This window comes from Mixophyes fleayi, chromosome 3 (genome assembly GCF_038048845.1).
Source record: "Mixophyes fleayi isolate aMixFle1 chromosome 3, aMixFle1.hap1, whole genome shotgun sequence".
Lineage (NCBI taxonomy): Eukaryota > Metazoa > Chordata > Amphibia > Anura > Limnodynastidae > Mixophyes > Mixophyes fleayi.
The window spans coordinates 46,993,054-47,114,949 of NC_134404.1; the positions used below are offsets into that span (position 1 = coordinate 46,993,054).

A 121,896-nucleotide genomic window follows, 5' to 3' on the forward strand; every position below is an offset into this window, starting at 1 on the left:
TAACTCATCTCAGGAGCTACAAAAGTAATTGCACAGTCTTTCAAAGGTCTGTTATCAAAAGCTAAAAATGGAATACTAAAAGTCTTAGCAAACATGTAGGACACTTTCAACTAAACCGCAGTCTTTAATTGCTAATATTTTTTAAAAAAATGAAACTCCTATTGGCGTTCAACTGGTGCATATATTCTGTTTATATGGAGAAGTCACCTGGCCATCTAGTTGTGTTTCTCCGGGTCCATTTGGAAGCTGGTGTTTACCAGTTTCTTAGGACAGACTATTTTTACCACAGTAGAGGTATGAAGCTAAATTTCAACTATATCACTATTCGTGCATGGATAATCTGCTATAGCTTATTTGCATGGGTACTTCTTATGAAATTGTGGTTTGTGGTGGATGAAGGTCAATGAGTGTAAGTAGGGAAAACTCGTTCCAGCTCATTAATTCTAAGGGGCAGATTTAATTCCCAGACGTGCATTATTACCATTACTACGGTATTTTAACACAGATTTTTTGTTCACAGATCGGTCTTGCGCAGCAAGACCAAACAATTAGCAGCAGAATTAAGACGTGATCAGGGATATTTTATAGTAAGATCCGTTCCTATACTGTCACTATGGGTCTGATTCATTAAGGAAGGTTAAGTAAAACATTAAGTAGTCTCCGGGACAAAACCATGTTACAATGCAAGGGGTGCGAATTAGTTTTCTATTTTGCACATAAGTTAAATACTGTCTGTTTTTTCATGTAGCACACAAATGTCAATTTTAAATTTCAGTGTACAAATAAGCTATCAAGTATTTGTGTGCTACATGAAAAAACAGTCAGTATTTCCTTATATTCCTTATATGCAAAATAATGAACTAATTTGGACCCCTTGCATTGTAACATAATTTCGTCCAGAAAACTTGAGTAAGAAAACTTACTCAATTTTTTGCTTAACTCTCCTCAATGAATCAGGCCCAATATTTTTTTCTGTGCATTTTCCTGGGACTTTATATCTCACATATGTATTATACGTATCCTGCAGTGTATTGTGTCTGTCAGTGCAAAGCGTACCTAGACCGGTAGCCAATAAGAGATGTTTCTTCAGATCCACTTGTAGTTGAATGCGGATGTGCGGATATCCTGATTTTTTTAAAAAACGCACATTACATTTGTTCTGTGTTCCTTAATGAATCAGTCCCATTGTGATGGGGGCATGGACACATAACTATGGGGGCATGACAAAACCCATGGGTGCCACCATAATGCCTTACTCCCTTCACTTCCCATTCAGTGCCGCGTACATTCACCATTGGGGCTTATCTTATAGATTTCTGGCCCGCAGGACAAAAAAACAGCACTGTCCCACCTAAATTAGGACAGTTGGTGGGTATGCATTTAGAAATTACCCATATCTTCCCTTAAACTGCCCTTGGCATTGCCCTTCTTAATAAAATGCTTAGCACATAGTAAATTTATCAAGCTGCAGGTTTTAAAAACATGGAGATGCCTATAGCAGCCAAACAGATTCTAGGGCCTGATTCATTAAGGATCTTAAATGAAGAGGTATCTTATTTCAGTCTCCTGGACAAAACCATGTTACAATGCAAGGGGTGCAAACTAGTTTTCTGTTTTGCACATAAGTTAAATACTGACTGTTTTTTCATGTAGCACACAAATTCTTGATAGCTTATTTGTACACTGAAATTTAAAGTTGATATTTATGTGCTACATGAAATACAGATAGTATTTAACTTATGTGCAAAACTAAAAACTAGTTTGCACCCCTTGCCTTGTAACATGGTTTTGTCCAGGAGACTGAAATAAAATACCTCTTCATTTAAGATCCTTAATGAATCAGGCCCCTAGTTCATACTTGCCAACTCTCCCGGAATGTCCGGGAGACTCCTGCATTTTGCGAGAGTCTCCCGGACTCCCGGGAGAGTGTGGCAATCTCCCAAATTCTGCCCACTTCATTAGGAAGTGCCCAGAATTAGGTGCCAAACGCCGCGATTCCAGGTGAATCGCAGTGTTTGGCCCCGCCCCCCGCTGTCAAATGACGCGTTTGCGTCATTACGTCACAGGGGGCGGGACCAAAAATTACGTGATTTTTGCCGTCCCGCCCCCTCATGCCCACCTCCACCGGCAGGCTCCCAGAAGAGAGCTGAGGAAAGTTGGTAAGTATGCCCTAATTATCATTTATGTAGTACATTCTACAAAATGACAGCTAGAATCTGATTGGTTTCTATAGGCAACATTACTTTTTCAAACCCGCAGCTTGATAAATTTACCCCTTAGTTTGTGTGGGTATGAAATTATCAACAAGCTGCAGTTATTATTTTTTTATTTTCTCATTTTTCTTTCTGGGTCATCGTTTCTGGATAAGAGATCCCATACCTAAAAATTATTAGTTTTCAATATTTTGCACTGAGAATACACTTTCAGTGGATGCAGAAAACTGTCACCCCAATCTGTGCATTTTTTAAATGTTTTCATGATTCTTAATGAATGTGAAAATACCATCAAAGTGTTAACATATACATTTATGGCCGTACAATTCATCTAATATGTTCAATGCAATTAGCTTCTGCTATTACAGAAATAGAACACAGTGCAGAGGAAAAGGTGGAATTAAATGAACTGTATAACGCAGCTTACTGAATCATCCGCATTATTACTGATTCAGTAAGCAGCAATATCTTATGTTCTTGCAAAAATACATTTCAAATTCATCACTTTTAACTAATGTAATTTTAATATTATGAGTATTGGAAATTACTCTTCAATCTGTCACACGCTGTGGAAGCAGCTATTTTGTGGAGTGAACCTATATCATATAGATAATGTGCAAAAACTATCCTTTCTCTTGCATCATTGTGGCACAGATCTCCCTTGCACGGTGCTCCTTCTCCATGCCCACATTCGAGTGTCTCACTATAGGTGCATTTGCCCAAATGATGATTGACTTTATTGGTGCTCCTGTTATGACCATTCCGGTGACATGTGGGTGTGCATTCAGGCACACGCTAGTGATGTCACCTGACTGGCAACGTCTTCTCTGGAACCTGAGTAACAGGTTCGCAAGGGTTTATTAGCTTTTGTGCCTTGTAGTAGTAGTACTACGTTATTGTCCCAGTTAGTTCCTGATTGTTTGCCTGTGAACTAGCTTATTACACTCATACGGAATCATTGTTGCCTTCTCCTATCTTGGCCTGTTTGTCATTCTTCTAACTCTTTAGTCTGTAGCATCAGCAGCCGTCTAGTTCGCTAGTGAAACTGGGGTTCCCATAAGACTCTACCTCCAAAGTTGGTCAACGCAAATCTCTGGTGACACAGTGGGTCTAAATGTTAATCTTAATTTAAAACCGGGACTAAATATTACAGATAATATCAGACATTGAGGAAGACAATTGACCATGCCACCTAACCACATGAGTTTCCCCTCTATGGTACTGTTGTCAGTGAATCTGATGTTGCAGAGTGAGTGCAGTACAGTCACATAGCACATGTCTACCGCAGGATAGACAGTGGCTGAGTGGTGTTTTCTTCTCACCAGTTTGTCTAATCAGTAAAGTATCCTAGCTAATAATGTCATCCGTTGCCTCTCCTCTGAGGTAATGTGAGGACCACCTGAGGGCATCATTTTTGGTAAGCAAATTGTTAGATTTTGTAGTGTTCAACTGATGGAGAAATTGCACAGTATTTAGTGAGCAGAATGTTTTCTCCATATAGGGGAGTAGAATTCAGGGGATAAGAGCCAGCAGACTAATCATCCACAGCCAAAAGGGATAAGAGCCTACACAAAGTGTCAAGAGCCAGGAGGGAGGTCATACAAAGTCAAAGGTCAAAACATAGGTAACAATCCAGTAGTCAGTAGCACAGCTTTAGAGAAGCTGGTTAACAGAGACAAAAGCAATAAATTGGTAACATGTGGTTCTCTGGAAGCTGCTTATAAAAGCCATGAAACAAGCGTTAGGTGCTAGCAAGCAACTAATTACTAGCAGCAAGACTGATGCAGCTCTACACAGATGAAAAGGAATAAGTGTACAATGGTTGTTGACTGAGCCTGTGGCTCACTGTGCAGAGGTGGCACTGCTCTAACTCAAAGCTCCTGGCTCAAGCCTTGGAGCACCAGATTCCTCCTGGGCATTGGTGGTGTAAGGAGGCATAAGAAGCCCAGTGTCTGTGGCAGAAAAGAGAATGTACTATTTTGACAAAATATTGGCTTTTCAACTGCAGCCCTTGTGTGCATAGAACAAGGCTTTGATGGCTTAGGAAAACACATGAGAAGGGCCTTGGAAAAGCCTTGGAAAAGGACTGAATTAATAGGGACCTTAACACAGGCATCTGCACACACTACAATTTGAAACTGTTCAGCTCATATCATGAGGAATGTGGCATAAAGTTATTTAGGATATTTCAAAATTGATTGTTGAAGTTTCTTGTAAATATGTAAAGCTTTACATGTAATAATGTGTATCTCATTTGTAATATATTATTGAGACCATGTTTATTCACATAGAAAGCATTGGTTAAAGGCGCTTTATTGGTTATTTTGTGGATATGTTGCTGTTGTATTTGGTACTATGTGATTTATATGTCATTTCATTGCATATTTTATGGCTTAAATGTCAATAAAAGTCAAAATAAAAATGAGATGTAACATACAAACTTCTGAGGTAGTTACTTGTGAAAACTATTTAGCAACATTTATATAAGAAAACATAAATATACACAAATACACAATAACAGGGTTTCAGTCTAATAGTTATAAGTAGGATAAGGTTCCCATTTGTCTGGACCAGATGTCATTGATTCCTGCACTATGAATACGTTTGTGTCCATTTAATAGGAATCAATAATATTGCAGGGTATAAATTTGATCTCAATGAAAAATAAGAAATGAGACACTGAATGAAGAGCTTACAATCGACAAAGAATGTACACATTAAATAATCCTCTGGACACTGGTAAACCGATGTTGTCCTATACTGTGAATGCAAATAAAAATTATGCTGCATTTTTTGTATTCTTCAAACAGTGAAATGTAGATTAATGAAGTACTATGACCGGCATGGAGAAATCAATTTAGCAAGTTCTTGAAAAATGTATCTTTCCTCAGTAAGTCTACTATAGCTATAGTATAGGGTAAAACAGACTGTGCTTTGTTATTGAAATGTTATTTTTAATCAACAATTAAAAATCTATAACCTTTGGTAACTCATGATCATGCACCCTAGTGACTTTGCTTTTGGGCACAATATTTTGGGGGGAGACTAGTTTCAATGTGTGCCCCCCTCCTGCCTGTCAATAACTTATCTCCTGTTATGAGCCGCCATGATACTTGAGATGCTCCCACCGATTCTTCGTCACGACTGCTGCCAAGTAGCTGGGACCCTGCTTCCTGTATCCGGGTGCCACATCTCTGTCTCTTCCTCCTGGCTGGTTGCAGGCAATGTAAATTGAAAAGGCCAATCTGCCAACGGTCAAACTAGAGCTGGCCGGTTATGTCTCAGCCAGGTCCCCAGACCGGCACCAGAAGCCTCAGATATGTTACTCACCGCAACCCCTGAATTGTCACCGGTAAGTATGCCCGATACGAATACGACTTTGATGCAAGGGGACATGAGGGAGGTGGACCGGGTAGAATTTAGACGTGCCCACTGGACGGACACTTCTTTAGCTGGCTTATGCATTGACACAGACTTGGTATACAATATTGAATTTTGAACATTTTAGACACTTCTATATGTTGGCCCTATCACTATTTGTTTATACTGAGTCATACAAACAGTATATGAGTTGGCATGTTTATGCACTTAGTTTATGCTGGTTTTTGATGGCACCAATATGATATAAGTCTATAGTGAGATTGATGTATATAAGCATAACTTCAAGAGCTTAATAATATTTTCATACCCTTTATAGGATCTATTCAGAATTTTTGTTTGTATCCTTATTCCTATTCCCTCTTGCGCCCATCCCATATACTCTATATCTGATCATATATTACAGGTCACAACTGCTACAGGAAAGATCCTGTGATTGGGATCTCCTCTTCCCTGGAACCACACGATATGTGGGATATTATTCATGCTACTCAGCTGGTGGCCAGTCCTGTAAATATCTCTCTCCTGGATCACAGTTCAATAAACCATAACAGTATTATGACTTAGGCACAGCGGTGAAAGTGGGGGTGTATATGGTGGTACGCCATACCGCCACTTCTCCTACTGCCTTCACTGTAAAAATATCAAATTAAATTCAATTACAATTCCATTAGATTTCCATACTGCCACTTCTAAATTTCCACTTCAACCACTGCTTAGGCATATGGCAATCGGGCCCCTACTTGAATAATAACACTCCCATTGTAACTTATTGATAAAGACACTCAGCTGGGTTTAAAGTGACCATAGTGGCCTTTTGATTTAAAGCATTTCAATTATTTAACATAACTATGAATATTTCAACTTAGCTCATGGTATTTTTAATAGATCCTCTCAACCCTGTATTTCTTTATATCATGGTATTATGTATAACCAGTATTCCCTGTCCCTCTATCATCATCATCATCATCTATTTATATAGCGCCACTGATTCCGCAGCACTGTGCAGAGAACTCCCTCACATCAGTGCCTGCCCCATTGGAGGTTGCAGTCTAGATTCCCTAACATACACACACACACACAGACACAGACTAAGATCAATTTAATAGCAGCCAATTAACCTACCAGTATGTTTTTGGAGTGTGGGAGGAAACCGGAGCACCCGGAGGTAACCAGCAAAGATACAAGCTCCACACATATAAGGCCATGTTTGGGAATCAAACTCATGACCCCAGTGCTATGAGGCAGAAGTGCTAACCACTGAGCCACCGTGCTCTATAAATCATGGTATTATGTAAAACATGTCCCCCATCACCTGTGTACTCCCACTGTCACCTAGATCACCATGGCAGCCACCTGTCTGTGTAGTACTACAATATTCCACTCAGACCAAACTATAGGTGACCACACAAAGGGGGAATTCAATTGGCGCGTTACGGGTAAAAGTAAGCAGGCTGCGCATTATTACCGTTACGGTAATAATGCGCTTAATTACCGTTACTATGGTAATAATGCACTTAATTACCGTTACTATGGTAATAATGCACTTAATTACCGTTACTATGGTAATAATGCACTTAATTACCGTTACTATGGTAATAATGCACTTAATTACCGTTACTATGGTAATAATGCACTTAATTACTGTTATTACGGTAGTTTCAACACCGGCTGTTTGCTCGCAGCTCAGGGGGCTACGAGCAAAAAGCCGGGTTAAAACTACCATAATAACGGTAATAGTTTTAACACCGCGCTAATTTGGGGGGAATTGAATTTTCCCCAAAGGCTGAAATAATCAGGTATGAACCATACATTCATAGCAGGTCACGCCTGCCACACTGGCTGTGATGAATTAATGGAGAACACATTTTCACATCCAAAGGATAATTCATATCCATAAGATGATATACAAATTATTGTTTTTAAACTTTCTTCTGCCATCAGGTAGAAAAATTAAATATTGTTTCTAACCTATATACTTGTGAGCTGGGAATATCAGCTGACATGAATCAATTCAGTCTGAAAAAAAAATAGAACACCCACCCCCTCCTCCCATCAGCATTTACTACAGTGATGGGCAACAGGCAGGCCGATGAGCCTTCACCTGGGCCCACAGCTCTAAGCCCCCAATTCTGATTTATTCTCTGCTTTACGTTATATTGCTCATTTCTGAATAGATCTATAATATCTATATGCATCCATTCTCTGTTCACCTGCCTAAAAACAGAGATGAGACAAATTAAATGTCAGTTGAAGGATATGAAAACAATGAGTGGAAAAATAGTAAAAAGGATATCTTTAAAAAAAACAAAAAAAAACGCCTGAAACCATTTTTCAAGTTATGGAGTTGTGCAACTTTGTTACAGCGATGTATTTTTTTTTTCATAGAAGACTTTTAAGTCACATCCAGGCTTAGTAAGTCATTAACAGCACTCTCCTTCCCTCTAGACCCTCCCCAGTCTAAACTGAATTCCTAGCTGTTACATAAATTAGGAACTGACTTCGTGGTTCGCATAAATTTAAATAATATCTATATTCAGTCAATTGCTTATACTGTATCTGGAGGGGGTTGTTCTTTCAAAGGATCCGTCTCCGGTACTGAAAATTGTCACTAAAGATTAATCTTTATCAGCTCCCAGTCATTAGAATTTGTTACATTCCTCACCTCAGTCCTTGTACATGTCAAAGTACCTGCATTTCAATTTTAGCTAGATGAAGCATAATTTTGCCCTAGATGTAAAAATATTCACTATAATCTGGTATTTCAGAAATAGAAATTAATTCTGTAAAACTTGTTGTTCAATCAAAAGTTTCTGTCACCTTCCCAAGTTTTGGTGTACTGTTGATTCCTCAAACTTTATGGTAAAACGTTTAAACTGGCCTTATACACATTTAAAACACAATAGTTGTTCTCATTTATGAGTTGCAGGTGTACATGGACTATGAAGATGACTAGTGATGTCAAAAAGTGACAAACATATGGGGCCTGATTAGTATTCGGTCGTAGGTCTGTGCTGTATACCATACACAGTTAGCATGTGCCGACACAGATGCTAGCGCAGAACATTTGTATGCAAGTAAAATAGGCCATAAAAACACATTGTATGTACAGTGCTCGTTAAGAAATTATTGGTTTATGTATTTAATGTAAAACAAAAATATAAAAAATAATTTATTTAAACCAACAATATTTTCATTAATGATTATACTGTTTGTTTTATAATATATGTCAGAGATAGGCCCCTCTGGCTACTCCCTGATTTAATATCTTACCATATATTCCAACAGTCATACAATATATCACCTCTATTTTGTCAGGAAACAGCTCCTGATCCCCTTTATCTGTCACAATCCGCCCTTTGCACACTCGTGACTTGGAAGCTTATTGTAAAGGAACACACAGGATTCCAGCCCAAAACTCAGACTCAGCTATTTCTCAAAGGCTACAGATTTACTGGTCCTTTTCCCAACACAGACACCAACTTCCACACCTCTCCGCAAACTGCCACCAGTTACGTATAAAGCCCGTAGCAAACCTATGACTTAATTATCTAATTGCGCACACTCGGTGCTCTGGTAGCTAAACAGTTTAACCCTTCACACTCTGGTATCTAAAGATTTAACCCAGCCAAGCAATCTCTCTCTTCTACACATGCAATGGATTAGTTTAGAGCAATAAGGACATAACTTTAACATGTCACATATATACCTCGCTAACCGCTCCTTCTCTGTATCCACGTCCATTTCTTCCTCCACCCCATCCCCTCTCCTTTTAGGAGTCCCTCAGGGCTCTGTTCTCGGCCCTCTACTCTTTTCGCTCTATACCTCCTCCCTTGCTGTTCTCATCTCCTCCTTCGGTCTTCAGTATCACCTTTATGCTGACGACATTCAACTTTACATCTCTTCTCCTGATCTTTCCTCCACCCTCCTCTCCCATGTGTCTGACTGCCTCTCTGCCAGCTCCTCCTGGATGTCCTCTCGCTTTCTCAAAATTAACATCTATAAAACTGAACTCATTGTCTTTCCTCCCCCTAGACTTCCCTCTCACCACGACCTCTCTATCATTGTTAACGACACCACCATATCTTCTGTCACCCAACTCCACTGCCTGGGCATCACCATTGACTCCTTTCTTTCTTTTGCCCCCACATTCAATCCCTTGCCCAAGCCTGTCGCTTACAACTACGCAACATTGCCCGCATCCGGCCCTTCCTCTCTCAGGATGCCACCAAAACTATCATCCACGCACTCATCTCCCGCCTCGATTATTGCAACCTCTTCCTTACCAGCCTTCCCCACTCCCATCTCGCCCCCCTCCGCTCTATACTCAATGCGGCTGCAAGACTCATCTTACTTTCATGCCGCTCCTCCTCTGCCTCCCCTCTCTGCCTTGCCTTACACTGGCTCCCCTTCCCCTACAGAATCCTTTTCAATCTCCTTACCATCACCTACAATGCTCTCTCTCAGTCTACTGCCCCCTAGATCTCTAACCTCCACTCCATTCACACTTCTGCCCGCTCCCTGCTTTCGGCCAATGACTGTCGCCTCTCCTCCCCTCTGATCACCTCTTCCCACTCCAGAATCCAAGACTTCTCCCATGCGACCTCCTTCACTGGAACGACCTCCCTCGCTCCATCCGTCTCCCTCCTAATCTGTGCTTCTTCAAACGGGCACTTAAAACTCACCTGCTCCTCAAAGCCTACCAATCATTCTCTTAACCTCATCTCCTCCATTCGTTCTCCCTTCTCTCCTCCCGGCCCCCCTTTTCTCTCCCCCATGCTTCAACTGGCTCCACTTTGTGCCTGATTTTTGTTTAACCTCCCTTAGGATGTAAGCTCGCATGAGCAAGGCCCTATTCCCTCCTGTCTCCATACCTGTTCTTCTGCTCCGTCTTTACTGCATTAGCCTGCCTGGAGTTTCTGAAGTATTGGTATTTTTTTTCTTCGGAAATCTTGGGGCACCTAACTAATAAAGGATAATAATAATAATAATAATAACTATTAAATTGTTAGATTTAATATACAAAAAATACAATGCTTATAAATAATAAAAAACAAATTAGATAAAGATATGACATACAAATAAAACATTGCAAACAACTATAAAAAAAAATCAGATGAAAGTACAGAGAATATAATAATCTGTATGTACAGAACGTATAATAATCTGTATGCCTGGGGCTAGGCAGAAAAGTTGGACAGTCCTTCAATTAAGATTGATCCCCAAGAAATTGACAATTTTCCCCTTCACAACACAGGTTTATTAAGCAAAATGAAATGGGTCGGCCTTCACAGGGGCAGTGTTGATGCTAATAGGGGGCAGTAGGCATGTCCCCTGGGTGTCACTATAGTTTGCTCACAAATATTCCAAAAGTTTTGACCTTTGGTAACTCTTCACAAATATATTCCAGAGACATAACTGCCCCTTCAATAAACCATTCATAATCCCCCACACATTTAAATACCAAACATGATGGAATTATAACAATAGGAGATCCCTTTCCCAAAGACATGTGATTATAGCTGTTCCCGGGTACCGCTAGTAAGTATAATTCACAACCCGGGTGTGATTTCTGCTCCTCAGTATGGAGTTGCGCACAGATTTTCCAAAATATGACCACAAATTCTCAATGGGATTAAGGTATGGGGAGTTTCCTGGCCATGGACCCAAAATTTTGAAGTTTTGATCCTGATCACTTTTGGCTTATGGCAAGGTGCTCCATCATGCTGAAAAAGGCATTGTTCGTCACCAAACTGTTATTGGATGGTTGGGAGAAGTTGCTTTTGGAGGATGTTTTGGTACCATTCTTTATTCATGGCTGTGTTTATAGGCAAAATTGTGAGTGAGCCCACTCCCTTGGCTGAGAAGCAACCTCACACATGAATGGTCTCAGGATGCTTTACTGTTGGCATGATACAAGACTAATGGTAGCACTCACCTTTCCTTCTTCGGACAAGTGTTTTTCCAGATACCCCAAACAATCTGAAAGGGGATTCAGAGAAAATTACTTTACCCCAGTCCTCAGCAGTCCAATCAATGTACCTTTTGCAGAACATCAGTCTGTCCCTGATGTTTTTTCTCGAGAGAAGTGGCTTCTTTGCTGGCCTTCTTGACACCAGGCCATCCTCCAAAAGTCTTCGCCTCACTGTGCATGCAGATGCACTCACACCTGCCTACTGCCATTCCTGAGCAAGCTCTGCCCTGGTGGTACCCCGATCCCGCAGCTGAATCAACTTTAGGAAATGCTCCTGGCGCTTGCTGGACGTTCTTGGGCACCCTGAAGCCTTCTTCACAACTATTGAACCCCTATTCTTGAAGTTCTTGATGATCCAATAAATTGTTGATTTAGGTGCAATCTTACTAGCAGTAATATCCCTGCCTGTGAAGCCCGTTTTGTGCAAAGCAATGATAAGTGCACGTGTTTCCTTGCTTGTAACCATGGTTAACAGAGAAATAACAATGATTTCAAGCACCACCCTTCTTTTAAAGCTTCCAGTCTGTTATTCCAACTCAATCAGCATGACAGAGTGATCTCCAGCCTTGTCCTCGTCAACACTCACCTGTGTTAACAAGAGAATCACTGACCTGATGTCAGCTGGTCCTTTTGTGGCAGGGCTGAAATGCAGTGGAAGTGTTGTTTTTGACTTTGAAATTAATTGCAATTCATTTGATCACTCTTCATGACATTCTGTAGTATATGCAAATTGGCATAATAAAAACTGAGGCAGCAGACTTTGTGAAAAATAATATTTGTGTCATTCTCAAAACTTTTGGCCATGACTGTACATCAGTTGTTCACACAATATTTGAGAGAGCCTTTAAAAAGACTAGGGCCTTTATTTAGTTAACACTGGATCCCATATTTGTCGCCTCTCCTGGAATGTCCAAGAGACTCCCTGACTAGTATGAGATTTCTGGATAAGGGTGAGACCTTCTGGACTCCCAAGAGACCAGACAATACTTTCCATACTATCCACCTGAAAGGACAACAACAACCTGGATTAATTAATGTCCATACTAATGAAAAGGGCTTAAATATTTTCTGGTTAGAAGTTATAACCAGTTCCTGACACAAATTCATGCTGTTCCATAATGTTACCGTAGGCCTCTTGGTAGACTCCTTAATGAATTTTCTTCTTTTCCTGTCAACAACTTTGGATAGTCATCCTGATCTTGGCCCTGTTGCGCCACGATTTCTATACTTATTGATGATACTCTTTACATGGTACATGTAATGCCTTTGAAATTATTTTATACCCCTCTCCTTACTGGTGCCTTAGAACAATGAGATCCCATTGATGTTTTTAAAGCTCATTGCGGACCATGGCATCCTACCATGAAGTAGGATGCCACCAAGAAAACAGCAAGGAACTCCTGCATGAACAGCTTTAACCCCAATTAAAGATAAGCAAATTTTTAATTGGGGTAAATCAGAATGACTTTCATTGCTGCCAGGTGTATGCTAATTAGCTTTGAAAATTATTTTGAATGTTATTGGTTAACTCTGAACACAACTACAGTCCCGCTATAAAGGGTATGTACACTTATGCAACCAGACTATTGTAGTTTTTTTTATTTTCACTTACTTCTCTTATTTGTTTTCAACTTGAATGTTGTTGGTTGCAGATTCATATTAAATGTAGAAAAGGGTCTGACAAGATTTATCTACATTTCAGGCTTTAGATCGCAAACACCTGTAGTTTTAATAAGGGTGTGTATACGTTTTATATGCACTGTAAGTGCAATAACCAGATTTGTGTTTTTTGATATAGTGGCAGAGAGTAGGCTATAGACTTCAGTTAGAGATTTATATCTAATCTAGTTCTCCTACACAAAGCAGGAGTCAGTTTTCTCTTCTATGTCTCGATTTTAAAGCTTAAGGCGTGTAATTAATTCTGAAAGGCTAAAATGCACTATCAAGCTGCTGCAGACTACATGATGTTAACAAGAAAAACACAGTAATCTGAAAAAAAATAAAAAAGAACAAGTAAATCTGTCTGCTGTAATGCCCTTGTAGAGATTATGGCTCAAGACGAGGGCTCTGCAATGTGATCTGTAATTAAACGTTCACAGCCTTCTCCTAGACTTGCTTGTTAAATGGTAATGAGAATTCTATTTACAATTACACTTTTACTACTTCTTCCTTGGGGAATTTAAAACAAAACTAATTTATTATCTGCAGTTTTCTTTTAGGATGTGTTTAGGAAAAGGGACTAAATAAAGTAAGATCATAATGTATTACTCTGATTTCATTGATTCTCAAACAGAATAATGGTCATTTCCGAAGGTGCAAACATTGTGGGGCGACGGCGAGAATGCTATTTTACGACATCACGTACCTATGCACTTACAGGGAAACAAATGGATTTGTAGGCACACAAAAAAAGGATTTATTTGTTTTAAATGGTTTAAAGTTGGTGGAAACAAGGTCATGCTCTGTACTTTCAATTGGAACTCTTTTGCACTTTAGACAGGAAGGTGTATTTGTAGGTAATAAGATTGAAAAGTGACACATAATAATGCTTATCACACGCCGGGCGATCGGACCATATACCCGATACCCAGCATACTTACCCGCTCCTGACGTCCATTCAGTCCTGGCTGGGCGCCGACATCTTTCCGGGGTCTGCGCATGCGCAGACCCGATCTGTCAATTTCACTGCTCCTCTCCATATTGGTTGGAGTTTTGGCTCCAAAGGTTAAAAGGCACCTCCTCCCTGTCCTCAGTGCCTGTTCTTCATGTTACCTTCCATGCAGTCCTGGCTCCTGTACTCCTCCACGTCTGTAGAGCTGACACTCTACAGCGCTTCTCCTCTGTTCCTGCGTAAACCTGCTGGAGACACACAACGCATCCTCACTGTTCCTGTGTAAACTGCTGACTACTGAACTCTATACCTGCCGCCATTCCAGTGGTACTCAATCATCCGCAGAGTTGACACTCTATGGCGCTTCTCCTCTGTTCCTGCATAAACCTGCTGGCTGCACGCCACTACACATCCTCACTGTTCCTGTGTAACATGCTGACTACTGAACCCTATACCTGCCGCCATTCCAGTGGTAATCAGTCGACTGCAGAGCTGACACTCTCCTCTTGTTTGCTGACTCTTTTGGCTTGTTTCCCTAATATTCCGCCTAGCTGCTTCCAGTAGGGGGCGCGACCTGCAAGGAGGTGCAGCTAAGTCCAAACCGCCGTGCGGCTGGTCCCTGGTGAATACCTCCTCCTTGTTAAACTCTGCGCCTTACTGGGAGTTGTATATAGACTCCGACCGAGTCCCATTCATTTACCATTCCTGCTGCAGATTTGTGACCACGCCACGTGACAATGCTCCTCACTTGAATGATTACCTTACATTACAAATGATTAAGACTAAGACTAGCAGGCTGTACATGAAATGTGTTTTTACTCCATATGCCTCTTTAACCAACACTGAAAAAGGTTGCAGGGAACATTGTGCCTAAGAGGTTGCCCTTGTGGAATGGGACCTCGAATCCACCTTGTAAGAGTCTCTGTGGATGGAGATTGTCCCTGACGTGGACCTTTAGGAAGTACGAAGAGAAGATCAACCTTCCAGAATTCCTTTGTTTCTGAGCGACATCAATTACTCTGATCAGGTCTAAGTATGTAGGCATTAGATGGGTCTGGGCAAAGGAATGGAAGTACAAATTCATGAATGATATGAAAGGTCTGATTCACAGATGCATGTAAATGCTGATACGTGCCGTATTTTGCACAAAATCACTCTGTACAATGCCCAGAAACAAACCATTTGCCAGAGAACGCAGCCACGTCCAACTCAACTTCGAGCGCAAAGGTCCCTTACTATAGGCTACGATTTCACGGACACGGGGAGGGTACTGGGCGTATGCACATAGTCAATGTACAGTAAGGGCGTGCCGAGCTCGAGCACAAGCAGTAGCGGCTGATTGAAACTTTGTGCATCTGAAAGGTACGTTTTTCTGTCGTATCACTAGTACCAACTACAGGTCTGGTGTAAGTCCCGACGGTCACATATGTATACTAGAACATGTGTTTGCAATTAGGAGCAACTGTAAAAATGTATTTTATGGGGGAAGGGAAGATACATTGTTTTTTGAATGTTTTTGCCTTACTTACTAGGGGACTGATTCATTAAGGATCTTAACTTAAGAAACTTCTTATTTCAGTCTCCTGGACAAAACCATGTTACAATGCAAGGGGTGCAAATTAGTATTCTGTTTTGCACATAAGTTAAATACTGAATGTTTTTTCATGTAGCACACAAATATCAACTTTAAATTTCAGTGTACAAATAAGCGCTCAAGTATTTGTGTGTTACATAAAAAAACAGTCAGTATTTAACTTATGTGCAAAACAGAAAACTAGTTTGCACCCCTTGCATTGTAACATGGTTTCGTCCAGGAGACTGAAATAAGATACCTCTTCATTTAAGATCCTTAATGAATCAGGCCCTAGGTTATTAACAGTTGACAATAAATGAATACTTTATTTCTGTGCGGTCTACTGGGACTTTATATTCCTTTATATTGTATTAAATATATAAAAAAATAGACGGAATGGATGTTATTTTATTGAACTAGACAGATACGTGTAGTTCACCTTCAAGATAACCCAGTCTGTCCTCTGTCATTTTGCTAATACTTGCAATGTTACATGTTCAGGATCCGCTGTTAGGAGAAGCTGATTCCAAACTTTCTTATTCATTCATAGACATAAATACACACACTCTCTCCACTGATATCTCCACTGGTACGCTTATCCGAAACCCCCAGAGATGAGTGTTCCCTTCCACCTCACCGCACACACCCAGCAGTTGTACACAAATGATATGTGACACTTCCAGACCATTTCTTTTAAATATTTAATACATCTCCTGGTTACTGAGGTAAATTTAACCATCCTCGCTCGCAATGAATGACATTTGTTTTATCCTTGTAAGATACCATTAACATTGCGAGTTACTTATTTATACTTTATTCCCTGCTCTATAAAACAATGTTAGTAAAAGGTACACAACACATACTTTCATTTTCTGGTACTGTACTCTGCTTCCCCATCACATTTGGGCCTTGTGGCTGCTTCGATAAAAAGAAAAATGAAAGAGTTAAAGGCAGCAAAAGAATCACCGTTGAATGTCAGACGCATGTATTTTACATACGGTTAATTAAAAAGAAAAACAATATGCAGTGTAAATATAACTGAACTTGTCCATTTATCTTTCGCAATTGTATATGACGAAAATGAGAGCTGTCTCTCAAAGTGATTCTTCCTGGCAAAATTAAAAAATAAAAAAGAGGGTGTAGTCCTTTTAAAATATATTTAGGGGATGAGTCACTAACATGGTGTAAAAGTGCAGTAACCAGCAGATAACAATCAGGCAATTACTTTCAGTGTAATGTTGACGTAGTCATAGAGACTATAGAATAGTTGGAGGAAAGCAGCAGTAAAAGACAAGTCAATAGACTACTAGTTTCTAAACAAGTAAATACTTTGCTCCTGCAAAGCTAGGCTAAGAGTGAAGGGTATACATGGTTACAATTAAGCTGATGACACTTGTATTTCTGATGTGTGCGGTGCTATCCCTGTAGTGAATTGCAGTATGGCATTGATTCATTACACCTTAGGGCTGAGTTTACTCTCAATAATGATATTCATAATTCCACTGACAATACTCCTTTCTTCGTTGTTTATGATACCCTTCCTAAAATCCTGGGTCCATTATTTGCTTATGGATTTCCCATGGCAGATTCCATTGTAACCGATTTTTTTAAGCACCAGGGGCCTGATTCATTAAGGATCTTAACTTGAGAAACTTCTTATTTCAGTCTCCTGGACAAAACCATGTTACAATGCAAGGGGTGCAAATTAGTATTCTGTTTTTCACATAAGTTAAATTCTGTCTGTTTTTTCATGTAGCACACAAATATCAACTTTAAAGTTTAGTGTACAAATAAGCTATTAAGTATTTGGGTGCTACATGAAAAAACAGTCAGTATTTAACTTATGTGCAAAACAGAATACTAATTTGCACCCCTTGCATTGTAACATGGTTTTGTCCAGGAGACTAAAATAAGTAGTTTCTCAAGTTAAGATCCTTAATGAATCAGGCCCCTTGTTTGAAGTCCTAAGAAAACAGCAGCTAGGCATGAAAGATGTGTTCCTTAACCAAAACTTGGAAATATTATCTGGATCTCTACTTGAAACAAAAGATAAAATGTACCTTTCTTGAAATTTTCTCCACAACTTAATTTCAAACATGACCTTGACATGAGCATCCGGTGGCCACCTGTAAGAGGTGGGATACTGTAACAAACCTGTCTTTATGATGTTGATATGACTGTGGTTCCAGGCTACTAACTGCAGGGGGGTCTGCAATCCCCACTAACAAAAATCAGTATCAGAGAAGTGATCCGCGAGTAATTACTGATCTTTTATTAAACGTTAATAATACAATAATATATAACTAATATGAGCTCATATATAAAAAAGCATAAAATTGCAAAACAAAACATATAAATGTATAAAAAAAATCACATTGCCTAAATTGCTAAATATGAGCTCTGCATATACTACTGTATAGTGTCAAACCTATATTTAGAGATTCCTATGGTCCAACCTGATCCTAATGTCCATACAGACTATTAGGGGGGTATTCAATTGTTAGCGAGATCCCCGGAAAAACAAGCGCTCGAAAAATATTACCGGTAGTACGGTAATATGCGCGTAAATACCGTTAATACGGTAGTTTACTCGCTGAATTTCATCTCGCAGCTCAGGGAGCTGCGAGATGAAATTCAGCAAGTAATTACCGTATTAACGCTAATATTTTTCGAGCGCTCGTTTTCCGGGGATCTCGCTAACAATTGAATACCCCCCTTATAGTTGTATAGCTGTGCCCATTGTTTATAAATCAACCACTTTGCATTTAATGGAAGAACTTAAAAATATATAAGGAACACTGTCCTTGGGAGAAACAATGCAAAAGCATAAACTAAGGGAATATGGTGATGGTAGTTATAGACAGTCCATCAGTGTGGACATGGTCTGTCTTTTTCACTAGCCAGGTAATACTAATATCATCTGTATATTTACTCTCCTCGATTAGTGATTTTTCTGTCTTTCTCTCGATACTAAGCTCTTGGGATCCTTGTTACATATCCCAGTGTGAGGTGGAATTTTAGTCCGTTTTTCCTTAGTAAAGCTGATAACAGTCCAGCTTGATCAGCTGAGCTCTCCTACAACGTGTTGCACCAGGCTTGATGGTGTGAAAGAAAAAGCCCAGATAGTCAATAGATTCTGCGGTTCCCAAGGGGCAGCTGGAGTGTGTTTAATATGGAGCTATAACACCCAAACGATGTTCCAATACTGTGTCCATGGGCGGTTGACTAGATTATAACCTCGTTTGACCAGGGCTATGTCACCCGGTTCAAATCCACTTGTACAGAGATGTTCCAAGCGTCTCTCTCTTCTAATCTCTCAGCTGACCCATGAAACTTATTTCGGCAATATTTAATAAAAGATCAATAATTACTCACGGATCTGTTTGTAGTTCCAGAGTGCTAGTGCAACCTTGTTCATTTTTAAACTTAGTGAGTTGAGCCTGGGGGACATGACCCATGGGTTTCCTGCTAGAAAGTCTCAGTAATAACTAGGGTTTCCAGTAGATTCTGCACTCCAAGTTAGTCGGTGCCACTTACTAGTGGTACAGTGGTTTAAATTCCTGACACAAGTCTATTCATTAAGCATAGTCTTCTTTAAGGATGCACATTGTTAAATTTATGCCAAACATTTCATATTATCCCAGAGTTAAAAATGTTGGTGCCTTGGGATAGATATGTAATCAGTGGAGAGGTATCTGAAGACATTTTGGGGTGTCTTTATGAATTTTCATTCTTTCAAAGAAAGGACAAAACTCTCAAAACTTCAGTGAATTAAAACATACTCATTTTTATATTTTTAACATAAACTTTAAAACAGCCTGAACAAGAAAACAGTTAATTTCCAAAACACCAATATATATGCATAGCTTGGTCTGTCTATGTTTCTAAATGGAGTTGTGTCCCAGTGATTTTTGTGAAAAATTAGGTATTGGTTCATAATTTGATCAATACATTTAACCCCACAGTCCAACATCATGAATCCTCATTATTGCAAGTCCCTACACTCACATATATACTGCAGACATTACTGAAATGGAGTTTAAGTCATGTGTACTTACCTCAAATCTTTTTGTATACATATATGGGCATTTATATTGCTATGCAGCTGGTACCATGTATAATATAGGATATAGCAAGCGCGGGCTTATTTTTTCTCTAGCTTTCTTGAGAGTTTGATATTTGTTCGGAACATGGAGGGATCCTGTAGTTCAAGCCTAGAGAACCAATGCTTCTAATGGAAGTTTTTCAAGAGAGTGGATCCCCACTTCTACATTACTATATACAAATACATTAAGGGTCAATACAGAGAACTTTCATGGGAAATTTTTACCCCAAGGACTATCCACAGGACACGCGGTTACCCCCTAAGGTTAGAGGAGAGGAAATTTCACAACCAGCAAAGGAAGGGGTTCTTTACAGTAAGGGCAGTCAAGATATGGAATTCACTGCCAGGGAAGGTTGTGATGGCAGATTCAATAGATATGTTTAAGAAAGGGTTAGACAAATTTTTAGCGGAAAAGTGTAACCAGGGATACGACCATTAATTAAAATGAAGGATAGTAGTGGATATAGGGTAAAAATAGGACTGCAATATTGAGTCTGGGGGGATTTTCACAATTGAAACAGATTGGTGGTTGCTTATTCTGGATCAATTTCAAATATAAGTGAGGGATCGCACGAGATCAAAAATAGGTTGAACTTGATGGACTGGTGTCTTTTTTCAACCTCATCAACTATGTTACTATGTTACATTAACACATTTTGAGTTTATCAATATTTGTCTTTTGACCAAAATTGATAGTCATGTTGTAATTTGCCAGGCTCCTAGGTGAGAGCAAAATAAAAACAATCTGCTGCACTTAGTTAATTATATTATATATCAGCTAAGAAGGCTCTGTCAGTGGAGCTGTGAGCTCCCCACCTCTAGACACTACTATACACAGTGCCGGATTAACAATAGGGCTAAAGGGGCTATAGCCCAGGGGCCTCGGGCAGCTGGGGGGCCAACCGGCATTCATCAGGTCGGTGGCGTCCCCGCCCCCGGCTCCAACTGTCACCTGTTCAAGGAAAATGTCAGGCAGCTAAAAGCAAATGTTATGCTGTTAGTTGCCTGCTGTCACTGTAGAACTTACGCGGCTCGCTGTAATCTCCTTACTAAGGAGATCTCGTGAGAGTGAGACTATGAGGAGTCATAGTCTCACTATCACGAGATCTCCTCAGTAAGGAGATTACTGCGCGCCGTGTAATTGCTACAGGGAGTGGAACGGAAGGAGGTAAGTTCACAGGGGGGGGGGCCTCATGGCTGGGGGGGGCCCTCACAGTACCCTTAGCCCGGGGGCCTCCATTTCCTTAATCCGGCTCTGACTATACAGAGTGCTCTCTAATATAGGAGCTCTTCTTGGTGAATAGGGCACAGAGGGCACTTTAGTATACTAGAGACTGCATAAAACACAATATAAATGTTCATCAAACACCCCTGTCCACCCCCATCTTGACAGCTTCACTTTACAATCAACAACCAGTACATGCTCTCCTTTGCTTTCAAGGAAACATTATTTAATACAAACCTTTTCCATTTACAGCATATCTCTAACTTTAACTAATTTGAACATATTAATTCTGTCTCAGTGAAGAAGTTAATGGTACTGAAAGTTAATTTCACACAATACCCCACAATTGTTACTAAGCAACAGACCTCATTAATCACAGATTTATTAATAGAAAATTCATGCATGAGGGATTGTCAGTCGCTGTATAAAATGTTTTAACTTTATCCTTTTTCGCAAAATATTGGTCATTTTGTCCAAACAACATCATATGCAAGATCAGCCTTTAAGAGCACATAAGCAGTGTATATATATATATATATATATATATATATATATATATATATATATATATATATATATGTGTGTGTGTGTGTGTGTGTGTGTGTGTGTTGGCAAATATCTTCAACATCCCAACGCTGATTGCGATGAAACCAACACAAGGTGGTCCGGTTGGACCCTGGACAGGTTTTAAGGGGCTAAGGGTCCCTGTCGGACCTCCTTTTGGCATACACTGGGCAGAACTTTGACCCGGGGAGCCTGTTCTAAGCCTTCCACTGGATGGATTTAAACGAAAAACTTCAAAGACTGGTAACATTGGATCTTAGAAGACATACTAGGGGGTTCAGGTGCCGGTCGGTCTGCCCGTTGGTGTACGCTGGGCAGAACTTTGACTGGAGGAGCATGTTCTGGGCCTTCCACTGGATGGATTGGGTTTGTTTGTTCAGTTATGCATTCAGACACCCCTGCACTGATTGGAATGAAACCAACACGAAGTGGTTCAGTTGGATTCTGGCCAGGTTTTAGGGGAGATAGGGTCCTGGTCGGACCGCCTGTTGGTGTACATTGGGCAGAACTTTGACCCGGGAAGCCTGTTGAGGGTTTCCACAGGATGGATTTGAATGATATTTAATATAAAAACAAAAATGGCACTAGGCAGTGACTTCATGGGTGTGTAAAACTACTGACAATTAAAGTGACTAACTTTGATTACCTCGTTACAATGGCCCCGGTTAAAGGGTGGGATATAATGGACAGCAAGTGAACAGTCAGTTTTTTAAATGTATGTGTTGGAAGTAGGAAAAATGGGCAAGCACAAGGATCTGCGCGACTTTGACAAGGGCCAAATTGTGATGGCTTTATCACTGGGTCAGAGCATCTCCGGTATGCAGTGTTTAGTACCTACCAAAAGTGGTCCAAGGAAGGATAACTGGTCAACCAGCAACAGAGTCATGGATGCCCAAGGCTCAATGATATGCATAGGAAGCATAGGCTAGCCCGTCTGATCCAATCCCACAGTACAGCTAGCTGTAGTACAAATTACTGAAAAGTTAATACAGAGCCATTTTAGAACAGACAGCATGTAGGGAGGAGGTTAGCTGCCATGCTCTGCTCTGAAAATAAGGTTCAGGGTGAAAGAGGGACACAGAAAGCAATAGAATCATGTGATTATTATAAAGCAGTTATGTAGAGATCAGTCAGCTAAAATAGTTTGCTTATCAATTGGTGTTAATTTCAATCTTTCAGAGAGTTTAGACGGAGTAGTGGCTACTGGTTGCTATTAATGCTGGTTGCTAATATGTACTAGTATATAGACTGAGTTGGATATCATTCTGAACTAAGTATTATATTTAGTTTAGGAAAACAGCATGCTTTTGCTGTATGACTATTAGCAGCAGAGTCCAAAAAACAAATCGATTTCATTTCTTTTAAAATTTTAGGTTTTTCTAGTGAAAGTAATCTTGTGTGGGGCAGTGACATCTGAATTAATTTTGAAAACAAAATGGGTGTTTGCGTGTGAGTATCAATGCAGCTGCACACCCCACAAAAACGCTACATATTCTAAACTTTTTTCTATTTTTCAATATTTGTCAACTTTCAAAGGGTCATTCAGTGACATTTATATTAAAAAAGGGTGTTTGCATGTGAGGGGTTTTTCTGGGCATTTTCAACATTCCGTGACTGCATGTAAAACATTGCAGCAGCTACAAAAAAAAATGTAATCTGCCATGCTACCAACTCAAGCAAATCCATTAGATGAATTAAACAACAACAAAAATTTACTGTAAGATGCAAGAGATAAAATGTTGAAACGCTACACACACACTAAATTTGGAACATTAGACAGCATGCATCATGGAGAGTGAAGAGGCAGTAACAATCAGATGTCATTAAATGGACAGAGGCATCAGTAGATATTTAGACAGGTAGATACCCAATTGTAAAACGATATGTCATTTTCTGTATATAAATAAATGATGGTGCTGCTAGATGAAGGTGGCCTGCACCTATACCAAAAACTTCAAAGACTAGTATTACGCACTTATTGATGGGCAGTGAAAGCATTCATCAGTATCCAAGAGCAGAGCTTTCATAACCTTGCAGCTATATAAATAAATAAGGATGTTAATAGACGAAGGTGGCCTGCACCCATCTTACAAAACTTCAAAGACTATGGACACAATACATTTTGAATGTTATAGGGCATGCATCATAGACAGTAAAGCTACAGTAATAGGCAGAGTTAATTGGATGGACAGTGGTATGAATGGTTAGACATTTATAAAACTATATAGATGTCTCTCTAATCCCAACGACACAACACTAGTTACTTATAAACAGGCGAAGCAAACATTAGAAAATTTTCTACTGGCTCAGGCCCAGTCTAGAATAGATTACACAAATAAAATATACTATAGATGGGGCAACAGAGCTGGCAGACTATTGACAAATCTGTCAAAGCCCTTTAGACGAATAAAACACATAGTAGCAATTAAAACAGCGGACTCTCCGTATCCCCTCACTAAGTCTAGAGAAATAGCGGATGCTTTTTTTAAGTACTACCAGACACTTTATATGGCCACTCCACCTAAAAATTCTCTTCTAAATGGTCTACTACAAAAAGCTAATTTGCCCAAACCGTCCTCTGATCAACAGGATCTATTAAACACTGATATCTCTTCTCAAGAGATCTCAGATACAACCTCAGTCTTTGGCCAAAATTGGTGACAATTGAGATGCTGAGAAGGGATCATTAGAAAATACACTAAAAATCACTGGAAAAGAATGATAATGCAATAAATAGTAATATAGGAGCAAAAACAGCTAAAAAATTACATTATTATTTATCACTTTTCACAATTTTTTATGAAATCCAGATCTAAAAACCAAAACCTTTCTCAAATTTTTGGCAAAACCAGTTACAAATCTAAAACACGGAGGTCAGCACACATATCTACTACTAATATATCCTACAAAATAGAAGAAGCAGAAACTTTTTAGCATATTTACTTGAGTAAAATTTTTCAAAGAAAAAGGTGGTTTATAGAAGCTTCTTTCTTAGATGTGAGATAGCACAGCATTAATCACACGTGACAGAGTGCTGCTCGGGAAAGCCACAGCAAATAAGTCTTTGCCACTCTGTAATTGTGATGAATAGTTGTGCTCCAAAAGATATAATGAACAATTCCATCATCATAAATCACAAAACTTAGAAATATGGGATGAGACGGAAATACTTGGAGTCCATTTCATCACATGGGGTTTTTAGCATGTTTGAAGTGATTCCGTGTTTCAGATATGCTCCTAAAATGTCTATCCATCGATTCGGGGGGCAAAAAAATCCTCATAAAATCCAAGATATGGGTTTTTTTTAATAGAAAACTCCAGGTACAGTCATGGAGGACAACTGTCATATTTTCAACATTAAAAATTAGAAAGGAAAAAATGCCCATCTGAATGTAGCCTAAAGGTTGTTAGCAGGGCCGGATTAAGGCACATGCCCTGGGCACCCCCCCTCTCAGGAGGCCCCCCTGACATCTACCACTGGATACAGTTATTTGCCTCAAGCATTTTTAAATGTATGAATCTAACATGACATCACAGACTCCTTGGAGCCCTGGGTGAGCACTCCGAGGATACGTCAGTCAGCCCCACAATACAGTGCTACGATAAGAAGTGTATTCACTTCCTGTCTGAGCAACAAGGAGCGTGGAGCTACAGAACAGTGCGGAAGTCTCAAGAACTAAAGGTAAATAACATGTGACGAGTGGGGAAGGGCTGTAACTGTATCTATTTGGAGGGGATTGTAATAATAACTAGTGGGGGGGGGCTGTAATTGTATCTATATGGAGTGGTCTGTAATGATAACGATAGGGAGGGGACTGTAATGATTACTATAGGGAGGGGCTGTACTGAGAACTATAGATAGGGTCCAGCAATGAAAACTATAGGTAGGGGCTAGCAAAGAGTACTATAGGTTGGGGCCAGCAATGAGAACAATAGGGAGGGGACTGCAGTATGTGGGATTGAGAGGGGGCAGCAATGAAAGAGAGATGAGCAATTTAAATTTTTTGCAAATTTTAACACAATGCCCATAATGTTAGACCATAAAGCCCCCCCCCCCCCTGCCGTCTTATTATTTTCACTACTCCCATGATAAAAGTGTCCTTCTGAGACCAGAGTGGGGTACGAGGCATTGTATAATAAAGGAAACCCACCTGGAATACCCATTTTCCAGGAAGCTGTCGATGAACATAAAGCGTTAATGTGTCCGCTGTACTAGGGCAGTGCTAGGGACTACTATACAATGCAGACCACTCAAACCCTACTGGCTTTACTACACAGACTCCAGGTTTCTGGTGGTTTTACAACACAAACCCCAGTTTCCTGTGCTTCCATGCTTACTTTCTGCAGCATGCCGCTATGGCTGTGCTGGGAGCAAAATTGATCTAGTTTCCTGGTGTTATCCGGGAGATCAGAGAATAAAATCCTGGAGACTGAAAGATGAAGCCAGGTCTAATATGGGAGACTCACAAAAGATTTGGTAGACTTACGGCCCTTTCATTAATGGGACTCACTGCTGAGTCACCGTTCACCGTTTAATCCTATAAATGCTGCCTCTGCGACTATGTATACAAAAGTTTTTCTTTTCAATTTGAAACAAAAGAGAAAATGTTAATCAACCCTAAAAGAAATTGGGTGTTCTGGTTAATGCATTGCAAAATAAAATAAAAAAATCAGTACAAAATAGGTTGCACCACCAACGCACCCAAGCCATGCCATGATACACCCTACCACACCCTCATTTAGGCATGTTCATCCCTCAGTTCATTAAGCCATGGCACTTTTATTCAATGTGCCATGGCATATTCATAATGTCAGTTAGACTCCCAAATTAGAAGGAGATTTCCCCAGACTCCTGAGAGCAGACCATTCTCCCGGACATCGTTTACCTACCTCAAAGTAGGCAGTGACATGATGATAATTGTGTTCTCCAGTCCACACCACCTTGTGTTCTCAAGTCCAGACCACCTAAATAAGCACAGAGTGGCAGGGACATTATGACGCCAACTGCATCATTACACCCCTACCAATTGGTGTTTACAGAGGTGAGTGGGGCTTGATGACACAATTGCGCAGTCCACTTGATGATGCAAGTTGTGTCCTCAAAACCTCCCCACCTCTTTTCCATTATCTTTTCCTACCTCCCCATTCGGAAGCATGGTAGGAAAAATAGGTGTCTGTTAGGCTGGAAGAGCTGCTGAACGCAGAAAACAGCAACTGGTATTAGCGCCAGTGAACTAGGAGGTGCTGAATCTAACGTACGGGGACTCCCACAAGGAGGTATAGGCTTTGCTGAAAGAGGCACGCAGGTCGCAGTCCACCTAGACAGTTACCAGTGTGGTGAAGAAGGGTCAAGACGATCCGGGTCAAACCAGCGGAGACAGGTAGTACAACTGAGCGAAGTCAAACAAGCCGAGGTCAAGGGTCACAAGAAATCCAGAGAATAGTCAGCAAGCCAGGGTCAATAACCAGATAACGCAGGAACAGGAGAGGAGTCAATGGAAGCCGGGTCAAAACCAATCACAGAACAGGAACAAGGAATGCTGGAGAACACAGAGACCAAATGGAGACCTGATACTCCGGCACCCTACTGCTGCCAGAGTGAGGTTTAAATAGAGGCTGCCACCAACTAATAGGAGGAAAGACTGGGCGGACAGGTGAGCTACAGAAAGCGTCTCACTGCCTAAACAACGGGATGAAGGGGCGCACATGCGTCTGACAGAGGCAAGACGGCCGGGGACCCTGCGTGCCTGTTGCCTAGCAACAGGACGCCCCCGGCCGGATCCATCAGATGACCGTCCCTGCTTCGTGGAGGAACAGCGGGGGCGGCGCCTGACAGTGTCATCACTACTGCGACAAGTCTGGATACACCCTGGTCTTGCATCAACAAACTTTATTCAGTTGCATGTAAACACAAAATATTCCTGTTCAGTAAATATAGCACAATACTCTGCCTGTGTGTGGTCGACATTAGTCTTAGTTTTTCTTTAAAAAAAAAAAAGAGAGAGTGTAAGACTCTGTCACCAGTGGTAGTTTATACAGAGGCCTCCTCACAATCCTCTCTCTCAGACTCTGTGCGGATTATACATGCACCAACTATTCCTATTGATGGCAGACAGTGAGAATATAAGTGGTGGAATGATGGTTATGTATCCAGCCAATGACACCACTAAATACAATGATTGCAAACAAATACGCTCACCAAACATTAATAATGGAGAGCGAGGAACACTCGTATTACAAGGTAGAAAGCTCGACTTTTACACTTAGCAGAGCATGAAAACATGTCATACAAACACAATTAAACAGTATGCCTGAAAACGTCACTCAGCTGGAAATGCAGGTTAGAGAAGGCAACATGTGAATACAATGGTAAATGTAAGAATTATATTGAACATTCTATTAATAACAAACAGTCATAGTAGGTGTTTTTAGAACAGGGCTATATGTAGAATTAATTCTGCCCCAGGCATTGTTAGTGAATAAGTCCTAAATGGCAGAGGTTGTCTACGTCATTGTCCTAATAAGGGGAACGGCAAAGGAGCCTGCACCCCCCTCCACTGCCCTGCGCTTGGATAAGCTGCTCCTCCTCACTCTCTCAATGTTATTACCCCAAAAACTTCAACTTCATCTACATCACTCACATAATGCACCATTATCTTCTATAATTCTCCTACTCACTTCCCCCCACTCTCCAGATTCCTCCTTTCCAGCAATATATTTCTATCTCTCCAATCATTATTTTCCCTAACTACTTTCCTCCTCCACACACGAACTGGTTCTGCTCCCTACACCCACTTCACTTACAGACCTACATAAGCAGGAACAAGGCACACAACTAGTAATCATACTCCTCTCAAATGGCACCACATATCATCATCATCATTTATATAGCGCCACTAATTTCACAGCGCTGTACAGAGAACTCACTCACATCAGTCCCTGCCCCATTGGGGCTTACAGTCTAAATTCCTTACTATAGACACACACACACACACAGACAGAGAGAGAGAGACTAGGGTCAATTTGATAGCAGCCAATTAACCTACTAGTATGTTTTTGGAGTGTGGGAAGAAACCAGAGCACCCAGAGGAAACCCATGCAAACACAGGGAGAACATACAAACTCCACACAGATAAGGCCATGGTTGGGAATCGAACTCATGACCCCAGTGCTGTGAGGCAGAAGTGCTAACCACTGAGCCACCGTGCTGTTTCATTACTATAAAATCCCTACATTGGCTCTCCATATCCAGAATCCAATCCAACCACCCTCGCCTACAAAGTCTTCAACAACACCACCCATTCATCTCAAAATACTCTCCCTCACGCATTCTTAGGTCAGCATCTGACCTGAGCCCTACCTCTGCTCTGATACCTACTGCCTACAACACTTCTTACATGCCATTACCCACCTATACTACTCACACTGGTATACCACCAATGTTCCCAATCTCCACTCACAGTCACACTCACTCGTCTCACCTCCGCTCTTTTCCATGAGATTGTATGCTCAGTATCAGGACCTGACCCTTTGTTTCTATGTCTGCACAAGAATAATAATAAAAACAATCATCGCAGTTACATATATGAATAAGGCAAAAACTAAAATACATATTATAAGCTTCCTAGTGTCTTTACAGTACATAATGTCCACCTGTTTACATAGGCGGTTTGAGCAAATTTTCGTGCTATAGTACATTATGTGGGATTTGTGTTTGAATAGCCTACAGTGTTTTTGAAGCTTGGAATGACAACCTCTATTGGAATATGCGATCTTATGAAATGGTAGCTTCCCTTTTATTAATACTATCCATTGGGAACTAAATGGTTTAGATGGAGGCTTTCAGTGTCTGGCTAGTTTAGAATTGCATAGAACAAAGAACATCACTGGATTGTCAATCAAACCAAGAATGGAATGGAATGCAAGAATGGAACCTCCGTAAGGCTGGGTACACACTACAGTGTTTCCAGACGATTATCGGCCCAATCAGACGGACATTGTGACTAGATGGACAATGTGCAAAATATCTCTCCAATATGTTTGGATTTGGACACCATCGCAGACATGAATTTATAAATGTGCAAGTCTCTTTACAACAATGTTCATATGTTCAGCTATCTAAGCACTTCAGTTGAAATAAATGTTTTAATATGTAATAAACTTTGTGAACAAATTTGAGTTGTGTTACTTGATGTCTTGCTCTAATGACTAATGTCTTAAGTAGCTCAAGAAGCTTTTCCCATTCATCATCACTTAAGGGACCCGGTTAACCATGCACATTTACTTAGTGAGTTGTATAGCGCACATGTGAAGTCTAATCCTCAGGGGGCTGCCACATGTACTGACAGTGTGTCCCTGTGCCATCACAGCCAGTGTGTCGTGATTTATTTTGACAGATTACTATGAAGCTTCCGGACAGCAACCCTAGTAGTAGTGAACAGTGGAGAGCGGATACACACTACACATATTAGAATAATAAATAATTCTCACCGGATTCTGAAATGAACAGTAGATGGTGTAGTCAGCTACACAAACTGATCATTTTTATTTGTATGATGTGTTTAATCCTGGGTATGTTTATCAACATTGGAGGTCTACCACCAGGGGACCAACCCTTGCAAATACTTTTTTGACTATACAATGACCAGAATTTGTTAGTGACACAAAACACAAAAATAAAAATGCAATTGAAAGCATTTAGAGAGCAAGGAGGTGTATTATATATTGGGCCTGATTCATGTCCAGGCGTAATTCCATCTTCATGATGTATCTTGTGTGAAATAGCTATGCCATACTTGCCTACTTTTAGAGGCAGATGTCCGGGAGGGGGTCCGTTGAGGGGGCGTGGCCATGGGTGTTCCGCTGTTAGGCCCCGTCCCCAATCTTAGTCCATTTAGCCAATCGCCGCAGGGGGCGGGGCCACGATGCCGCATTTAGCCCCGCCCCCCACTATCTTCAACAGCGGCGATTCCTGTAGAGTGAGCAGGGAAGCTCTTAGTCTCATGAGATTAATAAATCTCGTGAGACTTAGAGCTCCACGGCTTGCTCTGCAGGCTGTGACCTGTCCGGGACGGAGCACAGATCCTCCTGCTGACCAACTGGATTAAGGCTCGGGCGGCCCGGGCACTTAAGTCAGGGGGGCTCCTATGATGCAATTTGGCTATTAGACAAATTTTTGACAAATACAAAGGCAATACAGTGTGCACTACTGTTAGGTGCACACAGTTCTGCCTTAGCAAGCAGTACAGTGTGAAGCAGGACATATCTCCCAACTGTCCTTGTAGTCAGACCAAATCCTGACTAAGTGGGACAGTCACCCATCAAATTCAGAACAGTTGGCAGACTGTCCTGGTCTCTCCTACCTGTCTTGTCATGGTCACCACTTGTGGCTGCTGGTGTCTTTAGATCAGTTGCTGCTTGTCTGGATCCTGGAATGTTGGATGCCCTATTTGGAGAAAAAAATGAGCAGATGAAATTTAGCCCTGGTGTTAAATCAATATAGCATCCATGTTTTAAAATTAGGCCTCACTGCAGCCACAACATTAAAGTACTAGTATTCACATTTGATAAATACATCTATTTCCCTCCAACTAGCCCTGACATTAAATAGTATTCCCATTTAATAAATAAAACTATTTCCCTCTCTCCAAAGCACCCCAGCATTAAATTAAAAATCCAATCACTCCATCTGAAATTGATAGGCCCCACTATTAAATTGCCCCCATCTTCACCCCACAAATAGAATAGCACCCAATAATTAGCCCCCACCTGCAATTCCCTATTAGATTAACAGCCTACCTCCCACATTATATTAAGAGCTACCCATACACACATTATGGTCATACACCGGCCCACACACACATACTATAGTTATACTGTTACACACATACACACTATAATCATAACCTGTCACACACACACACATACTATAGTTATACTGTTACACACATACACACTATAATCATAAAGGTCATTCTTTGGATATTTTTTCTGGGGGTTATTTTTTGGGTAATTTGTATTCATTGTCATTCAGAGCTTGATTTATATATTTTTTAACTTTGTCGATCCCATTTTTATTGGCGCCTGTCAGTAAATTCTGTGTTATTTTTTGTTACACTATAATCATACCCTGTCACACAAATAAATAGATACCCTGTCACACAAATAAATAGATACCCTGTCACACAAATAAATAGATACCCTCTCACACAAATAAATAGATACCCTGTCACACAAATAAATAGATCCCCAGTCACACATATAGATCCCCTGTCACACATATAGCTCCCCTGTCACACATATAGATCCCCAGTCACACATATAGATCCCCTGTCCACATATAGCTCCCCTGTCACACATATAGCTCCCCTGTCACACATATAGCTCCCCTGTCACACATATAGATCCCCTGTCACACATATAGCTCCCCTGTCCACATATAGCTCCCCTGTCCACATATAGCTCCCCTGTCACACATATAGCTCCCCTGTCACACATATAGATCCCCTGTCACACATATAGCTCCCCTGTCCACATATAGCTCCCCTGTCCACATATAGCTCCCCTGTCACACATATAGCTCCCCTGTCACACATATAGCTCCCCTGTCACACATATAGCTCCCCTGTCACACATATAGCTTCCCTGTCACACATATAGCTCCCCTGTCCACATATAGCTCCCCTGTCACACATATAGCTCCCCTGTCACACATATAGCTTCCCTGTCACACATATAGATCCCCTGTCACACATATAGCTCCCCTGTCACACATATAGCTCCCCTGTCACACATATAGATCCCCTGTCACACATATAGCTCCCCTGTCACACATATAGCTCCCCTGTCACACATATAGATCCCCTGTCACACATATAGCTCCCCTGTCACACATATAGCTCCACTGTCACACATATAGCTCCCCTGTCACACATATAGATCCCCTGTCACACATATAGATCCCCTGTCACACATATAGCTCCCCTGTCCACATATAGCTCCCCTGTCACACATATAGGTTCCCTGTCCACATATAGCTTCCCTGTCACACATATAGCTCCCCTGTCACACATATAGCTCCCCTGTCACACATATAGCTCCCCTGTCCACATATAGCTCCCCTGTCACACATATAGCTCCCCTGTCACACATATAGCTCCCCTGTCACACATATAGCTTCCCTGTCCACATATAGCTCCCCTGTCACACATATAGCTTCCCTGTCCACATATAGCTCCCCTGTCACACAAACTACCCCCTCCCTCTTACCTTGTGCGCTCCGCAGCGCGCTGTACAGTCTCTCCTAACACATGGGACGGCACCTATCACATGGTGCTCGTCCCACCATGGCATTTGCCAGAAGTGCCAGATGGCCAGTCCGGCCCTGGGTGTAATTCCTGATAATTTAATAAAAGCAAAATTAGATTCAGATCTGTTGAATGAGGGCCACAACATATGGATAACATAAGTGTCATGCTCATCAGACCATTAGGTAATCACATGCTTTCTATGGATGAGGATATTGTCAATCTGAAGGACACACCTCTAAAGTCCCCCAACCCCACCAGGAAACAAATGCTGACATATAGGGGTAAATGTATCAAGCTGGGAGTTTACCGGCGGGTTTGAAAAGTGGAGATGTTGCCTATAGCAACCAATCAGATTCTAGCTATCATTTTGTAGAATTTACTAAATAAATGATAGCTAGAATCTGATTGGTTTTTCAAACCCACCGAAAAACTCTCAGCTTGATACATTTACCCCATGGAGCGTAGATGACCACTCAGTACCATTAAATAAGAATTAGCATTGATTGTTACTTCTAAGAAAATGACTGCACCAAAACTGTGCCAGTAAAATGTGCCCCAAATCGTACAGATCCACCGGCACCCTTCAGTATTGGAAACATGTACTCAGGGCTTCAGAGTCCTGTCGTTTGGTGCCACACATGCCCTTGTCCATTTATCAGTAATGTAGCTCATTATACCCTCATGCCTGATGTTACAGAGTGACCTGGCCAGCTTGGCACTACTTACCACTTTTGCAGGGGAACCCAGTGCTTGCTGTCCCTTATATCACCGCTGCTGGTTACTCATTTTGGGGGTGTCATGCTGTTTATTTTTAAAACAGTAAGAGACATGCTGATCTGTCATCATCATCTTCAGCACATATCTTTACACCGGCCTTTAGGGACCCACATAGGATAAACCTCCTAAGAGTCTAACTAGCCTCCAGCTCCAGTGGGGGGTACTTCACTTAGACACACACCACTATTGAACTGTACTGTACTAAACATACACGTGCATACCCACAATCCACCTCTTCAGGTGTAAGGGGACGCAAGAGCAAATTAGCAGTGTGGAAAACCAACTCTAAATCCGGCACCCAAAACTTCCAACTAGTTTATCTGTTTGGAACCATATCCTTGTATGGAGTCAATATGATAGAGCCACTACTGGGTTCAGGGTACTGAGGAGAGAAGCACATGCCCAGCATGTAGAGGAGAGAGAGCTCAATCCAAAAGATGTGCCACAGGATGATGACATCACGTCTCGTTTAGTTGAGAAGACATGAAGAGCTGAACCAACCCACCTTGAGGGCTTTCCTGTAAATATTCAAGTTGGTTGTATTGAACTGAGAATTGTTGCAATTTTTAATATATGCTTGTAAATGGTTGAATGTACTCTGGTAGAGTTGAAGCTTATCTATGACCAAAAGCAGATACAGACATTGTCAGCAAAAAGTTGTCTAAGTGTTTTATTCCAAAGTTAGGGAGACCTTTGATCATCAACTCAGAATGAGGTACTTGCTGTACTGGCCTCTTTACTGATTTTCCATTCACAGGTCCAACATGTATTGCTGAAAGGTCCATATCAGGTACTTATAACCACATGCAGCTGATAAGCAAAGGCCCATCCTAGTCCCAGCTGCCAATTTGAACACTAGGGGATTGACATCTACTTAAGGTTGTACACTTTTGATGTGGGCACAATTCACATGGGAAAACAATAAACTCCCCATCCTACCTCTACCTACGCTACCCTGAGTCAAGAAGCATAAAGAGGATTTGCAAATCATCAATATGATTTACAACTACAATCAAATTGTAAGCCATTGTTCCTTCCTGGTGGGTATAGCCTTTTATTACTATTGTCTTCTTCCAACACCTATATGGCTGCCCTGCAGAACAGAATGACATTAGACTTTATGCTGGCCAGTAAGGAAAGAGTGTGGCCTATATGGAAAGGAATACTGTCTATATTCCTGACTGGTATTTGATAATGCAAAATACATTAAAACATAAGTAGACAAAATGCATCAAGGTGAATCATGGAGTTTGTTTTGTTAGTTAGGAGCTCTCGGGGAATCATTTTTATGTCTGTTTTCTCGTGTATATGAAATGCTTTCTAATATGTGTATTAAAAAAACTAAAGATTCTGTACCACTTAATTTTATGCACAGAAAGCATATTGAAACTATGTACATTGATTTAAAGAATATGGCTGGGAAGTGCCATATTTGTAGCTGGCTCCGTGCATATTAGTATTAATGATGAAATTGAGCTGGAAAAGGCTCAAAACATTGGAATGTGGAAAAAGATGCCATTGCTACTTGTGTCTGCAAGAAATGATGAGGATGCATAAGGGATAATGATTCATTTATGTGTAGTGAATAGAGGACAGGTCTATTATGTTTAACAGTGAAGATAAGTTCAACTCCTGATAAAACTTGAATAGTTAACAAGGAGAAGGGAATATGTATGGATAAGACTGTTTTTTCAGCTAAATGTTATTGTGTACTGTGCAAGTACCAAATGTTCATGTTTTTATTCTTTAATTGTTTCAAGAAATAATTAAGAGGTTTCAGTAATCCGAAGCCATCCAAATGGACAGCCTTTGCTTCAACCTGGCGCATTTCATGCGAGTAAGAACATTTGTATGTGCAGAAATACCAATATAATAAAGAATGCAAACACTCAAATGGAATACATGTAATAAAAATGTTCTCTCAGTTCCATAATTATCTTAAGACATAAATTAAGTTGGAACAAGCAGTGGCATAGGAGAAACATTAATTAATAAAGAGGGGTGAAATGAAAGTACTAGTGATGTGACTTTTTACTAGAGATGGGCGGGTCCGGTTCCCCGAGAACCGAACCCATCCGAACTTTGGGTAGTCCTGCCCGCTCCGAATCCAAATCGAGGCTGAACGTCATTGTGACGTCGTCGGATCTCGGGGCTCGGTTCTCGCGATACTTCAAGATTATAAATACACGCCTCCACAGCAATCCATTGCCATTTGACAGAGGGAGAGAGCAGGGTGTAGTCACAGGCTGATTAGAGCAGGGAAAGAGAATCCGGTATTCTTATTCCAAATGTTGTAACAAAAATCGCTAGAGAAGAAAGGAGGATAGAGGTTTTTTTTCTTTTCAATATTTTGCACTCCCCAGTGCTTTTGGGGTCCCCCCCCCTAATTGTGCATAAATATTTCTGGCTGTAAAAATTACTATCTGTCAGCAGTATCTACCAACTAATTTTTAGCACTCCCCAGTGCTTTTGGGGTGTCCCCCATAATTGTGCATAAATATTTCCTGCTGTCAAAATTACTATCTGTCACCGGTATCTACCAAATAATTTTTAGCACTACCCAGTGCTTTTGGGGTGTCCCCCATAATTGTGCATAAATATTTCTGGCTGTCATAATTACTATCTGTCAGCAGTATCTACCAAATAATTTTTAGCACTCCCCAGTGCTTTTGAGGTGTCCCCCATAATTGTGCATAAATATTTCTGGCTGTCATAATTACTATCTGTCAGCAGTATCTACCAAATAATTTTTAGCCCTCCCCAGTGCTTATGGGGTGTCCCCCATAATTGTGCATAAATATTTCCTGCTGTCAAAATTACTATCTGTCAGCAGTATCTACCAACTAATTTTTAGCACTCCCCAGTACTTTTGGGGTGTCCCCCCTAATTGTGCATAAATATTTCTGGCTGTCAAAATTACTATCTGTCAGCAGTATCTACCAACTAATTTTTAGCACTCCCCAGTGCTTTTGGAGTGTCCCCCCTAATTGTGCATAAATATTTCTGGCTGTCAAAATTACTATCTGTCAGCAGTATCTACCAAATAATTTTTAGCACTCCCCAGTGCTTTTGGGGTGTCCCGCCTAATTGTGCATAAATATTTCTGGCTGTCAAAATTACTATCTGTCAGCTGTATCTACCAACTAATTTTTAGCACTCCCCAGTGCTTTTGCCCCCCCCCCCCTAATTGTGCATAAATATTTCTGGCTGTAAAAATTACTATCTGTCAGCAGTATCTACCAAATAATTTTTAGCACTCCCCAGTGCTTTTGGGGTGTCCGCCCTAATTGTGCATAAATATTTCTGGCTGTCAAAATTACTATCTGTCAGCAGTATCTACCAACTAATTTTTAGCACTCCCCAGTGCTTTTGGGGTGTCCCCCCTAATTGTGCATAAATATTTCTGGCTGTCATAATTATTATCTGTCAGCAGTATCTACCAAATAATTTTTAGCACTCCCCAGTGCTTTTGGGGTGTCCCCCATAATTGTGCATAAATATTTCCTGCTGTCAAAATTACTATCTGTCAGCAGTATCTAACAAATAATTTTTAGCACTCCCCAGTGCTTTTGGGGTGTCCCCCATAATTGTGCATAAATATTTCTGGCTGTCAAAATTACTATCTGTCAGCAGTATCCACCAACTAATTTTTAGCACTCCCCAGTACTTTTGGGGTGTCCCCCCTAATTGTGCATAAATATTTCTGGCTGTCAAAATTACTATCTGTCAGCAGTATCTACCAAATAATTTTTAGCACTCCCCAGTGCTTTTGGGGTGTCCCCCATAATTGTGCATAAATATTTCCTGCTGTCAAAATTACTATCTGTCAGCAGTATCTAACAAATAATTTTTAGCACTCCCCAGTGCTTTTGGGGTGTCCCCCATAATTGTGCATAAATATTTCTGGCTGTCAAAATTACTATCTGTCAGCAGTATCCACCAACTAATTTTTAGCACTCCCCAGTACTTTTGGGGTGTCCCCCCTAATTGTGCATAAATATTTCTGGCTGTCAAAATTACTATCTGTCAGCAGTATCTACCAAATAATTTTTAGCACTCCCCAGTGCTTTTGGGGTGTCCCGCCTAATTGTGCATAAATATTTCTGGCTGTCAAAATTACTATCTGTCAGCAGTATCTACCAACTAATTTTTAGCACTCCCCAGTGCTTTTGCCACCCCCACCCCCCCTAATTGTGCATAAATATTTCTGGGTGTAAAAATTACTATCTGTCAGCAGTATCTACCAAATAATTTTTAGCACTCCCCAGTGCTTTTGGGGTGTCCCCCCTAATTGTGCATAAATATTTCTGGCTGTCAAAATTACTATCTGTCAGCAGTATCTACCAACTAATTTTTAGCACTCCTCAGTGCTTTTGGGGTGTCCCCCTTAATTGAGCATAAATATTTCTGGCTGTCAAAATTACTATCTGTCAGCAGTATCTTACTAAATAATTTTTAGCACTACAAGTGCTTTGGGCTGAGAATGGATTCAAAGCAGTCCACATATGAGCAGAATGAGCAACCAGGTGCTGTCACCAGTCCTGATGTTAGTGTTCCCAGTACGTCATCTGGGCAAGGCGATGTCAAACTACAGAGTGTTTCGAAATTAGTCCAAAAAACAAAAACAAAATTTTTTTTTACTGTGTTGAAGCGAAAAAGAAGTGTTACTGAGCAAAATTTAAGTGCCAATAAAAAAAAAATTGCCAACATGCTATTCTACACACGCAGTGGCAAAGAGAGAATGAGGCCTTCACCTTTGGCAATTAGTGGCAGATCCCAAAAAGTAACCGAGCCTACAATTGGTGCACAACTACTGTTACGCGTCAAAGCCAAGCTGCAAGATAACAGTAAGGCATTACTGGATAATGTTTGCTCTGATTCACAAATTACACCAATCCCTGTTGAGAGTCCATCCAACAGTGGGATGTCTAATCATGAGCATTCTGCGGATGTGTGCCTTAATAGCCCGAGAGTAGCCGGTGATACACAAATTGAGGATGCCACTTTGCAGACGCGGGCTGGGAGAGGCGTGGCCGGGGGGCACACAGGCGGCCGCATCTCATGAAAAGGGATGCGGTCGCGTCATGTGATGCGGCCGCCTGTGCACTTTCACGGCCGCATCTGATGTCATCAGATGCGGCCGCGGGGGAAAGAATTGTATTTTGCAGCCGGGGGGCGGCCGGTCGGCCTACCCCCCGGCCCTAATAGCGGCCTGACCGAGCGGCCCGGGGGGCCGATGCTCCCCTGCCCCCCGGGCCAGCCCGCCACTGCCACTTTGGTATTAGAAGAGAATGAGGGGGAGATTTGTGTAGGCGATGAGGGCGCTAATGAGGATGGCAGTGGCAGCAGTTCTGGCACGTGACAAGAAAAAGGCCATTGTCATGCCTGGGCATAAAACAAAAATATCCACTTCTTATGTGTGGAATTATTTCTACCCAAATCCAGACAACAGTTGTATAGCCATTTGTAGTGTATGTCAAGCCACAGTCAGTCGAGGGAGGGACCTTAACCATCTTGGAACCTCGTCTATGTTACACCATTTAACGAGAGTTCATGGCAAAGTGTTGGGAATAGCTGAAAGTTCTTCCAAAAAAATTACAAGCACGCCATCATCAGCTAGGACCCTCCGGTCACCGACATCCCGACGGCTACAAAATACACCCACCACACCATCCTCATCAATATCCTCAGTAGCGCTCAGAGTTAGCCGGCATTCCACTTAAGGCTGGATGACTCCTGCACTATTATTGATTCCTCTTAAGAAAGCGTTAGTCCCACTGCTGCTGCTGTTGCTGCTGCTGGGGGAGAATCGTCATCCCAGAGGCAGGTTAATAAAATGAGCAGTCCTACATTTCAGCAATTAACTGTGAAACAATCATTTGCTAAGGGAAGCAAATATGGCAGCAGTCACCCAGTCGCCAAGCGAATCACAGACGCCATGGCTGCAATGTTAGTGTTAGATCTGCGTCCAATATCCACAATAAATGCAGCTGGTTTTTCACAGTTAATTGAGGTTTTGTGTCCGCGTTACAGAATTCCATCGCGACACCATTTCTCCCGTAAAGCAATTGCACAACTATACCAAAAAGTGTGTGAAAATGTAGAGATTGCGCTGAAAAATGCCATTCTGCCCACTGTCCACTTAACCACAGATATGTGGATAAGTGGAAGTGGCCAAACCAAAGACTATATGACTGTGACAGCCCACTGGGTTGGTCATTCACCTTCGCCAGCAGGAACAGCAGCAGCATGTACACCACTACGTAACATTTGTCACAGGCAGGCCACTCTTTGTATCACCGGCTTCACTAACAGGCATACAGCTGACAATTTGTTACGCAAACTAAGAGATGTGATTGATACATGGCTTATACCACTCGGACTCTCCCCAGGGTATGTCATTTCAGATAACGCCAACAATATAGTGCGAGCATTACAGCTGGGTGATTTCCAGCACATTCCCTGTTTTGCTCACACCATCAACTTGGTGGTGCAGAGCTTCCTACGAAATAACCGTGAGGTGCAGGAGATGCTTTCGGTGGCCCGTAAAATTTCAGGCCATTTCAGGCATTCAGCCACAGCATGTAGGAGATTGCAGCAGCTCCAAGAGCAGTTTAACTTTCCCTGCCACCAACTTAAGCAGGAGGTGGTAACTAGGTGGAATTCTACCCTGTACATGCTTCAGAGGGTGGAGGAACAGCGCAAAGCCATCCAAGCATATTGCACAAGCCATGACATTGGGAAAGGAGGGGGGATGTATTTCACTCTTGCACAGTGGGGAATCCTTTCAGTGCTGTGCAAGGTGCTGAAACCATTTGAAGTTGTGACGTGTGAGGTGAGTGCAGACTCTGCTAGTTTGAGCCAAGTCATTCCTTTAATTAGACTATCGGAAAAGCAGCTTGAGAAAATGAAGGAAGAGCTGAAAGCAAGCAATTCAGCAAAGTATGTTGGCCTTGTTGATCAAGTACTTAATTCACTTCACAATGATCCTCGAGTTATTAAGATATTGAACTCGGATCAGTACGTTTTGGCCACTGTGCTTGATCCAAGGTTTAAAACCTACATTGAGTCTTAACTTGTAAATGAACAAGATGTGAACTTTTGCAAGGAGCTATTGCTCAGCAAGTTGGCCGCTGAACTGGGCCTCGGCTTGACGACGTGTCCTCCTTCACTTTCTCAAGCTGCTGCTGCTTGTAACAAATTAAATTTCCCAAAAAGAAGCAGGGAAGACGCAGGGGGCAGACCAGAACAATTTAACATCTGGGCTGGTTTGAAGGATTTTTCAAAAAAATTTGTCACTTTGCCCATAACTCCATCCAATACGAGTATAAACATGCAAAAGATGGTGGAGGATTTCTTTCAAGAGGTAGTTGATATGGAAATGTCAGACAGTCCCTTTCCTTACTGGGAAGAAAAGCAGGTCATTTGGAAACCCATGTACAAACTTGCTTTGCAATACCTAAGCTGCCCACCCTCCAGTATGTACTCTGAACGAGTGTTCAGCACAGCAGGGAACTTAGTCAGTGATCGCCGTAGAAGGTTACTTCCCAAAAATGTGGAGAAAATGATGTTTATAAAAATGAACTACATCTTCCCCGTGGAAGCCTTCACCATCCAAGACATCCAAGCACTGACTGTTCTCTAATGGCGGATTCAAGCGGCGATGAATTTATAGTCTGTGATGATGACGTACACACTGATGAGGGTGAGGATGAAGCTGAAGATAATGACGATAACATCTTTTTAAAACTTTCTATGTAAGTGTAGGGTGCAATCTACCCCCAAAGAGGAAAGGGACTTGTGGCATTTCCATATCACGTACCGCCTTGAAAGGCTGCTGTTTGGGCAATTTCTCCTTAAGGGTAGGGTGTCATAGACAGAGTGACCCCAAACTGGCTTTGTCCATTCTATATCGGCTGAATTTTTATGTATTTTCGACAAGTGGAGGGGGGCCTATAGAGCCAGAAACCAAACTGGCTTTGTCCATTTCTCTTAATATTGTACAGTCTATAACGGCTGAATTTTTTTGTATTTTCGACAAGTGGAGGGGGGCCTATAGAGCCAGAAACCAAACTGGCTTTGTCCACTTCAATTAATATTGTACAGTCTATAACGGCTGAATTTTTGGGTTTTTTAAACAAGTGGAGGGGGGCCTATAGAGACAGAAAGCAAACTGCCTTTTTCCATTTCTTTACATATTTAACTATAAGTGTAGGGTGTAATATACATCCAAAGACGATGGCTGCATTGCCAATATGCATAGATGGAGAGGAAGACAATCTGTTTTGTGTGTAGAATAAATGAAGGTCTACCTACCAGGAATGAAACTGTTTTTTTTGATGATTTATTACCTCTACAATTAGATTACTTATCTAGGAAACAGTTGGAGCACTAAATTGGGTTATTTTAGGCCCAAAAACATTGATTTTCCAACAAAATAGCAAAACAAAACCAAACAAAACCAAAACCAAAACACGCAATGACGGTTTTGCAAAACCAAACCAAAACACGACGGTAATCCAGATCCAAAACCGGATCCAAAACCAAAACACGGGGGTCAGTGACCATCTCTACTAATTATATTGGACATATTTTTTGGTCAGTGAATGATTCTGCTCAGCTATTACTTTCCATGTGTTGGAGCACCATCAAGTGGACAGTTCCGGTACAGCGCTTCAGAATTTAGACACATTATGGGACTATGTGGAATTTTGCTTTGCATTAAAAAATTATTTGTGTTGATGTTATGGAGTGCTATATATAAATTGTAAAAAAGTATTTTTAAGCTTTCAAGTTCCTGAAACGAGCGATATACCTGTAATATTCAGCCCATTCATTCTTTAATACCTTCAGGGCCATGAACGTAGGATTTACGTAATGTGTGCCCCACACTTAGAGGTCTATTTATCAAAATAAGTCCCTGTTTCTGTAATAAGGATTATTTTTTAATGACACTTACTATGGTGATTAAAAATCCCCTATCACTGCAATTTACCAATAAACATATTGCCGGGACCGCTGAGCTAGTCAGATGGCCCATTCCTTCAGTTCCACTAATAACATAAATAAATGTTAAAAAACAGTTTAAAAAATAAAACGTATGAATTTAAAAAATGCTTTATTCCAATAATAAAGTATTTTTAACCGATGGCCATCCTGATTGCCTGGAGATTACAGAATAAGTATTGTGGCTGTAGAAGTGCAGCAGAGATGTTATGGCTAACGGCTACTGACATAAACGTTTAGAACAGATGGTAAGAGGTCATCACCTACAGCAGCAGCCTTTCCCGCAGAGTTAGTCGCGCTCACAAGTACTCAGATGCCCCCACTTAATTCTAGCGTAGTAAAAGTTTATATGTGGCCACCGTAGCAAGAGGTAGGAAGCAGATAAACCGGAAGACATCATCATCATCATCATCACCATTTATTTATATAGCGCCACTGATTCTGCAGCGCTGTACAGAGAACTCATTCACATCAGTCCCTGCCCCATTGGAGCTTACAGTCTAAATAACCTAACATACACACAGACAGAGACTAGGGACAATTTTTGATAGCAGCCAATTAACCTACTAGTATGTTTTTGGAGTGTGGGAGGAAACCGGAGCACCTGGAGGAAACCCACGCAAACACGGGGAGAACATACAAGCTCCACACAGATAAGGCCATGGTCAGGATTTGAACTCACGACCCCAGCGCTGTGAGGCAGAAGTGCTAACCACTTAGCCACCATGCTGCCACAGATGGATAACAGGAGCAGGCCAAGAGTTATGGGTCAGAAACAAGCAGGATAGTCGGGGACAGGCAAAATGATCAGGTCTGTTTGCAAGCAGGGAGGATCCAAGAGACAAAGCCAAGGGTCAGGGGAATTCAGTATTCAAGCAAAGTCCAGGAACAAGCCAGAGGTCACCACAGGAGTCACTCAGAATTTGGGAAGAGTATCCACAGGAAACAGAAGCAGGTCCGCAAGTGTGTGGCACAAACGCTATAACCGGCAGACCAATGAGAGACGGGGAGAGGATACACACCTCTCTAGGTGCTCGGGAGGAAATAATTAAATAGCGTTGCCGCACATCCCAGCTGTAGCTAATGGCTGGAACACAGCGGCAGCAGAAAAGAAGAAGTGTCTTGGTCCCCCTGGCAACGGCCGAGACGCTGTGGGCGGAAGTGATGTCTCAGTTGCCAGGGCAACAGCCGGGACGCAGCCAGCAAGATCTCCAGCCGAACTGCTGCGGTGGCGGCTTCTTCTTAAATGCATAGGGAGGCTGCTGGGGTTACAGTGGGCAATGACAGTGCTGTCAACAGCACTAACCCTTTGTTGTATTAAACACCCTTTTTCACTGGCATTAGAGATCTTCCCCTTTAATAGACTGCATAGCACTCGTCCGTGTTAAAGTATTTTCTGATATAGTTTGGTCTGTCTGTGGCATAGGGGAAGCTATCAAAGTTCGATTTTGAAAAAAACTCCCATTGGTTAATGATTTACATGGCAATTTGCAATTCACCTAATCTACTACAGGCAAATTGCCATGTAAATCTCCAATTTTTCACACTTCCCGTGAAAGTGTTATTATTAATATTATTATGTTTTATTCATAAAGTGCCGACATTTTACATAGCGCTGTATGTAAATGTGGGGATGACAATACAAATAAATGACATACAATGACATGAAACAGAAGGAATGGTGCCACTGAGCTTGCAATCTAAGAGGTTATGGGGAACAATTGATACATAAGGTAGAGGAAACACAATTGTAGCTGGCGGTGGAGAAAGTGAGTGTGGTTACTGTAAGACAAAAGCATTATCAGCTATTAAAGCAACCCATGGAAACTGTCATATCTGTACAGCTACCAGTGGTGAGGTAAGGTTAGAATGTGGAGAGACATTGGAGGGTGGAGATACGAAACATGAACCAGTCACTGTAGAAATGTCAAGTCAGCTACTGACAACCATGACTGTGCTTCACCATTTATCTCTACTGAACCTCCTTCCTCTGTTGACTCTGAAAAAGGCTTTACGGTCTTGTACTGCATGGACTCTCCTGTGGTCAGCCGCCAGCTCAGAGTAACTGTGTTCCCAGTATTTTTTTTAGTTTTTTGGCATCATACTCGCTGTTAGACAGGGCTGCCATCAGAAATTGTGGGGCCCATTACGAATGAAGCAGGGTCTCCTTGACCAAATCTGGGTTAAATGGCTGTAGAGGTGTAACGTAAAGCTGTAACGCTTGGAGCAACCATGTGCCCCCCAGACCTACCCAATTGCTTTTCAAACCTCCCCACATGCCAGCTGACCTCCCCACATGCCCCGCAGACCTCCCAACATGCCCATTACATGCACATCAGACCTCCCCAAATGCCTATCTAACTTCCCCATGTTCCCCTCAAACCTCACTTGCCATCTGACCACAACACACGCTCCTCAGACCTCAACACATGCCAACTGACCTCAACACACGCTCCTCAGACCTCAACACATGCCGACTGACCTCAACACATGCTCCTCAGACCTCAACACATGCCAACTGACCTCAACACATGCCCCTCAGACCTCAACACATGCCAACTGACCTCAACACATGCTCCTCAGACCTCAACACAAGCCAACTGACCTCAACACATGCTCCTCAGACCTCAACACATGCTAATTGACCTCAACACATGCTCTTCAGACCTCAACACATGCCAACTGACCACAACACATGCTCCTCAGACCTCAACACAAGCCAACTGACCTCAACACATGCTCCTCAGACCTCAACAAATGCCAACTGACCTCAACACATGCTCCTCAGACCTCAACACATGCCAACTGACCTCAACACACGCTCCTCAGACCTCAACACAAGCCAACTGACCTCAACACATGCTCCTCAGACCTCAACACATGCCAACTGACCTCAACACATGCTCCTCAGACCTCAACACATGCCAACTGACCACAACACATGCTCCTCAGACCTCAATACAAGCCAACTGACCTCAACACATGCTCCTCAGACCTCAACACATGCCAACTGACCTCAACACATGCTCCTCAGACCTCAACACATGCCAACTGACCTCAACACACGCTCCTCAGACCTCAACACAAGCCAACTGACCTCAACACATGCTCTTCAGGCTAGAGGAGGGGAAGTATAAAGAGACGGGATGACTTGGAGGGAAAAGATAGGTGGAGGACGGGAGACAGAGGGGAGGGGCGGGACTAGGAATGAAGGCAGCTCATTGGGGGCTGGAGGAGGGACCAGCCACCAGAAAGTACAGCAATGGCAGTGCCAATTTAGGACAGGGCTGACTCTGATAATGCAGCACAACCAGACCTTGTTACATCTTCAAACTTGGTGGCTCCACTCAGAATGGGTCAGGGCCTCAACAGATTATTGGGGGAAAAATGCTAGTTGGTGGGCCCCGTGTTTGTCCATGCTCTGTACACGGGTACCTCCTGTACCTCCCATGATGGTGGCCCTGCTGCTGGACACAGAAATAGGACACGTTCCCTACATCTGCAAAAGTTGTGACAGCAGAACTTAGTAAAGTAAAAATTAAATGACAAAATAATACTTAAAAAAGTTAAGAGCTTTTAAAAAACATACATGTTATATTTTATTAAGGACCAAAACATACAGCACACTTCCAATAAAGTTTAAACATATAGCAACAAACACAAAATGTTGTTTTTTTTCCCCATATATTACAGTCATACACTGAAAAGATATTTACTAAATTTGTGGCACCAAAAAGGAACTCTACCTGGACCCAAAAATAACTTCAAATTTGTTTGGTTAGAAAAAATATAATAAGAAATGATTCAATATGAATGATACAGTCCAAAAATGCAACAAAATACTTAGATACAAATTTAGCAAAAATCCCCGATAGTGAAAAGGTTACAGGACTATTTTACAATCTCTCTGGGGAATAAAAATAAAAGCCTGAGTTTCTGTGAGTGGCTTGCTAGTTTCCAAAGAAGAAGAAATAACCTATACAGCCATCTGATTGGTAGATTAGCACAATTGGGGAGGGCTAACTATGTAACAGTTACTAACTGACATGCTCTGCCATACAGCGTAACCTTTTTCCTATATTTGCTCAACTTACTACAATTACTCACACTAATGCACCCTCACAACTGTCCCAGTCTCTACTTTCAGTCACACTCAGGGCCATCTTCTCCACTGAGCAATATGGGCAGGTGCCTGGGGGCCCCACGGGCAAGGGGGCCCCATAGGCAGGGCTCTTAATTAGAATAAATAATCCTCCAAAAAAAAATCCTGCAAATCCGACATTTTCATTGAGGAGCGCAGCACAGAGGAGCCACGATGCGAGAAGCAATGGAGATGCAAGCGACAGCGAGGATTTAAGAAAAGGAACAAGAAAAAAGAAGAGAAGAAGGCGATTGAAAGGTAAGTGAAGGGGGGATTTGATTTTTTAGTTGCTGTACTTCAAGGGTCACGGAGCGAGTACATTTAAAAAAAATATATATATATATATATATATATATATATATATAGGTAGGGGCCCCGAGGCACTGCTTTGCCCGGGGGCCCATAATGTTGTTAAGCTGGCCCTGGTCACACTCACTCCTTTCGTTTCAGCTCTGCCCTGTTCCAAGAGAAAATCAGCTCTCTCATGAGCAGGGCCCTCCATACCCTTTGTTTGCATGTCTGTTTTTTTTGTGTCTACTGTGTATGTACTTGTTTTATGTATGTCCTGGTTCCCAACTGTCCAGTGCTGAGGAGCACTGTGGTGCCTTACAAATCTACAATAATAATAATAAGTCCCAACCAGTGAACATCTGGGAGAACTACCCAAAACTCGTTAGTCTCCCGGACATTCTGTGAATTCAGACAAGTATGGAGACCTGGCTGCCGCTGTCTGTAAAGTAGGGGGGTTCTTCAAAACCACTTTGCATTGAAAACTCGGGGTACGATTGAGCAATGAATTTTATCTTTATGCTTTATATATGAACATGTACATTAGGGGTTGCATAGTTGAACACATAGCCCTAAAGATGGAAACCAGTGACTGTCCTGGTACCAGTGTCCAGAACACACAGGTAGTGTGTTCTCAACACTGTTTACAGCAGTGTAAACATTTGATATACTAGAGATAATCTCATAACACTATAACATAATAATAATCTCAGAATGCTGGAGCCGTACAGAAAGATCAACGTGGCGATTCCTATAATTATCAGCTTCTGACACAGACAAACTAGCGCCGTGTAACCTTTACCTCTTTATAAAGAGTTTTATCTTTCTTTAATCCAAAATGTCTCGGCCTTTGTAAATGATAATGTCAAACCTAATCATGAGGAAAATAAGCTAAAAAAAGAAAGGAATAGGACCAGGGGCGTTTTACGAAATAAGTGTGTCTGTGTGCAAGATTAGTGCTGGTGCTTAGACCTTTCTCCTCTCCTGGTGCCTGCATTGACTGCTTGGCCCAGTGGATGAATCTACAGTATTGTGACGTGTCACCTGTCACACACTTGCCAATTCACAAGAAACAAGTGACCACACTGATGCGCTTCCTGATCAATAATCATGGGGCATAATCAGTATTTATGAGGTCATAATGAACTTAAAATGGCTGCCTTTGAGCCTCAGCGGGGTCAAGTGAAATGGCAGACTGCATTCTCAAGGATATTAATTCCACTTACAAAAGAGCTGCTTGCACTGTCCACAGGTGGTAAAAACACTTTCATACAATTTTGGGAACTAAAACATTTGTACCTTCATGTAACTGTAGCCTGTTCCTGTGGGACATGTTCTTCATGTTACTCTCCTCTTAGCAAGATGACTGGGAGCAGCTGCTCTTACCCTTGTACCCACCCAGTGGTCGAAGTGGACACGTTGCCCAGGTCGTCCAGGGAAAGTAGGGCACCAGGTCAGGGAAGGAGTGCATGAAGGAGGACAGTGGAGAGGGTAATTTACGCCTTTTTCCTTATTATCATCCTTTACTAGCACAAACCTGCTTCTCTGCCAGGGCAGCGTAGGGTGTCCAGTTCTGGGCAGAGTCTCACCAATGCTGGGCACAGAAGACAGAGCTCTGATGTTCTATTTTTGCAAGGAAAGCAAGAGAATACTTTTGGACCTATCTCTGTAGGGAAATGTCTCCCAAGAGAGACATGTTTCACAGGCACTGTCCTGGGAAGATAATTATTCTAAATTACTGCGATAAGCGGCGATAAAAAAACATTATTTATTGCTGAAATCTGAGGGATTTAATAAATAGGCCGTGAAACATTTGGAAAATTGGGACAACTTAGATCACGCCCTCAATTCTCCCAAACTAGTCCCTGATCCACCAATGCCATTTTCTCCTGAGGCCACGTCCTATTAGACACAGAAAACCGAGGCGTCCAGAGGCAACTGACAAACATGCTGTGGTGTGACCTGCAGATTACACTATCGCTGCCAAATTAACCAAACTGGGAAGAAAAAACATTTTCAATTAATAATAAATTAGGTGGACTAAATAATCTTTTATTTTCAAATCCACATAAAACCATGGCCATACCCAATGCCCCTTGTGTAATATTCTGCAGTTACTTGCTGGCTGCCCTGCTGTAACATACCCCTATATTTGCTAACGTAAGTCCCTAGAGAATTATAAACAGTTTTTGGAATGAAACTGCAGTATAAACGCTGCTTTCCCTTAGCTTTGTTCATGAACTGCTGTAACCAAAACTTCCTGCTTCGGTATAACCGTCCTATCCATCATCCTATAAGACAGTGGAGGGATACATTGTGTTTTTCAGGGGACTCACAACTGGCCCTTGTTGCCTCACAGAGGCCACAAATTACATCACAAGTGTTCACACAGCTGTCTGGCTTGTCATGCTGGTGACAAGATATCACAGTCCAAGTACAGACTAACCTGCTACAGAGACTGTGTAAATTCTATGTGCTCATTGTGTGATATGAAAGTCCTTAGATAGAGGACCAAAGAGAGAAAATTACTGTGCATAGGTGGGCTTACATGGGACTTCATGTTGGGCTCTTTGTGAGCAGAAGCATAGGAGGGAGCCATGGTGCCCAGATAGCCCCCCGCCAACCCATTCAGTTCTTTATTCCCTCTCGGTTCTCTCTTCCCTCCAAGTTCACCCCATCCCCTCTTCCCTCACCTGGGGGAATACTTGCTAAATTGCGGCTTTGAAAAAGTGGAGATGTTGCCTATAGCAACCAATCAGATTCCAGCTGTCATTTTGTAGAATGTACTAAATAAATGACTAGAATCTGATTGGTTGCTATAGGCAACATCTCCACTTTTTCAATCCCGCAGTTTAGTCAGTATACCCCCTGGACTTTATTTACCAGCTCCTTTTTTGGTGGCACCGTCCATGTGTAGACGCAACATACTCCAGAGGCGACAGACGTAAAGTAACGCTAATGTTATGTACTTGCCCTTAGTTTTGCCCTCATTCAAGATGGCCGTGATTGCATCATGAAGTTTCCATTTTGGATCTCTGTTATGAACTTGCCCTTACAATAGCCCTTATCCAAGATGGCCGGGACTGTCTCATGAAGATTCCATCTTGGATCCCATTTCCTGTTTGGGCCTAGAAAAGGCACTTCCTGTTATGAAGCCTTTGCACGAGTATTGTGTTTGTCTCTGAACCAGATGCTTCCACAGAACCTTGCCTCCTTGTGATTTGGACTACAAGTACTTGATACTTCCACCAGACCTTTAACCTCTTGTTACTTTGGACTTTATTTGTTGGACACTGGAGATTTATTTGTATACCAAAATAAATCCTTTTGAATTCAGAAATACCTGGCTATTGGGCTCGTTTGTGATACCAGAATCGTGACAGGATACTCGTGCCCAAAATGACGGAGCCCGCCGGGTCAGAACCATCTGCTTTACAGCGACTTGCGGATCTGAGTTTCCACATGCATTCTGCTTCAAGACAGCTACAGGAATTTCATGCAAAATTTCAAGAACTGGAGACCCAGTGTACAAATAATTTTCAACAGCAAAATCAACACGTAACGGAGTTGCAAATAAATGTTCATGAACTCAAAGATCAAATAACGCTACAAAATGGAGTTATTACAGAACTACAGGTGCGGCTTCAAGAAGTTAATGCTGTAGCACCTTCAGCTGCAGTACATCAGCCCACACTCCCACTACCTCCGGCCCGATTCTCAGGTGATCGTAAAAAATACAGAGGTTTTATTAATCAATGTAATATGCATTTTGATTTACATCCTACTTATTTTTTGACTGATGTACAGAAAGTACGTTGTATTCTTTTATTGTTGAAAGATGATGCCTTGGCATGGGCTTCTCCTTTGATAGAAGCAAAAAGTCCCATATTACAAAATCTTTCTAATTTTATGGATGCAATGAACCAGATATTTGATGATCCAAATCGAAGTGCTACTGCTGAGTCAGTTTTATTAAAAATGCGTCAGGGAAGACGTTCAGTGGCTGAATACACCTCTGATTTCCGAAGATGGATTTTGGACACTGATTGGAATTCGGCAGCTAAGTTGTCTGTTTATCGAAAGGGGTTATCTGAGTTCATTAAAGATGATTTATCTAGAGCTGATGCACCCACTGAATTTGAAGCCTTTGTTAAACATTGTATTCGTATTGATGCTCGTCAAATGGAGAGGAAACAAGATAGATGGGGTTCCATGTGGACTCGTCCTAATTATCCAGAACCAGCAATATCAAATTACTCTGGAACTCCTGCAACACAGCAAATTGAGGAGTCTGAGCCAATGCAAATAGATACCATTCGCAAACAGATTTCTATTGAAAGAAGAGATCAACGACGACAAGAAAATCTCTGCTTGTATTGTGGTAAATCTGGACATTATGTTTCTAATTGTTCTCAACGACCTCGCAAGACAGTTGCTACATTAATGGAACCTAAAGACTCGGACCAGGAATCTATTATTTCATGCTGCTCACATCAACTGAATGCTATTATTCCTCAAATCTCTTCACTGTCTACATTGGAGAGAGAGAACAGAAGAATAAAGAATCATTTTTCAATACCAATACAACTTAAGATAAACTCTCAACTTATTTCAACCATGGCAATGCTGGATTCAGGAGCCAATGGTAATTTCATGGATATAGATTTTGCTAAACAAAACCATATAGTATTTCAAGAAAGAAAGACCCCTGTATTGATGGAGACAGTTGATGGGTCCCCTCTGAATTCTGGTCCCATCACACATGAGACAGAACTTATGTCCTTGATGATAGAACCCAATCATAAGGAGGAACTCACTTTTTTTCTCATCTCTTCTCCAAATTTTCCCATAATTTTGGGTCTCCCTTGGTTCACTAACAATAATCCAGCCATTAACTGGGAGTCTCAAACCCTATCGTTTCAAGATACTATCAGTGTGGTCCCTCTTGTACAAAAAGAGAATCAGATCTCAGTGTCCCCCTCTTCTGTGGAGGAACAATTGCCTGTTCAATATCAGGATTTTGCAGATATCTGTAACAAACAAAATGCTGACAAATTACCACCCCATCGACCATATGATTGTCCCATTGACCTATTACCCGGGGCTGCTATTCCTTTTGGTCGGATTTATTCATTAGCTGATCCTGAATTAAAGACACTAAAGACTTACCTGGAGGAAAATGAAACTAAAGGTTTTATACGTCCTTCAAAATCTCCAGCAGGGGCTCCTATTTTTTTTGTAAAAAATAAAGATGGATCTTTGCGGCCATGCATTGATTATAGAGAATTAAATAAAGTTACTATAAAGAACAGACATCCACTTCCTCTCATCCCAGAATTATTGGAAAGACTGCAGACAGCAAGTATTTTCACAAAGCTTGATTTAAGAGGAGCGTACAACTTAATACGCATTCGACCAGGTGATGAATGGAAAACGGCTTTTCGAACAAAGTATGGACATTATGAGTACCTCGTGATGCCGTTCGGGTTATGTAATGCCCCTGCTACTTTCCAACATTTTATAAATGATGTCTTTCGAGATTTGCTTGATCTGTTCATTATTGTATATCTTGATGATATCCTTATCTTTTCTAATTCTTTACCAGAACATCAAGAACATGTTCGAATTATTTTACAACGGCTACGTATAAACCAATTATACATCAAGTTGGAGAAATGCGAATTCCATCGTACTCAAATAAAATTTTTGGGTTACATTATATCCCCTCAAGGACTGTGTATGGATCCCTGTAAAGTGCATGCTGTGGTAGATTGGCCCATACCTAAAAACATCAAAGATGTGCAACGATTTATGGGCTTTGCTAATTTTTATCGACGTTTTATAAAGGACTTTTCTGGAATTGCTGCCCCCATTACTCAGCTCACAAAAAAGGTTTCCTCCTTTCAGTGGTCACCAGCAGCTGATAAAGCTTTTTCCATTTTGAAAACTAAGTTCACGTCAGCTCCTATATTAATTCATCCTGATCCTACACTCCCATTTGTTTTGGAAACTGATGCATCAGATTCAGCTATAGGAGCAGTAATTTCACAAAGAGTAGGAGAAAAAATGTTACTTCACCCCTGTGCTTTTTATTCAAGGAAAATGACTGCTCCTGAAAGAAACTATGATGTGGGAAATAAAGAACTTCTTGCCATTATAGCTGCTTTTTCAGAATGGAGACATCTTTTAGAAGGTGCAAAGCATCAAGTGATAGTCCTCACCGATCACCGGAATTTGGAATTCCTTAAATCAGTAAAAAGATTATCTCCCCGACAAGCTCGATGGGCTCTCTTTTTAAGCCGTTTTGATTACCTAATTTCCTATAGACCTGGATCGAAGAATGGAAAAGCCGATGCCCTCTCAAGAGCTTATGCGGAGAATCCTCAACAGGTAAAGCCTGTTCAAACAATAATTCCTGATTCAAATTTTTTGGGGGTTATTTATACAACGGAGTTATTAACAGAGATCAAGAATGGATATGATATGGATTCTACCCTCATGAATCCTCCAAAAAATGTTAAATTATCTTATGACAACAGAGTCTGGCATATGGCACATCAACTATACGTTCCAGAAAAAGCACGGTTAAAGGCCATGCAACTATTCCATGACTCTAAATTAGCAGGCCATAAAGGACTTCAGAAAACTCAAGAACTGTTAAGCCGTTCATTCTGGTGGCCCAACTATAAGGAAGATATAGCAAAATATGTATCCTCTTGTACAACGTGTGCCAGATTTAAGACTCCTCGTGCTTCTCCTTTTGGACTACTACAACCTTTGCCAATACCTACACGTCCATGGGATTCCATTTCCATGGATTTTATTGTAGAACTTCCGAGATCTAAGAATATGACCACTATCTTTGTGGTAATTGACAGACTGACAAAGATGGCTCACTTTATACCCTGCCAGGGTACTCCTACAGCAAAAGAAACAGCCGACTTACTTATAAAAGAAGTTTTTCGTTTGCATGGCGTTCCTAATGATGTGGTGTCAGACCGAGGCGTTCAATTCACATCACGATTTTGGAAACAGTTTTGCAAATCCCTTGGCATTGTGGTGAACTTGTCCACTGCATTTCATCCACAGTCAAATGGACAAACGGAGCGAACAAACCAAACACTTGAGCAATATCTCAGATGTTATATTTGTCACCTACAGGATGATTGGGTTGATATCCTCCCCATGGCTGAATTTGCATACAATAATTCTCAACATTCGTCTACAAGATTTAGCCCTTTCTATGCTAATCTAGGATATCATCCAAATATTTGTCCCAATCTACCTTGTGACTCTCCAATTCCTGCTGTGGAAGATAGACTGATTATTATGCAAAATAATCTTGAATTATTAAAAGAGACTTTGAAAACTGCTCAAGAAAGATATAAACGTGATGCTGACAGATCACGAAGGGCTGCTCCAACTTTTAGTATTGGTGATGAAGTATGGTTGTCAACTAGACATTTAAGAATGAAGGTACCATCTGCTAAGTTGGGAAGTAAGTTTATTGGTCCATATAAGATCATTGCACAGATTAGTTCAGTGGCTTTTAGATTGGATCTTCCTGATTCCATGAAGGTACATCCTGTTTTTCATGTATCATTACTAAAACCTTCAGTTAAGAATCCATTTCCTGGTCGCTCTTTGCCTCCTCCTGAGCCAATTCAAGTTGATGAGCATGAGGAATTTATTGTCGAAAAGATCCTGGACTCTCGTATGTTTCGAAACCAATTACAGTATCTGCTACGTTGGCAGGGTTATGGGCCAGAAGATGACTCTTGGCAATCTGCAAAGGATGTTCATGCCCCACTTTTGGTAAAAGCATTTCATAGACAGCATCCTGGGAAACCTGGTCCTAAGTCGTCCAGAGGACGTCGTTGAGAAGGGGGCATCCTGTTATGTACTTGCCCTTAGTTTTGCCCTCATTCAAGATGGCCGTGATTGCATCATGAAGTTTCCATCTTGGATCTCTGTTATGAACTTGCCCTTACAATAGCCCTTATCCAAGATGGCTGGGACTGTCTCATGAAGATTCCATCTTGGATCCCATTTCCTGTTTGGGCCTAGAAAAGGCACTTCCTGTTATGAAGCCTTTGCACGAGTATTGTGTTTGTCTCTGAACCAGATGCTTCCACAGAACCTTGCCTCCTTGTGATTTGGACTACAAGTACTTGATACTTCCACCAGACCTTTAACCTCTTGTTACTTTGGACTTTATTTGTTGGACACTGGAGATTTATTTGTATACCAAAATAAATCCTTTTGAATTCAGAAATACCTGGCTATTGGGCTCGTTTGTGATACCAGAATCGTGACAGCTAAAGGGAGTCGGAAGGGGAAGAAAGAAGGAGAAAGAAACAAACTACCTCTGGAGATTGTCTCCAGGACGAGTTACGTTATAGAGGGGCATTTACACATGCACATGCTTCACTTGGCCTGTCTACGCTACACCCCTATATGTGAGCCCACAGTCACCTGTTGCCCGCAACTGCACTGGACCAGGAAAGACTTGTGGCCTCATCTGAAACGGGATCGGTGTGGAGTGGACCGAGAGCGATTTGGATGGATTGGGGAGTGACCTAAATTGTCCTGAAACGTTGGCAGCTATACCATTTACACCTCACTGTTGTCATGATTCCCAAATGTCCCACTTTTCTAGTGACCAAAAAAAATGGTGATGCCTACTGGAAAGGGTGATGCCAGCTCTAATCCGGGTCGTGGCTTAATTTCTTCTGACTTTCTACTTAGGAATATTGAGAGTAATGATCCATCTATCTATCTAATGAACGTTAATGTGTCCCAAACACAGAAAAAAAAATTTCACCTGTTAAAAATCTTTCGTCTTGTCAAAATTGGGGTATGGAAATTATTCCTACAGATAGAACTGCATGTTCAATGCATCGTTAGGCAATATTTTCTTAGCTAAAATAAAGTGTAGATATACACTAAAGGGTAAATGAAATATTGATACAAAATAATATTAAATATAATTATCTAAATGATATGCCACAGTGCCAAAACAATCCGGAATTAACGTCAAGGGAACCCTCCTGGTATAAATATCTTGGTGCAACATTATACAAATATTATACTGCTAACCCTAAATAAATATCACTCAGGATCCAATATACATTAGACTCTTTCTAATAATGTCAAATCTGATAAGAAAAATATGTTTTAGCTGCCAAAATACAAAGTCAACAACTTATAATTATCCACCAGCACAAGGTTGTATTATAATGCCTGGCATCAATACCTGCATTTGCTGTTAGAGATAAGAAATCACAACTAACCAAATGTAACATCAGACATCAACCTGCACATAAGAAATTGTATTTCAGGTATATCTGTGCTTTTAACTTCAAAGTTGAACTGCAACCCAAAATCAGTTTGGAGAAGTGATGTTTTGCCCAAACCAGTCAAGATAGAATTGATGCTGGAAATGGTACACTGCCCTCTTGTGGATAATTTGCTAATTAAATTGTAAAATTTGATCTTGTTGCAAGTAGCCAGGCTTGGTCAACCTGTGGTTCTCCAGTCGTTGTGGAACTACAAGTCTCAGCTATCGGAGAGCCACAAGTTGGTTAGGCCCGGTCTCGACATTGTAAATATAATTTTGCTATGATTCAGCCCGGGATACATTATTAATATTAGTTGTTTCTGATTTTTAGCATCAACTTTGCATTTTCTACAAACAATCTTTTTTGCTGTATGCAAACGCCCAAATGCATCAGAGTGTATGAAAATGTTTATGTGGTGATTTGACTTTGTCTAGTGATTCATTTGTGAGGATATGTGAATAGACGGATATATCAGTGTTATAAAAAGACGTTGGTAAATTTACCTGTCCAGGTTGGTATTATACAAATAAAGATATGAGGTTATTATTATTATTATTATTATTATTATTATTAATAATTTTTATTTATAGGGCGCCACTAGGTATCCGTAGCGCCGTACAGGGACAGACAGAAACACGATACAGGGTGAGACAGCACGGTTCAGTTAACAAAAAAAGCACAGTAACTCGGAAGCTCAATGTACAGCTAGATGAGAGGTGAGAGCCCCCAGTGGGGTAGCTAGAGGGGTAGAAGGGCAGGAGGACCTCACGGAGGAGACAAGGAGCTGGAGAGCAGAGTTAAGGTGGTGGATAACAGGAGGAGAGGAGGCCCTGCTCGAAGGGGAGGGTAGGACGGACAGAGACGCAAGGGTAGGAGGAGGAAAGGGGGAGAACAGAGGCAGAGACGGAGAGGGGAGGTGAAAGGGGAATGACGAGGAGGGAGGTAGGAGGGCAGGAGAGGGAGGGGGGTAGGTTGCTCTTTTTTCCTGCTTTCTCCTTTAAGCATCATAGGACGCTGCCTGGGGAGAGGAGCTGGTAGGAGCCTCTGCCTGGCCTGGGCCTAAGGCAGTGTTGGGTAACCTGTGACACTCCAGGTGTTGTGAAACTACAAGTCCCAGCATACCCTTCCAGCAATAAGCTGCTATATATTGGCAAAGCATGCTGGGACTTGTAGTTTCACAACACCTGGAGTGTCACAGGTCAGCCAACACTGGCCTAAGGTAAGAGAATCAAAAGAAACATGGGTGGAGAGCTGTCAAGGAGAGAAAACTGAGGCGGGGGCAGAGAGAAACGGGGGTTGGAGAGAGCCAGAAGGGGAAGAGAGAACTGGAGGGGGGCAAGGAATGAAAACATCGGAGGATAATTACCATTTTCGGGGGGAGGGGGGGGAGATTGCGATGGAACAGTGAGAATTATTATTGGAAAAGAACCCTCATACAAATTAGAAATTGTGTTCTTGTGCTTTAGTAAATACAAATAATGTGTAACAAATTAACTGTGATGTGACTGCAAGTAGACAGACTTTACTAATTTTGTTGTCAATTTCTGTATTTCACTGAAACAAAAAAACATGAGCCTAAGTACTAGCCAAAGACACCAAGTAACGAAAGTAAGTTTTAATCTCGTATAACTGAGATATTCATACCAAAACCCCACTAATGGGAATACGTGGCAGTTAATTGCTGTGCAAATGACACAGTAGAATGATATTTTCATGTACTAGCCTAAGAACATAATGATTTATCTTCAGAGGTTACAGTTAGACATTAATATTTACTATGACAGGTTCCAGCATTTCAAAGTAACATTATTATCATTTATTTATTTCTATAGCTGCACAGATCTCAGCAGTGCTGTACAGTGGAGAAGAAGAGCATATTACAAAGACGCAGAGGACAAATTGCAATGTAGTAGAAGACATTCAAGACATATAAAACGTAGCAGGCAGTGTATACCACAAATGTCATGAGGGACATGCAGGAGGCAAGACAAGGATGTACAGGTGTACAAGGTGGGAGCAGACAAGGAGACAGGAGAGAGGGCACTGCTCATGAAAGCTTAGAAACCTTTGGGGAGGGGCGAGGCTGAGGATGATGAAATGACGTGAGAAGGTGGGCATAGGGAAGATGGGTCAGTGAGGGTGGAAGACTGGTAGGTGGATTTTTAAGGAGCATTTAAAACATTGGAGGCTGGTGAAGAGTCTGCTTGGATATGGGAGTGTATTCCATAGGTGGGGTAGAGGCGGGAATGTGATTATTTTTGGGAAGTTGAGGCGCCAGTCATCAGTAGGTTGGAGGGAGTATGAAGATGAGATTGGAGTTATTGGGGAAAGAGTGGATAATGACTTTGTATGTGATGGTGAGGTGTTTAAATTGGATTCTGTAGGGCGCAGAAAGCCAATGTATAGATTGGATGCAGATGTCAGTGCTGCATGTGAAGTTATTTGTCCAACTTTTCCCAGACCTCCATACTTGGAGCCAAGTATGTGCAGATGGAGCCTGAATGTATATAACACAATATAAGTGAGGTTAAAATGGTCTCTTAGAGTTCGAAAAGATATAATAGTTTCCAGTATTGATTTGGACAATGCATTTAATATCTTACTTGGCCCAACCCTGTCTGTCTGGTGTGGACAGAGAGAGGGGAAGTGAGGGGTTTGATCACAGTGAAGTGTTGGGGGACCAACAAGATTTAGATGTATAACACAGGATTCATGCTAAAGATTACATTTAAGATTCTCTAATATCCATAGGGGAAGAAACAAGAAGATGTCACAGTTGGACGCTAGCTCATATGCACGTTGTAGTTTTTCATATCACATAAAATTTGTTGCTTCAGTTCAACTTGCACCACTATTGTGAACTGTACATAACACATCCAGCCCCTTGTTTTTAGAGATGTGGATCAAAGACATTCAGGTATAAGTACAGTACTGTAAGGGCATGGAGCGGTAAGCTAACCATATTTAGGATTAGAATGAAGCTGGGTACATTCTACAGGTTTTTCATCCAATTATTGTGCCAATCACATGATAAATGACTGTTAGGTCTGATAATGGACAGCACGGTGGCTTAGTGGTTAGCACTTCTGCCTCACCGCACTGGGGTCATGAGTTTGATTCCTGACCATGGCCTTATCTGTGTGGAGTTTGTTCTCCCCGTATTTGCATGGGGGTTTCTCGGTTTCCTCCCACACTCCAAAAACATACTAGTAGGTTAGATGGCTGCTATTAAATTGCCCCTAGTCTCTCTCTCTGTCTGTGTGTGTGCATGTTAGGGAATTTAGACTGTAAACTGCAATGGGACAGGGACTGATGTGAGTGAATTCTCTGTACAGTGCGGTGGAATTAACTGATGATGATATTGCATTAATGTGTACGCTCCCATGATCATGTTTTATTGTTTCAAAGCACATCGTATCATTTTATTTTATAAACAGACTAAAAATCTCTATAAACGATGTTCTGCCCATTCTACAGTGTGTATACACTCACTACCAGCAGTGTACAGTAGGTAGATCTCCATAGCTCTTTTCAGCCGATGGTTATGACAGATGAAGAGCACAGATCTGAAGGTAAATCTTGTCAAACATGTATAGTGTGTACACATGAATCAGCATGCAGATGGGGACTTTCAGTTGTTGGTAAAATCATTAACGATATTGCATCGGGAGAATTTTTCTGTAGTGTGTACCCTGCCTTACGTCTGCAATGTGTGTTCTAGGCAGGGGCGAACGCAGGGGGGGTTTCTGGGTCTCCGCTAAAGAAGTGCCCCTGTACTATACAGCAGCCGCGGCGCTGTCAAAGAAGAGTATACAGCACTGCCGCGGACGCTTCTTCGACAGCGTGCGCGGCTGCTGTATAGTACAGTGCTGCCGAAACGGAGCTGCTGCGCATGCGCAGCTCTCTCCCTTTTTGGGTGGGGGGGGAAACCCCCCCTTAAAAATCCTGCGTGCGCCCCTGCTAGACATATTTTTTTTTCCTCCAACATGAAGTTCTACACTTGCTATCCAAGCATAGTATCGGTTGCGCCCGTAGAGTTGTGATGCACCTAAGCTTATTTAATTTGCATCTGTGCTAATTCTGCAGACCTACATGCAAGCCATTAATCTGAGCCATAAGATGTGATACTGCCATAGGCATTGTAAATCAATAAACCCAATAGGAAAATTATGCTAAAGAATAAAATAAACATTATTTGAAGTGGCTGTACAAAGCATGTGTCTGTTCAGCCACTATATGTAAAACCCTGATCATAACTACTTGTATTTTTTAAAACAATATTCACATTTTTATCTCCCTCTTATGTGTATTTTCATGCCCTGATCGTTTGCAAATAATCAATGCAGCCCACTAAGATAAGAAAGATAAGTCACTAATAAGACGCTTGAGGGCAGCTCAGATAAGTGATAGATCAGGATAACACCACAGGGGAACCACAAGAAACTTCACTCATCTGATAAAGTTCCCTCAGCACTCCCATCCTATTATGACGTCACAGAGTCCTGTTCGGGCAGTGGTTCGGTCGACCACGCCCAGTGGTGTCCGTCACCCAATCAGATTCCCCCAGGTCGCTCTGACTGGGGAAGACTGGGGAAGAGTCACCGGCTGCTGCGCTACCCGGCCGCCCCTGATTGGCTATATTAATGATGGAATTCTGAGGGTAACCAATAGGCTGAGGACACGGCGGAAGGTGAGAGTGTAGGATTGAGCTGGTGAGAGACGAAGAGAAGCAGATACTGCACACAGCGAGCAGCGGAGGGACACACCGGGAGCATGGCGAGGATACTACTGGGTAAGCCCGGGCCTCTGCATCATGCGCATCAGTGTGCAGTGCTGTGCTGTGCTGCATCATTGTATCTGCAGCCTAGATCCATAGTCTGTATTATATATATATATATATATATATATCTCTATCATACATACATACATACCGTTCCAGCCACTACAGGGATATACAAATACATGCAGGGACTCCAATATTGTGATCTATACTGTATGCACAGTACAGGCCATTTGGGCCACCTTCATTTGTATTAGACATTCTGTAGCATAGTCACATTACACAGTGCTGTCAGTCATTCCCATAGTACTCCATTATATTTTATCCAGTGTTCTAGTTTGTGGCTGTTACAGGCAACCTTGGCATTAGTGCAGCATCACACATACTCTTGTCAGGACACTTGTGTGTGCGGGGTTGTTAATTTATCTTATATTTTTGAAATGTTTACTAGATTTCGTTGATATGTGTTGAATGCTTTATTTCATTGCCTCTGTGTATGCTCTTCGGACCAATGTTCCTCATAATGACATCTTGCTTTGCATCCTCTCGGTTCTCCTGAGACCCATAGATTAGTGGAATGATGGTCTATCCTTAGAGGTTAGATTGTTTTATTGTGTCTCTATTGGATGGATACTGATAAGTAGAGTAGAATTGAGGTGACTTTGTTGCAAAACTAAACATTTTCACCTGACTTTATTAAAAAGTGAACTAAAAGCACTAAGCATTATTTTGGTAATTCTGCATGAAGTGATAAGATGCAGTTTACAGCTTTACAGCTCTAAACCTCATAGTGCTTCCCTTTACTTCACTTTCATTAAATAAACTCTTCCCACATTATCACTAGCCTGGATACTTCAGTTAAAGTCACATGCGCCATCTTCTAACTGCCATCACTGATGTGCTGTCACCTGTCGTCCCCCCCCCCCCCCCATTGCTGGGGGTCTGACTAGTAGTCTTCAGCACCTGGGGTTCACTATGCCACACTACACCTGTTAATGTTTACTTCTGGGTACCAGATGTTCTGTTTCCAAGTGATGCATGATCTGTAGTTTGTGCAATGTTGTAGACTTATTCTTGATGGACTCAGTTTTGCCTTTTATATATCTATGTGTATATATGTGTGTTTCTGTTTTGATTTTCGCTTCGATTTATGTTCCTTCTCCATACGATTGTAATGGAGCACAATACTATTTTCTAACCTATAGATAGCAATTTATGGGTGTGTATATATATATATATGCAAGCAAACAAAGTGATTTCAATCTACCATGCAAGTGGTGCGAATGCCTTAATAGCTCAGACTTTAAAGCTATTAAATTGTTACTGTGTTTGTAATTCTATTTTTTGTTTTTTATCTTTTAGGTGCGGTGATTTGCTCACTGTTTCTTGCAGTGAGATGTATGTATTCTGCCAGTGATGATGTCGTAATATTAACCCCCTCAAATTTCAACAGAGAAGTTGTCCAGAGTGACAGTTTATGGCTGGTGGAGTTCTATGCTCCCTGGTGAGTGCAACAAAGGTGTATGTGTTTAGGAACTGACGGGAACGAAGTTCCTGCACGAACTGCATTTGTCCTGGGATTGACATAGTTATGGGAACATTTCTGTCTTCTAGATATCATACACTTATCATATATTTAAGCAGCGTTCTCATTTTCCTCTCATGTATAGGGTAAAATCATATAATCATTATAATGCCCTGTATGTACTCTGTACAGCGCTGTGGAAAATATTGAGGCTTTATAAATGAAGAACATGTTGTTTTACACATAGTGGTTAATTGGGACTAGTAAATTAATAGTTTAAAATGTTGTGACAGTAGAGAACTTTGAAGATCTGGTTGGTGTAAGAATATGGGGCGATGCATCTGATTTTTGGAGGGCAATAGAATGTATCCGTCACAATTGTCCGTTATGTCACTTTCTGCCAAGGCTTAGCTATTAACCTCTTTTTATAGCTCGGATTTCATGTGAAAGCTAATGCTGTAGTGTTCTAGACTGATTTATATTGCTTTCAGATGTAATACAGGTTGTTTGATGACATATCTACCAACTAAGCTATACAATAATAACTCTGTAATCAGGTTTTTAAGAGTAACATTTGTTCTGTATGACTAAATGTGATATCTTTTTCTCTCTAAAGGTGTGGGCACTGTCGGACTCTGACCCCCGAGTGGAAAAAAGCCGCAACTGCTTTGAAGGTAAAATCTAAGCTTATAAAAAGGAGGGTTTCACAGCACTTTAAGTTATTTTTTGTAACAGAAACAACATTTTTCATATGCACTTTTCTTCATAAGGGGGGGGGGGATTCAGTTGGCTGCGTTACTGCTGAAAATAACACGGCTTGCTCTATATTACCGTTACTACAGTTATTTTAACCTGGCTTTCTTCTATCTCCATGAGCAGCGAACCAAAAATCAGTGTTAAGTTACCATACTGACGGTAATAAGAGCGCACTATAACTGTAGTTACGGTAATGCACCATGCTGCGTTACTTTGGGCAGTAATGCGCCCAATTGAATGTATTTCACTCGAAGGAAGGTGTATTTGATATTTACCTTAGTAGTTTTAGTGCACTAATTGAATATGCCCCTAACAGTCACAGTGACAGCCAGCAGTTTTGGTGGTTGTGCGCTGCTTTAGGAGAAAAATAGATATTCTCTCGATATAACGAACACCTAGCAAAACTAAAATGGGGTCTGATCCTAAAAAATGTACAATATTCTGTTCACAAAGTGGTTAAGGTCCTCTGTTCATTCCTAGCCCATCTAACGGACTCATCCGTTATAAATCGGGCCTCCGGTTTATTGAATTGACCTTGTTTATTGAGGACTGTTGGCCTTTTTCAAGCTGTGAACCGGCTTTGCAATCCTCAATGAAACCTTGTAACGTTAATTAAGAAAATCAGTTTTGCTTGGCACACGTGATAAAGCAGATATAATGTTTTGAGCTATGTACGCAAGCGTGTATGGGTGTCATACGTGATGTGGACGATTGATTCCCCAGTATGTGGCTAACACGCACACGTTTTATGTTGGTGACAGGGAATTGTGAAGATTGGAGCTGTTGACGCTGATGCCCACAAGTCTTTGGGCAGTCAGTATGGCGTACAAGGCTATCCCACGATCAATGTATTTGGAGCAAATAAGAACAAGCCGGAACCGTATCAGGGTAAGTGTGCGTTTGGGTTTTTTGTGCTGCAATGTACTTTCATCTTCAAGTATTGGCCGAAATACATAGCTTTACATGTACCCCACTATATTATCTTCATTTTCTACAAAGAAGGAAAAAAAAAAAAATAATGGTTGACCGAAACTTATAAACACAGCTTGGTAATTGAAGGGGCCTCGTTTTGATAAATGTTAAAATATATATATATATATATATATATATATATATATATATATATATATATATATATATATATATATATATATATATATATATATATATATATATATATACACTCCGCTCCTTTATCCTCATGTTTATAGAGATGCGAGGAGAAAAGGAGCGGAGAGCAGAGAGAATAGCATTGAGGTTACTCGTCTCCACGGACTGTTTGACAGACCCCTCGCGGCACCTCGCATTGTGTGGCTCTATAACCAACGCTATAGTGGGACCTGGGACTATACAGATGGACCTTATTAGGACCTGGTCCGTCACACCAGAACCAGAGTGGGAATCCACACAAACCTTATAGCATTATTTTAAATAGCTCAGTGATTGTGAAGGGGTGTTTCATCCTCTGATGTGTAGCACACAGACTGCGGTATGAAAACTCTATACATATATTGGTATGTAATCTATACATATATCCCTATCCCTCGCGGCACCTCGCATTGTGTGGCTCTATAACCATACTGCTAATTAATGAGAACACGGCTACCTTCTGACCTGCAGTACAATAGTTTGTCAAACTGTGTTTTTGTTATGAAAGAGTCCAATTAATGTACATCCATGGTTGTCTATGGTGAATGTGTTTCTATACATAATTACTCCTATGACTCCTGATTCAAGGTTTTGTCCTGATCAATCTGCTGAACTTGCTCTGATATGTCACTCATGACAATCCCTAGAAGGTCCATTTCACCTGTTTTGGAAATTTTGACGTTTCACCCTCCTTGCTCTCCTTTGAATTATGGGGGTGCCTTCTCTGTACTGTTAAGGTTCATGATTCTATTACGTTCCCGCAATGGAGGTTCTGATGAACGAGTAGACTCAGAGGATCCCAAAGTAGGCACCTCCATAATTTATATAAGAGAAGCAAGATGGGTAACTGCTATAATGTCCCCTATGACCTGTCTTTGATTTGAGACCTGATTTGCATTGCTTAGGCTAATTGAAAAAAGGGGTCCAGTAGAATAAAAGCACAAGGTATGGTAACAACTGCAGTGGGCAATGCTTGGGGCGATACACACCACAATCTCTATTTTTCTTGTTTAGTAGGCTCACCATTGTCTCACACTTCTCCTGTAGGAGGCACACTCTCTGTTTCCAGGTCCTAGTTGTAAGCAGAAGGGTTGATGCCTCCCATCACCACCGTCTGTGCATGTTGGTTCAGAATTACCGCTGTCCCAGATATGCCAACCCCCCCCCCCCCTCCCCCTCCAAGAAAGAAAACAAGCTTCTCCACCCGCCCTCACTGTGCCAACTCTCTCCCGGCTTTACTTTGTTTTACAAACAAAGACTTTTTCTGACAGTCACCCCCCCCCCCCTTTCTTTTTCACACTCTACCCACCCTCTATTTTTATTTCCATATACAAAATAGAAACTGTTAAGTTTGATGTTTGCAATTTGTTTATTGTTCACGTGTTTAAAAGAACAAAAAAACTGTAACTGCACATCGACATACCCTACGCTATAGTGGGACCTGGGACTATACAGATGGACCTTATTAGGACATGGTCCGTCACACCAGAACCACAGTGGGAATCCACACAAACCTTATAGCATTATTTTAAATAGCTCAGTGATTGTGAAGGGGTGTTTCATCCTCTGATGTGTAGCACACAGACTGCGGTATGAAAACTCTATACATATATTGGTATGTAATCTATACATATATCCCTATACAGGAGAACGATCCAGTGAGGGCATAGTGAACGCTGCATTAAATGCCCTCCGGTCACTCGTTAAGGACAGACTTAGTGGAAAGGGAGGTGGATATGATTCTGGAAAACAGGTAGGTATCAAAATGCCTAACTGCGATTGTAGCCAAGTCTTATACATACGGTAGTAATGTTTGTCTTTATACTGCGTTTTAGTGGTGTATGGTATGTTGACGGCTAGGTAACCACTGCTAGCCTGCATAGAAAATGGGATTAATACTGGGGAATGTGAGTGCAGGGTGCAAGGACTGTTATTCTAGTCATACATGTCCAGAATGGCATTATTGTTAAATGCACGGCCACTTAAACATGTGCAGTGTTCAGTCCATTGTGTGTTTATGTAGCCTACCTGTACATAGCATATACAATTGTGAATATGTGACTCGGACCTAATACTGATTTAAGATCTGAGTATACCCTGAATTCTGTTGCTCCCACAACATTAAGCAATGAAACCTTTCCCATGTTAGATTCTTTAGTAAATGTTGCTATTTTGAATATTTAATATCCAGACAGACGTTAATTGTGCCCTTATTTTTTATTTAATTTGCTTTTGTTGATTGGTAGGGTGCACTAGGCGTAGCAAAGCTTATTAAACATGACCTGGGATGTTGCCCATCCAGCACAGTCATCCCTCCTCTGGCAGCAGAGCCCATACCCTGCTAGAAGCAATGCTGTTGCAGTGTCAGTCATTATGACACTGCTGGCCTGAGCACAATACTGTGGCATCGGTATGGCTACTGTTGGGATTTTGGTGGTGGAGGTTGCAAGGTCTGTTCTTAAAGATGAACTTCAGTCTAGCAAGAAAGGCCTACTATGTTCTTTAAAGGTGGTAGAAACAAATGGTCATATTCTAAATGTCAGGTGATACATTTGGTTACCTTTTCTACGGTGGGGAAGAGGCTGCCGGCTGCACACTGAAGAACTCATCCCAGCACCCATTGTGCCCAATGGGCTGGGGTTTTCTAATGTGATTTTGGTTTCCTCACTCTCAGCGAGGAAGTAGATGCCTGTACTGTGCGTACAGTTATTGAGAAAGGCGTAAGATTGGTTGGGTAGGGGTTTAGAGATGGCATCTAAGAGGGTATGTGTAACTCTGTAGTGATGCCACATGGAAAGGGGAATTGGCACTGGCTGAAGCAGATTTTCAGTGAGCCATTATAGGCTTCAAACTGCAGTGGCACCACTCTGTAATAGAAGCAGCTGTAGGCACCTACACAGTGACTTACTATGTTCATTGCTAAAGTATAACACCAATTACAAAGTTTATGTAAATAGAAGGGTCTGTCTGTCTTTTTCTGCAAAATAATCTCAACTGCTCACTTAATTTTTCAAAATTAGATTGTTTTTTACTTAATTGCTTTTGTGTTCATACATATGATGCTAATTGGGATTTAGAGTAGCTTAGGTCAGTTGTACATTCTCCACTTCTGGCTGTCTGATGCTGCCACATTATGATCTTATTGGCAGCTGCTGCCAGGGCCGGACTGGGACTAAAAATCAGCCCTGCATTTAAAGCACACAGGCCCAGCTCTGTTCCACATGATGATAAAAATAAATAAATACAGTACTCTTTGCAAACCTCATTGTCATACAGTGTCCCGTGCGCTCCAATGTATTACACGCCACTTGACTCTATATTTGCAGCATAAACCGCACCAGTATCAGGTAATGGTATGTACAAGACTGTCAAGAGAAATTGGGGTCTGGGTACAGTAAACTTTTGGGACCCCCCCCCTCCATAGATCATCATCTATTTATATAGCGCCACTAGTTCTGCAGCGCTCTACAGAGAACTCATTCACATCAGTCGCTGCCCTATTGGAGATTACAATCTAAATCCCCTAACATACACACACACAGACCAAGAGAGACTAAGGGCAATTTAATAGCAGCCAATTAACCTACTAGTATGTTTTTGGAGTGTGGGAGGAAACCGGAGCACTCAGAGGAAACCCATGCAAACACGGGGAGAACATACAAACTCCACACAGATAAGGCCATGGTTGGGAATCGAACTCATGACCCCAGTGCTGTAAGGCAGAAGAGTTAACCACTGAGCCATCGTACTGCCTAGATCATAGATGAGCAGGAACCAAACTGTGTGCCACCGCGCAGCAGCGTTGCCGAAAAAAGCCGTGATCGCACATCCCTCATGTCTGAATGCCCACAATTGATATTAAGCCACTATAGAGCCCCCAAATCACATTATGTCACAGAATAGTGCCCACAAATCACATTATACCACAGAGTAGTGCCCCAAGTTCAAGAAAGGGTGCTTAAAAAATACATTGCAGCAGGAGAAAACACATTAACATACCTGATTATTGGGGTTCTGTCCTGCTACTGGGTGCTGGGCGAGGAGGGAGCCGTAGCTGTCAGCTTAGACAGGTGGTCTGATTTGAGATGTGTGCACCTGCCGGGGACAGACAGAGGAGGTGAGGATCAGGATCGGGGGGGGGGGTAGGTTAGGTCCGACCCCATTAGCTAGGGACTGCAATGACGGAACCCAGGTCACTACAAAGGCCCATCTAGCCAACGGCCCTTCTGGCGATGGCCAGTCCGCCCCTGGTTGCTGCTATCCTATAGAAACAGAAAACAAAGACATTCTATATCAATGCACCCTTCTATATAGTTTCATTTTTGAGGCTTCTAAAAATGTCAGCTTGCAGCATGCTACTATTGCATCACTTCCTGATGTCCCACAGTTGTCGCATTTAAAGTAAAAGATCGTATAGTTCACCTTCCAATGCATCATGGCAAACTTGTTTGTATTGTCCTTCTTCTGCTATAGTTCCTCATTGATAATTAAAGCATTAGCGACACCGTCCCACTCTGCAAGTACTGTGTTCCCTAAAACAAAGATTTACCAAGTGTCTTGATGCCAAGTTCCGGAAGAATTGTTGCAAATATTGTTTAATATTCCTAAAATGTATAGGCTAAAAATGGGGGTATAAGCAGGTACCTATCTATAGAGACATTACCTTTTAGCATTGTTCTCTCCTGTTGTGTCTCACTGGACTTTATAATTGATCGACTAAAGAATGACGGTGAATATTCTAATGTATAGATTATTTAAACTGTATGTGAATGAGTTCTCTGTACAGCGCTGTGGAATTGGTGGCGCTATATACATAAATGATGATGATATTGGGAGCTGCCACATTATCATTTAGCATCCCTGCCCTGAAGACATCAGCATTGAGAATTGTGTAGGCTGGTATTTCAGTTCTTGTCTCTTGCTCCTTTTCTGCGGTGGGGTTATTATGCAGAAGCAACAAGAAAACTGTAAACGGCCATCTCAACAGCGGCAACGGCAGCAGGCGCCCAACCAGCAGAAGAAGCGACGGCCTCCGCAGCGCCAACAACCTGCTGCCCACAAGCCACAATATCAAGAAGAATAGCCGTGCCTTCCTTTTGTTTATAATTGTTTTTAAACAATAATCCCTTCAGCTGTAATTTTCCTCTTCCGTACGTTGATTGGGATCCTCTTTAAATCTAGGACATTCTTGTCCATCCTGTTGTGTGAATAACAAAAGCAGAAGCTGTTTGCCACACTTAGACTTGATGAAGTTGTGATTTGTAGAGGGGAATGGGGGTGTAAGCTCTCCCTCCTGTTTTGTTAATTGAAGAATACATAGTTTTATTATAGGCCATATTTATCTTAATTTCCAAATGTTACTGTATGTTTACTAAACATTTTAAAACATAAATCATACTTTGAAAGCAGCTTGGTACAGTTGTAGCGAGTCCTATTCTTGAATATCTGCTCAGTTGGACCCCACATTTTAAGGGCTACATCATAGGCTGGTCAATGGATTGGGGATTGACATATTGTATAACTAGAAGATGGATTGAATAGAAACATTTGGACAGCAACACCAGCAGAATATTGGTTCTTCGAAATCTCCTATCTGGGACAAGGTTCCCCTATGTAAATGAATTATATAATGCTGGTGGATCCTAGAGCTTGAAAACTTATTTTGGAACAACTACGAGTTTCTATGATACTTTGTGACTTGTCCTGTCATCGGCTGAAAACCAGGAATGGTCGTAGGATACTCACCAGCTTCCCATTGTGAAATAGAATTGTTTGCATTTCCCCTCCCTGCTAATTCTCCTGCCTTCTGGATGGTCAGCTGGAAAAGTATTATTATAAGCACAACCTTAAAGTGAATACACCCATACACTAACTTACTGATTTTAAGAAAGTGTGCCCTAAAAGGGGCAAATGGTATTCTAAAAACAGAGTGCCAGCAATAATCCAGTGGAACAATTAGGCAAGTTGGATGTAGAAACTTTGTTTCATATAGCGTTGTGTTTGTCGGCAATCAACCTGCTCCTTAAAGTATCTAGCTCTGCCTGACTCCCTGATTGGCTATGTTCCCCTCCTCACATACTGCCAATATCCTCACTGTGCTGCTGGAGACCCTGCTCCTACCACTATATAACTCAGTCTGTGGCTTCCTGCTACCTTAATTCCCCTCCTCACATGTCACTGCCCCTATCACATGGAGCCCTGTCCTCACTCATCTTCTGATATACTCTGCGCTGCTGGAGGACCCAGCTCCTTCCACTATATAGTTCCCAGTCTGTGGCTTCCTGCTGCCTCCATTCCCCTCCTCACATCATGTCACATGCAGCCCATCACTCATCTCATATACTCTGTGCTGCTGGAGGACCCTGCTCCTTCCACTATTTACCGCTGCCTGACTCCCTGCTTGACTCCGTACTCCGTCTTCACACACTGCCCCTGTCACATCACTAATGTAATCGCACAAGTCGCTGCCTCCCACAAAATCGTCAAAAGCCTTACCTGCTGCTGTGACTGCTCTGATTGGCTGCAGGTTTTTTTTTTTCTCTGCTCACTTGGGTGAAAATTGATTACAAAAGAGCTGCTCAGATCTTAATCCAACACACTTAAAAAAAAAAAAAAACTTACAAACAATATAATTTGAGCATCTCTACACCTAATAGACAACCCTACCGGGCTGTTCGGAAAGTACTAAGATTATGATGCTCTCCTAGCTATTCACCCGTCTCTTCCTTTCTCACACTGCATTACATTAGAAAATAATTTCCCTCAATAAACTGCAGCATAAAAAGACCACGTTGACCTATACGTGTGATGTTGGATGGTTAGCGTGTACTGGCTTGTGGGTCACTGGTAGGGGTAGAGTGGACTGTCAGATAGTAACAGTCATTAGAATATAACCGGAGGCTATAATGTTCGACTGCCCAGGTCGAGAATTCCTGCTGTGCCAATCCGGAGGGAGTATACAGGAGATATTGGCAAAACCCCATACGCTGTCACACAGAATCGTAGTAAAAACTCACTGATTTGCCCCTATCCAGCCCATCCATTGCTCCAATGCTCTGATGAGTCATTTCTCCACTTCCATCCCAGAGGGCACAGTTCACAACTCTTGATACATTTGATGCTGACATTGGACAAATCTCAAATAATACAGCAAGCAGCTGTCCTCTCTCTTATTTGGATATTGCCCCAGAGTGATGTCTGTTCGGAGAGCTCCATCCCAGCTCTTTAGAGACGATGGCAGCTTTTTAATGGGGAATAAAATCTTGACTACAAAATGATTATTTCACATGCTGAAATTTAAATCCGATACACAATGACCTGACACACTTATTACTTCTGGTGCTATGGAGTTTCTTGGTTTGTGCTGAGTGACGTAATGAAGCTGATCAACTGCTCTATACTGTACGATTTGTCAGGGTCACACAATTCCTACAGCTTTTGTGAGTCTTCCTGCCACAGTTTAATGGATCCTCCGGCAAGATTGTTACATGACTTTCCTACAAGCAGAGCAGTGCATATTCTGCAGCATATGCTGTGTACAACTTCTTTAATAGAGCCGTGACTGATCAGAAGATGAAGCATAAATGCCATTGAATGTTTAGACAGAGACCTGTGACCACCCTTCTATGTATGATCTACTGTCCCCCAGCCAGAGCGCTACTTGCTGGTTGAACTTAAGGTTCTAGAGACACTGACAGTTCTGAGGATATAAAGGGGAAGCCGCTACTACAGAGATTCTTCTCATTGACCACATGAGAGACCAGGCCTGGTGATTCCTTGGGACCTGTTTTGCCTATCCGTGTAACTTGAACTAGTGGAGAATCTCCTGTACTACTAGACTAGCTATAGACATGGTTGCTTTAGATCTGATTGTACTATCTGACCAGACCTAGATGTGATTTCCATGGGAATTGTCCGTATGTCTGTGCTAATAGGATTCCGTGGTACATGCTCCTCACACCCATACACGGTCGTCTAGATATTTGGTAGATATCTCTGAGAATTTCTTGTACTGATGGCCAACACTCAACCATCCCTTCATGTTACCCTCCATGGCATAATTCCCTGTGACCTATCTTCCCAACTATACTAACCAACCAGATGTATTCAAGGTTCTCCTGCTTCAGACGTAGAGCAGATAATGTCCTCTAAATCTATTTATTAATGCCAGCAAATTGTGCTATTTAGCAATGTTCAATGTCTGACAATTTGCTTTGTTTAATAAACCATGAACGTTTATTACATTTCATGCAAAAGCAGGTTAGAGATGTATCAGTTGCTGGTGAATAATTTAATATGAGCGTCAGAAACGTCGCCCCAACAACTGAGCACAATTCTTCATACTTACTTAGGGAACCACTTCCCTTAGATTTAAAAGTATGATTTACATTTTTGGAGAGGAAATTTCTGTTGTGGCCGGTCTAATCCACGTTTTTAAAGATCTTTGTACAGATTGATCAAGATTTATGTTCCCACCCCCCCAAGTCCAATGATGTAAGCATGATTATATCTCCCCCTGAATTGTAGAGGGTATTCTGGACCGCATGTACTAACCCCATCACTCCTTAGATTAACATTAGTGGTGTTTATCCCGATTAATCCGTCTCTGTGTGTATGTAAACTGTAAAACTGCAAGTACGAAATGCATTAATTTGTTCTTGGCTAAAGCTGCAAGTGAGCATGTTAACTTAATTTATAAAAAAAAACAAGAATTAATTAGCAACTTATTGTGTAGTGTTTTAAACTAATCCTAAACACTGTGTAGCAGCAATCCGCAACTTATGAGACTGAATACCAACTCCTATGCAGTTATGGTCAGTAAATAACTTGCCGTGCTACAGTCTTTGGCGTCGGTCACAGCAGATGCAGGACGCTCTAACAATCCATTCTTCTGGTATATGATTGAGGGTGTGTGACCACTAAGCCTCTATAAAAGTCTGCTTAAAACAGAAAGTAGGAGAAAAGTCCAATGAAAGAATTTCCCGATGTTTATAGAATATGTTGCCCTTTGTTTCTGTAGTGCAGATATATTCTCCAGTGCTATAAATAAATTAAACTCACAATAATGTTACAGGAACATGTAATGCAATAGACCAAGAGCAGATCCTACCTGGATTTTGTATTAAATGGTCCAACTTTGGCTAAAAGCCAGAGGACACACAAAGGATCACTTTATGGCATTACAATCTTCTGCTAACTTTAGGTGCCCTTTATTAAAAGAAAACCCACTATGCCCCAATTCATACAATGATTACCAGGCAAAGTCCTTTCTAAACCCCCCTGGGCACTCGTACTTCATCCTGTTTGGCTAAATATAGAGGCTGTCTGCAGACTATACATGCTAGAGACCTCCCTAGCCTATACCAATGTTATAGTAATGCAAACATCGTATTTCTCTTCCATTTAGCCTTGAAAGTGTAAATAAACTATTGTGTGTTATAGGAAAGCATTTTTACTTCTAGTAACTTTTTTTCTTTCTCCTCTTCTTGAGAAGCAGAGAAGCAGTTCCGGTGGAAGTAAAAAGGAAGTTATTGAACTAACTGATGACAATTTTGACAGACAAGTGTTAGAGGGTGATGATGTTTGGCTTGTAGAGTTCTACGCTCCGTGGTGCGGGCACTGTAAGAAGTAAGTGTACGGAAGTGACTTTTCCTCCACCCACCTGACATTGAGTAATTGATCATTAGCAATGAAATAGGCTATGTCCCAGGGCAAAGCATGGTCAAAACTGCAAGGGAATTATTTGTGATCTTGATATCTGCCTATCATGTGAAGACTAAAACAGAGTTGGCATTTTATTACTTAGATTGTAAGCTCACAAGCTTTATCATCATCATCAGCTATTTATATAGCGCTATTAATTCCGCAGCGCTGTACAGAGAACTCACATCAGTCCCTGCCCCAAGGGTGCTTACAATCTACATTCCCTAACATACACACAGACAGAGACTAGGGTCAATTTGATAGCAGCCAATTAACTTACTAGTATGTTTTTGGAGTGTGGGGGGAAACCCATGCAAACACGAGGAGAACATACAAACTCCTCACAGATAAGGCCATGGTCGGGAATTGACCTCATGACCCCAGTGCTGTGAGGCAGAAGTGCTGACCACTAAGCCACCATGCTGCCCACTAGGCTCTCCTTCCTTTTGTAGCCTACCTAGCCCCTCTTCTCTCATTTGCTTCTTACATCTCCCTTGCCACCTTTTGGCTGCACTTGCCACCCCTGCCCTTTGTAATATGACTTTATTTTTGTTACCCATCTTGTATTTGTTACCTGTGCTTTTCAGTTCTACTTGTGCTATGTAAATTTTTGTGAACTATTTTATCGTTTGTTTTACCACCATGTACAGAAGTTTGTGTTCCCTACAAATAACCGCTAATAAGAAATACTTTTATTCTGTGGGTAAAACACATTGAACTAGCAGAGTATTGGGATTTCAAAAGTTGTACATCATCTGATGGCAGTGTGGTATCTATAAGAAAAAAAAAAAACATGTACTGTAACTGTTGTGTGTGTTTAATAACTGAATGATGATGCACTTTACAATCTGTTAACCTATTGTTCTTTTAACTAACTTCCATCTTAGTCTGGAGCCTGAATGGGCAGCTGCTGCCGCTGAAGTTAGTGAACAAACCAAAGGAAGAGTTAAATTGGGTGCAGTTGATGCCACTGTCCACCAGGGGCTGTCCAGCCGCTATGGGGTGAGTATTGCCTACAATTACCAGCCATTGTTCAAGGATTAGTCCAGTTTTCACACACTCATTAGTAAAGCCATACTAATGATGGGTTCACATGCTGGCCCCACACAAGGAAATAGGGCCGATATCACAGAATATGTGGCCCTAAAGTAAGCCAGATAATTAGAGCAACATTGATCATTTCATTGTCATGCTAATAAAGCAATAATTACATTTCTATAGAAGGAAGTTTAGAAAGTAATATAAACAGTTTATTTAACAAAACAAACGCTGGCACTGTGATAAAATTATTTATCAAGCTTCACATTTACAGTTATGGTTTCCATGCAAAAAGCAAACCTTTTTTAACAGACAACGAAAAAAATAGGTTGTATCACACTTCTAATGCCATATTACAATTGGCTGACATAGAATATGGGCATTCCTTTGTCTTTTTGAGTTCTCAAGTCCGTCCTGGGGTTTAAGGATACTTGGAATGTCTTTGTCCACTGATATTGATTAGAAACATCTGTTCTTCAAATTAACCCTTCTACTGCTGCTCACATCTCTCTCTTCCCAGCTGACACAAACAGACCAACAAATACCACGTCCAATAAAACAAAACAGCGTCTATATATGTTTCTTACTAATATATTGCTTCACCTAAAAATGCCTTTGACCATACATATTGGTGAACGGACAGCCACTGTGGCGCCATAATATCATGTTAAAATGACCCTAAATACTTATCACCTGATGTAACTAAAGAGAATACTGTTACATCTGGAGCGACGGTGAAGTGCGTATTGTAATGTGAGCATGCTCACATGTCCTGTCCCCCAATCATTCTGCAGTAACTTTATGACCAGCGCTGAGTTCCCCTCCATCATGTCTTATTGTTGTGTTGTGCTTCATTTGTTTTATTCCACTTATTTCATCTGCAGACATAGGCTTGGCTGTGAGCCAGCCTGCAAGAAACGGGCACCAATGCTTTATGCTCCGTCCACCTCACTGATAATGGCAAATGGGTGGGCTTCCGTTCTTTTATATTATGTGCACGTCCAAGGTTTCCATTGTCACCTCTCTTATCCATTGATTTCCCCTTTATTCAAGGAATAAGGACAAACCTTACCTGGGCTTTTTCACTGGTCCAGTGACGTCTGTACTCCAATCATTTGGAATATATTGAGGCTGAGAGTGTTCTGGAATGTATTACGGGTTTCCCAGTTAGATGTTGTGATACCTGTTTGATATTGGGATGAGTTCCATCTCTGGTGCACCAGTGTCATTAACTGTTTATTCAGGTGTCTTGGACACATCCGTAGCTGATGATTTACTGAGTGGTGAATATCTTATGTGTGTCCTCCACTGTGGGTGAAAAGGCCTCGTCTCCCTGCACTGTACCTGTCCCAAGGGCTCTCAAACAGAGCAGATCTGAGCTGTGTGCCCGGATCGATATCCAATTAGCCACAGAAGTTACAAAAAATGGAAACCATTGGCAGGTCACCACTTAATGTGGGGCATATTTAGTGCCAGATTGCAGACATCGTTGGCCGCACTTTACAACATGGAAGTGGTAAAAAAAAAAAAAAAGTAAAAAAAAGTGCGTTCCTGTCTTCTCACTCTTGCATTTGAGAACATGGGTACCACTGTCCTCCCGACATCAAAGGGTTCACAATGTAAAACAAACTTCAGTCTCCTCCACACAGCACGATTTCATTAGCATAACTAACAATGGTTTTGTTTTCTTTCATTCTAGATCAGAGGATTCCCCTCAATAAAAATTTTCCGTAAGGGAGAGGAGCCCATTGATTATGAAGGTGGGCGGACAAAGGCTGATATCGTTGCTCGTGCTCTGGACTTGTTCTCTGACAACGCGCCGGCCCCTGAGCTCCTGGAGGTCTGTATTTGTCTCTTTTCGGTGGTGTTTCATCATTTTGGGGGTTTAAACCAAGATTCCCTAATGGAATCTTTAAAATTGGTATTTAGAACTATACTTTTCTGGTTGAATGGTTAGGGCTTTTTTTTTGTAATTAAAATAATTTTTTTTAGTAAATATAACTAGTCTTGTAAAAAATTATCTATTTTATAGTTTTCAAGGGGATAAAGTGTCACTTCGTACAAAATAATTGGCTATTTGTTATGATAATGACTACATTTGGCCACGTTCCTTTGTTCCCCAATAATTACTATATGCTGGGTCTTTTGTACAGATCCTGAATGAGGACATTGTGAAGAAGACATGTGATGAACACCAGCTGTGTATAGTTGCCATACTGCCCCATATCCTCGACACAGGTGACAATCAACAATCTATTCTCCATTCTATATCTGACTATTAATGAATTCCAACCGCTTCTTTAGGGCCAGTGATAGCGCTTCATTTGCAATAAAGCTGCTCGTAGTTTAGATTTGGTATGACAGCCCTTTAACCTTTACCCACTGGTGCCGTCTGTTGGGGAAATTAAAGTACAGTTATATACACACACTGGGCCTGATTCATTATGGATCTTAACTTAAGAAACCTCTTATTTAAGTCTCCAGGACAAAACCATGTTACAATGCAAGGGGTGCAAATTAGTATTCTGTTTTGCACATAAGTTAAATACTGACTGTTTTTTCATGTAGCACAGGAGACTTAAATAAGAAGTTTCTTAAGTTAAGATCCTTAATGAATCGGGCCCAGGGTGAAGCGGTCCTTTTTGTGAGCTGAAACCAATATATTGCTTCGACCCACAGATCGGCGGCTCCAGTGTTTGACTAGTCTGTGTGCCCAAACCCAGCGTTATACAGGGACACAATATTCATCTCTAACGCAGTTAAGCTTTATAGGCTTTACCTCTGTCTTGTGACTTGCACCCCCCTCCCCCCAATGCCCCAACTGTGCTGTGTTTATATAACAGGAGCTGCTGGAAGGAATTCCTATTTGGAAGTGATGCTGAAACTGGCTGACCGATACAAGAAGAAGATGTGGGGGTGAGTGTGGTAGCGACAAGACTTCGGAGCCTTGTAGAGTTACATTTCCTTTACTATATTAAAACAAAACCATTACCCGTTGCTTGTACAAAAGGTATAAGAAAAACAAAATTACTACTAAAACTTCCAAATGCTTATTATTATGTAAAAAGCTACTGCGGACATTCCCAAATATACATAACCTTCCAGGTGCCTATGAGAACGTAAGATGCTTCAAATAAATGTGGATTTCGGAGCAAATTTTCCTATGCACAATCGACTGTTAATATTCTGGAAGTATGTTTTACGAACCTTAAATTTAGTTACATACAATTATTTTCAATCCTGTCCTGATCGATTTTAGTTTTGATCTTTCTGGAAACTGTTGGCGACTGGCAGATCTGGAGTCCTATGATCCTGTATATTGTGTTCCAGGTGGCTGTGGGCAGAGGGCGGTACACAACTGGATCTGGAAAGCTCTCTGGGTATTGGCGGTTTTGGTTACCCGGCCATGGCGGCTGTCAATGCGCGGAAGATGAAGTTTGCGCTCCTGAAAGGCTCATTTAGCGAGCAGGGAATCAATGAGTTCTTACGGTAAATATGATTTATTCATTTACATAAGCTTTGTATTCAGTATTGGTTTCGTTTGCTTTGTTTTGTGGTGTATTCTGCCATCCTAAGATATACATGTTTAGGTTATAAGGCTGTTAGACGTTGCAAAGCATAATTGCATTTTCCTGTAACTGTGAAATACTGTGTATGATGTACACATGACATGCCTGAAAACTAGTGGAAACTCTCAATCTAATCCTTTCTGACGTAACATATTATATTAGAAATAAAGTATGTGTGCATAGCACAGCATCTGCTGGATGGGGCTATATATTTTATTCCTGTTTATAATAGAACCTACACAATACTGAAACATTGACAGGTGTGGTTTACTGGTGTTCATAGACCGTGAAGCTGAAGAATAAAATGTTTGAGTTTTTTTGTTTTTTTTAGTTTTTCTATTTAATAATTTCCTCTTGGAGTGCGTTCTTGTGTTACAATCTGCATCCTGTTGCGCGACTTAATGTGAAACACAGGAACTGAACGCCGATCCTTCTACTTTTTATATTTGTTCTTTAGTTCTGTACTAGAGAGTAAACGGAGGTCTGCTTCCACTCACTTGTGAGAAAGGGGGAGAACAGCTTGTGGGTGAACAATGGAAGGGAATGTTCAACAGATACATTAAAAAGAACACACACGCACAGTGAAATTGAGGGGTTCCAAATGGCCAAGGAACTAGTTTACATGGCAACCACTATTCGTGAATGTGTGGAAAGCTTTGCGTAAAGATTATATTAAATAGATTTCCGAGAAGGTTTATAAAAATTGGATTAGAGTGCATTGAAGTTGCACAAGAGAATGGATAGGTATGTTGCCTGGCAGGCCTTTGACCCAACCTCTCTTCTAATTTCCTTCAACAATTCTTCATTCCAGAGAGCTGTCATTTGGTCGTGGTTCTACTTCACCTGTTGGTGGTGGCGCAATTCCCAAAATTAACAAAGTTGAGCCCTGGGATGGCAAGGATGGAGAGGTAAGAGGGTTTCTCCATTCATATTAAACAATTACACTCCTTACCCATCATCATCAGTTATTTATATAGCGCCACTAATTCCGCAGCGCTGTACAGAGAACTCATTCACATCAGTCCCTGCCCCCATTAGAGCTTACAGTCTAAATTTCCTAACATACACACACAAACAGAGAGAGAGAGAGAGAGACTAGGGTCAATTTTGATAGCAGCCAATTAACCTAGCAGGATGTTTTTTGGAGTGTGGGTGGAAACCGGAGCAAACACAGGGAGAACATACAAACTCCACACAGATAAGGCCATGGTCGGGAATCGAACTCATGACCCCAGTGCTGTGAGGCAGAAGTGCTAATCACTAAGCCGCTGTGCTGCCCATGTCTATTTTAACAACCAATAATAAATGACTGGAACTTTGTGTAGGACAATGTTTGAGCAAGAGGACTGCATATCGGGGCACACTAATCACCCACAAAATAAGACCAGACCCACTAGAACATAAGATTGAGGTTTACTGTCTAGTGACGGCTGGTCACGCTTGCCATTTCAATGACCTAACCGCACTGAATCTTCGTTTCTTCTGCAGCTCCCAGTTGAGGACGACATTGACCTCAGTGATGTAGAACTTGATGACTTTGACAAGGACGAACTGTGAAGAGACACACACACACATACCTCCCTGCTGTATTGTTACATCCCTCTTCTTGGAGGAACTTTTTAAAGCTGGTGGACATCCACCCATCAAGTATAATGGGTGGCTCAAGTGATGACTTCATTTTAATCTAAGAAATAAATCTGCACTTGAAGAGAAGGATTTCAACGATACCAATGAACAGTTCCTCTCGGGAGAACACTGAAGAATTCTATGAATTGTTGTAACAGTGAGTTTCATTTTGCAGGCATCTGATGGGGGTTTTTTGTTTATAATTTTTTTTATTTTTTTGTTGGATTTTTGTTTTTATGGGTTGGAAGGGCTTATTTTTGGGGATTGTGCATCTCGAAGGAGTTATCGTTATTGCCCTCTTCGGCTTTATGGCCATTCAAAAACTTGTCTCCTTGGCTGACACTGCTATTGTTTATTATGTTTAATGTATTTTCATCAGCAAATTGATCGGCTTGACTCAGTTTCCGAATAAAATATTTTTTGACATGTGGTGTTCCCTTCCTTTTTGTTTATTGCACAATGTATGCATTATTCTGCCCACAGGTCTGATTATTCGTAGCTCCTTTTATTTAAAACAATTTGCATATTTTAGGAATATTGGTTCAAACCCATCACCACCATAATGAAATAAAGAGTGCTTGGACTGCAAACATTCATAAGGAAGTGATAATTTGCAGTAGGAAAACACAGCCTACGCTACATCTGCATATATATATAATCTTTTATTTTCATTGTAGGTAAAAATTGTCCATCAGGCACAAGGAAATGTTCCCATGATATAATTTACAAATAATAAATACTGTGATATCATCTTTGTCCAACTGTGTTTGCACAGTGGTTTTTAGTTTTAGCACATATCTTGCTGGCTTGTTCCATGCAGTTTTCCTTTACATAGATATAGATTACCGGTCCGGGCGTGATGACATCCACCGTCTGACAGCCTAGGCAGCGATATCTGAACCTTGTGAAAGGAATGATGGTCGCTATAGAATTCACTATTCTATGTTACGTCTTTTGCAGTGTAACGGAATATACATTTTACAGGATCTAGCCTTAAGACTCAAAGTCTAAACTGGACAGGTCAACCATGAAGCAGACGTAGGGGTAGTAATCTTGGTTGTTCAGCTGTAAGCCGGGAATATCCATACCGATCTATGAAAACAAGGGAACCGCGGTCAGTTTAACAAATGTGCTTTTATCCCCACTTAAAGTGCAGCTGTTACCACGGCTTAAGCATTTCATGATTCGGGTTTTCTGACTGCAGATAACTTCTTATTGGCGCCAAAAAGCACTATATGCAAATGACTGAAAATATACATTCAGCTTTTGGGAAAGAAAAACAAGATATGATGCAAAAGTAATTTTTTTTCCTTCTATTTTTAACAACTGGCTACAATAATATAGATTTGCTTGTAGAGGGATTAACAGGTCTGTCTTTTAATGCACTGACTAAGGTGGTCAATGATTTAATCACAGCTAAATCTGAAGGCAATTACTTCTAATTCTCCTGGATCTCTCTGCTGCATTGGACACTGTTGACCACTCGCTTCTCATACAAACGTTACATGCCCGAAGTCTCCAGAACTATCCAAGTTCTCGTTCTACTTATCAAGTCGCTCTTTGTGTTCGTTTGTCTGGATTCACCTGCTCTCTACTTCTGCTATCAGTTGGAGGACCACAAGACTCATTCCTAGGTCCTATACTGTTCTCTATGCCACTTCTTCAACATCTTCTCTGTGAATGATGCGCTAATTTATCCTCTCTGGGTCTCTCAGTATCTGTGTTGTCCCTCGTTACTGACTCTATCTGCCATTTACGAGCCTTGTGAAAGTCACCTAGGTGATGAAACGTGTCTGCCAATCAGATCCACTTCCAGGACATAACTTACGGTCTACACGCGTGCGTTCCAGGCTGGAACGCACGCCGACTACACTACTCCAGTCCGCATCTCGCTCCCACCAATACCCGGACCTCTGTATTCGACACACGGCCATCAGATTATCCCCATTCAGGAGACCACTCAGATCTTGGTGCATCTTAGCACACTCCAATTCGTGCTTCACAGACGTGACCCACCGTTGGAATAACCAACTGCAAGTATAGACTATGGTCCAAACTATCTGCAAAGACTATACCACCTTTTTCATCTGTTGCCGTTTAGACTTTACAAGTATTTCTGGATATTTACTCTCACTTGATTTGGACATTATTCTTTCCTCAGCACCTGCTGTTAGATTGATTGTATTTTATGTGTATTTGCATTTGTATGGATTCAATTTGGCTGTTTACCCACTCATGTACTCATATACTTATAGTCACCAACATACATATTAGTTTAAGCGCTGAATTATCATCTCTATATTTAATTTTGGACGTCCGCTCGTCACATAAAACTCAGCCACCAGAAGTTACCTACCTGACATCTCTATTACGTTTGATAACACAACAATAAAATCTACCCATCAAGCTTGCTGGCTAGGTGTCCTCTTTGCCTCAGAAATGTCCTTTGTTCCCAACATCCAATCTGTATCCAAATCTTGTTACATACATCTAAGACACATCTACAAAATACGCACGTAACTGACACAACACACTGCAAAAAGTATTTCCTGCAGTCATTTCCCACATTGACTATTTCCTTATTACTGGTTTTCCCCCTAACTAAACGTCACCCCTACAATCTCTTGAATGCAGCAGCTATACTAAAACGCTCTTCTACTGCTGTGCTCAGTCAGTTCCTACATTGGTTGCTTGTATTTTACTGCATGAAATTATTTTACGAACACAAGGCCATAAACAAAACTGCACCAACATAAATCTTTTCACTTGTTTGTAAAGATCTGTGAACTTGACCCCTTGTCTATGTAAGATCTGTCGTCCACACTCATTACCTGCTCCTGGTTATAGGACTTTCTTTGGACTGCACCCACTTTGTGGAATGCCCTCCCTAGCACAAGACTTTCCTCTAACCTCCAAACCTGCAATTGTTCCTTGAAAACTCGCTTCTTCCAGCAAGCTTATAAAATTCCCAAACCACCCACTTAACCTCGCTAGGCTATTCTACCAGATTATCACTCTCTGCAAAGTTTCACTCAGAAATTCATGTATTCTCTATGTTAACACAAACCTCTGTGTGGCTGGATCATATAACCCTGCAAAGCGCTTTTACCCCTGAAATCTGACTGGACCAATATGCAAAATGTGGTATTTAACTTAATGTATCAAACTGCTATATATTGTAAGCAGGGTCCTCTTCCCTCTTTGTTAACATTCAGTCTCATTTTATTACTGTATTTGTTCTCAATTGTAAAGTTCTAAGGAATATGCAGGTGCTATATACATACATTTTAATAATGTATGAGTTTAAAGCTGCACTACCACCTAGTAAATGGTGGCGGTGTTGGGCCCCCTCCAAGTGGAACCCTGGAGCTCCTCCTCTACTCACACCCCCAGCTTGTGATTGGTCCTTCTGCTCCCACCCTCTGCATCAGTAGTGCCCCCAGTGGTTTGTGATTCACGATGTCCATTGTATTTATATTTCTTTTTTTATACACTTAGAGTATGTATGGTAAAGCCTTGCCTTATATACAACATCCTAAACTGATGACACAGGGAGTACCTTTCAATCTCTGCAGTGGACTGCATATCAGTTCCTCTGTCGTTCTCCCATATGCTCTAAAGTGTGTTTTCCTGGGATTTCCTACACTGGTTCCGGACACTTGTACCAGTTTCACAACCTATACAGCTGGGTATAGTTCTTGCTCTTAATCATTATAACCCAGTCTGTTATTGTTCCTTCTGTGTGTCAATATTCCATGACTGTACAGTCGAAACTCTGTTTAATGAACTTTGAACACAGATACAATGGAAAAATTACATTTTTTGCACCAGTGCAATGCATTTTGCAGGTTGCATTTATTCACCATCTCATTAGCAGCCTCTTGCTGATCTCCAGCACTATACTTACATCCTTCATATTGACAGCTGCGGCCTCATCCAGGTGTCTGAAAATGGCATTTAATACGTCCCGTAGTCGTTTCATAGATTTCTTGTTGGGCTGCAAAATCACTGCCTGGAAGTTCACTGGTAAGCCGTACCTGGGAAGACAGGAGTTTCACTGTAAGTTATAACTCACCTGTCTCTAAAGAAAGCTGCCTAGAATAATCATTTTGCAGTTCAGATTCAATTTAAAGATCAAGTGCAGCTAACGGCTCCTGTGGAATGATCCATGTATCTAGGTGTTTTGCTGCTGTCCGTTCTGCTCTGTATTCCAATGCAAATTAGGGGTAGGGTTGTCAGAAGTGGGAGGGGCTTATTAATTTGGTGCATGGAGAATGATGGATTAATCGAGTGGGTGCATTAGGCATTTTTGGCCACTTGACAAACCAGCTAAAAACCCTGTGTAGTAGTTTATGGGCCCGATTTACCATTAAAGGGCCAGTAACCTTAAAATACAAGTTGCCTTATATAAAAGAGCTATTAATAACCTACACACTTATATATTATGTATCTATACCTTGACAGAATTTAAGTTATAATATCTCCCCTCACAACTGTTACGAGCCGCGGCGGTGCCCAGCTGCCGCGACTCTCTTACCTGCGTCCCGGCCGTCGCTATGGCGACCGGGACGTCACTTCCGCCCATGTCCTGGCTGTTGCCGGGACAACGCATAAACGCTTCAGCGTTGCGTCCCGGCGGTGAGAAGCCGGGCGCATGCGCTCAACTATAGGACAAACACCTATTGCCTAAGTAATCTAGGGGCAAGGCTGAGGATAATCAGAGCCAGGCTCTGATTGGCTGGGCTTACTACTTAAGGCAATGAGGTCTGCTACCTCATTGCCGGTTATAGCTTCTGTTCCAGTCTGCTGACCAGCTCTGTGCCTTGTTCCTGTCTCTTGGAAAACTCTATTGACCACCCATGTATGACCCCTTGCCTGGATTTGGACCCTGCCTGTGTTTCTCGTGACCTTGATCTCTTGCTTGTATACCGACCATCCTGTCTGCTCGTGACCCCTGACCCCGGCTTGTTTATCGGATCTGCTTTCTGCTGCCGGCCCTTGACCTCTGCTCGGACTCCACTCCGCTTACCTGGGTTCCCCCCTAGTCGGTACGCACTTCACGACCCTCTGCTAGTCTGCAGCCAAGTCTGTCCCCACCACTAGGGGCTCCAGTGAACACCTGACTGGCAGAGCAGACTCCGGGTTGTGTTGTACCGGCTAGAGGGGTTCCTAACAACAACCAGAACTTTAACTCAAATATCCTCCGTTCTAAGCAGCTCTTTGAACTTTTACGTATATTTTTGTTATTAACTTCTGTTACATAAATTTTAGTTTACCTTTTGCAGTAGTGTCTCGTGTTTACATGGCTTGATGTTTGCTATAGACAGCTCTCATTCAAAAAAAAACATAATTTAATAACTAAAGCTCTGATTATTGACTATGCAACCTAGGCATACATGGAAAAAGACACTGTGTGACCCAAGACTAAGGGTTTAGGTGCATCTAAGATCCTATGAATCTCCGCATCTGTCATTTTCCCTTGACGTTCTGTGATGTTGAAGTGCAAGCCATGCGGACCATAGCAGCTGATAAACTCTGATGGACAACTGATCAGGTGGATGTCACAGTGTTAGAATGATGTACTTTACCAGTCTGGAGAATGCTGCGTTCTGAAGCTCTTCAGCAGCTTAAGTGCTGTTAGTGCTCTCCCTGGGAAAGTCAGAAAGCCGTCCTTTTCCTGCCTGCAAGGCGCTATAATATGTCTCTATAACGCCTAAATCAGTCTTTTAGTATGTCCACCACAAACTGCAGTGGATGATTTCTGGGTGAACATTGCAGCATTTCAGGAACGAGCAGCGAGGTCATGAAACTAGCCATACATTTATCTAGCTATACTGTATTTGTTCTCACCTTAGCACAGACTCCACAAACACACGCAAGGCTTTTACGTGAATCCAAGCAATGAACGCTTCACTGAAGTTTACTTTCAACCAGCGCAGGAGAGGCCCCTGTAAGACAAGACGTTATACTCTCTCAACAATATACTAGAGGACATATGATAAAGAGAGCAAACGCTACTGCAGGCTTTGGCACCCCGTGGCTTTCACGTTGTTGTAGGACTACAACTCCCAGCTGTGCTGCTGTGATATACAGGAAGAGGGCCTATGTGATATCTCACACTCTCTGTGTGTAGTTTGGAATCTTTGAGTGACCTTCCTTGGCACTGCACTAGGTCGTACATGACACCTGACTTCTACCCTTCCATTCAACCCATCTATATCTACCTCATCAAGTGCAGTATTTCACCTTTAGGGGGCGGCATGTCCTGCAGCGGGTAGTTACTAGGTGGGCTGGGCTGTGGGCATAAGCAGGGTCATGCTGGCTGCACCAAAGACTCAGACATAGCTCAGAATATTGCATTACTTCTGTCACTTTGATCAATACACTAGCTGTGCAAATGTAAGACTTACATACTGCTGCTTCTTATCTGCCTCCAGTCTAATGATCTCGTTTTTCTCCGACTGCAGTTCTTTCTCATTAAAGACAAACTCCCGTACTATGAACCTGAAATCAGAAGAGCACCAGGGGTGTTATCATTAAACTGTACTATACTATTACAAACCGTTATCCCTGAGCAATCGTATAATGTTGCAGTAAAGTCTCATGTTATAGATAACAGTGGGCATTCACAGTAGACCAGGAATGGGCAGTTCTAAAAAAAACATTCAACCTGAGACTTCATGGAAGCCACAGCTTCCATGCCTGAGATGTGTAGTTTACTGTAATGTGAGCTACATGTTTCCTACCTCTGCTGTGCATTTCAACACACTGTGACAAAATGAGGTGTCAGCAGAGAGAAGCTGCAAGCAGAGTTACACATTTGTACAGCAGTAAACCTAGCTTAAAGACAAACAGGTGGAGGACATATGTGTGACAAAATAATAGTATGAAGTCTGATTTAACTTACATGCTTCGGAAGTGTCTTTTCCAACAGATACAGCAGGCTGACAGGGCCTGTTTGCAGTGAGAGCAATCAAGCAAAGCAACTAATGAGAACTCCTTTTAAAAGGGAAGGTGGGAGTGTCAACTGCCCATCAAGTTAGGGCTGTGGGAGGAGTATCAAGTATAAAAACCTGTCTGTTTTCATTGTTCAGGGTGACCGATGCTGAATAAGTTGGCCGGTGTCTAGAGAGCTGGTCTCTGTTGATTTAGCGGTAGGGCCACAGGAAAGCGTATGGTATCTTTATGTTGTAAAGTGCTTTGCCATCCTGACATTAAAGCAAAGTAAAAAGGCAAGGAGTTGTTTGAGTGTGTTGCACCAGAAGTGTGCTCTTGTTACAATGCTTTAAACCATTTCAGCCAAGACTTTCTGCTTTTTCGTAAGACGAAAGTGACAAACACAAAACTCACTTGTTTTCTCGAGCCTTTGTTTTAAAATCTTCAATCACTTTTCGGAAGAGGGTGACTGTAAACAAACCCCCTTCTGCGTCCTCTGCGATCATCCTACAGAGAGAGAGAGAGAGAGAGTAGAATAAACAACAGGGCCAGGTCTTGCCAATTCCCGTTGACCAAGAGTGACTCTAATGTGTGTCCTGGTTGTCACTACAGCAGCTTTTCTGTAATCCTTTTCCCTATCTAGATCCAAGCATGGTTGTCTTGTAATTGAAGGAATAACTGGCCCCAGCCTCAGTAGAAAATAATATATTATATGCGGAACTTACTATTTATATCATAAATACACAATAATGTACAATATGTAATATTTAGTCAATGCTCTTCTCAAAAGAGATGGCTACAAAGATGCAATCTAAGGGTTGACACCCAGGGCCTGAGTCATTAAGGAGAGCAAAGCATAAAAAAGGAGTAACATTTGCACCTGGGCAAAACCATGTTGCATTGGAGGGGGAGGTAAATTTAAAATGTTGGGACAGATTTATACTTGGGGTAGGACATATCCTAGATCAAGTTTAAATTTCAGTGTAATAATAAAGCTAGCAAGCATTTGTGTGCTAGATGAAAAAACAGCCAGTATTTAACTTATGTGCAAAATAATAAACTAATTTGCACCCCTTAACTTGTAACATGGTTTGTCACAGAGAACATTTACTCCTTTTTTGCCTTAATGACTCAGGCCCCCAGTGTCCACCGGTAACTTTAATGGCACAACTGTTACGACTCTGCCTATATTTTGTATATAGCAGCAGTACCTCAAATCCACCAGAGGTGCTGCTGTTCTGTTCCTGAACTTTTCACCATGCCTGTAGGAGTTAATCTAATTGCCTGATGCCTGATTAGAACTGCACCTGTCCCATAGCTCCAAATACCTGCCTCAATCTGTGCTCAGTGCAGTTCATCGTTTTTACCTGGCTGTTGCTGGTTTCCTGTTTGTTCCTGTTCTCGTTCTGCATTGCGGCTGTTTGATCTCCTGTTGTGACCCTGTGCCTGATTACCGGACCCTACTTGTTTGCCTGTCGCCCTGACCTCTGCTTGACTATGCTTATTTGCTTGTGACCCGGACCTCTGCCTAGCTATTGGATGTAGCCCTGATCTCTGCTTTTCACTGGACTCAGTTTGTCTGCTTCCCTGGACAGCCTCGTGCCTCCTGGACTGGGGTAACTCATTATTCTTGTCCCTGCTATTTAACTGTACCTGCCATTACTTGGAACCTGTTGCTCTGTGGACTTTCATGCCATTTATCACACATGTTCATATCTGTGGATTTGAGTTAAACCTGTTTAAACAGCTACCTGGAAATCTGCATATCGCACGAACTGAATCCTTAGTTATGAATTTTGCCGAATAAAGTCATTTGGTTTATTATACTTCTATTGCTGCTTCCTGAATGCACTAGGAATCATAACAACAACTTTAATTTATGTGCTTGGGGCTCCACTCCCATCACATTGCAATATCTATCATGATTGGCTGGATAACTTAGCAGCAGTGGGGCGTAACCGGCTCACATCCTACTGTGGCCCCACTCTTTGGCCAGGTGAATCCTGTGCCGAATCCCCTGTCTAAACGAATAAGTGCAGCCGAGGGCTTCCAGATGTCTACTCACTTGGTTGAGCGAGGTACAACCATATCAGCCAGCGATTCGTACGTCTTCTGCCATGCTGAATAGCTTGTCCTTTAAATAAGAAGAAAGTTCAATGAATGCTAAAGACAGATTGGTAATAATCTGCTACTCAATTTAGTTTGCTGAAGAATCATTGCTGGAATGTACAGGGCTTAATAACTAGGGGCCTGATTCATTAAGGATCTTAACTTGAGAAACTTCTTATTTCATTCTCCTGGACAAAACCATGTTACAATGCAAGGGGTGCAAACTAGTTTTCTGTTTTGCACATAAGGTAAATACGGACTGTTTTTTCATGTAACACACAAATACTTCATAGCTTATTTGTACACTGAAATTTAAAGGTGATATTTGTGTGCTACATGAAAAAACAGTCAGTATTTAACTTATGTGCAAAACAGAATACTAATTTGCACCCCTCGCATTGTAACATGGTTTTGTCCAGGAGACTGAAATGAGAAGTTTCTTAAGTTAATATCCTTAATGAATCAGGCCCTAGGAGACTCCGTTCCCTGCGCATCAGGTCTATGATATAGTCATAAAAGTAGAAATATCATCCAAGTACAGTATAAAGTTATATGTTGAGCAAAATGAAGTACTGCTGACCCATTTGTAAGGAAACAGTTAAAATGGGTAAATTGTTACCCTCTCGCCGCATTGCTGTTGTCAAGTTTATTTATCACATCATCATCATCATCCGCTATTTATATAGCGCCACTAATTCCGTAGCGCTGTACAGAGAACTCGCATCACTCCCTGCCCCATTGGAGCTTACAGTCTAATACATAATCACATAAAGTTGACAACAGCAACGCGGCGAGAGGGTAACACTTTACCCATTTTAACTGTTTCCTTACAAATAGGTCATTCACTATTTAACACCTTTTAATATTTTGCTACAAGTGATTGTCCGATAACATTTGAAATATTTTAATAAAAATTAATAAATAATGTTATTTTAATTTCATTAATCACTGAGCGCCCCGCTTATACAAATTTTACCTTGCTCTTTTTTTCATTTGTTCTATGTACAATGGTGCGTGGGTGCCCCTCCCTCCATAGGAATTATAGAAGTAATCGTAATAAGGAAGGGATATATGATTTTCTCGGTGCGCTGTTTTTAACTCTTGCAACAACACAATCAATAACGGAAGCATCAAAGTGATCAGTATATTTTCTCACTGATTAAATACTTGGTGAAATGCTACTCTATGTCCTGTCGCTCATCATCTTTCAATATATTCTGATGGTCACTTTGCTTACACTGTATTGCGCAATTACTGTATCTACAACTTACTTTGGGACAACCACTAAAAGTGTGAGGAGATACTCCGAGTTCAAAACAAAGTCATCTTTATTTACAATGTCAGCTAAGGTCCTGGTGAGGAGGTTGCCCCTGTGAAATAAAAGAGAAATTCATCTGTATGAAAGAACGATGCAGCCATTTTAAATGAGGACATTTACCGACTTTACTTAAACGGTGTTTGGGCACATTTCCTAGGATTTAACCAGGCTTCTGACGAAACACATATTGGTGGACATTTATGAAAACTAGTGCAAAGGAACTGTGGTTACCCATAGCAACCAATTGCATTTACTTAAATTATAGCTAGATTCTGGTTGGTTGCTATGGGCAATGCCACAGTTTTCCTGTGGCCTAGTTTTCATCAGTGTGCCTAATTGTTTAGTAGGCTAGATTTTCGTGAGACAATGTAGCTAGTGAAAGTGGCATAACCTACCAACGCTAGCTGTGGGCATGTCTTGGGTAACAGTTGTGGCCGAGAATTCTTATCTTTCCCACTTTGATTCTGAGTATACGCTACCAACATTCAGCTTAATTAAATAACTCATTAAACATAGAATCCTATAATGGTTTAAAAAACAAAAAAAAAATCTAAAATTCTAAAATATATGGGACTCCTCTAAATCTGGAGGACCGTGGAAAAATCCCTGTGTGTCCTGCCATGAAAAAGGCATAATTGTAAATAGTTTCCAAAGCTACTAACTGATAGGCTGTATAGGCACAACCTCAGAAAACCTAATTTATCTTCATATTTTCATCTGTTAAAGTGTGCTTATTAATATACAACACTGATTGTTCTAGCTTTGTAGCAAAAGCTAAAATTAGAACAGTGCCCCCCAGTGGCAGATTAGTCATACACTTATAAAAGAGAAATCCTCTATCCATACTATAACTTCCCTCTAACCTTCAACAAATATTTACTCAAACCAATGAAAGTATAACGATCTGTACATACACTGTTTTTCTCTCCAGGCTCTGCAGGTTGCCTTTGATGTTGTTGTATGTAAGAGCTCTTGACTTGAGGTCAGTCTCTATCTGTGACATTTGCTGAAATAAAAACATAATAAGAATCAATACCCTTAATAAACAAATAAGTCTTATCAGTCTTATCAGTCTTACCTACACACCCAGCTAGCTGATCAAGATTTCACTCAATTTTACATTGTGAGTGGAGTTACTCTATTAACATGGGATATCGATCATAAATTAATTTATTTGACTTGTTTTCCCTTTAACCTGATAAAATGGTCGAGTAGGTTGAGATAAAGCCTCGGCTTCAGCCCGTGGCCTATAGATGGCTAGGGTGTGCTTTGGGGACCCGCACTGTTCACTGATCAGTTGGAAGGAAAGATATAAAGGAAAACAAAATAACAATTCTGTTGAATATCCCCTTTGAAAAGCACCTGTCACCTTCACACATCTTTAAACAGAAATCTGAACAAACAACGACATGGGTGACACATACTGGAGATCATTTACGAAACGCGTGGGTACCAATCCGCTCTGGACCAATCTCAACACTTTGAATTGCGCAATTGTGCTTTGATTTCTGGCAAACATAATACATTCAGTTGGCCCTTCTTTGGTAAAAGTATACAGGTGCCTGAACCACCTCTATTGTTGCCTCTCCGAACAATGAAAATATTATTAATATTGTTGTTGATTAAGGTGTAACGGTGCTCAGCAGTGCTGGACAGGGGGGAAATGCTGTACTACCGCCTAATATAAAGTGTAGGGCTGCTACAAGCATCCTTTATTCCTGGGACTCTGCCCGTATTGTAATACAGAATCAGCAAATCAATTGTAATGTACACTGGATGCCCGTACACAATGGAGGCAGTTTTGCTTTCCTGGAAGCAGCGCCTCGTGAATAACTGTCCATGAAGTACCTTAACGTCACTGAGATGCACTTTAAATGTTGCATTAATGACAAATTATGAATATGGACAAGTTGGTTTGGCCATTGGTGCCGCCTTAGAAAAGGGGGCAAATATGGTGCTAAATCAAATACATTTAGTTGCACAGTTAGTGTAAATGATGACGTATGACATGATCTCCTGAGGTATCATCCTCACCTTGGTCAGAGAATCTGTTATATTCTTCAGTGGCTGCTTCACAGGGTACTTAGCCATGTCCCACTCAAAACGGGATAAATAACTGACAAGGTCAACTGCAATAACCAGACGACATAAATCAGGTATACAAAAGACAAGATATATTACATGCATTATGTGACCAACAGCAGGAGGCCACTTTCACAGAATTATTACACAACTTTACCATGCAGCACCCAGGCACGGGAGACAGCGATGGATGTTGATATATACAGGTGCCCTGGGCCACGGTCTAGTGTGCAGGTTATACATTTTATCCTGAGTGTAAGAGCTCATTTTACGGTTTTAGATGGATTAGGAAAACCGGGGGTTCATATTACCTCCCAACACTTCAGCTGATGATAACTCTCTGAAACCAATATATGCTATCAGAAACTGCATGGATTTAATTCATATCAAAAGCTTGCAGCCACTATGAATCAAAAATATGATCATTGCTTTCCTTACGTATAATTGCATTTAATTTATTTGCTGTTGTAAAACTCTGAATAGTAGTACCACTATTATAATGCCTCATTGGGACATTAGAACCCCTCCAATTCATATTGTTATATCTCAGGGCCCCCAATGCTTGGAGTCTTCCAGGGATTGTACATTACAATCAGGATTTAGAAACCCACACGTCTACCTAGGAGATGACAAGTCCTGAAACTTAACAACCTTAGCAGGGGTAAGGGGAGCATTAAATGTTCTCCACACTTGATACTTCCTCTGAGGGGGGTGGAGATTAGGCCAAGCCCTTTACTTTCCATTGGATGCCCTTTCAACCTTCCAGGAACATGCGTTTTCATGCACACTACAACCAATATAAAATATCCATTCAAATGTACAATAGTCACACATGCAGCAAAAACGGGGCTGATCTCCCCTCATTCTATTTGAGGCATAAATGAAATTAAACCAAGCAGTGTTTTAGAATACAAATGGAAAAGTTGAAAATAATGTAGAGGGAGTCCTAAAGTGATAGTAGGACAAACATTTATTTCTGTGTCTCACCAATCATATTTTAAAGGTGAACACCTAAATCTGTGAAATTTGTAAAACAAAAGGGCACATCGTTGTTTTATGAGGGCTACTCCAAAGACCAGGAAGTAGCAGGCACCTTTAAATGTGTTGGCGGATACGAGGCACATGATGAAATGCGTTGGGGCATGGCTTGTGGAAAGTTTTTTGGGGGTTCTGGAAGTGTGCTGGTCTCTGAGGAGTTTCTGTTTGTAACAAGGAGGTGGTCAGTGTCAGACGCCGTCTCAGCGCCTCCTCGCTGGCCGGGGACGGACGTCTTCTCCTCACTGAGCGCCCCATTGCTAGGCAACGGGGACGCTCCTTCCGGCGGCGCCAGGGCGTATGCGCGCCCGTTGCCACGGCAACGGGACGCGCACCTCGGCTTCCTTCGGGGGTCAGAGCGTCTGACCGCCGCACCACTGTCCACCAATGGTAACTGACCTCCCACTATATAAATCCTGCTCTGACACCATTAGGGTGCCAGAGCAACTAGTGTACTAGTCTCCAGCACTTCCTATGTTCCTAAGAATTCTGACTGCTAACCTGTGTACCGACCCGGCTCTCCCTGACCTTGATTTGGATATCCCTCTGGTTTTGCACCGATTATCACCGCCATGTCGCGGATAGCTTCCTGGGAGGGCCGCGACCTGCACGTCGTTTGCCGCAAAATCAAAACTTCTTGGCGGGGGTCCCTGGTGAAGACCAGCAGCGTGTTAGACACCGCGCCTCCTAGTTTTGCAGTGCCAATATCCGCAGGTGCCGCATTCCAACTTTGTTACAGTCAGATTATACAGCCTGCGATGATTTGATTTACCTGTTTTCAACCTTATCTGGTACGTGTACATTTTTAACATAACAAGTAATATAAAGTGAAAAAGTCCTGCACAGCGCCCCCTGTCTTTTTTTTTTGTTAGTTTTCAAAAATCACCCCCTGCTGTCAGGGACAGCATCTTCCAGGAATAAATATTAAGTGAGGCACAGTTAGCAACTGTACAGGCACCGTTGTGTCCAGGGCCACCGAGAGAAATTACAGCCCCGGTACAGCAACTTCTTGTGGCCCCTTCCATAGCTGTCTAAGGGGGCATGGCCACACCAGGTTGTTGGCTCCTCCCACTACATAGACAGGCCAGGGACCCCAGATAGGCCCGGGCCCTGCTATTTTGTACCTGCCCCCCCCCCTCCCTTGGCAGGAGCTGGCTGGACTTGGGTGGCAGGGGGGCATCTGCCCCCCAGGCCGGTCCCATAGTGGGCTACCTTGGATTGGGTTACTGGGCTAAATGCATTTTTTTTTCCTTTAAAATGTTCCTAATAGGCTGCTGAGTCAAGTCTTGCCTTTAAATTTAGCTGTCAAAGTCGACGAATATCGGTGAGTTGCAGAAAGTGCAGATTATTACAGTTACCCCATGAGTCAAGAGGGCCTGTGGCTATGTCCTCCTTTCCCCGCGGTGCAGTGCACATTATGTATATAAATGTAAATGTACTGATATATTTCTAAGGAATGAGGCCCATTCACATGTACGGATATATGTCTGGATCTAAGTACAAATTACCCAACACGTCCATCCGGGTGCGGCATGCTAATGTAGTGTACACACTGAAACCATGTACACAGGGGTATGCTATGAATGCAGTGGTCCTGTCTGCATGAGTAATAATTCTCCCACCACACACACATCATTTATTCTATTCACTTTGGTTACAAATCCATCTATTTTACGTGTTTTGTAGGTCTCCTGGACTCCCAGGACAGCAGACAATCCTCCCACAAGGAAGTGGGCAGGATGGGAGACTCGATGACGCGATTTGCGGTGAATTGCGTAAGTTTGGCCCTGCCCGTGACAAAATATGGATTCTGTCGCAGGGACGGGGCCAGAATGACGCAATTGACCATGTCCTGTTCCCTTCCGCCCTCCCACCATGCCCCCTGTCTGCAATCTCCCAGGGCTCCATATATCAAAGTTAACAAGTATGTTTTAGAGTTTAACATATTTTAATTTTAATTTCTTTAAAACATAGAATTAAAAGAGTTAAATGCAACTATTGTGCCAACTTGCAGCCCACAGGACACTCCACACTACCTATAAAGAAAATATAACACAGCCTACGGTGCAATGTTTGGCTGCCTGTGAAGAGCACATGTGACCACAAAGAGTTAATGGGCCCGCTGGCCTGGTGAGGTGCATGTGAGCTGTGCACAGGGTTCTCTCTTCTCACTGATAGCTGACCCGAACTGTTGCTTTTCCATCTCAGGTATTAGGAGCCATGAAACTGACACCACTTGCAAAGTGCTCCGACTGTACAGTGTTTCCATTCCTCTAGAGGTGGATTATACACCGATCAGCCACAAAATTAAAACCACTGACCTGTGATGTGAATAACATTGATTATCACATTACAATGGCACTTGGCAAGGGGTGGGATATATTAGGCAGTAAGTGAACAGTCAGTTCTTAAAGTTGATGTGTTGGAAGCAGGAAAAATTGGCAAGAGTATGGATCTCAGCGACTATGACAGGGGCCAATTTGTGATGGCTAGAGGACTGGGTCAGAGCATCGCCAAAACATCAGGTCATGTGGGGTGTTGCTGCTGTGCAGTGGTTAGTTCCTACTAAAAGTGGTGTAAGAAAGGACAACCGGTGAACCGGCGACAGGGTCAAGGGCACCCAAGACTCATTGATGCGCGTGGGGCTCGAAGGCTAACCCGTCTGGGCCAATCCTACATAAGAGCTACAGTAGCACAAATTGCAGAAAAAGTTAATGCTGTCTATGAAAGAAAGGTTCAGAACACAGAGTGCATGGCAGCAAGCTGCTTATGGGGTTGCAGAGCTGCAGACCGGTCAGAGTGCCCATGCTGACCCCTGTTCACCACCGAAAAAGCCTACAATGGGCACGTGAGCGCCAGAACCGGACAATGAAGCAATGGAAGAAGGTGGGCTGGCTTGGCCTGAGGAAGCACATTTTCTTTAACATCGTGTGGATGGTTGGGTGCGTGTGTGTTGTTTACCTGGGGAAGAGATGGCACCAGGATGCACTATGGGAAGAAGGCAAGTCAGCGGAGGCAGTGTGATGCTCTAGGCAATGTTCTTCTGAGAAACCTTCCTGACATTCATGTGGATGTTACTTTGACACATACCACCTACCTAAACATTGTTACAGACCAAGTACACCCTTCATGGTAACGGTATTCCCTGATGGCAGTGACCTCTTTCAGCAGGATAATGCGCCCTGCAACACTGCAAAAATTGTTCAGGAATGGTTTGAGGAACATGACAAAGAGTTTAAGGTGTTGACTTGGGCTCCAAATCCCCCAGACCACAATCTGATCGAGGCCCCACCTCACAATTTACAGGACGTAACGTCTTGGTGCCAGATACCACAGGACACCTCAGAGGGGGACCTATATATATTTGTCTGGTGATCTGGTCTGAGTATTTTGGACTCTACACTATACCAGTATTTATATTGTGTGCATTATAGATATGGTATGCTTATAATAAATATATTAGGCATTTGAGAAAAAGCAAGGATAGAATAGTTTAATACGATATAGACGTCTTTTACAAATCTATATAAATAATTGCTAATTGCTAATAAGTTTGTAAAAGCATAGTATTTTTGTTACATTAAGCAATAGTTACATGAAACCATTATTGCTTACTAACAAATAAAACATCCAAGAACCTTTATTCAATATCTATATGATCTCCATATTTAGGGCTATTATTTTTGTGGCACAGAAAACTCGAACAGTATTTGGTCTTGACTGTTGCTGAGCCCAACATGAACCAAGTCTAGGATCACCACCACTCAGACCAAGGGGTATATTTACTAAACTGCAGGTTTGAAAAGTAGAGATGTTGCCTATAGCAACCAATCAGATTCTAGCTATCATTTATTTAGTACATTCTACAAAATGACAGCTTGAACCTGCCGCTAACTTTTCTTGGTTCTTCGCTACACCTTGACAACATGACTGGCATTTATCATGTTACTGCACATGAGCACCTGTAACGGAAGAAAGGAATATCTCATCGCACACAGCGGGGAGGTTATCTGAGTCATACGGATATCGTGACCAGACTACGTGGCCATAATGTCACACATCCATCGTAACCTGATCACTGTACCCCTACAACTAGAGCCACAATCTCTCCAGCAGCCAGAACCTGGAAAATCCATGCTGAAAGGAAACACACAGCACACATAAAACATTTTACATACTGTGCATGTGCTTCAGTTTCTTCTGCTTCCCTGGAAAAAGACCGGTTGTGAGACAGGAGTATTATTTTACACTAAATGAACCTGGGAACACATAATACAGTTACTGTCCTATTTATGCATCCCAGCGCAAGACCGTAGGGCTGTTACAAGGTCATTGGTTCAGATCACCCACCCAGGCTTCCCTCCAGCATGCTCTCTCCTACCTGTGTTCCACTCCCGGACACCGAAGACCTGGAGAATGTATTCCCATATATTGCAAGCAGGGCAGTATTACCTCTCTGTCTGCCTGTATTTCCCAGTACTGTTTTATTACTGTGTTTATTCCTAATTGTATTGCTACAGAATTAGCTGACGCTAAATAAATGATGATGATATGCATGTGATCTGTACCACTATTTACTCATAATAATAAAACTACCCTTCAGGCACCTTAACTCTGTAGAGGGAGTGGCCATTAATATTGCCCCTCCACAAGTGCTCCCCCCAACAGTCTAGGTCAGTAGAAGACCCTCCCCGGTGAACCCAAGCTTGTGAGGATATGTCCAGTTCTAATGAAATGTAAACATTTAAATAATAAATTGCTGCCTGTTGTGACACTGTGAGAGTGTCCAGCCATCAAGAGGAATCAGCAGCTGCTATCGCTACATAAGTTATATTCAGTACACACTACTGTCTAGTTTAGTAGGAATTTAATATGCCAGAAGTGCTGGTATCTCCTAGAGTACTAGTGGGCTGGTCAGCGACCACTACATTTCTTAACACAGGCTTCAGTCAGTTCTGCTCTTTTAAAAGCCAACGACTAACCGGCATGAGGGCCTCATTACTGTGAAGGGTTGGAGCGGGTGCCATAAATAAACAAGCTGTCCAGGGAATGAGTCCTCTAGGTCATGATTAGCCAGAGATTCTTTTTTTGCTTTATTTTTTTTTATTGTTTTGGTTTTTGGCTTGTACACAATGGTGGGCTGGTGCACTAATGTGTGGTGGCTTTTTTAGTCCATATCGGAGACGGACTGCATGGTGCATATTGTTAGCAAGTATGAAGCCTGGGTACCTGAGTTCATCACTCCATGCTGTTTGTAACCATTTGTCATTAATCTACATAACAAAATTGTGAGGTAACAATGTTTGGGTCTTGAGGCACTCACCTCCATTAGCCAGTAAGTTTTCCTGGGCTTTCTCTGCAGAATCATTCATCACTTCCCCAATATACTGAGCAATCTTCTTAATTACACTGTAGTGGAGAACAAAAGCACAATAGGATAGTTACATGAGACTGTCACTTGTACACCTTATACAATTTAAACTTAGGCCGGAATAGTACCAGCAAATATCATAATCATTTACTCTACGTGGCACCAGGGGCGGACCCAGACATTTGTCCTACGCCGGGCGATTTTAGGGAGGGCGATTTAGGCCCCGTCCCCTTTCTAATTTCTAAGGCTGCCGGCGGCTGCACAGTATGTGCAGGTCCGCTCGGCAGTGACAGTGTGCTGCCCCGCTGCTCTGATTGTGTTTAAAACACAATCAGAGCAGCCGGGCAGCACACTGTCACTGCCGCCGGCAGCAAGCCCCTGCTGGGGGGACGATCGCCCCTGATCGCCCCCCCTTGGATCCGCCACTGCGTGGCACCCATGTTGTATCAAACTTAAGGGAAAAACAATCTGTAGAATCAGCTTGTAAAGGTAAGGTTAATCCTAGCCCTAACTCCTAACCCTAACCCTAACTCCTAACCCTAACCCTAACCCTAACCCCTAACTCTAACCCCAAAAATAATACTTACATTATCATCATCATCATCATTTATTTATATAGCGCCAACATATCCCGTAGCGCTTTACAATTGGGGACAAACATAATAAACTAATAAACAAACTGGGTAAAACAGACAAAGAGGTGAGAAGGCCCCGCTCGCAAGCTTACAATCTACATTAGATGAATGGCAGCCGGGTCCGTCCATTGCCGCTTTAAGAGGAGTCACGTTTTGACGTGACGTAATTTTCCACAGTTGGCAAGACATCGGGTCGTCACGTCAAGTCATCTGGGTCATGGTAAGTCGTTCTCTTTTTCAGGTCGGTATAGTAGTCTTCGGAATCCTCATGCTGTAGTCGTCCATGTCGGGGAAGTCAGTATCGTTAAACTGACTACCACCGCTTTATATAAATCCCCTCCAATAGATGCCAGGAGTTCATTGAGAACGACTCGAAATTGTTGAGTTCCCCGGACATTTTTGGAGAGTAGGCAAGTATGCCATAGCAGGATTTGGGTGCAGTGACATTAGGTAAGTACAGATTAGCCACACCAGTGCAGAGCAGTTGAAAAAAATGAGTAGAAAGTTGTTGTAACCCATAGCAACCAATTACATTCTGTCATTTTTATAGTGCAGTCTAGAAAATGTAAGTAAGGGGTTGCTATGTGGTAAAGCACTGCATTGGCATAAACATATCTGAACCCCCTTCCTCAGTGGCATCTATGGCAGGAAAAACACTGCCCCAAGTTTTGACACTAAATACCCACATCTCCGATTTGGCTGTGAGTAGCTGCGTGTGCACACAGTTTAATTAGAAGTGAGCTGAAGTGGAACCTGACATCAAGCCTCAAAAATCCCCTTTACTGTCCAAGAGCGACATGGAAAAACTTTCAAAGTCAAAGACTGCCCATAGTAAATAAATAATGACAGGAGATGAAACAACACTCTGAATACTTCTACCCCTCTCACTCATGCTGGGTAGGGACAGTGCTGACAGGTTTTAGCTGCCTGGTTAGAACAGCTCTGATCCTGGCTCCTGTGTATCCCATAACACAACGTGGTTCCTGACTGCACAGAGTGTGTAGGGCTGTGCACACAAAATGGTGTTGTGAATTTCAGTTGCACAATCTAACACAGACTATCATATGATCTAACAATTTGTAAGCATGCCGAGAAAATCTGAATAAGAAACACTTAAGATGTTGTACAAGGCAAGTAAAATGATTGCTTAAAGGACAATTGCAGGACATTGCTTAAAGGACAATTGCAGTTCTCTCCATGGTTACTTGACAACGTTGTGTGCCATAACTGAGGCAATAAGCTACACCTCCCATCATTAAGTGCCTTATAACACCATCATCAATTCTGAGAGCTAACACCTGCAGAAAATGTAAGACAAAATGGAGTTTAAAGGTACCCACAGCAACCTAATTATACATTGCAACTCCACAGGAGGCCAGGCATTGTTGATCTGCCAATCTGACCACACAAACAGCAATACAATTATTTTTTATGTAATGGCAATCAAAACCATCACACTTAGCCGATCGCAATTCTAAACAATAGTTCTGGTTAGTTCACAACATTTTAGAGCATTCATTCCCATATAGGTAGCGATAATGGTAATCTCGTCCAAAATGACTGCGCCACAATTAAAAACCTTTGTGTATGGACAACTCACAACACTGTGAAAGAACCAGTAGAAGGAAACACAGAAACATCTGATACGACTACATACATGACTAATACAGAGAATTTCAGCAGCCCACACCTATGTGGGAGCCCATGAATGAAAGGATTTAGGGTCCCATTCTCGTATGTGTTCTTATTTAGTGTTCACCATTCTGCTTAGTTACAGCCAACCACTAAGTGAAACCAAACTTAGTAGATACATATTTCATAAAGGGACTACTACCTTTCAGTAATGCCTACTCACATGGAATGTGCAGGAGACTACCGAATTTCGGGGGACAGCAGGCCATCGTCCTACACCCTGCATATTTTGGATATCCCAGAGGGGAGGTCAAGTGTCCAGGGCGTGGCATAGAGAATGGTGTCATTTTAACCCTGTCCCCCTCGCTGCCTTGCCACCATCAGGGTCATCATGTCACAGGGAACAAGACCAAAATGACGAGAATCACATCACCAAGGCTCCCGTCCCACCCACTTCACTAGGAACTGGGCAGTATGCGGGAGGATAGCCTGGTCTCCCTGGCGTCCCGGAGGACCCCCAGAAATTTGGGAGTAATACCTTTATAAAATATGTACTAACTAGTGCCATTTATATTTGATTAAGACTTTCATGCTTTTCTGTTTATATTATTGGAGTTTTTGTCTTTTAAGTTTTATGTCACATAAATGCACAGTGTGTTTAAATCCAACTCTGAGGTTTGTGTGCAGTAAAACAATGTCCATCAGCACATGTCTTTAGAAGTGTAAAAAAAAAGAATAAATACAGAACATTGCTCCACCCCCTTAAAAGTGTAACCAGCACAAGCGTTTATGGCCTCACCCCATATAAGGAGGATCCGCAGCATGGGGTCCCCCTGTCACAGTTGGAGTCAAGAATCAGCATCAACCTGGAAAAATAAATTCAGGCCACCACCCATAGGTAAACTAGCCCTGTGCTGCATAAAAAAATAAATCTCTGATTGGCTCTTCCCAATGTCCCCCTGTGGCTTTAGGGTTGGGAGTAATAAGTTAAGGTTAGAAAAACAAGTGCGGAATTACAAGTAACAGCAAGCCATGGCAGCCCTTAACTGCTTGGGCACGCTGGCACTTGTAGAACTGGCACCCCTGACAGCCATGAGCACGCTGGCAATTGTAGCTCTTCATCCAAGGATTAAGAAAATAAAAAAACTCCAATAGGACGACGCAGGACTTGTTCCTGGTAGAGCCATGATGAAATGAATGAGAAGAGGCCTGTCCACAAATAACCAATCAGAGTGGCTTGCCTTTGATTGGCTGAAGCGTGAGAAAAAAGCTCTGATTGGCTACTTGCATATCGACCTCCACATGGTTTAAGAATCAACAAAATTGTATCAAAGACGTTCGTTCATTCAAAACCCATTTTGGGTCTATACGCAAGTAGCCAATCAGAAGCAAGCTGCGCTGATTGGCTATTAGTGGCCTGGTCCCTTTGCATTCTGTTAGGAGAAAGTCTTGTGTCGTCCAACAGGTTTTTTTTAACCCATGGAGTAGTTATGGACTACATCAGGACGGGATATAAGAAGATCCCTATTCATTTATGACCTCTAAGAAGTTATGATCCCTATGAATTTAGGAGTGCAAAAAAGATGGAAACGTAAGAATTGCTGTTTATTTCTAATAAGAGATTTATTATATGGTGTCAGTTAATTTATTTCCTGCAGACTATATGAGCCATTGGCAGCCACGACCATGATAGCACTTGTACTGCTACACGTTTTAGTTTACATTGTAAATAAAGAGCAGATGAGGGGATGGCAAATAAATTACTGCGCCCTCCTTTGGCTATTTACTGTGGGGGTTATCAAAATAACTGGCGACATGGCGCAGCCAATAAGAGGTGACAATGATGTTACATGTCCTATAGACACATTACACAATGTCAATATTCTCCAAGCAGTAATTCTTGGATGATTTATAATACAGCTTCTCATTCCTAAGAACGATGCGGGTTTCAGTGATCCCCAACAATATTCGAGGCAGTGGGGAGGTTATAAATATATATATATATATATATATATATATATATATATATATATATTTATTTATTTATTTTTTAAAAAAGGACTATACTTTATAAATACCATGTAGAAAAGTAGACAATGAGTAATTTACATGATTTTTCTGAAGATCAGATTAGTAGTCAGTCAGTTACCTCGTTTTACCTTCGTCCCAATACTGATGCCTTGCATATTTTCCTCATAAAATATTGAGGAGTCTACTCTCAGAGTAAGCATTTCACACAGCTCAGGGTAAGCAGAGTTCAGCCTGCCACTTAACAACCACCGGATACTCAATCCGTATGTAAACACAGGTAATAGACATACCTTTCACAATGGATATAGCGCACTTCATGTAATGCATAAAAAGCATACATAGACATCAAGGGCCTGATTCATTAAAGAACTTAGGCAAGAATTTGAGTAAGTTTTCTTTCTTAAGATTTCTGGAAAAAAAACATGTTGCAATACAAGGGGAGTAAATTGGTTTATTATTTTGCACACAAATTAAATACTGTCTGTTTTTTCATGTAGCACACAAAAATCACCTTTAAATTTCGTTGTACAAATAAGCTATCAAGTACTTGTGTGTTACATGAAAAAACAGACAGTATTTAACTTATGTGCAAAATAATAAACTAACTTACACCCCTTGCATTGTAACATGGTTTTGTCCAGAAAACTTAAGTAAGAAAACTTACTCAAACTCTTGCCTAAGTTCCTTAATGAATCAGTCCATGAAACTCACTAAACTTTACACAAGAGATAGGGTGCTCTTATTTCCAGAGTGCACAATGCAACTCCCCCCCCCCAAAAAAAAAAAAAAACCTTTATTAAAACACATATGCCCTGATTAACCAAGGCACACATTCTGTGCACAATGTGCGTTTATTTAAAAACGCACGTAAATCGGCTGTGAGTACCTCCAAATTCAACAAGGAATGAATCGGAAGATAAGTGTGCTGATAAATACGAGTGTAGGTCTGCTCTGGTCTACTACACAATACACTGCGGGATACACCCAATGTCTATGTAAAATCTAATTCTGGAAACTATTGAATTAATGGTATCTGTTAATAATATAAGCATTAATGACAGTAAAGTTAAAAACAGAAAAAATATTTGCTTTAGATTTTTTTCTTTTCCATAAAATACATTTATTAGGGTGATCTTAATGTTTACTGAACCTACAATACATTTTTACAGTTGCTCGTGACTGCAAACACATGTTATAGCATGCATACGATACTGTCATCACTACTGCTCAGGACTTAGACTAGCCCTGTAGCTGGAGCAAGAGATACGGCAGAAAAGCAAGTAACTTTGAAATGCCCAGAGCTTGATGTGGACATGGCTGCGTGTGCTCCAGTTTGACACGCCCTTACTGTACATTGACTATGGGTGAACGCCCCTTCCCCGCCCAGTTTGCTCCCAGAAAACATAAACTGTAGTAAGTGTGTGGATGCAGCGATACGTACTTGAATGCAGTGAATGTTGCGGTGTTCTGTGGCGTATGTCCTGGTACTGGGAATGCGCAGAGTGATTTTGTGTACAATGTGCACAAAATCGGCATTAACGCTCTTTAATGAATCAGGCCCATAGAGGTCAAGTCATACACTGCCCCTTTTCACACCCAAAGTTCCACGTATTATGTCTGATGGAATTACCCGCTCGCTACGCCACACGTGAAAACTGAGGAGTTTGTCAAGTGGGAAAGTCATCCAACTGTGAGCAACGCTGATTCCTCTGCTTTTCTTTGCCTCAGTTATTGAGGAACTGCAGCCAGCTTTTGTAGAACTACAAGTTCCAGCGTGTACTGGCAGCCATTGGCTGGAATGCAATTGTGGGGTTCGATGGATTGTTAATCCAATGGGAAATTCTTCTGATTTTGTAAAAAACATGAAAGCAACTGCTCAATACAAACACCTGCAGCTGAATGACTATATATATTTTATTTTTTATTATTGTAGTATAATGGACTTTAGACCAGTTTAATAGGCCACTGGGGTGGTAAAGTAGCCACAGTCTTTTTCATTTCCCTGGACCCCAAAGCCCAGGCAAGGAAGAACTCCAGGACTTTTCAGTGCAGAGCTGGTAGTCTCTGAGATAGGACACACACTCTATTTGCCCCGTACCTCCCCATTGAGGCTTCAACCCTGCAGTAACCAGGCTGGTGCTGGATCCCACTATGATAGGGGAACCTTACTCTACCTGGCCCAGCTTGTCTAGCCAGGTTCTGGGTTCCAATTTAGCAGGGGTACAGTACATTCATCTCCCCCTTAGTGAAGGTTATGGACTTTAGGGGGGTACACTATATTTTAATCTTTAATTTTGTATTTATTAATCAGCGGAACTTCTCCCATTCATTTCAATAGCTTACTCATTACAGAGGAGTTTCTACATACTGGGAACCCCATTGAAATGAATGGGCTATTGAAACAAATGGGAAAAGCTCTGTGCCGCTTGGATCATTTACAAACTCATGTGAATGAATCCAAAGTATAACATGGGTATACTGCAAGTGAACCATCTATCAGACATGTAATAGTTTGTATGCGGCTGTCACATGCAGTTTGCACTCAAAAATATATATTTTTATCATTAAACAAATTTAATTTTGGCCCAGCCCCCCTCCCCATCGCCACCTACTATCTGTCTGAATCTATCCCAAACTCTAGATGTAAAATTAGCCTAAAGTTGATATACTTCCCTTTTTCTAATTAACCCTCACATTTTGTAAATAGAAATAGTAACCCACAGATGTGATCTTTTCTCTAGGTTCACTAATTTAATGTGGCCCCAAATGCAACAAGTGCTATCAATACGAGAAAAAAAATACATTCAATTAGTTTATGTTAATCACAATGGAAATATGTGTAACAAGATTTTATAGACATGAAAAACCTCACTATACTTAAGAGAACTGAGCAAACCTATTCAGTTGGTTCCTTTTTAATTCAGGATTAGTACACTAAATACATATATTTTTCAGCAATGTTACTTTGTATTATTTTAATATTATTTTTACATACATTGTAAATTTAAGTTACTTGATCGTAAATACTATGTAAATATAGAATAAGTTTACCTTAGACTGCAATGTCAAATCTAAAACAAACTCAGAACTAAACAGTAAATATATACAGTACACACTTGCTCACAAACAGCTGACAACTGACTGTTCTGTACCAAGAACTAACTGAGTGACATCACAAACTCTGATTATGATGTCAGCAAGTCACATGATCAGCCTAGTCAAAGCTGTTAACCACTCTCCCTGTCTTCCTGTCACTGAATGGAGATAAATGACAAGTAATGCTTATAATATTTTTAATGTATGTTATCACTTTTTTACATATAGGAAGAATTACTCCAATGCACAAAATGAGCAAAATAACAATGGTGCAATTTGCTGGTAATTTTGCCTCGTGACCAAGTGATGGAGTCTGGCTATGAGATGTCCTAAAGTAGCACAAGACTGCAAGGAGGGAGGAGTCTCATCCAAGATCAGTAACTGGCTTTCTCCTGCAGGACTGTCCGGATTTGAGAAGACTGCCCCTCTGCCCCGCAGTTGGCACAAGTCCTGACTTGCTAACGTTGGGAGGTATGTCCCAGCTAAAGATGGTGAGCTGGTGCCACTTGGGCGCATGGTAATTCAAGAGAGTTTGGCCCAGGCGGCCTAGAGTGTCACAGACAGGGTGTGGCCAAGTCGCGATTTAAGATTTCGAACTGTTGTGGGACATGCTCTAAAACGCGTAAACTGTAACCATGAACCTCGCTCATACTCTAAAATGACCCAGAACTGTGGTCTCTCCTCTCCAAAACTATAGTTATATAAGAAACCCTCACACAGAATAGGTTATATTGCTCTTTTAAGCTACTTTATATACTTTTTGGGATATAGTTGCAATTACCCCACATGTTTTGCCCATGGCAATTTCTGTATTCTGGATTTCTGTGGCCTGTTTAAAAGCACTGGACAACCTTGTTCTTTTATATGGCAAAAAAAACTCACCTTGTTCTTTTATATGGCAAAAAAAACTCGTCATCCATATAATTTAAAATAGGTAGTACATTATCATCATTTATTTATATAGTGCCACTAATTCCGCAGCGCTGTACAAAAACTCACTCACATCAGTCCCTGCCCCATTGGAGCTTACAGTCTAAATTCCCTAACACAGACAGACAGACAGACTAGGGTCAATTTCTTAGCAGCCAATTAACCTACCAGTATGTTTTTGGAGTGTGGGAGGAAACCAGAGCACCTGGAGGAAACCCATGCAAACACGAGGAGAACATACAAACTCCTCACAGATAAGGCCATGGTTGGGAATTAAACTCATGACCCCAGTGATGTAAGGCAGAAGTGCTAACCACTAGGACACCGTGCTTCCCAATACATAAAATTGTGTATTATAGAGAGTAATACACTCCTTATTGTACATTATAACAGATGCTAGAAGTCACCTTAGATTTCCGTGACATGTATAACAGTACGTATACTACGGCCTCATGTTTTTATATTGTTCTATTCTGTGAATTCTGATATTGGTATCTTTTACACCAGTACCCCGTACATCCTTTCTTAAAATCGTGTAGTTTAATCTGCTATATGCAGCCACATAGATACTGTACACAGTGACCCTTCACTGCGGAGCTGACTATGTACAGTTTTTAATGAAGTCATGTCAGTGGTGTTCCTCATCTGTAAACACAAGATTGTAAAAGAAAAGGGACAATTGCCCTTCTGAACCATTTCCAATTCTTCCCTGTTCCCCAATGTTACCCAGTTAGCACTCTACTCATCAATGGTTAATAACAGCTTATATAATTACATATTGTAGTGCCGTGTATTTATAAAAGAAAACAAATTCCAATGGTAATATCACCAAGGCGTAATACCAAAAATATATAAAAATAAGTCAAATAAACAGCTTTACTCATGATTATTAAAAGCAAAATGTGTACAAATTATTATTATTATTATCATTATTATTATTAATTAAATACAGGTAAGTAAATAAATTAAATTTTACATCTAAATAATGCTGTTTGCTGATGATATACAGGGGCGCACAGAGGATTGTCGGGGGGGGGGGGACCCCCCCAAAAAAAACAACCCAACCCAACCCGTGCGAGAGCTACTGCGCAGCAGCTCCGTTTAGGCAGCGCTGTCCTATACAGCAGCCGCGGTGCTGTCAAATAAGCGTCCGCGGTGGTGCTGTATACACTACAGCACCGCCGCGGACGCTTCTTTGACACCGCCACGGCTGCTGTATAAGACAGTGCCGCTATAGTGGCCATTTAGTTATCGCAGGGGGGGTTTCTGGAGACTCAGAAACCCCCCCCCCCTGCGTGCGCCACTGATATATAAAAACAACTGTAAACAATAATGAGACTTACAGCAAACAAACAGACAGGCAGTTTAAAAAAAACTTACTCCAATTATAAAGTGTATATGTATGTAAAAAAATACCACATGTGTTTTGTAATGCAGCAGAGTCAAGAATTTACTCCAATATTTCCATAAACATAAAGATTGGGTATAATTAGATGGAGTCACAGAACTATTCAGAGACCGATTTTAAATGTTGCACCTAAATAAAATTTCAGTAAATGAGCCACTATGTGGGCGATACTTTACTTACTGGCAGCAAAGAAAACGGCTTTGATAACAGAAGTACTTGCTTTTATTGTCTGTTATGCAGACTTGTGTTGCAGGTATAAAAAAATGTATAGGACTAGTAATGTGGGATAGATTTCTATCAAATATGGCATCAACAGTGAGCGACTTCTGAATAAGAAACAGAGCTATTCTGAAACTCAAGCAAAGGCAACACATTTATTTAGTATTATTTATTTGTACAGCGCTACCATAGTATGCAGCTCTTTCCAGAAAATATTGAATCATTCATATCAGTCCCTGCCTCATTGGATGTTACAGTCTGATTCCTTGCTACACAAACACACAAAGGGCTAGATTTACTAAACTGCGGGTTTGAAGAAGTGGAGATGTTGCCTATAGCAACCAATCAGATTCTAGCTGTCATTTTGTAGAATGCACTAAATAAATGATAGCTAGAATCTGATTGGTTGCTATAGGCAACATCTCCACTTTTTCAAACCCGCCGTTTAGTAAATATACCCCAAAGTGTCTATTTTTGTCAGAAGCCAATTAACCTACCAGTATGTGTTTGGACTGTGGATGGAAACCCACGCAAACACAGGGAGAACATACAAACTCCACACAGATGCCCTGGTTGGAATCAATCCCTTACTAACTATCGCGTCACCTTATCCACACCAGTACAACAAATGACAATATTAAGCTCCACTTTAAATTACATGATAAACAGACTACTATGTAGCAGCCTAAGATTTAATTCAATACTAACAGTTCATTTAACTGTTGAAAGAAACTTTTGGAATTGGAGACTTATCTCTACATTGATTCTCAATAACATAAAGCACTGTGTACCCTTTCTCCAAGCTGTGATTAGTATACACACATGTAAACAAGGCTGGGACTGACCCTGGCCACTTCTGTTTAGTTCTAGATCCAGAGACAGGCAAGCAAGGGGTTGGTTAAGACTAGATATATGTGTATATGAAAACAATAGGCCCTATGACATTGTGTGTAGTAAACAAGAGATATTGTACCCTTCAGCAAAGACATCCACCTTCCCCAGATCATCCGAAAGTCCAACCAGGGAGTCCAAAGTCCCCACCTGATCAGGGACAAAATAACACAATCTTATATTAGAAAAAGAAATATGTGACCTTAGCAATATGTATATATATATATATATATATATATATATATATATATATATACTGTATATACAGTTTTATGTGGTCTGACTTTAAAAAGATAGAAATAAAGATTATATCTTCTTTGTTTTCATAACAAAGTATTTAACAACAAATGAACTTGTGTTTTGAACACTGTACTTGCCTTTGTGGAATGAATGAAATTTAAACACATTCAGAAATATCTTTGACAATACTCTTTAATTTCTGTATACAGTCATGTGAGAGGTTTAGAAAGACTTGCGACCATCGCTACATCGCTATTCTGAGAGACCACCCCATCTTATTAATAACTTTTAGATGTCATTTACAAAAAAAAATACATAGTTGCCAATTACCCTAATTGCCAGAGACAGTCCCGAGTTTTCAACTTTTGTCCTTAGACATTTTTTGCGCCTGAAACTAGTTCGTTATCATTCTATACAAACTTTAATTCTGTTTCATTTGCCTATGAGCCTAAAATTATTTTAAACATTTCATATTTGTTATAAAAAAGAAAGAACAATATTTTGCATAGTCAGTAATGGTGATGAGTTGTGAGGTCATGCAGTCGAGCCATTGGGCCTGAGTCATTAAGGAGAGCAAAGCATAAAAAAAGGAGTAACTTTGCATATGGGCAAAACCATGTTGCATTGGAGGGGGAGGTAAATTTAAAATGTGGGGACAGATTTATAGCTGAGGTTGGGCATGTCCTAGATCAACTTTACATTTCAGTGTAAAAATAAAGCTATCAAGTGCTACATGTGCAAAATAATAAACTAATTTGCACCCCTTGCATTATAACATGGTTTGTCCAGGATCAAATTTACTCTTTTTTTTGCCTTGCTCTCCTTAATGACTCATGCTCATTGACCTTACTAGGACAGCTGATTTTAAAATCACATTACAATGAGTCCTTAAGGTCACTGAAAACAAATTCAGACAAAACCCGTTTATGATATTACTGACGTATGAAAAGCACACCAGGGGGTAAATGTATGAAGCTCCGGGTTCTTCAACACCCGCGAGTTCGGCGTCTTCAGCGCTTAAATTTAAAGCGGAGCTGCCTTGTAAACAGGGCCGGATTAAGGGAATGGAGGCCCCTGGGCTAATGGCGCCTCCATTCCCCCATGAGGCCCCCAATGTGAGCCACCCGCCGCCCCCCCGTCCCCCGTGAGGGCCCCCCTTCCCCCAAGCGCTTACCTGTCAGTCCAGTCCTCCGTCCCCGGCGCGCTGTAAACTCCTTACTGAGGAGATCTCGCGAGAGTTCACTCGCGAGATCTCCTCAGTAAGCAGAGTACTGAGCGCCGGGTACGGAGGACTGGACTGACAGTGCTCAGCAGCATTGATCGGGCTGGGGGCGCCCCCGCCCCCGGACCGATCAATAATGCTGCTGAGGACTTTGAAGGGCCCCCTGGATGCCCGAGGCCCCTGGGCTATAGCCCAGTTAGACCTCGGGTTAATCCGGCCATGCTTGTAAAGGGAAGTTTCCCTTTACAAGGCAGCGCCGCTTTAAATTTAAGCGCTGAAGACGCCGAACTCGCGGGTGTTAAAGAACCCGGAGCTTCATACATTTACCCCCTGATGATTTCTTTAGTTATCGGTCTTTGTGAGATAAGTCTTTAGAGGATCAGATCAGTAGCAACAAATGCCAGAGCTCTGATTGGGTAAAAAAAAGAATATCACCTCTTTATATCAAAGTAAACACACACGAACAGCCTTACTGTAAGATATAGCGTTCTGAAAAGTATTATTATTGTACTACAGTGGTCAACATGTTTAAAAAAAGCTAATTGTGTGGATTTATTTTGTAGGTTTATAAAAATGGGTGATCACTTCTCATTTCATAGTAATCTCACGATGTAAAACTGTAGGAATTAGTAACATTTTGCTGAATCTGTCCCCAGTCTGGTTAATCCTGCAGCAGAATACTGAGATCTATTCTTACCTTCAGGTCTGGAATGACGAATTTTGCGTTACTGGACAGATTCGCCTTAGAGGTGACTGTGTTCATCCTATCCAGAGCTGCCAAGTTGGTCTTATCTCCAGGAACCGAAATTAGCCAAAACTCAGACATCTTCCAACTCTATAATATATTCTTCAAATACTGCAAATAATGATTTAAAAGGTTACTTTATTTAAGATACTCACCAATCTAATTTATGCTAAATAACAACTCCTGCATCATGAATTTGTTGCAAAAAAAAGACAATCTGTCTATTTATAATATATTGTTACAAAGCAGACATGAATTCACTAAAGTGTACATATTGTAACTGGATATCATTTTATAAATTATATATTACACAGATATCAGTTAAATGATTTGGAGGATTTAAAGGGTGGAAATAATCACTTATTGTGGTGTAATTATTCAGCTGCAGAAACCAACTGACCTACAGTTGCAGAATGTCCAGTCTGTCTCACAGAGGGGCAGATCAGGTGTCCTGTACCTGTGATATTACCTGGGTTTGGGATTACTGACATCTTCAGCCTGACAGAGGTGTCACAGCCCCGGATCATGGGACACATACACAACGGCACACTGTCAGTGTATTACTGGCAGTGTATTAAGTAACCTGTGACTCTCCAGCTGCTGGAGACAGAATGGCTGGGGTAACCTGTGACTTGTAGTTCTCCAACAGCTGGAGAGCACAAGTTACCCATCCTTGACAATAAAAAAAAAACAACAACAATGCTATTGCCAATCCCTCCTGCTAAATGTGTGAGCTACACAAGTCTTCATTCAAATGCACAATCAGCTGTAACTTTAAAGCACCGTGCAACAGTGAGTTACCGTTTGCACAGTATAGATCGCGATCCTAGGTAGCCCTGGCACTCAGACCTGCACGTTGCTGCAGGTAATTGGGTGCAGCAATTCTCCATCCACTTTCCGGCACTCCGTTTTTACAAACTCTTAAGCTCCATTTACCTGTGTGTGTGCACTGCCCGATCACAGCGCCTCCCGTGCCCTGTGCCAGTCCGGAGGATGCTCTGAGGAGCCCTCTCGTCTTCTCCCTCCCAGCAGCTCGGGTCCTCCCTTTATCTCAGGCTCATGTAGGTGGCACCTGTGACGTGAGACCTAGCTCGGGGCTATCCCTGCAGCCATTCCAGACACTACACTGATGTCATTCACTTATCAGGGCTGGATGTACTACTATTACAAGGGTAGAACTTCCTCTTCTACCAGTATAGTCTTGTTTTATAGGGCAATCAGAGAGTAAAGGTCCATTGAACAAAAACTAACATTGACCAAATATAAAAAGACATCTTGTGGCATTTATAAATGCAAGTTTTCCAACTTCATAGTGATTTAAGATATTTGACATCTATTATTATTATTATTATTATTATTATTATTATTATTAATATTATTATTATTATTATTATTATTATTATTATTATTATTATTATTTACAGTGCAGCATCACTTGCAGCAATCCACAGCATAAGCGTTCCAAATGTACAGGACACTATAACGACTACAGAATTTTAACACTTATACAACATGGACACACAATAGGGATTGAGAATCCTGGTCAAAAGAGTAAGGAAACTATGTAGAGTCGGATGCATCATAAGATGCATTCAGCTCTGGTTCACTAGAATGTGCACAATGTTTATGTGAGGAGTAACCAGTGTATATAGACATGGAAGGGCTGGCAAATTTTAGTCCAGGGGGCTGGAGAGTACAATAATGAGTGTCTGCAGGCAGCAGTGAGTTATGGTGGAGGTTCCTTGCAAGTTTGGGGCTGCAGTTCAGAAAATGGAGTTGGGGATTTGGTCAGGATTAATGGTGTCCTCAATTCTGAGAAATACAGGCAGGTACTGGTGCTGGATGCTTTTGGGCGCCCTGAAGTCTTCTTCACAACTATTGAACCTCTCTCCTTGAAGTTCATGATGGTTGATTTAGGTGCAATCTTACTAGCAGCAATATCCTTGTCTGTGAAGCCTTTTTTTGTGCAAAGCAATTAATTGCAATTCATCTGATCACTCTTCATGACATTCTGGAGTATGTGCAAATTGCCATCATAAAAACTGAGGCAGCAGACTTTGTTAAAAATAATATTTGTGTCATTCTCAAAACTTTTGGCCATGACTGTACATTATACTGGTAACGTTGGTTGAATTTTGTCTTTTTGTGTCTAGTGAATTTGTTTGCTTCTGTGTTGATAGTGTTAGTATACAAATGTAATGAGGAGCTTGTGTCGGTGGATGGATCTACTGTTAGGTGACACATCAAGTCCAGTCAGGGAGCCAGGATGGGCGCAGTGAGAATGGTCTTTGTGAGCCCAGCTGACTGGTGTGGTATGCTAGCTGTTGGGGCAGAGCCACAAAGCTGCCCCGCTGTGGTGAAGACATAATGGAGCAGAGCTCGTCGTGGGAATGAAAAGCAAATTCTGACTGCAGTATAAAATGTTGGATGCAGTATGGGCAGCACAGGGCTTTATTGACTCATGGTCCTGTTTGCCATAATCTTCCCACACAGGCCCATTCATTTCTTAAAACACCCTGCAGCGTGCTGCTGTGGTTTGCAGGCTCCTTGTTTTGTGCAGTGCCAACTCAACAAGCTAAAAAGTGCTGCTGCAGACACCTAAAATCTCAACAGTCATTAATAGATAAATAACGGGGCTTCTAGATGAATAAAAAAACATACTGCCGTGGCCAGAGAATGGTGAATTACAGACAAAAACCAAAGCACATAAACCAGGAAGGGAGGCGCTTTGCTGGTACGAGAAAAACTGGACTAAGAAAGCTGATTAAACCAAGATGACTCAAATAGGGGAGGCAAGTCCACTGAGGAATCTGATCTCCCATACCTCTAACCCTATTAATATAGATGTCTAGGTCTAGACGAAGACCCTTCACCAGAATCTAAGCCAAAAGTCAGATGTTACAGGCCTAGATGAGGAGTTGCCGTTTTGGCTGAGTATCTTGTCATTGGCTCACTGCCAGGGAATGTTGAGATGACTCACTACTAGAGGTCTCTGTATTAGTCCAGCCGCCAGAGGTCCGTGTTTGTGCCTTGCCCTTTGGGCTTGAGGACCTTGCCGCCCTGGCCTCCAGGACTGATAAACTTACTACCCTGGCCTTGGGTCCTGAGGAATACACTGTCCTGACCTCAGGGCCTAAGCTCCCTATCCAGATGATGACTGTGTTTAGACAACAACCCATTCCTCTGGACCTGCTTAGCATTGTGGAACGCAATGAATGGGACTTTAACCTCCCAGAAGCAGTTTGGAATCTCATCTGATCTGATAAAATGGAGCTTTGCCATAGTCAGAACATAGAATATAAGGCATCAGAACCACATATAATCTCTAAGAATAAAAAAATAAACTAGAGGAACTGATGATAAAGCCTGAGCAGAATATTTCACTGGATAAAATATTATTTGTCTTTCCAGTAGCAAGTAGGTACAAACCAATAAAATCTGCATACTTAATTACCACAATGGGAACGTGTCCCCACTCCTAAACCACCTGACCCCCAGAAGGTTATCAGTTTCCTCAACAAGATACCTGCTGTTGTCAGGGATAACTCTGCCTAGTGGAGTCTTGTGAACATGACTGGGATCCAAGAATTACTGTGGGGGGTGTTTGGTGTGTTGATATTTTCTGCTGTTTTGGACACTTGCATTAATTTCAACAAGACTCTCAGAGCCTATTACAGTGAGTACTAGTGAATTTGTGTTTAAATTACATGCTGTACCAGTAGCAGCTAAACGTCTAATATTGGCTTGGACCAGGACTTATATTCTGTGCTTACAGGAATTACATCATCATGTTATTCTTTCTGTGTATTTATTGCAATTACATTGGCATATGTTACTCAAAGCTTTTGTTAATTAGAGCTTCAATATTAAATTCAATATATTGGCATTGTCTGCGTTGTTCCTTCATTTGCCAATTTGTTTCTTGGCATGTTGGAAAAAAACACATTTGCCCTTTGTTTTGATCCGGTGCCACCTTCTGGTGGCATTATATACATGATGTCTGTATTGATGATGATGACAGTGCAAACCCTTTTATTGTAAGATGCTAGAATTCAATCTAATCCCTAAATAAATAATACATGCATTTGTTCATATTAAGGTGCAACTGAATCATGGTTCATTGAGCAACCGATTATATCATAAACCCACTGATTAATGTACTATTTGAGATTGATAATTTTTAATTACCTTCACTGCATTGCTGGATTGCCCATTTCTTCATTTGAGAGGGTACTTTGTTTCTGCTCTGACCCTGATGATTGTGCTATACAAATAGGAAATATAATATATAATATGTACTATATATATATATATATATATATATATATATATATATATATATATATATATATATATATAGTGAAGTAGTGTTCAGCATATAGAACACTAAAGAATTGACCCTAGTCTCTGTCTGTCTATGCGTGCATGTTGGGAATTTAGACTGTAAGCTCTAATGGGGCAGGGACTGATGTGAATGAGTTCTCTGTACAGCGCTGCGGAATTAGTGGCGCTAAATAAATAAATGGTGATGATGATGATGATAAAGAACCTGTAACAATTTCAAGAAACATTTATTTCAAGATACTTATGAAAAAACCTCAGTGGGAGGAGAAGCCAACAGAGTCCGTTTCAATTCCAATTTGGATCTTTATAAAGGATCTAACAGGGGCAAAATTTATTTATAACTTATGGGGGCAAATTTAATTTTTCATTATATTAAATTATGGGGAACATATGAATATATAATTATATTAACTGGTCAATACTATGTGATTGTTATTGGGGGATATAATTAGTTATGATGCATGATTGTGGCATTGCTTAGTGCCCTCATAATATAATAATATAACATCAATATATATATATATATATATATATATATATATATATATATGTATATATTGTGGCAAGAGCCCGCTACTGCTGAAGCACACGCAACAACTTCTTCTTTTTATGCAGCTTAATTGTCAGGATGGTTAAAATGTTTTGACACCGTATGAATTTCACAGCAATTCTTGGAGACCCTAAACGCTAGCTATACATAGACCAGCTCTCTCAAGACCAGCCAGCTTCCCCAGCGTTGGTCTCAGTGAACAAATGACACGATCAAGCTTTTATACATGATACTCCTCCCCAAGCCTTAGCTTGATGGGCAGGTGACACACCCACCTTCTCTTTAAGAGGAAACGCCCATCACTGGCTCTGTTTGCACACACCCTGTCTGTTTGCTGAGAGGAAGGAGCTTTCAAATCATGTAAGTTAGCCAAACTTTAAACTACACATAAGTTTTTACCTGGTTTAACCTCAATCTAGGTGCATAACTGGGCCAATGTTTTATTCTGCTTGTATGCTTTCTCTGCATCTTGTCAGATAAATGCCTCCCTTTGTTACAATATATATATATATACACACACATTATATGGGCAAAAGTATTTGGCCACACCTGTTAATTATTGAATTGAGGTGTTTCAATCAGACCCGTTGCCAGAGGTGTATAAAAACAAGCACCTAGCCATGCAGTCTCCATTTATAAACGATTGTGATACAAAATGGGTCATTCTGAAGAGCTCAGTGACTTTGAAGCGTGGTACTGTGGTAAGATGCCACCTTTGCAATAAGGTGGTTCATGAAATGTCATCCCTGCTGGATATTCCACGGTCAACTGTAAGTAATATTAATAGAAAGGGGAAGCGTTTAGGAACAACAGCAACTCAGCCACAAAGTGGAAGACCACGTAAGATCACAGAGCGGGGTCAGCGACTGATAAGGTGCATGGTGTGTAAAAGGCACCAACGCTCTGCTGATTCCATAGCTGAAGAGTTCCCAACGTCCACTGGCATTAATGTAAGCACAAAAACTGTACATCAGGAGCTTAACGGATTGGGTTTTCATGGCTGAACAGCTGCATGCAAGCCTCACATCACCAAGACCAATGCCAAGCGTCGGATGGAGTGGTGTAAAGCATACAGACACTGGACTGTGGAGCAGTGGAAACGTGTTCTGTGGAGTGATGAATCACGCTTCTCTGTTTGGCAGTCAGATGGTCGAGCCTGGGTTTGGCTGATGCTGGGAGAACGTTACCTGCCTGACTGCATTATGCCAACTGTGAAGTTGGTTGAGGAGGGATAATGGTATGGGGCTGTTTTTCAGGGTTTGGGCTAGGCCCCTTATCTCCAGTGAAGGGCGATCTTAATATTTCAGCATACCAAGTCATTTTGGACAATGCTATGCTTCCAACTTTGTGCCAGCAGTTTGGGGAAGGCCATTTTCTATTCCAACGTGACTGTGCCCCAGTGCACAAAGCAAGGACTTCAAAGACATGGTTTGATGAGTTTGGTGTACAAGAACTTGACTGGCCCATATAGAGCCCTGACCTCAAACCCATCGAACACCTTTGGCATTACTTGGAACGGAGATGGTGAACCAGGCCTTCTCGTCCAACATCACTGCCTGACCTCATAAATGCTCTACAGAATGAATGGGCACAAATTCCCACAGAAACACTACAATGCTTGTAGTCAATCGTCCAAAATACTTTTATCCATATAGTAGATATATATATATATATATATATATATATGTATACTCTGTATCTATAGTTTTCTGCATCTTTTCTATTGACTTAATGTTGACTGCAGCAATCCTTTATTCTGGATATTCCAGGGTTTTAAAACATCATGCGGGCAGCACGGTGGCTAGGTGGTTAGCACTTCTGCCTCACAGCACTAGGGTCAATTCCCGAACAGAGCCTTATCTGTGTGGCGTTTGTATGTTCACCTCATGTTTGTGTGGGTTTGCTCTGGTTTCCTCCCATACTCAGTTAATTAGCTGCTAACAATAATTAACACTAGTGTGTGGTGTGTGGGGCAGGGACTGATGTGAATGACAAATATTCTCTGTACAGCATTGCATAATTGGTGGCGCTATATCAATAAATGATAATTGTGATTGATGAATTGAGAACAGTGTAATGAAGGGGGAGCAGTGTGATGAAGGGGGAGCAGTGTGATGAAGGGGGAGAAGTGTGATAAAGTGGGAACGGTGTGATGAAGGGGGAGCAGTGTGATGAAGGGGGAGCAGTGTGATGAATGGGGGACATTGTGATGAAGGGGGAAACAGTGTGATGAAGGGGGAGCAGTGTGATGAAGGGGGAGCAGTGTGATGAATGGGGGACATTGTGATGAAGGGGGAAACAGTGTGATGAAGGGGGAGCAGTGTGATGAAGGGGGAGCAGTGTGATGAAAGAGGGAACGGTGTGATGAAGGGGGAGCAGTGTGATGAAGGGGGAGCAGTGTGATGAATGGGGGACATTGTGATGAAGGGGGAAACAGTGTGATGAAGGGGGAGCAGTGTGATGAATGGGGGACATTGTGATGAAGGGGGAAACAGTGTGATGAAGGGGGAGCAGTGTGATGAAGGGGGAGCAGTGTGATGAAAGAGGGAACGGTGTGATGAAGGGGCACAGTGTGATGAAGGGGGACCAGTGTGATTAAATGGGAACAGTGTGATGAAGGGGGAACAGTGTGATGAAGGGAGAGTAGTGTGATGAAAGGGGAGGAGTGTGATGAAGGGGGGAACAGTGTGATGAAGGGGGAACAGTGTGATGAAGGGAGAGTAGTGTGATGAAAGGGGAGGAGTGTGATGAAGTGGGAACGGTGTGATGAAGGGGGAGCAGTGTGAAGAAGGTGGAGCAATGTAATGAAATGGGAGCAGTGTGATGAAGGCGGCGCAGTGTGATCAAATGGGAGCAGTGTGATGAAGGGGGAACAGTGTGATGAAGATGGCGCTGTGTGATGAAGAATGCGCAGTGTGATGAAGATGGCGCTGTGTGATGAAGAATGCGCAGTGTGATGAAGATGGCGCTGTGTGATGAGTACGCAGTGTGATGAAGGGGGAGCAGTGTGATGAAGGGGGGAACAGTGTGATGAAGGGGGAGCAGTGTGATGAAGGGGGGAACAGTGTGATGAAGGGGGCGCAGTGTGATGAAGGGGGGAACAGTGTGATGAAGGGGGAGCAGTGTGATGAAGGGGGGAACAGTGTGATGAAGGGGGAGCGGTGTGATGAAGGGGGAGCGGTGTGATGAAGGGGGGCCAGTGTGATTAAATGGGAACAGTGTGATGAAGGGTGAACAGTGTGATGAAGGGGGAGCAATGTGATGAAGGGGAGCAGTGTGATGAAGGGGGAGCAGTGTGATGAAGGGGGAGCAGTGTGATGAAGGGGAGCAGTGTGATGAAGGGGGAGCAATGTGATTAAGGGGAGCAGTGTGATGAAGGGGGAGTAGTGTGATGAAGGGGGAGTAGTGAGATTAAATGGGAGCAGTGTGATGAAGGAGCAGCAATGCGATGAAGGGGCAGCAGTGTGATGATGGGGCAGACATATCTATTATTTGTTGCTCTCATTGTTGTGATTTAATAGCTATATAGTGTTTTGCTTAAAATAAAGCAAAGAACAAACCTGACCAACTTGTATTCTAAAATACATTAAATTGTAAGACACACAGTGTTGTGAGACACAAGGCCTACAAGAGTCGGGACTGGAGAGGGGGAGGAGTTTGGAGAGGGGAGGGGCCATGACTGGAGAGAGGGAGGGGTCAGGATTTATCTATAAACCACCCCCCCTAAAACAAAAGTCTAGATCCGCCCCGGCTTTATTAAGTTTGAATCCATTGTAGTATTTTCAAATGGTTTAATTTATAGTTTGGAATCACAGATTTGGATCAGCGCCCAAATAAAATTCCTTTGTGGATATTTGATTTAATTTTTGTGACAAATCGTTTAAACCTGGGATTGTCCCTGGAAATTAGGAGCTATGGGCCTGATGCAGAGTTGAACGCAACTTGGCCATAGTTTATTGCCCAAAACTGCGCATGCAAAAATTGTGTATTTCAGTTCATATGCTGAGTTTGATGAATCTCAAGGCGCGTCCAGCTCTACATCCGTAACATTTGCGGTAGTTGTACTTACACCCACATACACGGAAGCGCAATTAAACTTTGTAAAGATTTGATTTCATAGGGGAAAACGCATTTGCTATTAGGCTTCCTATATTACAGCTGATATAACCTTCCTTCTTCAGTACACATGGAAATAGCAAAAAAACTTTTTGTAAATACACACACAAAATGCTATAACATGTGCATGATTGATGTAGAAAGCACCCAGCGAAAAGACAAATCGAACCATCTAGTAGCTGGTTCCCTCCGAAGTTTCCCTCAGGATAGTTTCACAGGTGAAATCTCAATCATAAGCGGTTTGCTAGTGCTGGAGATCGTCATCAGCTTGTATTTGTACCAGCCAGTAAGCTGGTTCAAATAACACAGCTGTATAAGGATAATATGCATCTGTGT

At 41.6% G+C, this 121,896-nt stretch overlaps 2 protein-coding genes across 3 annotated transcripts; one reads left to right on the forward strand and one right to left on the reverse strand.

The window, feature by feature from the left end:
- The first annotated feature begins 61,162 nt into the window (after positions 1-61,162).
- PDIA6 (protein disulfide isomerase family A member 6) lies at positions 61,163-81,076 on the forward strand. The gene is made up of 13 exons (XM_075201435.1): positions 61,163-61,297; positions 62,648-62,789; positions 63,427-63,484; positions 64,328-64,454; positions 66,362-66,468; positions 74,209-74,342; positions 75,305-75,419; positions 77,155-77,295; positions 77,609-77,693; positions 78,299-78,371; positions 78,786-78,944; positions 79,836-79,932; positions 80,513-81,076. The coding sequence occupies exons 1-13, from the start codon at positions 61,279-61,281 to the stop codon at positions 80,579-80,581; spliced, it is 1,326 nt and encodes a 441-aa protein (XP_075057536.1). The 5' UTR covers positions 61,163-61,278; the 3' UTR covers positions 80,582-81,076.
- A 217-nt stretch (positions 81,077-81,293) lies between these two features.
- Positions 81,294-117,394, reverse strand: ATP6V1C2 (ATPase H+ transporting V1 subunit C2). 2 transcript variants are annotated; one of them, XM_075201436.1, is made up of 14 exons: positions 117,148-117,394; positions 116,739-116,814; positions 112,503-112,661; positions 110,426-110,493; positions 99,454-99,539; positions 93,048-93,142; positions 91,928-92,019; positions 90,967-91,065; positions 89,652-89,720; positions 88,001-88,093; positions 87,061-87,154; positions 86,501-86,598; positions 84,558-84,687; positions 81,294-81,742 (listed from the first exon to the last, which is right to left on the reverse strand). In XM_075201436.1, exons 3-14 carry the CDS (start codon positions 112,629-112,631, stop codon positions 81,644-81,646), a joined length of 1,152 nt encoding a protein of 383 aa, XP_075057537.1. In that variant the 5' UTR covers positions 112,632-112,661; positions 116,739-116,814; positions 117,148-117,394; the 3' UTR covers positions 81,294-81,643. The 2 variants fall into 2 exon arrangements, with proteins under 2 accessions (XP_075057537.1, XP_075057538.1); XM_075201437.1 differs by lacking the exons at positions 116,739-116,814; positions 117,148-117,394 and adding an exon at positions 113,487-113,580.
- Positions 117,395-121,896: the final 4,502 nt, after the last annotated feature.

Coding starts and splice junctions, on each gene's coding strand:
- ATP6V1C2 (XM_075201436.1), bottom strand. CDS start 112,631: ATGTCTGAGTTTTGGCTAATTTCGGTTCCTGGAGATAAGACCAACTTG. Junction 93,143..99,453: donor AAACTTACTGGCTAATGGAG/GTGAGTGCCTCA, acceptor TGGTTATTGCAG/TTGACCTTGTCAGTTATTTA. Junction 87,155..88,000: donor ACAAAGGCTCGAGAAAACAA/GTGAGTTTTGTG, acceptor TTCTGATTTCAG/GTTCATAGTACGGGAGTTTG.
- PDIA6 (XM_075201435.1), top strand. Junction 64,455..66,361: donor CAAGCCGGAACCGTATCAGG/GTAAGTGTGCGT, acceptor ATCCCTATACAG/GAGAACGATCCAGTGAGGGC. Junction 78,372..78,785: donor TACAAGAAGAAGATGTGGGG/GTGAGTGTGGTA, acceptor ATTGTGTTCCAG/GTGGCTGTGGGCAGAGGGCG.